This window comes from Crotalus tigris, unplaced genomic scaffold, assembly GCF_016545835.1.
Source record: "Crotalus tigris isolate CLP2741 ecotype Arizona unplaced genomic scaffold, ASM1654583v1 scf7180000024441.2113493, whole genome shotgun sequence".
Classification (NCBI taxonomy): domain Eukaryota; kingdom Metazoa; phylum Chordata; class Lepidosauria; order Squamata; family Viperidae; genus Crotalus; species Crotalus tigris.
Genome location: NW_024100610.1, coordinates 1,956,511 through 2,100,689, shown reverse-complemented (window position 1 = coordinate 2,100,689; position 144,179 = coordinate 1,956,511). Strand labels below are relative to the sequence as shown.

The following is a 144,179-nucleotide window of genomic DNA, read 5'->3' as shown; positions in this document are numbered from 1 at the left end:
GTGTCCGAGGAAAGAATTAACTGATGCCGCGGTCAGGGATTTTTGTGCTCTGGAGGTGAAAATTTTTTTTTGACTGAAATGTAAAAACAGACATCTGAATTGGATTCAGGGTTAAATTTCATGCTTAAAAATGGAGCTTTATGTAGTTTTTAAAAATTGAGCCATTTTGGTGTCCGGGGAAGGAAATTCCTGATGCCGGGGTCAGGGATTTTTGTGCTCTGGAGGTGAAATTTTTTTTGAGCCCAAATGTAAAAACGGCCATCAGAATTGATTCAGGGTTAATTTTCATCTAAAAACTGGAGCTTTATGTAGTTTTTAAAAATTGAGGGCCGTTTTGCTGTCTGGGGAAGGAAATTCCTGATGCCGGGGTCAGGGATTTTTGTGCTACGGAGGTGAAAATTTTTTTTTGACCCAAATGTAAAAACGGCCATCAGAATTGCTCCGAGGTGAAAATTTTTTTGACCCAAATGTCAAAACGGACATCAGATTGATTCAGGGTTAAATTCATGCTAAAATGGAGCTTTATGTAGTCTTTAAAAATGGAGCCGTTTTGGTGTCCGAGGAAAGAATTAACTGCTGCCGGGGTCAGGGATTTTTGTGCTCTGGAGGTGAAAATTTTTTTTTGACTGAAATGTAAAAACAGACATCTGAATTGGATTCAGGGTTAAATTTCATGCTTAAAAATGGTGCTTTATGTAGTTTTTAAAAATTGAGCCATTTTGGTGTCCGGGGATGGAAATTCCTGCTGCCGGGCTCAGGGATTTTTGTGCTCTGGAGGTGAAAATTTTTTTTGACCCAAATGTAAAAACGGACATCAGAATTGGATTCAGGGTTAAATTTCATGCTAAAAAATGGAGCTTTATGTAGTTTTTAAAAATTGAGCCATTTTGGTGTCCGGGGAAGGAAATTCCTGATGCCGAGGTCAGGGATTTTTTTGCTCTGGAGGTGAATTTTTTTTTTGACCCAAATGTAAAAATGGACCTAAGAATTGGATTCGGGGTTAAATTTCATGTTAAAAATGATGCTTTATGTAGTTTTTAAAAATTGAGCCGTTTTGGTGTCTGGGGAAGGAAAATCCTGATGCCGGAGGGATTTTTGTGCTCCGGAGGTGAAATTTTTTTTTTTGACCCAAATGTAAAAACGGACATCAGAATTTGATTCAGGGTTAAATTTCATGGAAAAATGGAGTTTTTATATAGTTTTTAAAAAATTGAGCCGTTTTGGTGTCCGGGGAGAATTTCCTGATGCCGGGGTCAGGGATAAGGTGAAAATTTTTTTTGACCCAAATGTAAAAACGGACATCAGAATTGGATTCAGGGTTAAATTTCATGCTAAAAAATGAGCTTTATGTAGTTTTTAAAAATTGAGCCGTTTTGGTGTCCGGGGAAGGAAATTCCTGATGCCGGGGTCAGGGATTTTTGTGCTCTGGAGGTGAAATTTTTTTTGACCCAAATGTAAAAACGGACATCAGAATTGGATTCAGGGTTAATTTCATGCTTAAAAATGACTTCTTTATGTATTTTTTAAAATTCAGTCTTTTGGTTTCCGGGAAGGAAATTCCTGATGCCGGAGGGATTTTTGTGCTCCGGGTGAAATTTGTTTTTTGACCGCAAATGTAAAAAAGGACATCATAATTGATTTGGGTTAAATTTCATGCTTAAAAATGTTGCAGTAGTTTTTAAAAATTGAGCCGTTTTGGTGTCCGGGAAAGAATTAACAGATGCCGGGGTCAGGAATTTTTGTGCTCTGGAGGTGAATTTTTTTTGACCCAAATGTAAAAACGGACATCAAAATTGGATTCAGGGTTAAATTTCATGCTTAAAAATGGAGTTTTATATAGTTTTAAAAAATTGAGCCGTTTTGGTGTCCGCGGAAAGAATTCTTTGATGCCGCCCGGTCAGGGATTTTTGTGCTCTGGAGGTGAAAATTTTTTTTTGACCCAAATGCAAAAACGGACATCAGAATTGGATTCAGGGTTATATTTCATGCTAAAAAATGGAGCTTTATGTAGTTTTTAAAAATTGAGCCATTTTGGTGTCCGGGGAAGGAAATTCCTGATGCCGGGGTCAGGGATTTTTGTGCTCTGGTGGTGAAAATTTTTTTTGACCCAAATGTAAAAACGGAGATCAGAATTGGATTCAGGGTTAAATTTCATGCTTAAAAATGGTGCTTTATGTAATTTTTTAAAATTCAGTCGTTTTGGTGTCCGGGGAAGGAAATTCCTGATGCCGGGCTCAGGGATTTTTGTGCTCCGGAGGTGAAAATTTTTTTTGACCCAAATGTAAAAACGGACATCAGAATTGGATTCAGGGTTAAATTTCATGCTAAAAAATGGAGCTTTATGTAGTTTTTAAAAATTGAGCCATTTTGGTGTCCGGGGAAGGAAATTCCTGATGCCGGGGTCAGGGATTTTTGTGCTCTGGAGGTGAAATTTTTTTTTGACCCAAATGTAAAACGGACATCAGAATTGGATTCGGGGTTAAATTTCATGCTTAAAAATGGTGCTTTTTGTAGTTTTTAAAAATTGAGCCATTTTGGTGTCCGGGAAGGAAATTCCTGATGCCGGAGGGATTTTTGTGCTCCGGAGGTGAAATTTTTTTTTTGACCCAAATGTAAAAACGGACATCAGAATTGGATTCAGGGTTAAATTTCATGCTTAAAAATGGTGCTTTATGTAGTTTTTAAAAATTGAGCCATTTTGGTGTCCGGGAAGGAAATTCCTGATGCCGGGGTCAGGGATTTTTGTGCTCTGGAGGTGAAATTTTTTTTTGACCCAAATGTAAAAACGGACATCAGAATTGGATTCGGGGTTAAATTTCATGCTTAAAAATGGTGCTTTTATGTAGTTTTTAAAAATTGAGCCGTTTTGGTGTCCGGGAAAGGAATTCCTGATGCCGTCAGGGATTTTTGTGCTCTGGAGGTGAAAATTTTTTTTTGACCCAAATGCAAAAACGGACATCAGAATTGGATTCAGGGTTATATTTCATGCTAAAAAATGGAGCTTTATGTAGTTTTTAAAAATTGAGCCGTTTTGGTGTCCGGGGAAGGAAATTCCTGATGCCGGGGTCAGGGATTTTTGTGCTCTGGTGGTGAAAATTTTTTTTGACCCAAATGTAAAAACGGAGATCAGAATTGGATTCAGGGTTAAATTTCATGCTTAAAAATGGTGCTTTATGTAATTTTTTAAAATTCAGTCGTTTTGGTGTCCGGGGAAGGAAATTCCTGATGCCGGAGGGATTTTTGTGCTCCGGAGTTGAAATTTTTTTTTTGACCCAAATGTAAAAAAGGACATCAGAATTGGATTTGGGGTTAAATTTCATGCTTAAAAATGTTGCTTTATGTAGTTTTTAAAAATTGAGCCGTTTTGGTGTCCGGGGAAAGAATTAACTGATGCCGGGGTCAGGAATTTTTGTGCTCTGGAGGTGAAATTTTTTTTTGACCCAAATGTAAAAACGGACATCAGAATTGGATTCGGGGTTAAATTTCATGCTTAAAAATGGTGCTTTATGTAGTTTTTAAAAATTGAGCCGTTTTGGTGTCCGGGGAAGGAAAATCCTGATGCCGGAGGGATTTTTGTGCTCCGGAGGTGAAATTTTTTTTTTGACCCAAATGTAAAAAAGGACATCAGAATTGGATTTGGGGTTAAATTTCATGCTTAAAAATGTTGCTTTATGTAGTTTTTAAAAATTGAGCGGTTTTGGTTTCCGGGGAAGGAAATTCCTGATGCCGGGGTCAGGAATTTTTGTGCTCTGGAGGTGAAATTTTTTTTTGACCCAAATGTAAAAACGGACATCAGAATTGGATTCGGGGTTAAATTTCATGCTTAAAAATGGAGCTTTATATAGTCTTTAAAAATGGAGCCGTTTTGGTGTCCGAGGAAAGAATTAACTGATGCCGGGGTCAGGGATTTTTGTGCTCTGGAGGTGAAAATTTTTTTTTGACTGAAATGTAAAAACAGACATCTGAATTGGATTCAGGGTTAAATTTCATGCTTAAAAATGGAGCTTTATGTAGTTTTTAAAAATTGAGCCGTTTTGGTGTCCGGGGAAGGAAAATCCTGATGCCGGAGGGATTTTTGTGCTCCGGAGGTGAAATTTTTTTTTTGACCCAAATGTAAAAAAGGACATCAGAATTGGATTTGGGGTTAAATTTCATGCTTAAAAATGGTGCTTTATATAGTTTTTAAAAATTCAGCCGTTTTGGTGTCCGGGGAAAGAATTAACTGATGCCGGGGTCAGGGATTTTTGTGCTCTGGAGGTGAATTTTTTTTTTGACCCAAATGTAAAAATGGACCTAAGAATTGGATTCGGGGTTAAATTTCATGCTTAGAAATGGTGCTTTATGTAGTTTTTAAAAATTGAGCCGTTTTGGTGTCCGGGGAAGGAAAATCCTGATGCCGGAGGGATTTTTGTGCTCCGGAGGTGAAATTTTTTTTTTGACCCAAATGTAAAAACGGACCTAAGAATTGGATTCGGTGTTAAATTTCATGCTTAAAAATGGTGCTTTATGTAGTTTTTAAAAACTGAGCCGTTTTGGTGTTCGGGGAAGGAAATTCCTGATGCCGGGGTCAGGGATTTTTGTGCTCTGGAGGTGAAACTTTTTTTGGACCCAAATGTAAAAACGGACATCAGAATTGGATTCAGGGTTAAATTTCATGCTTAAATATGGTGCTTTATGTAGTTTTTAAAAACTGAGCCGTTTTGGTGTTCGGGGAAGGAAATTCCTGATGCCGGGGTCAGGGATTTTTGTGCTCTGGAGGTGAAACTTTTTTTGGACCCAAATGTAAAAACGGACATCAGAATTGGATTCAGGGTTAAATTTCATGCTTAAATATGGTGCTTTATATAATTTTTTAAAATTCAGTCGTTTTGGTGTCCGGGGAAGGTAATTCCTGATTCCGGGGTCAGGGATTTTTGTGCTTTGGAGGTGAAATTTTTTTTTGACCCAAATGTAAAAACGGACTTCAGAATTGGATTTCGGGTTAAATTTCATGATTAAAAATGTTGCTTTATGTAGTTTTAAAAAATGAGTTGTTTTGGTGTCCTAGGAAGAACATTCCTGATGCCGGGGTCAGGGATTTCTGTGTTTCAGAGGTGAAAATTTTTTTTTACCCAAATGTAAAAACAGACATCAGAATTGGATTTGGGGTAAAATTTCATGCTTAAAAATGGTGCTTTATGTAGTTTTTAAAAATTGAGCCGTTTTGGTGACTGGCGAAGGTAAATCCTGATGCCGGAGGGATTTTTGTGCTCCGGAGGTGAAATTTTTTTTTTGACCCAAATGTAAAAATGGACATCAGAATTGGATTTGGGGTTAAATTTCATGCTTTAAAATGTTGCTTTATGTAGTTTTTAAAAATTGAGCCGTTTTGGTGTCCGAGGAAGAACATTCCTGATGCCGTGGTTAGGGATTTTTGTGCTCTGGAGGTGAAATTTTTTTTTGACCCAAATGTAAAAATGGCATCAGAATTGGATTCGGGGTTAAATTTCATGCTTAAAAATGGTGCTTTCTGTAGTTTTTAAAAATTGAGCCATTTTGGTGACTGGCGAAGGAAAATCCTGATGCCGGAGGGATTTTTGTGCTCCGGAGGTGAAATTTTTTTTTTGACCCAAATGTAAAAACGGACATCAGAATTGGATTTGGGGTTAAATTTCATGCTTAAAAATGTTGCTTTATGTAGTTTTTAAAAATTGAGCCGTTTTGATGTCCGAGGAAGAACATTCCTGATGCCGGGGTTAGGGATTTTTGTGCTCTGGAGGTGAAAAAATTTTTGGGACCCATATTTAAAAACGGACATCAGAATTGAATTCAGGGTTTAATTTCATGCTAAAAAATGGTGCTTTATGTAGTTTTTAAAAATTGAGCCGTTTTGGTGACTGGCGAAGGAAAATCCTGATGCCGGATGGATTTTTGTGCTCCGTAGATGAAATTTTTTTTTTGACCCAAATGTAAAAACGGACATCAGAATTGGATTTGGGGTAAAATTTCATGCTTAAAAATGTTGCTTTATGTAGTTTTAAAAAATTGAGCCGTTTTGGTGTCCGAGGAAGAACATTCCTGATGCCGGGGTTAGGGATTTTTGTGTTCTGGAAGTGAAATTTTTTTTTGACCCAAATGTAAAAACGGACATCAGAATTGGATTCAGGGTTAAATTTCATGCTTAAAAATGGTGCTTTATGTAGTTTTTAAAAACTGAGCCGTTTTGGTTTCCGGGGAAGGAAATTGCTGATGCCGCCTGGGGTCAGGGATTTTTGTGCTCCAGAGGTGAAATTTTTTTGGGACCCAAATGTAAAAACGGACATCAGAATTGGATTTGGGGTTAAATTTCATGCTTAAAAATGTTGCTTTATGTAGTTTTTAAAAATTGAGCCGTTTTGGTGTCCGAGGAAGAACATTCCTGATGCCGGGGTTAGGGATTTTTGTGCTTTGGAGGTGAATTTTTTTTTTGACCCAAATGTAAAAACGGACATCAGAATTGGATTCGGGGTTAAATTTCATGCTTAAAAATGGTGCTTTCTGTAGTTTTTAAAAATTGAGCCGTTTTGGTGTCCGGGGAAGGAAATTCCTGATGCCGGGGTCAGGGATTTTTGTGCTCTGGAGGTGAAAAATTTTTTGGGACCCAAATTTAAAAACGGACATCAGAATTGGATTCGGGGTAAAATTTCATGCTTAAAAATGTTGCTTTATGTAGTTTTTAAAAATTGAGCCGTTTTGGTTTCTGGGGAAGGAAATTCCTGATGCCGGGGTCAGGGATTTTTGTGCTCTGGAGGTGAAAAATTTTTTGGGACCCAAATTTAAAAACGGACATCAGAATTGGATTCGGGGTTTAATTTCATGCTTAAAAATGGTGCTTTATGTAGTTTTTAAAAATTGAGCCGTTTTGGTGACTGGCGAAGGAAAATCCTGATGCCGGATGGATTTTTGTGCTCCGGAGGTGAAATTTTTTTTTTGACCCAAATCTAAAAACGGACATCAGAATTGGATTCGGGGTAAAATTTCATGCTTAAAAATGTTGCTTTATGTAGTTTTTAAAAATTGAGCCGTTTTGGTTTCTGGGGAAGGAAATTCCTGATGCCGGGGTCAGGAATTTTTGTGCTCTGGAGGTGAAATTTTTTTTTGACCCAAATGTAAAAACGGACATCAGAATTGGATTCAGGGTTAAATTTCATGCTTAAAAATGGTGCTTTATGTCATTTTTAAAAATTGAGCCGTTTTGGTGTCCGGGGAAGCAAATTCCTGATGCCAGGGTCAGGGATTTTTATAATCCGGCGGTGAAATTTTTTTGACCCAAATGTAAAAACGGACATCAGAATTGGATTCGGGGGTAAATTTCATGCTTAAAAATGATGCTTTATGTCGTTTTCAAAAATTGAGCCGTTTTCATTTCCAGGGAAGGAAGTTTCTAATCATATCAATTCTAGACTAAGATTCATGAGTATTAGAATGAAATGTAGATTGTAATTTTTCTGGGTTCCTTTCTCTCCAAATGTCTTGTACATCAATTTCCTCTATTATGTTGAGAAAAGTCTTAAATAACCTTTTGTTCCTTGTTTCCCTGATTTACTACTTTTATAATCTAATGTCCTATGTACTATTGCATTGAAATCCCCAATTAGGCATATATTTTGATATTCTATTTCTACTATTTTTCTGTGAAGCTTTTGGTAAAATTCTTCTTGTTATTTGGTGCATATATTACTATAAAAGTTTCTGCTTTTGATTTAAAAATATTTCTACCATTAGTATTCTTCCTTCATCATCTGCATAAATCATTTTAGAATCTATTCTCAGTTTTCCAATTTTTGAATTTTCCAATTTTCTCTCAAAGAGAGAATCAACCTAGAACTAAGGAGAAACTTCCTGACAGAACAATTAACCAGTGGAATAACCTGCCTCCAGAAGCGGTGAATGCTCCAACACTGGAGGTTTTTAAGAAGAAACTGGACAGCCAGTTTTCTGAAATAGTATAGGGTTTCCTGCCTGAGCAGAGGGTTGGACTAGATGGCCTGCAAGGTCCCTTCCAGCTTTATCATCATCATTATTATTAATATCTTGCATTATTCCAATTTATTAGAATCCCTTCTGGCATCAGCCATCTAAAATTTACTCCTTTTGTAATCAGCTTTGTAATCAAAAAGTGATATTGTCTTTGAGTATTTCTTATTCTCTTGGGAATCTGATTCAACGCTCCGATTTCTTTATCTTTGTATTGTAATAGGTCATCTCTCTCTTCTCACCATCTGGACAATTTGTGTTTACTCGCATAGCTTGAATTCATTCTAAATATTTCATTTACTTCTTGCTGAATCTCCAATCTTTCAATTTTTAAGGCCTCTGCTTATAGATTAATAATCACTTCTGCTATATCTTCCTTTTTATCTTCAGGTGTGTTCTGGAATCTTAAGTAGTGTACAGCTTTCTCCATTTCCAAGGCAGCAATCGTCCCTTCTAAGTTTTTATTTGCTTCTTCTAATCTTTCATTTTCTGTCATTAGTACTTCAAATTTTTCCCCAGCATTTGTTCATTTAACTTATCAAGATTGCTTTTTCTTTCTTGATGATTCTTCTGCATCATTTCTTGCATTAGTTGTAAAGTTGTGTGCATTTCTTTTTGAAAATTGTTTGCCTTCTCTCATAACATTGTTTCAATAGATCCCTGACTTGTTAGACTAGATGTTCCAGAGGAGGGTGCAGAAGCAGGTTTTTTTTGTAATTGTGGTAAGGTTTGGCACACTCATTGTTCAGTCAAGCAAGTTTTGTAAATCCACAGGAAGACAAGAAAACAAAGAATGAAAAAAAAAAAAAAAAACCAAGCCAAGTGTTTTAGGTTATAATCCAACTTTAGAAAGAATCCCACTATTTTAGGCTATAATCCAACTTTAAAAAGAGCCAACTGCTTTAGGCTATAATCTAACATTAAAAAAGAGCCAAATGTTTTAGGCTAATCCAGATATTTCTGTCAGTTCAAAGATGTAAAAAACCCTTTGTCTCTAAATAGTTTCTATAATAGTTGGTTAGGATTAGGGTTCATGAACTTCAAGAGCAAAATGGACATCGCCAACAAACTTGGAGTGCTTGGGTATGATTAGGATAGCACTGACCACTCTAGCCAATCTATGTTTTCTGATAAAATACATGGGAAAACCCCACTGGAGGAAAATTCCACTTAGGGTTAGGGTTAGGTCACCATGAACTCGGAGAGCAAAATAGACATTGCCAACAAATTCAGAGTTCTTTGCTATGGTTAAGTGTGTGTGTATGTGTGTGTATGTGTGTGTGTGTGTGTGTGTGTGTGTGTGTGTGTGTTATATCTTTTAACTCTAGACAAAACTATTAGGTTTTTTTTACAAAAAAAACAAAGGTTTATACATACATACATACATACATACATGCATGCATGCATGCATGCATACGTACATATTAAAATACAATAAAGCCACTGAACTCCAGGATAGAAAAAACTTTTTAATAAATACAACTTAGCTTTCGTCAATCCTCTGTTGACATTGTCAGAGTTGGTAATCGGTGGTTAGAGAAAACCACTTATACAGCTAGATGGCTGTTTAACTGTCAAGCGTGTGGGCATTCCATCCAACTCTATTGGCCGGTGCTCACCTCAGTCATCATGTTAGTCTGAAGTACTTCTTTCAATGCTGCAAAGGGGGGTGTTAATGTCTCCCTTACTCTACTCACTATGCCCTCTTGCCTTGCCGTGAGTAAATACCCTGAAATTTTAGAATTTTTATTCCTGCGGTGCGGAGGTGGTAAGAAGTTCACTCATTTTGCTGCCCTGCACAGCTGTTTGTGCCTTCTCAATGTATGATAGGCTGGCAGCAGTTCTAGAAGGCAGTTGATCGAATGCTCATCCGAAAGCCAAGCCTCTTTCAATAGGCCGCCACCTTTCGTGAAGTCTTGGGCGATGATCTCAGCCCCCACAAAATTAAATGTATGGTCACTCTCGGCTATGTGCGTCCATATCTGAGAGTGCTGGTCATGCCGTTTGACTGCCAGTTCATGTTCATGAACTCTAGTCCAGAGGCGTTTCATGGTCTCTCCAATATAATTGCAGCGACAATCATTGCAATTGATCTTATATATCACAGATGACTTGTCGTCCTTGGACAGTGGTTCTTTTGGGCGCATTATTCTTGTGCGCAATATCTGGCTGTGCTTATGGGCCACATTTATATTATGGGGCACCAGTATCTATGCAGTCGCTTCGGATATGTTATTTTTTTTTTTTAAAAAAAAGGTTTTTATTTTCCATTTATTGATACAAAATACAATTAAATTCCTAACCATTGGTACCGCCTGCCCATTCCCCACAGGCTGCGTCCACCCTCTCTAATCCTTCCCCACTTCCCTCCTCTTTCTCTCCTCCCCTCCTACTCTCTTCCCCTCCCCTTCTCCTCTAACCATCCTACTTCCTCCCTACTCCTTCCTCCCCTTTCATCCCTCTCACTCACATGAACGCAGCATAGGGGAAATGCCCAAGCGTTTACCATGTCTATATTATCATTACCCACCCACTCACCCACCCACCCATATGTTATTGATATATGGAAGCATGGCCCAAGTTACGGTTGTTAACTTGTCATGGGTTGAACATGGTCTCTGATATCTATGACAACATTGAATGAAGTCTGTTGAGTATCCATTCTGTCTACATATGTGGTAGAGGTATGTCTGTTCCTTAATTTTCCATCTTTAAGTGAAACATCAAATTCCTATATGGACACCTCAGTCATCTCTTCTTCAGTATCAGTTTTTTGAAGCGGGTCTGCTTCCGAAGACTTCCATCTCATCACCTGGCTCTGAAATTAATTTATGTCTGCTCAAAAATTCCTTGGCTTTATCTATAGAAATCAGTTGAAATCTTTGTTCACAGTATGTGTCACCCCCTCAAGCTTACCCCAATAAAAGGGGATTTTTCTCATCTTCAAAATCATCTTTGAGTAGGCTTTCACAAAATTCTTATAGGAATTTCCTTCAAAATAATTATGTCTACATTTTTCATTCGTAATTTTGATTTAAAATGACAGTCCAGAACACAGTCCCATTATTTTTCTTACGAAGTGGACCAAGACATCCCTTGGCAATTTTCTCATAGCAGCAAATCTCAAGTTCAGACGGTATGCCTTTCCAGATTGAGACTTTTTTCATCACAATGAATTAATATAGCCAAAGCTTAATCGTCCTTGCTCTGATGTCCTCACCAGGTTGTTAAGGAATTGCTCTAAATCTTAATTGAAGTTCTTTAGCGTGTATTTCCAGGAGAATTCTCTCATTTAATTCAGTTTCAAGAAGATTATCTTACTTATTAACTTTGTGTTCCACAAATTCCATCCTGTCCTTCACCTGATTGATGTCTCCTGTCAAACATTATATCTCATCACGAAGTTCCTTTTCCAATGTATCAATTTTGAGTTCAAGGTGAGTTCTCATTGCCTGTATAGCTTCATGTGTTTTGTCTGTGTATTCATCCAAAAAACATCTAAAAGATTTTACATCTCCCAGTATCTTCTCTGTTCTTTTATGGGTGGCCGTAACTTAACTAAACTTTAAATTTTAGGCTGAATAAGGCCACAAAAGACGTTTTAAAAGAGGAATCACAGTTCAACGGTCTTTGGCTCCCTCGTGTGGTCAAACAGTACCACTACAATAAAAGAAAGTTTAGCCATGAGGCTAAAATTGTTTTCAATCGAAACGCTAAAAGGGATGCTAGGACAAGATTTGGGGTTGAATTTCATGCTTAAAAATTGTGTTACACCTCACCTTCTCCTCCCTTGCCAGGCTTATCTGCACAAGACATTAAAGATATAATGGGAAATGCTGTACCAAAATTTCTTTTCTTGTTTCAAATGCTACCCATTTTAAAGAATGAGGTTAATTTAAATGAATGGCAGAAAGGTATTAATAAATTTATTTGGGCAGGGAAGAAACCAAGGGTAAAGCTCAAAATTTTGCAGGACTTCCGTGAGAGAGGTGGACTCAAGGTACCGAATCTGAAATTATATTATGATGCTGTGGTTTTAACATTAATTAGTGATTGGGTAAACTTAACAAATGTAGAAATACTCCATTTGGAGGGTTGGGATTTACTTTTTGGATGGCATGCCTATTTAATTTTTAATAAAAAAGTGGATCGGGTTTTTAAATCTCATATTATAAGGATTCCTCTACTTCGGGTTTGGAGGAAATATTATAAAAGTGATTTTAAAATACCATTATGGGCTATACCCGGGCATGTGATAGAGGGGATAAGGAGAGGAGTTAAAATGGATAGGGTCTCTTATACACAATTACTTAAATGGGATGGTCAAAATTGGCGGTTAAAATCTTTGGAAGATTTAGTACATGAAAATATTACCTATTCATGGTTTCAATATAGACAAATAGTGGATAGATGGAAGATGGATAGCAATATAGGCTTGCTTAGAGAAGATGAGAATCTCTTTAAACAAGTAAAAGATCAAAGGCGAACTCATATTAAGAGAATTTACAGGGTTCTAGTGGAACTGGATTCAGAATCAGAATTAATCAAAAATTGTATGATTAAATGGGCACAAAATTTTGGTGAACCAGTTCTATTGGATACCTGGGAAATTATCTGGGTGAGAAATGTTAAATTTACGCAAGCCCAGAACTTAAGGGAGAATTTTTATAAAATGTTTTATAGATGGCACCTTGATCCACAAAAAATGTCTCGTATGTATCCTGACTTACAGCCTAAATGTTGGAGATGTGGATGTTTGGATGCTACCTACTATCATATCTGGTGGTCGTGTAAAAATATAAAAGCTTTTTGGATTAAGATATGGTGGAATATTCAAAGAATTTTTAGAAGGAGGGTAAAATTTACCCCACAATTATTTTTGTTAGGTATTGTTACTGATTGTGATACTAAAGAGATTATATTGATGTTAAAGTTAATTACAGCCGCAAGGCTGTTAGTAGAGCAATATTGGAAGAAGGAATCTTTGCCTACTTTGCAAGAGTCGTTTTTTAAAGTTTCTTACCTGGCGGAAATGGCAAAGATTTCGGCTTTTTTAAAGGAGCAATCACAAGAGAAATTTTTTGCCGTATGGGAAAAATGGATAAATTTCATACAATATAAATTGGATATAAAAAAATACCATTTAGCCTTTTCATAACTTGTATTTAAATTTGATATTTTATAGATTGTATTCTTTCTTTCTTTTTTTTCCCTTTATTTCTTTTTTTTCTTTTTTTCTCTTTCTTTTCTAAGTATTTTTTTAATGTATATGTTTTTATTGTTATATATATTTTATTGTTAATTATCTTATAAGTTGATTATTTTTTTTTAGAATTTTTAAAATTTTAATTAAGCCTATATTCAGCTCTGGGAAGCTCGGGGGGGGATGGAGGGGGGTGGTTTGGGAGGGTTTGGGGGAGGGTTGTTTTATTTTTTTTTGTTGTTTTTTCTTGTTTTTTGTAAAACTTTTAAAAAAATGTTCAATAAAAAAAATTGTGTTTTTTGCTTTTTCAAAAAAATTGACCATCTTTGGTCCCCAGCAGAGAAAATTCTTGATCCTGGGGTCAGGGAAGTGGGAGGCAAGGAGTTCAATTTTTTTTTTTAACCAAAATGCTAAAACGGATGCTGGGACAAGTTTCAGAGTTGAATTTCATGCTTTAAAATGATTGTTCTTTTCTTTTTAAAAATATTGACTACATTTGTTCCCCAGCTATGAAAATTAATGATGCCAGGGTTATACATGTGGGAATCCAAAATTGTTTTCAACTGAAATGCTAAAATGGATGCTGGGACAAGATTTGGGGTTGAATTTCATGTTTAAAAATGGTTGTTCTTTTTTTAAAAAAAAATCAACCATATTTGGGCCCCAGCAATGAAAATTAATGATGCTGGGATTATATACACGGGAGACCAAACTTTTTTCAACAGAAATACAAAATCAGATGCTGGGGTCAGGGACGTGGGAGGCCATGAGGCTAAAATTGTTTTCAACTGAAATGCTAAAACGGATGCCAGGACAAGATTTGGGCTTGAATTTCATGAATTGTGTTCTTTTCTTTTTCAAAAAATCAACTATATTTTGTCTCCAGCGGAGAAAGTTCACAATGCTGGAGTCAGGGTCCCCAGTAACAGATGTCAGGACAAGATTCAGGTTTGAATTTCATGCTTTAAAATTGTGTTGTTTGCTTTTTCAAAAAATTGACAATATTGGATCCCCAGTTGAGAAAATTCAAGATACCTGGGTTGGGATTGGAATGACAAATTGTTGGAAGAAAAACCAGGTCCAGTCCAAGCCAGGAGTAAATAAAATGGAGGCTAAGGTGCTGGAAATAAAATGGAGGTTACTTAGAAATAAAAATGAAAGCTGTTTAGAAAGAAGGTTCCAGTTTATTGAAGAGCAGAATAACATCATGTAGTTCTGGGACAGCTGACCAAATGGAGTTGAGCTCCCATCAGCTCCAAGCTTCCTGGCCCCAGTTTCCCTGCATGGATTAGAAAATCTGCATTTTAAAAGAGTGGTCTTCTCAGTTTCTGTCTGGGGCAGGGAGACGGGGCTGTTTCTGCCTAAGATTTTTTTCCATTTCTCCTCTGGGGAAATACTCTGCCTATTTTAATATCCCCCAAAATATTTCCTTCTCTAGGAGGGTGGGTGGGTGTTGACTTTCTACAAAGGATAAATTTGTGGGTTTCACCCAATTAAAAGTACTCCTCCCTAAGAAGTGCATTTCAAATGTCGAAGGGGGGGGGGGAGAACCAAGCTTATAGGCAGTTGAGCAGGAAATGATCATCCAGGACAGATTTTATGTGGGCGTGTAGGGGGTCGAATGCCTCCAATGCATACACCAGCTAATTGGAATGTAGGTGTTTATCTAAAATAACAGAATGAAGTACAGCACATGGATCAAACTTTCCTATTTGTGCTAGCTGAGGAGGGAGAACACTACATTTGATGTGGAGCAAGGAAGCTCAGTGGAGATTATCTTCCCAGTGTGGATTGAGGATGACAGCATTTATTTCTGCCCTCCCCAGTGGTAAGGAATCTCTGTTTGCAGAGGGGCAAGTAGGAAAGTGGAGAGCAGCCATCTGTGTGTCCTAGCCTATTTTGTCATATGTTAAAGTGGTTTTTGCTTTAATCCTTATAGGGAAAATCTGAACTGGAAAACTGTCCTTTCAAAATGGCCAGTGAAACAAGTTGTCGTTTTTTTTCAGCTGCTGGTAGTCCACTAGAAAAAGAAAAGGTTTTTTTTAGTACACAGAAGTATCCTGGCAAAAAAGCCAGCTTTTTAGTTACCTGCACAATTGCCAGCAGGTAGTGCCTTAAGTGTTCACAATTAACGCAGCAGACATTCTCAAGTGAGTAAACTAAGGGTTTGCTTTTTGTGATTGTCCCTAAGGATAAGAACCAGTTTTCTCACTCTTTGCAATAAAAACATCCCATTGAGCCTTTTAAAATGTCTGATATGACAATCATTGATGCTGGATCAAAAGAGTGCAGAAAATATACATGTCTTGCCTCAAAGGGGTATCTCCACTGCAATTTTCAAGTGAGATTAAGACAAAGGTAGTGAATCATGAGGATATGGCATTAGAAAGGTTGCCAGGTCATCTTTATACTCTGGATAGGAGACTGTAAGGACCAGCTTTGACTTGAAGAAATAGGTCAAAATCAAAACCTCTCTCTGACCTTTCCCAATAGCCCTTTTAGAGCAAAAATCTATTCTGACAGTCCCCCCCCCGAGTTGCACTATTTAGTTTCACTTTATTTTTTTCTTCATTGTGGTTATTTTTGTTCTTGTCTCTCGAAAAGTCAGAATAGAATAGAATAGAATAGAATAGAATAGAATAGAATAGAATAGAATAGAATAGAATAGAATAGAATAGAATAGAATAGAAAGGGACCTGGTGTTTTAGTCCAGCCCCCTGCTCATAGGAGAACCTATACTGTTATGTCCTGGGCCTGCTGAATCATTCCGCAGGCTCAGAAATGTTGCAAAGAGTCCCGGGCAGACCACAAGGTTGCCCGGGACCAGACTGGCTGTCTCCAGCCTTGCACACATGCCTTGCATTCATTGGGTGATGTTGTCCTTGCAAGGACAATATAAAAGGCCTGTGCACCATTTTAGTTACTGTTCTGTTGATGTACTTAATAAAGAAGACTTGCTGTTTCACCACTCGTTTCCTTTCAATGCCTTTAACCCACAAATACAACATTGGCGATGAAGGTGGGATCGCTGCAAGCAAGATTACCAACAGAAGAAGATATGATTCACCAAGGAAGTCCTGAAGTCCTGGGAAAGTTCTGCGTCCAGAATCGCAACTCTGCCTGCCAGTACGGAATCGCTGGAGGTGAGCTCGGCAGAAGGACCCCTCTCCAACAAAAGGCTTGCAGCGAAGACATTGACGAAGTTTGCAGAAGGCTAAGATGTCTAAGATAGGCCGGTTGTCAGACTTTGATATTTCCCACCCAGAACGCTGGAACTCTTACGTGGCTCAGGTGGAGAATTACTTTAGAGTAAATCAGATAAGAGAAGACGGCCCTAAAGCGGCTACCTTGCTGTGTGTTTGTGGACAAGAAACATTTGACATAGCAGAGAATCTGGTGGCCCCAGCACTTTTGGAGTCAGTGTCTTATGCAGATTTGAAGAAGATGCTGAAAGAACACTTCCAACCTAAACTTTCAGTGATTGCTTGGCGACACGCGTTTGAGCAGAGGGACCAGAGGCCTGGTGAGTCTGCTGCGGACTTTATTGCTGCCTTAAGGCAAGCAGCAAGGTCTTGTGAATTCAAGGATCTGAAAGAGAGGCTGCGGGATCGTTTAGTTTGTGGCCTGAGCAGTCGTGAGCTGCAGCAGAAGATCTTCACCAAGGAAGATGTTTCGTTCCAAGATGCTTTGAAAGTGGTTGCAGCTGAAGAAGCAGCGGGCGGCTCTGTGAAGGCCTTGCGGCTTGCCAGAAATCCTCCAGCCACCATTACCGTCCATCAAGAGGTCGCTCGAGAAGATCCAAAACAGGATCCTGGTGGATAGGCTGCACCAGTCAGCAGAGAGAAGGCCGAAGGAATGTCCAGACAAGGCCCCAGCATCTCCTCGGTGTTTCAGGTGTGGAGGACGCCAGAAGCACGCTGAATGCAGATTCCGCTCTGCCATTTGCCGGGCATGTGGCAGGCAAAGCCACATTGCCTCCATCTGTTTGAGTCGCCAGAAGGTCCGGCCTCAGGAAGAATTGCTTCAGAAGGTACCAGGGTCCCTAGCCAACATAGGGTGGGTTTCTGCGCGTCACGCAGGAGCATTTTAAGAACAGGAACACATAAGCCACTTAAAAAAAAGCTTCACATTGATGTGAAGTTGCAGGGGGTTTCCTTGTTGATGGAGTTGGACACAGGGTCTGCTCTATCGATCATTTCTCATGACACCTTCAAAAGGATTTGCAGCAGTAGTGGCCTACGAGTAAAACTCAGGCCATCGAACTTAATTCTCACTGACTTCCAGAATTCCAGAGTCAGTGTGAAGGGGGAAGCCACACTCAAGGTGCAGAGTAGGGCTTTTGAAGGCCTACTAGATGTGGTGGTGTTTGGGGGTGATCGCACGAGTCTCATTGGACTCGATTGGTTCGAGACCCTTGGAATCCAAGTGACTGGGCTTCACAGCCTGCAAACGTCAGGCCTTGCAGAAGTCTGCAAGGAGTTTGCTGATGTGTTTAGCACAGAGCTTGGCTCATACAAGGGGCCTCCCATTGCCTTACACTTAGATCTAGCTATCACACCCATTAGGATTAAGCCTAGAAGGGTGCCTTTTGCTCTCAAAAGCAAAATTGATGTAGAGCTGGACAAGCTGCTCCAGCAGGGCATCTTAGAACCTGTGGACTCTAGTCCATGGGAAACCCCATTGTAACGCCTCTGAAGGCTAATGGAGAAGTCCAAATTTGTGCGGACTATAAATGTACACTGAAAAAAGTGCTGCAACAGTATGCATATCCAGTGCCTATGATGAGCCACATTCTGGTCTCCCTCAAGGGGGGGCAAATTTTTGCAAAACTTGATTTGGCACAGGCCTACCAACAGTTACCTGTTGATGAGGCAACAACTGAGGCTCAAACAATTGTAACGCACCGGGGAGCCTTTAAGGCAATGGTTCTCAACCTTCCTAATGCCGTGACACTTTAATACAGTTCCTCATGTTGTGGTGACCCCCAAACCCCCATCTAGCTGGCCGGGGGGGGGTGTATCAAAAACTTGACCAAAAGGAAAAAAAAGGAAAAAATGGGAAAGTATGGGTAGTCCTCGACTTACAACAATTCGCTTAGTGACTGTTAGAAGTTACAACAGCACTGAAAAAGCAAATTATGATCATTTTTCACATTATGATTGTTGCAGCATCCCCAGGGTCATGTGATTTATATTCGGATGCTTGACAACTGATTCATATTTATGACAGTCACAGTGTCCCAGGGTCACGTGATCAATGGCCAGGGGGCGTGGCCAGCTGATCACTCACGTTGCAGAGTGCCTATGGGGGGAATCTGTGGGTCTCTTGGATGGGACTGGGGTGGGTGCCTGCCTTCCTTCCCTCCCCTTGTCCCTTCCTTCCTTCCTTCTTTTCTTCTTTTCCTTCACCTCCCAGTCTCTTCCTCCTTCCCTCCCTCTCTCTCATTGTCCCTTCCTTCTTTCTTTCCTTCCTTCACTTCCTTCTTAGTCTCTTCCTCCTTCCCTCCCTCTCTCCCATTGTCCCTTCTTTCCTTCCTTTCCTTCACCTCCTTCTTAGTCTCTTCCTCCTTCCCATCCTCTCCCATTGTCCCTTCCTTCCTTCTTTCCTTCCCCTCCCTTAGTCTCTTCCTCCTTCCCTCCCTCTCTCCCATTGTCCCTTCCTTCCTTCCTTCCTTCCTTCCTTCCTTCCTTCCTTCCTTCCTTCCTTCCTTCCTTCCTTCCTTCCTTCCTTCCCTTCACCTCCTGCTTAGTCTCTTCCTCCTTCCTCCCTCTCCCATTGTCCCTTCCTTCTTTCCTTCTTTTCCTTCCTTTCCTTCCCCTCCCTTAGTCTCTTCCTCCTTCCCTCCCATTGTCCCTTCCTTCCTTCCTTCCTTCCTTCCTTCCTTCCTTCCTTCCTTCCCTTCACCTCCTGCTTAGTCTCTTCCTCTTTCCCTCCCTCTCTCCGATTGTCCCTTCCTTCCTTCATTCCCTTCACCTCCTGCTTAGTCTCTTCCTCTTTCCATCCCTCTCTCCCATTGTCCCTTCCTTCCTTCCTTCCTTCCTTCCTTCCTTCCTTCCTTCCTTCTTTCCTTCCTTTCCTTCCCCTCCCTTAGTCTCTTCCTCCTTCCCTCCCTCTCTGCCATTGTCCCTTCCTTCCTTCCCTTCACCTCCTGCTTAGTCTCTTCCTCTTTCCCTCCCTCTCCCCCATTGTCCCTTCCTTCCTTCTTTCCTTCCTTTCCTTCCCCTCCCTTAGTCTCTTCCTCCTTCCATCCCTCTTTCCCATTGTCCCTTCCTTCCTTCCTTCCTTCCTTCCTTCCTTCCTTCCTTCCTTCCTTCCTTCCTTCCTTCCTTCTTCATCCCTTCCTTCCTCCCCCCCTCCATGCCCAGGAAGGGACAAGGGGAGGGGGAATAGGCTGCCAGCGTGGCTGTGGGCTTTGCTGCCAGCAAACCTGCCTGTGCACAGGCAGAGACAGAGGAGAGCTCCACCCAGCTCACTTGCTCAACTTCGCCGAAAGACATGCGGCTTGCTAAGTTAGCAGAAGCTCCAGGATCAGTGCCGGACTACAGCTGATTTGCACTTCTGCTAAATTAGCAAGCGGCATGTTTTCTAGCAAAGCTCGAGCAAGTTTTCTGGGCAGGAGCCAAGGAGAGCAGCTACAGCTGCAGAAGAGTGAATCAGCTGTAGAGGCTTGCCCCGATCCTGGACAAGAGGGAAGGAAGGAAGGACGGAAGGGACAAGAGGAAAGAGGGAGGGAAGGAGGGACAAAGAGGGAGGCGAAAGGAAGGAAGGGAGGGAGGAAGGGAGGGAGGGACAAGGGGAGAGGGAGGGAAGGAGGGACAAAGAGGGAGGCGAAGGAAAGGAAGGAAGGAAGGAAGGAAGGAAGGAAGGGACAATGGGAGAGGGAGGAAAGGAGGAAGAGACCAAGAGGGAGGGAAGGAAAGGAAAGGAAATTCCAGCCAGCAGAGGCTTGGCAGCCCGGCTGCCAAGGAACAGAAGAGTGCAAAGCCAAGGAGAAGAAGGTGGTGGTTTCCTCCCAAAGGGGGCTCCTTTTTTCCACCCCTTCCCTGGGTTTGTGGGGAATTTCTCATCACTAATGCTGACAAGCGCTCGCCCCCTTTGCTTCCCCCCCCCCCGCTTTCGTGAGGATTGTGGTGACCTTGGGAAGCCGATTGTGCTTTGAAGCTTAGGAGAGGAGGAGGAGTCTCTTCCTCCTTCCCTCCTTCTCTCCCTGTCAAGCCCCGGCAGGCTAAACATGAACGGGTGGAGGAGGAGATGAGGATGGGCGGGGTGGCAAAGGAGACTGGCGGCCATTGCCAGACCTCCCGGCTGACAAACACAAGTTCGGGGATCGCCAGCTGACGGGCGCAGGAGTTGGGTGCTGCGGCGGCCTCCCCTTCGCTGACCTGCGTGCATGAGAAGAAGTCAATCCGGTTGCTGCACAATGAGTTTCTGGGGAGGGCGGAGCCTTACTCTATGCCTGCGCTCTTCATGTGCCCCCTGCAGGGCACATTTGGTAGAGTTTGTGCAGACTGCCACAAAGCAGCATATTTTCCACAAACAAGTGAGGTGGAGCAGAGGGGGGGGGAGGGAGAGAAGGCGGTTGACAAGCCCTGCCTAAGACCATCAGAAATATGTGTTTTCTGATGGTCTTAGGCGACCCCTGTGAAAGGCTCGTGTGACCCCCAAAAGGGTCGCGACCCACAGGTTGAGAACCGCTGTTTTAGTTGCTCTTCTCTAAACTTTTTGCAAGGTTTCAACATCTTTTTTGTAGTATGATGACCAAAATTAGTTGCAGTATTCCAAGTGTGGTCTTACTAGGGTTTTATAAAGCGTTACTAATACTTCAGGTGATCTTCATTCTATGCCTCTGTTTATACAATCCAGGATTGTATTAGCTTTTTTGGCTGCTGCTGCACACTGCTGGCTCATAGTTAAGTGATCGTCCACTAGGACACCAAGGTCCCTCTCACAGTTGCTGTTTTTGAGCCAATCTGTACTTAAACCTTTGATTTTTCCTGCCTAAATGTAAAACTTTGCTTTTCTCCACATTAAAATTCATTTTGTTGGATAGGGCTCATTGTTCAAGTTTGTCAAGATCTTTTTGGATCCTGAGCTTGTCTTCTGGGGTGTTGGCTATTCCTGCCAATTTAGTGTCATCTGCAAATTTGATGAGTTCCCCTTCTATTCCCTCATCTAAATCATTAATGAAGAGTACTGGGACTAAGATGGAGCCTTGTGGTACCCCGCTGCTTACTTCTCTCCATGTGGATGTAGTATCATTGAGGACTACTTGCTGAGTACGGTTTGTCAGCCAGCTACAGATCCATCTGATGGTGTTGTTATCTATCCCACTTTTTTCTAGCTTACTAAGCAGCAGGTTGTGGTCTACTTTGTCAAATGCCTTAGTATATATGTATACTATGTATAGTGAGTATACTATATCCAAAGCATTTTGCTGGTCTATTAATTTAGTCACTTTATCAAAGAATGAAATAAGATTGGTTGACATGATCTGTTTTTGACAAACTCATGCTGGCTACTGGTTATAACTTTGTTTGCTTCTAGTTGTTTGCAGATCTGTTTTTTTATTATCTTTTCCAAGGTCCTCCCAGTTATTCATGTTAGACTGACTGGTCTGTAGTTTCCAGCCCTTCCCAATCATCAGGTACTTCCCGGGGCTTCAGGATTTTTGAAAGATATGGTACAATGGTTCTGAGATAACATCTGCCAGCTCCTTCGAAACTCTGGGATGTAATCTGTTGGGTCCCGGTGATTTATATTTGTCAAGGTCAGATAGGTGTTCTCTTACCATTTTTTTTTGCTTAGTTTAATTTTTGTTTCTAGTTTGTCTTTTGTAGTAGTTTTTGGGGTATGTTGGGCTATAATTTCTTTTTGTGTGAAGACTGATGCAAAGAATGAGTTAAGCAGTTCTGCTTTCTCCCTACTGCCTGTTACTTCCTTGCCACCTTCTTTCTTTAGTGGACCTACAGTTTCCTTGACTTTTTTTGTTATTAATATTTTGAAAGAAATGCTATTGTCCTTGATTTCTGTTGCAAGTCTTCATTCATTCTGAGCCTTTGCTTTCCTGACTTTATCTTTGCATGTTCTGGCTGTTTGCTGATAATCAGCCTTAGTTATGTGTCTCTCTTTCCATTTTTTGTACTTGTCCTTTTTGTCTTTCCGTTTGTCAGAGAGAGCTTTGTGCAGCCATGCTGATTTCCTCTTGAATTTCTTGTTCTTTTTTTTAGTGATATTGCGCTGGACTGGGCCCCTATGATCATACTCCTCAGTGTTTCCCACACTTCTTGGTTGTTTTCCCCTTTAGGATTTTCGTCCATGGAATCTTTCCTGGGTTTTCTTTGAGTTTGTTAAAATCCCTTTCCTTTTATCCCTACCATTTGTAATAGAAATTTCTGTGAATGAGCCATGTCTCCCCAATGAGTCCATTAGGAATCAGGGCCATTTTGGAAAAAAAAAACTGGTTTAGGATACAGTACAGTCCCCCATCTTCTTTGGCATTAGCAATATGTCTATCTTTGACTTTGAATTTCAAACACACATCTGATTTTAAAAACTCCTGTCATGCTTTCAAAATTGCAAATGTGCTACCAAGTGGAAAAGTTGGCCTTTTGCAGACCAATGCTCTGCTCTGTTCCACTAAGTGAACAAGATTGAAATTAAGTGCTTTGAATTTTTCTAATATCTGCTTTTATTTGCAGTGAGCAAACAAAGTAGCAGGCCTGCATTGGGGAGCAGAACAATGCCCTTCTTTTCAAGGCTTTGCCTCCAAAAACTCTTTGCTTCCAAAAACTCTTTTGCCTGTTTGCCATCTTCAGTTAGCCCAAACAGTGCATCATAGCACAAACATTTTTGAATCAAGGTACCTCAAATCTGCTAACTTAAAATGCATACAAATTCTGGGACCCATTCATTCCCCTTATGTAATTGGAATTTCAAGGATAGTCACACCAGTTGTGTTTACGAAGTTATGGTTGATGCAGTGTCACGGTGGTTATCAGTAGTCACATGATTGTGATTTCCAAAGCTCCTAACTTACCAGAAGCAAGGTCAATGGGGAAACCAGCATTGCATTTGCTACTTCTGCAGCTGCTTTTTTGCCCACCAGTGGTCATTCTGTTTGCTTAGATATCTTGTAAAAGATGAGCCAATGGACTATATGGATTGTCTAGCCACATATTAAAAACCTTTTGTTTTTTTCGCCTTCTGTCTGCTAACCATTACAATGTAACAATTTGCCTCTTATCCTATGCCCCCCTCTGAACTTCTCCTCCCTTCAGGGCAGCTAGGAAAAGCGGGGTGAAAAGATACAAACCTTCAGGATCTGGTTTATTTCTCCGTCATCAAATTAAGGTATGAAGAGCTGTTGAATGATCGTGCACAACGGAGCCAGATTGATGTTATCTTTCCTGGATTTAACACCTAGGAATTTGCCAGTCTGAATCGCCCAGAAGAACTGTGGGGTGGGGTTTGCTTAGGGACACTTTAAAACATCAATCTGTAAGGGTATCCCTCAGATCCTGTCTATTATGCCTGCTATCGACTACTCTTAATAAAAGTTCCTGTTGGAAGAGATTGTTTCCAAGAGTTCTGCTTTCTTAAGATGTGGGTTGAAGTGGGGTCTTACAGCTGATGATGTTCTGAAGCCTTACAAGTACTTTCCTAGCTGAAGATCTTGTCCATATTAGACGTTTTCAGGAGAAAGTTTGAATCAGATAGTATGACTTGTGTGCTGCTAAAACCACTGAAAAGCAACTTGACTGGGTGGATGAATGACTGTGTTTCTCTGCAGACTTTTTTTTTTTTTTTTTACTAACTCTATGACTGGGCCTTTGATAGAGGCCGGATCTGCAGAAGTTGGCAGGTGCAGATTATTGGAGGAGTTGTGGTCTAGAAGATCAAGCCACAGTCAAAGGCAAGGTACAGGAGTCATTTGAATATCTGGCAAAAGCTTCGCTTAATGCTTCTTTTTTAATTTCAAAAAGTTGACTGAATATCAGTGGTAGATGAACTCTTAAATATAATTATTTAGCCATGCCTTCCTTAAAAGCACTATGAACCCTATCCTCTTCAAATTATTGGCAAGCCACAGATAAATCTATATTTCAACAAATGTGGAAAAACTTTTAAAGACTTAAAAGAAGAGGAGCTATTACAGGTTTGTACAACTCAGACAAATTGCTACCAATAATGTTGTTTGTGTAATATTCTTGGCACACTGCACTTTTTATTGCTTTTAGGCTCTCTTGAAATCAATTCCATTACCACTTTTTAAAAATTCTACCTGATTAGCAGGACAACACATGAGTACAATATAAAGCAGATGTTCCAGATAGTTGGATGCAAAAATGCCACATTTGTTAAAAATTCTCACAGGACTAGCTAATCCAATTGTAACCAATTTTTTTTATTAATTTAAGAAGTGAAGGGGCTATAGTAACAGAGTTCTCCATGTTTAGCCTCTCATGTTTATGTTGAACACAATGTTTTTGACTCCTAAATCTTTAATATATGCATAGACATATATTTGGAATTGGATTCTTCTGGGTGTTTTGCCAACATCAGCTTGTAAAATGTGATTCCATTAGGCAGCAGTCCAAAAACTGTCCCTGACAAAATAATTGTTTTGTATAATAGTAATTCCATTGATTGACTGCCACCATTTCAGTCTCTGTCTGTTATGCTAACAGCAATTTATCTATTGCACAGACATTGGCATATCTCCCTGCTTTAGAAATATCTTGGCTGATCTCTGCTGTTCAAGATCCTCTTAAAGATTAGCTCCTATATCTTCATCTGGAGGTTGGAGGGACAATCTGCCTGGCCAATGCAAGAAGGGTGGCTAGATTCTGTCAAAGAGGGGATATTAACAGTTAGCAAAATTATTTTGTCAAACAAAAATCAGTCCTGCAGAAATGAAGGTTCTTTTACATTTCTTCTAATATTTGTCTGGAAATTGTAATCTGCTTTTTATAAATAAAGGTAGGCAAGTGTGCCACTGGACAATTTCATTGGCACTCACCAGCCTTCCTTAATTTTTAAGATACTTTTAGCTAATATAAATTAAACAAGAATCTGGCATTGTCAAAGCATAAACCTTCACCATTATTTGCAAGAATATTGGGGGCTTCTCCCAACTATCTGGAAAAAATAAAAATAGTGTGTGTATGAGGTCATTGCAGCCCAGTGTTTAACATGTTAGGAACAACTGCAATGAAAGGGACATGATTAAAAGAGCTACATTATTCTAATGAAGGGAATGTACGTTTTTTCCCCACCACAAATCTGGTGCAAACTAATGTTGATTTCAAATATTGTGAAAAGCCAGGACTTGTTTTAGTCAAACTCATTTTTGGAATGACTGATTCACACACAAAATACACTTATAATAATAATAATAATAGTACTAAAGTTGGAAGGGACCTTGGAGGTCATCTAGTCCAACCCCCTGCTCGGGCAGGAAACCCTACACCATTTCGGACAAATGGCTGTCCAGTCTCTTCTTAAAAACTTACAGTGTTGGAGCATTTACTGCTTCTGGAGGCAAGCTGTTCCACTGATTAATTGTTCTCACTGTCAGGAAGTTTCTCCTTAGTTCTAGGTTGCTTCTCTCCTTGATTAGTTTCCACCCGTTGCTTCTTGTCCTGCCTTCAGGTGCTTTTGAATTCACAAACTAGAATGGCTGAACTTACACATAATTTAATTTTAATTTAATATAATTGATTTGTTATAATTGCCAGCCCCAGTAGATTGTGGGCAGCTTACAATACCCAGAAAACAGTAAAAGCAATTAAACACACATCAAGAGATAGTATGGACTAAAACAACCAGAACAATAAACCATACAGTGCACATACCTCAAAGACCCCACAAATACATTAACCCCACATCTGGAACACAGGGAGGTCTTAAACGCTTTTTGGAATGTGAGGAGATAGGATCAACAGGGATGGCCTACTTCAGTCCACAAGATGGCAGAAGGGATGTGCAGAAACAATTGGAGACAGTTGTCCCTCAGATAACTAGATCCTGAATCAGGAAGAGCTTTATAGATGACAATCAGCACCTTGAAGTACACCAGGAAGCCTGCTGGCAACTATTGTGGCTTGCGTAGCAGTTGTGACATATGTGAAGTGTCCCTTGCTGCTCACACCACTGTATTTTGTACCAGCTGTACCTGCCAGATGGTTTTCAAGAGCAGCCCCATAGGCAGCACATTGCCATTGTCTAGTTGTGTGTTGACCAGGGAACAAGTGACGACCTGAAGGACTTCCTAGTCAAAGAAAAGGCACAGCTGGTAAATAAGACGAAGTAAGATGAATATCATGGTAAGCAAAACAAAATACACGTGGTGTGAACCCAGTACTTTAACTATTGCTGCGGTTCTAATCTCGTTACGTTAACACATTTTGACTAAAATATTTGGAATGGTGCTTCATTCAATATATGGAGCCATCATGTGACTTGTTGGCTTTGACTTAGTATGCCACGTAAATCCAGATTCATTGTTTGTAATCCATAGTTCATAATTTGGCACATTTTATGAGCCCAGCCAATTAATGTTTATTTTATAAACCTGTATGGCAATAATGATCCATTTTCAAAAGAATGCTTGCTGTAATTAATATAATGGTATCTCCCGAAATTCTTTCTTAGATAATCTTGGGAGATACTATTATACTAATTATAGCAAGCATTCTTTTAGACAATTCTTTAGGTAAGCATTCTTTAGATAATCTCAGTAATCTTTTAGGTTTTCCGCATATTTCAGATTGAATTTATAATATCTATAGGTATGTGTCAAAGAGATCAGTCTGACATAAGCAGCATTGCCTTTTGATGATGGAAGCCTTTTTTGTATATAATAACTTGTCATGCATATTCAAAAGGGACAAAGTTGAAGTGCAATAGTGTTACTGATAGAGATTATCACTTTATAGAAACACATAATCTGAGTGGAACATGGGTTCCTGTTTTAAACTCTGCAAGTCTCTGTTCTTGGGACACAGCAACGGTTATAAATATGAACCAGTTGCCAAGGATTTGAATTTTGATCACATGATCATGGGGATGCTGCAAAGATTGTAACAGTGAAAAACAGCCATAGGTCACATTTTCCAGTGCTGTTGTAACTTTGAATGGTCACTAAAAGAATTGTTGTAAGTCAAGGACTACCTGTACTCCTTTTTTATTGCAGTCGAACTCAAAGCCAATATCCAGGCTGGAGTCCCACCAGGCTGTACTGCTCATCATAGCTTGTGATCCCTCCAACTGAATGATACTCCTCTTGCCTGCCTGTACAGGTAGTCCTTGAGTTACAACCACAATTGAGCTCAATAATTTATGTTGCTAAGTGAAACATTTAAGTGAGTTTGCCCATTTTACGACTTTTCTTGCCAGTTGTTAAGTGAATCATTGCATTTGTTAAGTTAGTAACCTGGTTAAGTGACTTTGTCTGTCAGAACACGAAAGTTGATCACATGACCCCAGGACACTGCAACAGTCATAAATGTGAGCCAGTTGCCAAGCATCTGAATTTTGATCATGTGACTATGGGGATGCTGTTAATGATCATGTGAAAAATCGTCATAAATCACTTTTTTCAATGCCATTGTAACTTTGAACAGTCACTAAATGAACTGTTGTTGAGGACTACCGATAATAGCTGCCAATCTCCAAACATCACCTCCGCTTCTCCCTCTGCTTGTTGTTTTTTATATCCTGTTTTCTTACACACACACACACACACACACACAGCACACACACACACACACACACACACCAACTTTAGTGTTTGCTTTTGTAAGTGGAGAGCGGAGGAGGAGGGGTGCCTGCCTTTAGACATCATCATTCTTTGAAAACTCCAGGGTGTGGTTCAATTATTACAGGCCGCTGGTGTAGATGCTACCGTGTTTCCCCGAAAGTAAGACCTATCCAGAAAATAAGCAAGGCGCATGCCTAAAAGTCAAGCTAGGACGGGGGAGGGTGGGGGGATGTAGCTTACCATTGCAGCCAGATCTCCCATGGATCAACACTTGCCTGCTGGCCCACTTCTGTGGCCAAAGGAGCAGTTTCATTCTGCAGCTGAGAATGGAGCTTCGGCCTGCATTTCGCAGTCAGAGGCCTTTCCACAAGCCGCTCCTTCGGCTGCAGAAGTGAGCTGGCTGGGCACGGCTGTTGGTGCCGCTGCTGTGAGGTGAGTGGAAAAGACATCTCCAAAAATAAGACCCAGTGCCTCTTTTGGAGGCAAAAAAACCCCCAGGTGTTATTTTCAGGGAAATACAGTAGTGAGTAAAGTTGTGACTGACTGAATGTTTGTATGTGGGAAATAGAATGGGAAGCGTAGCTGTAGTTGGTTTTTCCAAGTGCAGTCAGGAATCCTAGCATTTTCATGCAATAATATCTTGTTTGTCCTAATTGGTATTATTTTGCAAGCTGCAGAAATTTAGAACTTTGCTTATGACATCCAAATATATTGATGAAAGAGCTGATACTCAAAACAATCATTCTGCAGCCATTACATTTGTCTCTTTAAGCAAGATTCTGCTGGTTTCAGTGTTATTTTGGTGTTTAAGGCAGTTCTATATTTAAGCCCACTTGATTGATTGATGGTATAGCTTACTCTGGACAATTTCTGAAACCCAGAACAATAAATAGGAAATAGACCAATCCTTTCTGTTTTCTTAGAAGTAAATTTTATTTTATTTATAAAATTTATTAGCCACCCACCTTAGTATAGGGTAACTCTGGGCAGCTTAGTTACCAACACCTTTGGTAATCAGTGCAACTCATGGAGCATTCTTGGGGTCCACAAAACTACCTGTGCTGCCACACCAGCTGTAGCTTCCGAATGGTCTTCAAGAGTAGCCCCATGTAGAGCTATTCAAGTTAAGTTTAGTGGGACAACTCTTGGAAACCAAGATTACCACAAACTTCTATGAAAATTCTTGGCTAGTTTTGCAACTCAGATGAATAGGGGATTTTTTTTTTTCCTACTGAGCCCAAAGCTCTGTAAACTGAATCTTCTCTCTGATAGTGGGAAGTGGAAAAGCCATAGTATTGTGACTGAGTACCATTGGGGAATATGTCCTTTCCTGTTCCTTTTTTAAAATGTTACTATGCGCAATCCTGTAGAGAATAAGGAAGATAACATTGATGGAAATATACAAGAGCCATCAAAGCAAAGGAGGCCAAAACATTTTTTAAGCCCTAAGAAGGAAGGTAATGTTTGGAATTTGCTCAGGTGGACACTTTCCTGATTCACTCAAGTATAAGAAGGGAGAAGACTTGCAAGTTTGTTATTATAGGCAATCTCAAAGTAGCCTTCTAGCTTTCCTGTAGAGTTGATATCCTAGTGCGGCTGACAAATCCAAAATTATGTGTTTATTTGGAAGTAGAATTTTATAAGTGATTCAGATTATTTACTTTTACATGAGCGTTTCTGGTAGTGTAGCATGCAGTTAATAAATGAAAAAAATTATTGTAGCAGAACTCTTTAATCACCATGAAAGAATTCCAGCACCTGTACCATATGCAAGCTGATATCTCTTCAGATTTTTTTCATTCCAAACTGAAGCCAAGTTCTCTTGGGTGGGAGGTAAACTTTCAATCTGGCCCTGGTCCAATCATGTATTAGGCTGCTTATTTTTTTACCACGTAAGAACTAGCTTTCCTACAAGAGCTCTTGTAGCTCTAATCCTACAACAAACTACATCAAAATACTGCAGAAACTGGCTTTATTTACAGTATGACTGATCCAAATGATCACCATATCACAAAAAAGATGTTGAGAGTTTGGAAAAAATTCAGAGAAAGGCAACTAAGATGATCAAAGGCCTGGAGACTAAAAGATACGAAGAATGGCTTAGTATTGGGTTTGGCTAGTCTAAAGAAAGAAGAAACAGAAGCAATATTGACAGTAGTGTTCCAGAATTTGAGGGGCTGCCACAAAGACGAGGTTGTCACATTATTCTCCAAAGCACCAGAGGACAGGACAAGAAACAATGGTTGGAAACTGAACAAAGAGAAGCAACCTAGAATTAAGGAGAAACTTCCTGACAGTGAGGACAAGTGGAATAGCTTGCCCCCTGAAATAGTGGATGCTCCATCACTGGAGATTTTTAAGAGGCTAGACAGTCACTTGTCTGAGATGGTATAGGTTCTCCTGCTTGAGCAGGGGCTGGACTAGAAGACCTCCAAGGTCCCTTCCAGCTCTATTCTATTATTATTAAATATGTTAGGTGATAGCATTTGCATGATGCAATGTCATCTTTCCCTCTCCAAATGCCTCTTCTGGTAGCATCTATAGGAAGGCTGTGCCCAAAGAGATAAAGCACTAGTTGTGGCACTCCTTTGATGCATGTAGAATAGGGGTGGGACCATTACTTTTACTATCAGTATTTTGACTATCTTGACTCTCCTTTTTAGATATCTGTAGACTATAGGAAGTGAGGGACGGACTTGGAATAGGAGGAATCTCAGAAAGTCAGATGTTTGGCAGTGAGTGATATTGGGGAGGCGTGAGAAAAAGAATGGACGGGATTTTTTTATACTTGCGTTATAGTGAACACAATAGGTGTGTGTGAGAGAATAAGTTCTAGTCAATGAACCTGAAAGAGAAGTGAGCAGGCTGAATTGATGTGTGACAGAGCTGGAGAAAATTCTGAGTAAGAAAATAAAGTTTGGGTTTAAAGGAGTGCTTTGTATTTTGGTGCTCAAGCCACAACTTCTGGTTAATTTTTGGTTAAAATAATTAGATTTTAAGTGAAATGATTGGTTTGAAATTGGCTATAATAACGGCATTCATTTTGAATGAACATTTCTCACAGCAATGATTTTCAGAGACGGCTCACGGCATGTAGAGTTCCAACTATGACTGTGGGGGTTTTAGGCTAATGCTTAGAAGGGAAGAAGAGCTGGATGAGAATTAAGCAGTTAAAGGAATTTGTATTCCAACAGAAGACAAAATCTTTAGAAAAGATACTCCCCTTGAACAACAAGAACTGCAACAAGAGATTTCAGAATTTTGCTAAATGACCATTGCAAAGAGTGTCTATTTCTGAGGAATTCAGATCTGAACTGAAGTATACAGTACCTTTATTGTATCAACACTGAACAATTATAGTGCACACTACTTGTTTTTAAAGTCTTTAGAATTTGTTGATCCAGAGAGTAAAAGCCAAGCTGTTACTGAATATGGAAGTCATGTACATTAACAATTTATAAGTTATATACCATTTATAAGCTCTGCTTATATGGTAGCTACCCAAATGAGATATGAAATATTTTGTCCTTGTTTGCCGGTAGATGCAGCCTGTGTATCTCACAAATTAAGTCAGCAAAACATTGACTCAACTAGCCTACAAACTAAAATAATATAAACCATTCCGATCCATAATTTAATTTTCTAGCTTCTTCAATTCTTAGTTTAAATTACAGTTAAAGGTTTCTTGCCTAACCTGCTTGTGTTGAAATACAAAGATGTTTGTCCAGGCTAGAACCTTATTTGCCAGCTTATCAAGCAGAGAGATGACTTGTACCAACTCTACATTCAAGATTGACTGTGAAAACAAATCCAGCTGAAAAGACAGGATTTCCCCCTTGAATTCCAAGTAATTTTATTCCAAATACTTTCGTTTGACCTCCATAAAATGCACATAAGATTACAGCTTAACTGAAAACACCGAATACATCAACCAAAATATGGAACTGGGAACAGCATATGACAAGATCTTGGGGCAGAGTGCATTGAAACACATCTTTAGAAATGCTTCTCTGTTCAGAATCAGAGTCTATATTTAATATTCTTCAGTAAATTCTTGTGGGCCAAACTGCAGTCACATATGCTCATTTAAAAAAATAAGTGTTGCATTAATCAGGTATGAAATGCAGAAGCTCAACATTTTAAGGGATGACCGTTTATATATTTTAATCAAATTACAACACTTCTTTTAAATTGCTGTCAGTATTCAAAACTTATAAGTCCAATTTTGTTTAAGGGGAATCATTTGGGAATATTATTTTTTTCCTTCCTTCAAACAGCTTGAACAATCCTATATTATTATCCCAAACTTGAAAGAAAAGTACTTCATTCCAACAAATAGTAAGAATACATGAAGTTACAGCCAGCCAGACAGTTGACAGTCATGGAGTCTTCAACAGTTTATTAGAAATAATGTAGACATTAAAAAATCCCCACTGCTTTGAACACAAATTGAGGTTTTCAGGCTTATAAGCTGGTCAAAAAACAGAAGATCCAATAGTGTATTAACATTTTGTCACTCGCTTTCATACCAACAGTGCAAATACAATTTGGTCTAAATGTACAGATCGATAAGCAACAATGTACAGGCTCCCATCTCCACAGCAAGAGATTCATGAGCTCTGAGGATTTAACAACCAAGTGTACACGCTTCACCCATTTTAAGTTTTAAAGGGGTTGCTAATTTTAGCTAGGATATCTTGAACACTAACTAGTGATTAAATACAACAAAGTGAAAAGCATTAAACATTAGTGGAACATACCCTGAAAACACCCCAGGAGGTACAGCATGTTACCAGCTTAAATTTCAAAAGCCAATTAGAACATTGCTTCAGCCAGTTTTGTTCCAGCTACAAAATGTGAGTTGTCTGCAGTCCACAATGTGAGGGGGAAAAGTATACATTTACCACTTCATGTAAATTGAGTTTACCCATTGTAACATCTTACGATGAGGCAACGAGGCATTATAAACCTTTTTATTGCAACTGATTTGATTGCCTATACCTCAAATATTTGTGTGACTGGGTTTTTGTTGTTCCTTTTTTGGAAGTCTGGAAAACTTTCATGCTAACATTATTGCCTCATGTAGCTTAAGACTGCCCTGAACAATGGTATGCACCAATCAATGAAGCTGCTTAAAACAGGTTGAAGATGAATTAAAGGATGCATTTTCTGTCTTTAGAGCGATCAACTCAAGAATTCTTATCTCAATTATGAAATGTTGTGATGAAGTCTTTCCCCAAACCCCAACATTTGTCAGTTTCTTTTATTCGAGGTCTGGCATTTCTAAAAGAAAAAAGAGAAAAAAATTGATTTTAGCTTATAGTGACAGCTTAATTATTGCAAAAAATAAATTTTTAAAAAATCTGTAACTTTCAACCTCCAAAAATGTGACAATATACCATTTGATAGCTAAGCTAGAGTACACAAAGGTTTGATAGCTTTCACAGATATCTGGATTACTACCCTTAATGAGAGAATATGTCCAATTGCGTACATATAATCCTTAACTGGTTACTTAGCAACTCTTTAAAGCTGATGGATCCTGAAAAAGGGACTTATGATCCAGAATCAACAGTTCAATATCCATTCCAGCCTCCATGATCACAGAACTGCATTAAGGGCACCAAGCTCACTTTTGTGGCCATTTGCAACATCCTGGGGTGACATGACTGTGATTTACATTTTTTTTTTAAAACTGGCATTTATTTCCTTTTCAGCAAAAATCACCCCAGTGAAAAATAGGTTCATGTAACAACTATGGTATTTGCTTAATAACTGCTGCAAAAGGTTGTAAAATCAGGCAGTCACATAATGACCCACTTTATAATCGTCATAACTTCTGACTGAAATTGTGGGTTCAATTATAGTCTTAAATCAATGACTATCTGCACTTTCTTTCCCAAATGTGCTAAAGTCTGGATATATAATGCAATTTCCCACTATGTTTTACATTTTCCAATCACAGTGCAAGACACACTAATCCTTTCCAGTTCATCCAGTATTCGTATTCCACAGGACTGGGGGCCAGGGAAGAAGAATAGATTGGTATGCAAATACAAGAGAGGTTACCTAAAAACCAAAGGCAGTAGACTTTACATGGGCAATATATTTCTTATTCCAACAAACTCAAAAGGTTTATTACACTGATCGATAATGCATAATAGTTTATGATACCATCTCTGCTAACCCACAACTTGAAAAAAGAAAGCCAACCTCATGTTAAATATTAAGGGAGTAGTTAGCTGTGAAAAGAGAATTCTACCACTTTGATACTAGATTATTGTCAGGTTATAAGGAAAGGAGCTCACTAAACATGTAAATAAAGAAGGAAAAAATATAGGAGGTGAAATAGATCCAGTTCAAGTGACTATTATGTAAACAACTTTGTCTAACCTGGTAGATGTACTGATATCCACTCAAACCGTACATAAGCTACCATATTGAGCAAGGGTAATGTAGAATGTAAGACTCAACTACTACCTCTGCCCACAAAGTGTCAACAACTAGAGGAAAACTGAAAATAACTGATTGCAGCACTTAAGGATTTGTAACCTAGTAGACCTCAGCAATAGAAATTATTTCTATGTCACTTAGAGTCATTTTATCAGTGAGATGAACAGCATAGAAATTTAAAAGAAAAAAAGAAATAAATATTATGTTTAAATAAAAATGTATTTGTGTTTTCTTAGTAAAAACAGGTTTCCTATTAGGCCACAACTTTCATGCTTAAAATTACTGGCTCCTGGATCAGTGATGAGTGAGGAATTCAAAGCTACAGGGATAAACTAACAAAAAATATATTACTTCCGAGCTTATTTGCCACTAACTGGTTTCCAAAATATTGGTCGTTAATTGAAAAAAGCCCTGAATAACTTGGGATTTCATTTTCCAAAGTAGCATTCTCCAATCTAGTATACTCCAAATACTAAATCCTATCACCTGCTGAAATTTATAGGAGTACGGAATCACTAACCCATGTGTAAAATCTATCCCAATAGTTGATTGAACATTTAAAATAGATAAAAAAATACTTGATACTTGAGTTGCCTTATGTATTATACATAAAAAGTTTATACACCAGTTAAAATGCTGGATTTTTGAAATGTAAAACAATCAGACAAAGATATATCACTTCAGATTTTTTTCTTTAATATAGCATATAAGCTGTTCAATTAATATAGCATATAAAGCTATACAAGCATATAAATTGTACTTAAATCTTTTATGGGGAAAAACAACAAAAATGAACAATAATGTGGTTGCATACGTATGCACACGCTTAAATGAATACTTTGTGGAAGCACCTTTTGATTTTATAACAGCATCCAGTCTTTTGGGGTAGGAACTTATTAGCGTGGCACATCTTGCCCTGGGAATCTTTGTCCACTCTTTCTTTGAAAAGTGCTCCAAATCTATCAGATTGCAAGGGCATCTCCGGTGCCCCAATATCTGGAACTGTTCATAATTTCCTCCACTTTGATTACAACCCGAATTCCAGCTGAAGAAAAGCAGACCCAAAGCATAATGCTCCCACCACTATTGTTCACCCCTGTGGGCATGGTATACTATGGTGTACTTTTGGTGATGCGCAGTGTTGTTTTTACATAAAAAAATCATTTTTGAAGTTCTGGCCAAAAAGTTCAACCTTGGCCTTATTAGACCATAGCACATTTTCCCACATGCTTTTGTTATTTGATGTAGGTTTCTGCAAAATATAGCCAGGCTTGAATGTTTTCCTTTGTAAGAAAAAGGCCACACTACCCAAAGCCCAAAATATCAAGAGATTTTTGTCACACAATCACTACTTTCCAGAAATTCCTGCAGCTCCTAATGTTGCTGTAGGCCTCTTGAACCAATTTTCTTCTTGCTTTTTCATAAATTTTGGAGGGACATTCAGTTCTTAATAATGTCACTGTTGTGCTATATTTTCTCTACTTGATGACTGTCTTCACTATGTTTACTGGTATATCCAATGCCTTGGAATTTTTTTTGTACTCTTTTCCTGACTGATACCTTCCAACAATGAGATCCCTGAGGCAACTGAGTAAATGTCAGAATAATCCTACTAAAACAGCTGAACTTTATATGGGCTTGATCAGAGTCACTTCAATTGATGGCAAGTGTGTACTGACTACTATTTAACATCAGTTTGAATGTGATTGGTTAATTCTGAACATAGCCACATCCCTAGGCATACTTATGCAACCATGTTTTTTTATTAAAAAGTTTTTATTTTCCATTTATTCATAGAAAATGCAATTAAAATAAATTCCTAACCATTGGTACCGCCTGCCCATTCCCCCCAGGCTGCGTCCACCCTCTCTAATCCTTCCCTACTTCCCTCCTCTTTCTCTCCTCCCCTACTCTCTTCCCCTCCCCTTCTCCTCTAACCATCCTACTTCCTCCCTACTCCTTCCTCCCCTCTCATCCCTCTCACACACATGAATGCAGCATAAGGGAAATCCCCCAGCATTTACCATGACTATATTATCATTACCCACCCATTCACCCACCCACCCTCAACCCTCCCCCCCTCGCTTCCCAGAGCAGAGTACAGGGTTATTAATAAGAAAGTTAACAATAATAAAAAAAGAAAATAAGAAAGAAAAAAGAAAAGAAAAAAATCATACTTAATCTTTAATTCCCCTTAAATTAAGTCATATAAACAAATCTCTACAAGTTACTATAAAATTTATTCATAAAATAAATGAAACTTTATAGTCCCATATTTTTTCTGAATATAATCTATCCATCTTCTCCATACAATAATATATCTTTCTTGTGTATGATCCTTCAAATAAGCAGAAATTTTTGCCATTTCTGCAAAGTTAGAAACTTTAAATATCCATTCTTCTAAAGTAGGCAACGAGTCCTTCTTCCAATACGAGCCTACTAATAACCTTGCTTATGCAACCATGTTATTATATGTTTTTATTGTTATTTTTCTCCCTAAAAGATTTCAATTTGTTTTGCAATTGAATTGTACCACTTTTATGTTATCTTAAAAGTAGAAAAATTATGAAGTGATTTATCTTGGTTTGATTTTTTAACAGGGTTGTGTTTTTCTTATGTTCACTGTACAAAGAAAACTTTTAAAAAGAAAATTACCTACAACAGCAACTAACTATCCTTGATTGAAATAGAAAGGATGAAGTATGGGAAAGACAAACCAGTAAAGTTCCCAGTATTTTCTTAATTTTACAAGAAGTATAATACAGGAAATAAATGTCCTAAAACAATCAACTTACTTTCATCATCACTATCTGGTGAATCCTGTAACAAAAAGAGACAAAGTTAACAAGTAAATTCAATGTACTGTTTTAAAATAAGCTAGGGCTTATTTTCAGGGTAGGCCTTACTTTTGGGGAAACCTGGTACTACTAGACATGAAAAATTGTACTGTGGGCCTCCGTAGTCAAGTCTATATAACTGGAATCTTCCAAGCCCCAAACAAAACATATGTTTAATTATGCAGGGCTTTTTTTTAAACATCAAATGTAATACTGCAAAATGTGCAAGTATCACCTTTGTTCCAAATTACGTTCATGTAGACATTTCCAAAAGACGTTTCTAGTATGATGTTCACAGAAATTCTTATGCATGTTTACATGGTGTTATCAACATTCAGGGTTGAAACATTCAGGTGAAATATGCCTTATAGCAGTGGTGGCGAACCTATGGCATGTGTGCCAGAGGCAGCACTCAGAGCCCTCTCTGTGGGCACGTGCGCAATGCCCCGGAGATGGCAACCGTCCCTCTTCAACCAGCCGCCCGCTAACTCGCCGAGGTCCCACGTGGCTGGATGCACCCATGCGCTCGCTGGCCTCTGTGTATGAGGGCCGATGGTGTCAGGAAGCAGCTGCCCTGGCCCCTGCCTCACCTTGCCTTGCCCTGCAACAATGGCACCCCGGCCCTACCTCACCCTGCCTCACCCTGCAGGACGAACCTCCTGCCCACCACCCAACCTTCCAGAGACCCCCTGGATCTCCCCCAACCCTGCCCGGCCCCCACATGCTTCCCTCCCCATGAGCAACATCGAGGTGATCACACCCACCTTGGCCAGACCCACTCAGTCTGCCATGACCACAGCCACGCCCACCCAGTGGGCCACATCTATCTGGCACCCGGTGATAAATAAATGGGTTTTGAGTTGCAGTTTGGGCACTCGGTCTCTAAAAGGTTCCCCATCACTGCCTTATAGAAAGCTACTCACATCATCTGCTCCATCTACTTCTGGCAAATCTACATCTTCATCACCACCCATGTTGTTCATCATCTAATTACAAATGAAATATAATATTCAGTAATGTTTCATATTGTTATTTTGGACCTGAGCAACCTGAAGGAAGATTTGCTCTTTTTTTATACCAAGAATTAAACTTTACCATCAGTAATAGTGCTCAGTACCAATTAAGCCATCCTAAACCATTGAAACCCTTTTCAGGTTCCAAGCACTATCAAGAATCTCTCATGATCGTATACATAAATGCCTAAAATCTCACAAACACAAAAATGGAATCTTGTGAAACTGACATTCTTATGTGAAATTTCATGAGATCACCCTTTTAAAAAAATAACATTCTGTGTTACAAATATATAAATGTTCTGCAACAGCATTTTAATCAATCCAGCACTTATTGGGACCATGGTGTCAGCATTCTTCTTATATAAATATTCCACTTACTTCAGAAAAGCGATCAAAATTGGACATATCTTCATCAGAATCATCTTCCCAATCTTTCCAGTTGTTAAAATCCACACTGAGCCAATTGAGCTATGGATGTAGAAAGTAAACATTTAATTCAGGCAGCTTGTAATCATGTTAAATAATGTGAAAAGTTTAGGAAACTTCAAAGGGAAAAATGTTTATTTGTTTCTCTTCTACTGGTAAGTTTTCCAACCTTAGGAAAACTAAGAGGAAAAGGAAACAAAATCACCTCCTCTCCACTTTGTTGATTAAAGAAAGCCTGTCAACATAAAACTGGATTAGGTTTCCCCCACTGTTCCAAATAGATCACCAATGGTATAGAAGTCTTCTCTTCATTAATGCCTTCCCCACTGTACCGTAATTCCCTAGTATTTATAATTTCAATCTGATTATGAGAAAAGCAGTCTTAATAGGTCTGTGTCAACATTTATACTTACAAATTTGTTCAACAAATAAGGAAGAATTAGAACAAAGACCAGCCAATCTATTTCTTGGAGAATAAAATGTTGAATATCTACCATATTCACGGAACATGCAAGAAATGAGTCTGCACATGTGACTGCTTATAAAAGATACATAACGAACAAATATAGGACAATTTTACAGTAACTGCTAAATATTCTAATCTCAAAACAACTGTTTCAAATGTTCTGAACTTGAAACAAAGCAAAGGTGCTTCATATACTGTGTTGTGGTTTATTTCCCAGGCAGCTAATATTTCATACTCGAAAGATAAAGACATACATTTTAAGGTTGTGTAAATGCAAAGCCTTGGGCTGGGTGATTTGTTGAGCTTTGTTAACATGCACTTTCTGTACATTCTTTTATCTTACTGATTTTGAGCTTCAGAGTGCATTGTTGGTTTAAATTGGTTTGTTCTACTAGGTGGGCTTTACTCTATGTATATTTCCATGCTCTTTTTGTAATTTCCAAAGTGCTTTTAAAAATATCTAAGAGGAATATAACTGTGGAATTATCATTAGGCAAACTCTTCTTTTAACCTGTATTAATCTTATGTAATTTATTTCTGCTGACTCAGTTCTATATTACTTTTTTCAAAATGTATTAGGTTGGCTGATTTAGACCTTGGGGCAGGTACTTATTTATTATTGCATTGGATATGGGTAGTCCTCAACGTATGACCACAACTGAGCACAAAATCTGTTGCTAAATGAGACATATGTTAAGTTTTGCTTTACTTTATGATCTTTCTTGCCAGTTGTTAAGTGAATCACTGCAGTTGTTAAAGTTCACATGGTTAAGTGAATCTGGCTTCCCCATTGATTTTGCTTGTCAGAAGGTGGCAAAAGATGATTACATGAACCTGGGACACTGCAACCACCTTAAATATGAGTCAATTGCCAAGCTCTGCAGCATCCCCACATGACTGTGGGGATGCTGCAGCAGTCATGTCATTGTAACTTTGAGCAGTCACTAAATGAACCGTTGTAAGTTGAGGACTATCTGTATATTAATAAAATATATAGAGGATTTCAATCAGCACAGTTGCAGTGTAAATTAAAATTAATTATTTTCAAACAATAAAAAGTCATAACAAAAGGCTATGATTTTATTAGCTGGGTGGTTTATTTAGTTATTCCTTCCTGGGGCAATGGAGATATACTCTATCTGAACTAAGTGCTAATTGAAATAATATATTTAATTTAAGGAAGAAACTGCTAAAAACAGGGGATAGCAAACTTAATAATAAATTCAATTTTTGAAGGATTTTGAATTTTGAAGCTTAGCTATTCTGTTCAAGCTCAAATAAAATATATTTTCCATTTTATATATATCCCAACGTATTGTGTTGGGTTGAGTATTCCAAAAATGCAAAGTGTGTTTAGAAGTGATACAAAATGGTACAGTGAAAGTTTTTACCTTAGCTTTCTCTTTTGTTAACCTTGGCCATGACTGGCCGGATTCTCCTTTCCGTAAACAACATAAAACAGATCTGTCTGTTCTTTTATGCTTGGATTCCTAAAAAAAATTAAAAAGTTCCTCTATAATTAGTGTATGTCTAGTTCTAACAACATGAGATAGAATAAAGATATTCCTAGGTTATATTATAAAGAAATCAGATTTTACCCAATTAAATGCTCTCCCACCACATATTCTTGTTTTACTATAATTTGCCATTAAATGGTTTTTCTGAATATAAAAAAGATCATTTTAATATGAAAGTATATTCAATTACATGGCTCCCAGCCCATAATATGGTACAATAAAAATGATGCAAATACATAAACATAAAGATACACCATTGGAAATATGTAAGACTAAAATTCTACTTCCAATTTTATAGAAGAGCCTGCTCTGCTTAAATCCATTTAATGAACTTCCAAACAGCATAAACTCTTCAATGTATATTATTCAATGTTAACCAAGACAATCACTAATAATTCTTTCCCAATAAAATAACCATACAATCTGTAATTAGTCACCATCTCTCTAAGAGGAATAGCAGTAGTGGAAGTGAAGAAGACGTGCTAAATCAAGTGCACACAAGCAGGTATGCATAATGAGCTTTGTTAAAAAATTGGCATTATACAAATAAATGAGAATAAACAATAAGGATGAGAATTTGGTAGCTTAACTTTTCTACATAATCATAGCCTTGACTGACTAAAATGTTACAACAGTGTTTCTGACATGTTAAAATTAAGTGTAGAAAGACAAGGAAGACAACTTACGTTTGGATCAATAGAATTATAAAGATCAATTTCATTTAAATGTTTGAAGCTATCATTTCCTCCAAGACAACTGCAAGAAAATAAAAATCAAGTATTCTCAGTATCAACAAAAAAAGCCAATTTATTCATATCAATCCTATTCATACTCAGTTTTCAGTTTGTTAAGAGTGGACAGCTATAATAAATTTAATGAATTAAAATGATTTACTTACGTGAATGTAAGTTTGGCTTTCTCAAATTTTACATTAACATCTTTACTGTCTTCAACACAAAATTCAATAAAGACGTAATCCCTTCGGTCATACCACTTTGCTGAAGCAGGCTGCCTAAAAATAATTTGAGAATTAGATCAATACTAATATCCAACAACCATCTGAAATACAATAATATAATACAATATTGATTGCTTATCCAAAAATCCAAAATTTTTCATTTCCTCCCCAATTAGTTCTTTTCATACAGCCCTATTTTTTTGTTGTTGTTGCATGTATTTTTTACATGAAATTAAGACTGCATACAAATTCTGTTTTAGTTTAGAGTACACAATTATGGAAACTTGCAGTTTGGGACTGGACTAAATTGACTGTCAGCTAGGCCTCCCCAGCAGCTTTGGCTAAATGCAATAATAGCAATAAAAGGAAGTGTTTTTCTTTTTAAAAAACTGCTTTAAGGTCAAGCATAAAGATAGGCCAAAATCAATGAATGTATTTGAACAATTTGCAGTTGATCCCTTTAAGCCAAACTATTAAAATATAGAAACTGGAATTATGTAGATGAAAATATTAATATTGAAAGCAGAAAAAAAGGCATTTTGTTCATTAACCACATGCTTGTCTACTGCATCCTCCATTCTTCTTTTGTTTCTAGACTGTTGAATATTGAGGCTTGCATTAAAACAGCAGCCCCCAACCTTTTGGGCACCAGGGATCGGTTCTGTGGAGGGCGTTTTGTCTGCAGACTAGGGGAGTGTGGTTTTGCACGCTGCCTAGATCCTGAGGGTGGCATGGATGGGGCTTTGCTGTATTTGCATGGCCCAGTTCCTGCTGGGCTGCAGGCTGGAGGTTGGGGACCGTTGCATTAAAAAAAAAAAAGGAAATTGAAACTTTCAACTTATCCTTATCCTTAGTTTATAACCATCTACTTTTGCCATATTTATTATAGATACAATTTAATTTCCAAAGCTTGGAAATTTTAAGCGGTATGTGGATTTGATTTATTCCTATGTGTCTTTTGATCGCTGAACATACCTCAATGGCTTGATAACTACACATAAACTACATTTACACAATATTCAAGAGATATTTAAAAAGCTAAGGCGGAATCAAAAAGACCAGAACATAGTAATCCCAACAGCCAACACCAAAGAAAAAACCACGTTCTTATCAACTGGGCAAGCAACTTTATACAAGCAAGGAGCAAACCCCACACTCAACAGCACTGATGATATTACCTAGTGGGGTAATGAAATGTAAGAAAACAGCCAAGATCAGAGAACATCAAAAACTCCACATATCTTCACATTCCTGATTCACAGAAACTCCAAATGAGAGTGCTACAGAACTACATCACAATTCTTACTGAGATACTGCTAGTGAGAGATAGAACACTCCTTCACATTTATGCTATTGTGATTCACATTAAGGTACCTAAATAAAGCTCTTGGTTCCACAATAAAGCAAATGCATGGCAATGATCTGGATAATCCTTGCATACTAGCTCTCAGAACAACTATTCAAATATTTTTAGGAGCAGATTACTGCCAAGTTCATAAAGGACTCACAATGGGATCCTAAGTTTTGCCCAGGAAACCAATTATATAATGACATACTGAATATTGCGAATAAGAGGCAAAAATATAGACTGTCACAAATTTGTAATACACAAGTTCTGTTAAACAGTTGCTTATGTCACAGCATATAGCTAAGGTTTGTTGCCATGGTCTTGGCATAAACAAAGGCAAAGCCAGCACATCAAGATAATTGCTGCAATCAAAGCAATGAGTATCAAAAGGTAGCATACAACTGCACTATTGCATCCTCTTTTACCGATTTTACACCAAGTTGGTTCATATTGACTCCAAGGTTCAATTACTAAAAGGACAATCATTACCTTGAGACCAAAGGTGCATTTTCTTTTTCTGGAAGGATTCTTGAATCTAGAATTTCCATATTAAAAAAATATCTGTTCAATTCAATAATGGTCTCCGGGCTTCAAAAAGATGAGGGTATTTTAAAAAGGCTATTTCTATTGTAGTGTTGCTCCAGGTTGCCGAGTTACTTATTTCTTTTTAGTGGGAAACAAAACGTATGCCCAAATTCTTGCAATTGTTGTGCCCTACAAACTAGAGACTGAAGTTATATTGAATTTGATTTCCAGTTCCTGGTTTGGGAGGGGAAAAACTAGTGAAAGTTCAATCTCAGATGTAAAGGGTAAATGTTTGCCTCATTAATTTTTGGGTGGTTTAGCAGAAAGAACTAAGTAGGGAGAATAGTGAATGGTAGAATTTACAGCAATTGTGGCTTAATGTTAAATCCACACAGTTTTTGCTGCTTTTAGGCATACTCAAATTGGGATAAACTTGGAAGAACAATGCTCCCTTCAGGTTTTTCAAATATTTAGTTATGTAAGAATTTACATTTTACAAAACTATGCCACTTATTTGTCCATTTAAACTTACTGTTCCAGTAAAACAATTTTTAAAATGTAACCATAATTCTAAAGTTGTATCAATGATTCTCATTTTAATTAGGATTCAGTTTGAAAAAAATGAAGGTACAATATATTTAAGCCTTAAGAGCATATTAACATAATTATAAATGGAAAAAAAATACTTAAGACTTCAAAAAACAACTGGATTGCAAACTGGCTTATTTTAAATTACTAAGAATGTAAGTCAATTCAAATTGGGCTTAAAGCAGGGGTCCCCAACTCCTGGTCGGTGAACCAGTACTGGGCCGCAGCATGCCAGCAACCGGTCCGCACAAACAAGCAAAGCCCCATCTGCAAGATTCAGGCAGCACACAAAACCACGCACCCTCCGGTCCGCAGAAAAACCTCTCTCCGCGGAACCGGTCCCTGGTGCCCAAAAGGTTGGCTTAGGTAGAGTTTTAATGTTTCAGGTTACAGAAACCTAATCTTTAAATCAACTGCTACCATCAGATATAAGCAATACACTTCCCCAATCATCAAGTAAACTTTTTTAAAGAACTCCTACTGCCCTATTCATGAATTGAAATCAACTAGATCAGGGGTTCCCACCAGGAGTGTGAGACGATATTCCGGGGGCGCGAAAACTTGGGTTTAAAAGTTTCAAAATTATAGTGTATATGGATAATTCATTGCCGTTATTTCGAACCTTTGTAAGGGGTGCGAGAATGTATTAGAAGGGTTCTAGGGGTGCAAGGTATAGAAAAGATTGGGAACCGCTGAACTAGATGCATAATATAATTTCCACAATGCTAGAAGTCAATTCTATACAAGTTATTTCTAAAAAATATTTGACATAACATGTAATTTTCAATATTACAAAGTACACTTTCAAATTTTGACAAAGATTTCTACTCTAAAAACTGGGAGCCTTTCCGATTACAATGACCAACCAGAGTTAGCTTACAGAAATATATAATGCTCATAGGTATAAAACTGCACAATTTCAGTTGACATCAGCATCATGCAATTGTTTAATTTCTTTTACTCCTTTTCTCACTGAATTATTTGTGCAATGTATGTTTCTGAAATCTGTGATCAAAGCATATGGATTTTTTTCTGAGTTGTTAGGCCCTGCTGCCATTCTACAGGAACGTGCCCATATTTTCTTATAGATATTATACAAGTAATCCTCGACATATAACCATAATTGACCCAAAATTGATTTTGCTAAGTGAGACATTTGTCAAGTGAATTTTGCCCAATTTTACAACCTTTCTTGCCACATTTGTTAAGTGAATCACTGCAGTTAAGTTAATAACACGATTGTAAAATGAATCTGACTTCCCCATTCACTGTTTGTCAGAAGGTTGCAAAAGATGATTCCATGACCCTGAGACACTGCAGTTGTCATAAATGATCTCAATTGCTAAGCATCTGGATTTTGATCATGTGACCATGGGGATACTGCAATGGTTGTAAGCATGAAAAATGGTCATAAGTCACTTTTTTCAATGCCATTGTAACTTTGAAGTCACTAAATGAACTGTTTTAAGTCAAGGACTATCTGTACTGCAAATTAGCAAGGTTTTTTTCTGAAAGCATATCTAACATTACTGATATTCTCCTGTGAGGGGACTTTGAAAAATGGTTCTAAATGACTTTCTTATATCATGTATTTTTAAGCACTCTAAATTTAAAAATACAAAACAATCAAACCCACTATAAATATTGATGTACATGGCAAGAATAGAATTGATATATTAACCAAGTTCCAAAATACATGTGACTGCTATTCAATTCAGATTCAACATTGTGCCAGAAAGGAATTATTTTGGTTTATACTTTACATAGTTTAGGAAACAGTTTACCTATCGTATCCTCAAGATTCAATTTAACATATCTAACCACAAAATAACTACCGTATATATATATATATATTTATTTTCTGAGGTTTTCGCGGGTGTTTGTACGTAGGTCTTTGGTTATTCGGGTTTTCTCCCACGTAAAATTGGAAGTGTCTTGGCAACGTTTCGACGAAGTCTCATTCGTCATCTTCAGGCTGGTGCTTTCGGCTTCGTGCTTCTTCGTGCTTTAAAGTCCAGGAAATTATATATATGTGTGTGTGTGTGTGTGTGTGTATAAATAAATAAATAAAATTTCCTGGACTTTAAAGCACCAGATTGAATGTAGCTAAGAAGCAGTTTTAGATGCTTGGACCTGCATTCAGTAGAGATACTAGGTAATCATTGCAATTATCCTTACAACAAAGACACAGATTTCACAGGGAATAAAACAGAAAATTAAATTTGCTCAGTAGAAATTCAGTTACAGGAAGCTTTCAACAAACTACCTAGCAACAATCTTATATAAAAACAAATGGCAAGAAGTATCATCCACAGTTAAACATCAAAGAAGTGAACGATTACTTTTCACCTTATATTCTAAAAACACTTTAAATGTAAGAAATGTTAAGGATTAATGAAATAGCAGGACTACCAGATTCTGTAATAGCTTTGTTCCCTATGCCATTCGTCTGGTAAACTTGCAAGATTCGTTTTTCTCGCCAGGCACATGTATACATAATCCAAATCAGACTGTGTTGTTTCTCTGCATCATATATGTGGGTATATGCATAATTCTGTATTTATTTTTGTCATATTTATGTAGTACATATTGGAGGTGGTGACTCTATATGCAATGAAATTTCACTTTAATATATGCCGATTAGTGTACATTCAAAGTGACAATAAAGTTTCTATTCTATTCCAAATATATTAATTTCCTCCTAATGCCGTATTTTCAACTTCTTATATAATGACAAAACTGCCATTTTATAAGGTATTAAGTCCTCACTATACTAAATTATCATTAGAATTGCTATATACAGGGTTACTATTCATTCTGGAATACCTAGCAGTAAATATTGTTAGCTGTAATTCAATACAACAGTAAATCTTAAAGTTGTGATGCATGTGTAATAGGGAAGGGAATGTGTGAAACCATAGCTTGTTTCATTTTTCTTACTAGCTATGCATTTCCAAGTTTTGACACATTTAACATTGGGATGTTATTTTGTGACAGAAGCTCCATGACCTTAAAGCCACAAGTATATACAACCCTGCAGGAGCATCTAATTTCTAAACGATGTTCCTGACAGCAGCTAATGATTTACCGTAAATTCCGGCGTATAAGGCGACTTCCGCGAGCGCTGAAATCGGCGCCAAAGACGGGGGTCGTCTTATACACCGAGTCATCTTATACGCCGGAAATACTGGTAGTTTCTGTCGTATAAGACGGCGTTCTAGGAATGCGGCCCGGCTATAAAGACGGGGGTCGTCTTATACGCCGGGTCGCCTTGTACGCCGGCATTTACGGTAATGTTTTCTATTAAGAACTCCAGATCCCTATAAAAAGTCCTATATAGGACTTAGTTGTTGGTGATTTCAATTATCATATTATAGCAATAGTTTATCTTTAAGAGAGGTTTTAAGTATGTAAGCATAACTAATATAAAACTTATGTATAGGCTGCAAAGTTAACCCCAAATGAATAGTTGAATTGTTGATATGCATTTCCTTCAAAACTCCAATTAATATCTTCATCTCTTGATTTGCCTCTACATCTTAATCACACAAACCATAGTTTACATAACATCTTACACATAAAACATGATTGCAAACCAGTTTGAAAGTGGCTTCCAGTTTTAATTGAAGACAAAGCCTTATACAAAATAGTTTATACAGAACAATTCAAATACATCATGTACTGTACTGATTTATCAAACCAGAAAGTGAATCATGCACAGCACTTTTCAACTTAATCTCCCTTCAACTTCCAGAATTCCTATTTCAGCATGGCTATTACTAAGAATTCTGAGAGCTGAATTTCATACTTAAGATAACCAGGTTGGAGAAGGATGAATCAAAACATTTTCAGGGAAGAGGGAGTGTATGAGCTTGCAGACAAGATGTTTAAACAATACACATAGTCCCTGACTTATAACCACAATTGACCTCAAAATTTCTGTTACTAAGACATTTGTTAAGTAAGGTTTACCCCATTTTTACCACCTTCCCTGCCACAGTTGTTAAGTGAATCACTGCAGTTGTTCAGTTAGTAACATGGTTCTTAAATGAATCTGGCTTCCCAATTGACTGCTTATCAAATCACAAAAGTTGACCACATGACCCTACTGCAACTGTCATAAATATGAGTCAATTGCAAATGGTCATAAGCAGTGGTGGGATTCAAATATGTGAACAACCGGTTCTCTGTGTGGATGCCACTTCCGGAAGTCCATTCTAGGCCTGGACAACAAAAAATTAGCTACCGGTTCTGCCAAAGTGTTGCAAACCGGCTGAGTCCCACTACTGGTCAAAAGTCACTATTTTCAGAACTGTTGTAACTTCAAATGGTCATTAAATGAACTGTTGTAAGTCAAGGATTATCTGTAGTGTGCACCATGATATGGTTGTAGATTGTTTTCACCAGAGATCAGTAAAAGTTCTTATATTAATCATCTTATTACTTGAGAGCGACACAAACAGCAAACAAATGATCAAGGCCACTATGAATGTACTAAGCCAAAATGCCTCAATCTCTTAGATCAGGGGTTTTCAGGCTTTTCACCCATTGTACCACTTTTAGGATATGGCAATATCTGAGTACCATCAGTCACTTAGCACGGTGTCAAAAACTTGATGACAAAAAAAAGGAAAAAAGTAATGAAGTACAAATAGTCCTCAACTTACAACAGTTCGCTTAGTGACTGTTCGAAGTTACAATGGCACTGAAAAAAGTGCCTCCCCAAGCCACAGCCTGCCCACCTGGCGGTGCTCTTCCTCCTGTCCGAGGTTTTCATTGCTGTGAGCATTTCTGTTGAGGATTGGCAGCAGAGGAGGGGGTTATTTGGTTTTATTCCCATCTGCTGGGTGGTTGCAGCAGATTTTGATCACTTCACATGACCCTGGGACACTGTGACCGTCATAAATATGAATCAGTTGCCAAGCACCTGAATGTAAATCATAAGACCCTGGAGATGCTGCAACATTCCAGCTGATCAGTGCTTCTTCTGGGCTCAGCAGAAGCGCCAGGATCAGTGCCGAGTTCCAGCTGGAGCCTGGTGCTGATCCTGGCGCTTCCGCTGAGCCCTGACAGCCCTGCAGCTCCAGCCATCTCTCGCTCAGGCTTGTGTGGTGCTGCCACCGGTTCAGCTCATTCTCCTCCCCCGCTACCACTTTTCTAGGATGGTCGCATACCACCTGCCAATGTACCACCGGTGGTTCCCGTACCACTGGTTGAAAAGCCTTGTCTTAGATGTTCCAGGCACAATTTCAGAACCATCTTAAAACAGTATGTTTAACTGCATATTACACTTGTATAGCAAGCAGCATTTTGCATTCTTGTCAGTGTAAATTTATTTTGTCAAATGTGGTTTCTCAAAAAACTTTCTAGCTTGATTGAGCTGAACTTCACTCTCCAATAACAGCAATATATTCTAAATACAAAAATCTTCACACACACTCAAAACTATTCAGCCCCAAAACATGTGTCAATACTCATATTTAACTAGGACATTTCTAAATGTTCCTAAATCATTAATGCAGACCAACTGCCCTTTCCACACTAGTTTGGGTAACAAGCAAACAAGGGAGTAGTCCAATATGGATTTTTAATCTGGAGCCTATCAAAATTGTTTCTGTTCTTGATGAAAGTTTTCATCTAGGCAACATATTCTCTCCTAGAATTTTGCTTCCCTCAACTGTTTTGTGCCAAACTGAAATCCACTTCAGCTTGAAATAAAGCTATTCTATGATTAGAAAATAAATTCATTGGAGAACATTTGGAAGGTGAGGCCTCCCTTTTTACACCTACAGGAAAAATGAAAATGATTAAGTCTAAATAAGATTATAGCAAACCCTTAACAAAATCAAAACTAATATAACCTCAAGATATTAAGATAAAATCTTCAGCAATAGCTTAATTCTTGATGACTCCATGAACATATATATCAGCGGTTCTCAACCTGTGGGTCGGGACCCCATTTGGAGTTGAACGACCATTTCACGGGGGTCGCCAAACAAGGCTGTCCGCCATTTCCCCCCCTTTTCTTTGGCCACGCACCTGGCACCCGGTGATGTATAAGTGGTTGGGGGTCACCACAACATGGGGAACTGTATTATGGGGTCGCAGCATTAGAAAGGTTGAGAACCACTGATATATATGTAATTTTCTTGGGAGTATAGTATAAATTGTCTGCAATTGTCTTTTTCTAAGATTTCTGGTTTTCCCAACTAGCATACCATTCTGGTACATCCCAGCAGTTCAGGCAGTCACCTGGAATCAACACACTCCAACACACACACATATTTAGTACTAACTAGGTTGGACTAACTTTGAGATAAACTAAGGTTAACTAGACAAAATATTATAAATTCTTGTATCAGCAAGCCCTCTGAACCTTTCTAAAGAATCTAAAAGGCTAGGTAGATTTCCATCTTAGGCCAGGAACAGACTGTTTCCAGAGCAAGAAAACTCATTCAAAAATGGATTCACAATTTACTTTGAGACTGGTACCAGCACTGAAACTCATCTCCAACTATTCTCATTTCTTAGTTATTATAAATCTACCAATTAGCACTCCAAACAATAGTAAATAGGATTTGCCTTTGATCTTTTTCACTATTGCTCGTGGGACTTTTTCCCTCTTTAGTACAGTATGTACAAGCACATTCCTCAGCCTGATCTCCAGTATTCCTCCTTTTACAAGCCACAAGTCTTATTTCCATACTTAAACATATTTACTTACTTCAGCACAATAAGGAATACTGTGAGGAAAAAAACCAGTTGTTTAACCCAATAAACCGCAAGAACTCCAAGCTATTTCATTCACATTTTGATCTTAGTTGCATTATTTCTTCCCTTCACAGAAACCTTGTCTGCTGTATGACCTTGTTCTCTTAACTCCTAAAATAAAAGCTGCTTCAGCTCTTCCCTACTAATAATTTTCCCCGCCCCCCCCCGTTTAGACAAGTAACCATTTTCCTCACAATTTTACCTAGCACATGCTTTTTGTTCTTATATACCAGACATTGCATAACACAACCAGCGTTTAGATCTCCACTTTCCCAGGATTTTGACCGCTCCAACAAGAACCACCTAATCGATAATTTAGGTAGATTAAGGGAAAGGGAAGAGAAGGTCGAATAAATTGGATCCAATGAAGGTGGCGAGGTCTTCAAGGCAGTGGCGAAGAAAGTGCGCTCCAAACGTGCACAGAGGCACTCTTCTCCCATAGATTTAAGGAGGCAACGCCCAGGTACAGAAGGAAGGAAAAACCGCACCACATTCCATAGCAACCCCGCGGTAGGCCGCCTTTCTCATACCGTTCCATCATTAACTACTACCATCCACACACCCGCTCCCCTATCAGGTCTAGGCTCAATAAAGGCATGGGTGGTCTTTGAGAGAAAGATTTTCGCATTTCCAGATAGTACACATTCATCCATCCGGCTGCCACACGCGAGGGACCATCCGAAGCCACTTCGACCGTTCCCGGCCCGCCTCACTCACTCACATGGCGAGCGATGTTAGCAGCGACGGCGGCTCCTACTCCTGCTCCTTCCTCTTTCTCCGTCTCTCCAAGGGGCTCGGACCGGAAAAACGAAGGCGGGACTGAAGGTCTCCCGGCAAGGACGAGGTGGTGGCAGGGTGGCGATGGGAGCGGCGGCGACGGTAGGAGCGGCGGCGGCTCGTCCTCGGGTCTGAAAGGCTGAGGCCTGTTACCCACAATGCCGCGCGCACGCGCGCGCGCGCTCTCTCGCTCGCTCGCTTGTTCTCCAGCAACGGCAGCTTCCAGGCAGCTGGTGACGCAGCAAAATACTCACCACCACCCCCGCCTCCACCACCCTTCAGTCATGTTGAAGTACGCATGCGCACTGTTCGCCAACATCTTGCCGCTTCGTCGTCCTCCGCAGCGCGCTTACCAAAAGCCGGCGGATGTTTTGTTCCGCGCATGCACGTCCCCTCACCTTCCAAATACGCATGCGCACCAGTCTTTCGCGCACATTCTCTTGCACTGCCTACCGTCACAATTCAGATAGTGACGCATGCGCGTTTTTAACTTTCGCGCATGTTCTCGTTTTTTCTGGACCTTCTCTAGGGATTAACCCCTATTTTCCAGCGCATGCGCGGAAGAGAAAGATTTACAATGTAGTTGCCGAGCCACTGTTTGCCGGCTTAGGGTTGGCTAGGATGAACCTTGTCTGGTTTGACTTACGCCGCTGTATTATAAAATGGTACAATTTAATTCCAAAGAAATTGACCTGTACTTTCCTAGTTATATTGAAACCAGTCTAAAATCGGAGAGCTTCTATAATAGCTTCCTAAAGTTTCCTTAAAATAATTGTAAGATAAAGCCTTCATCCCCAGAGAAGTGAATTGAGCAATCTGAAACAGTTATCTCACCGCTTTACATTTCCTTTGAAACTGATAATGGGACACAAGATGTGCATATATGCCCGGAGCATATACATAGGGGCAAAAGAATGGACATTGATTCGAGTCTCAACCTGTAAAAGCTTATCTTATTTTCTTTTTGTGACTGTTAGAAAGACATATAAATGACCTCACAAAAAGCTTTGAACTATCACTTCAGCAATGGACAATCCTGAACAATATTTGCACTTCACATGGTGTCTGCCAGCACTCTGTATAAATGGGACATAGTATCCTCCCCTCAGTATGACTACGGGATCTGTAGATCACATTGTGACTGGCTGTAAGATGAAGGCATATACTGGTCCAGTATCTGATTTTTTTAATATAAACAATGCTGCACTTCAATGGTCCGATGGCCTAGACATTGATATTTGAACATAAATCTTTTTAACATGTATATTCTATTGTGTTTTACCAATCTAGATGAAATGTTAATATATATTGCTAGTCCATGTATGATATACCATATGTTAAATAATTTGTGTCTTCTTAGCCTGTGCTATGGGTCAGTTTCTCACATTCCATGACTGTGTTTCATTAATAAAGCAGATATCATATAAAGAAATCTGCATAGAGAGTAGCTTAATTCCTTTGAAACTGGATCAACAACTGGAATAGCTTTAGCAGGTTGCAGTTTGTAGCCAATAGTTGGAGTTGACTATTGGAGGTGAAGCTATAGATCAAATTGTCAGTGTGCTGTGTAAACCTCTATCAATGGAACTCCCCCACTTAAAAGCTAGTTTGTAAAAAAAAACATTTAGTTTGTTGCCATGATTTCCAAAAGGCATCTGAAATCTCTTGCATTCTTGACATTCTGCAGGGAGCAGTGTTTGTATTTCAACATAACCAAGGCTTTTTTTCTCATAGAATGCCCAGAACAGAGTTCCGGCACCTTTTTTGGATGGAGCCTTGTAGGTTAGGCAAGGCGGGTTATATGATGTGTGTGAGTTCCGGAACTTTTTTTTTTTTTTTTTTTTAGAAAAAAAGCACTGAACATAACACTGGAAACCCATCTTCGATGCCCTAATTCAGTGGAGAGGAGTGAAACTGGGGAAACACTTTAATTAACTTCTCTGTAATTTGTGAAAACAGAGCAGCCAGGGTTAAAAGAAGAAACGATGGATAAGTTTAAGAACCTATTAGTTTAAACAAATTTATAAAAGAGTGTCAGAATGGAGTAAAATCTAAAGTAGTCAAATGCAACCTTTCTTGAGCAAAAAGTCGTATTTTCCCTTTATATGGTCTGCTTGGGGCCACATAAAATAGGCAAGTTCAAGGATTTAATCCTTATATTTGATTTATAACATCTATCTCATTACAATTCTGTCTCCATATTATGGTGATTTTCATATGGTTTTATCTTAACTTAATATTGGAAATAGCACTAGGTACAGGGAAGTGTTAGTAGCACTGTATTGTGAAAGTGGGAGAAACGGGGTACAGCAAAGTCTTTTACTCTGCATAACAAAAATTCAATTTAACAGGCCATTTGGGGGACAGGGGTATCTGCTATTCCCAAATGTACAATAAATATGAAAATAGGTTATGACAGCAATTTACAACATCTGTTGCAGATGTTAAATTCAAAGGACTTTAACATAAATTTAACTGTCTTGTACAGATTAGTTCAGATACAATAGATTTGTCATTTTGGAAACGGAGATGTCTGAATGAAATTTTTTAAAAGTTTTTTTATCCCACCTTTATTATTATATTTTTAATAAATAATTCAAGGTGGCAAACATACCTTACTCCTTACTCTTTTTTTTCCCCCTACAGCAACCATCCTGTAAGATGAGTTGGACTGAAAGAGTGACTGATTGAAAGTAACCCAGCTGGCTTTCATGCTTCAGGCAGGACTAGAACTCAGTCTCCCAGTTGCTAGCTTGTTGCCTTAACCAGGGCTTTTTTTCTCATAGAACGTCCAGAACGGAGTTCCGGCATCTTTTTTGGATGGAACCTTATAGGGTAGGCAAGGCGGATTGTATGATGTGTGTGAGTTCCGGCACCTTTTTTTTTTTAAAAAAAAAAGCACTGGCCTTAACCCAGGAATGTCAAAGTGCTGGCCCACGGGCCAGATGTGTCACGATGAAACTGCACCCACCCCATTGCCAGCAATGGGGAAAAAGTCGCAATATGTCACACGACATCACATGACATTGCAGGTTTGACATGCCTGCCTAAACCAGTAGACCAAACTCTCATAGCATCTAAAATTCATTAAAAGGGACTTGGTTAAATTAAGGTTTTATTGTATTACTCTTTTTATCCTACCACTCTAACCTACCGTTCATTAGCAATTATTGATAGTTCTTGTTATGTTTTGGAAACATCAAACTATATTCTTTCATAGTCAAAGAGATACTGTGTTGCTATACAATAATGTTTGTTCTATTAAATGTATTAATGCTCAGTGTAAAGCTTATGTATATTTCTTCACTGTAATCTGAAAATAATAAATTGTTAAAGCAAAGCAAAACAAAACACTTTACTGTAGAAAAGAGAAATTTTCCTGTCACTTCCTTCCTCCAGGAGGTTAGGAAAAAACAACTATACGGCATCTCATTTTGTTTCAGTAAATTATACTCTATTTTGTACTGGTGTAAACGTCTCGATAGGGTATCAGAAATTGGGAATCATAGCCAGATCATCGCCCCTAGCTGAGCTTATAACTGCTGCACCAAAAGCTGTTTTTGAAGCAAAAAAAAAAAAAAAAAACAAGAACAAAAAAAGCCCACTTTATCCAAGCCAGACCATCCTATAACACAGGTCTCCAACCTACAAGTCGCTCACCCCCTCGTTCCACCGTTGACGCAAATGTTGTGCAGGTGGGAACAGCAGCACTGTGAGCGGCAGGTGGTGGCATTGCCATGAACCTTGTGCGAGCAGCGGCAGGTGGGCTGCGGCGCACGCCTCGCACCGGGGGTGGCGACGGGAGCCTTGCGCTGGTGGTAGCATCGCCGCAAGCTTGGCGGCGCTGGCGCCACAAGCCTCACACAGGTGCCATCGTTGCTGAGAGCCTCGCGGGCATGCTCGTACCCCCGTTTGCATGGTGCGCATGCTCGCAGCCTATTTGTACGCGCGTGCACGTATGGCCACATTCATGTTTGCGCATGTGCGCGTAAGGTGCCTGCCCTTCCCTCTTCCACCGGTCCACCAACCCAAAAAGATTGGAGGCCCCTCAATAGGTTTTTAATCTTCTCATCAACTTGCTTTAACCACAGATTTCACTTGATATTTTAGGGCAGCGGTTCCCAACCTTTTCTATACCACCGTAGAATGTTTCTGATGTATTCTCGCACCCCCTACAACAGTTCAAAATAATGGTAATGAATTATGCATATACACTATAATTTTGAAACTTCTAAACTCAAGTTTTTGCACTCCCTGGCCTATTGTCTCGCGCTTCCAGTTGGGAACCCGTTTTAGGGGATGAGTAACGTTTTGAGAGTTTGGAAGTTGCATTTAATATTTTGACAGGTGAGGGACACAAAAGTACATGTGCATCAATGACTCAGGTTTTTTTTTGGGAAGGGATTTGGAGAGGATCACTATCTTAACAAAATGATTTGATTATTAGAGCATTTTAGTACTTACGCTTGTTTCCACACATTTCCAGTTTTGTAAACACAGGAAAATTTCAAGAGAGTTGGCAAAAGTTCAAATGAGGGAAATTGGGGGAGGCATGCATACAGCCTTACAGCCACCAATTGGGCACCGTTTTAAGCCATACACGTTAAAGAGAATAATTTTAAAGTTGTTTGTCCCTATAACTCATTGTTTCTTTTGGTAGCTGGGGAATATTTCTAAAGAAAGTTGCCAGAATGGGGTTAAACAAACCCAGCCTCTCCTCCTGGCAACGAGATAACCATGAATGCTGACTTGCAATGGGGACTCTGCAATGGGAACAGAAAACATTGAAACAGGTGCATTTTCTCTCATGGAAGCTGACATAATGGCAGGGCAGAATATCAGGCCAGGATTTCAAGGTTTGTATGACCTTATTATCAGGTCACTACCAGTCTCACAGAACCTTGGATTACTGATGCAGACAACTGCAAATGAATTTGTAAACTACAGGAAAATTACCTTTTAATTCAAGAAAGTAGGAGGAGTGCTAGAAATCAGTCAATTATGGTAGTATCATCCACTGGATTGAGAATTATGGCTCCCTTTTGGCCTGGTCATCTTTCAATTCCAAATTCCAAATTTGTAGTTATCAATACTATACAGTATTTCTTTGACATCCATTAGAGATCATTGTCATTAATTTAAGCTTTCATTACTAACTGCACTGTTATTTCCTCAACCTGTTTAGTCTTTACCCTCCACCCTTGCTAGTCATGTAATGTGCAAATGATGATCATACTTTATGCAGATGAAACTGCATTTAAAATGTATATCTCATTCATTTCTTCATCTTATTTAAAGTCTAAATCAGAAGCTCCAGTTTACAGACAAGCTAACATGTTTATATCATCATAGAATTTAAAACTTTGAGAAGCGAGATGTTCTACTCTCATCTCTCATCCTGAACTGGGACTGATGGGAACCAGGGATTAATGGTAGAGGGCTGCAAGTCCTCCCTCCCATCTTAAAGACCTGAATTATGATAGGTGGTATAAATCTTGATACTTTTTATGAAACTACTTAATTTTGGTTCTAGGAATCTTGCCATTATTTTTGGCACATTTAAGCAATAGGATTTAGAATAATTTTTGTTAAATACAGAGTGCATCTAAATATGCCTTCATTAACACAAGTATGTACTCTCTTTTGCTGCTAACTCATTTGAAGATGACCTCCAAGAACCTTATATATAGGGATGTATTAAGAAAACTACAAAAATGAAGGCAAAAATGTTACCCATATGTATAATAGCATTTTTTAAAAAAATTAGCTATTTAAACTTTAATAATTTTTAAAATTGCCTTATAAGTGGACTTTGGAAAAAAAACTATTAACCTTCCTAGTTACATATTATACAGACATGCAAGCATACAAACAACAAATAAACTCCTTGCCTGGATCAGGTTAGTTTATCATAAAATGACTGTTCATTTCATCTGGTTGATATAATTAGAGATATTAGCAAACATTTTACAACTATAGTACATTGAGAAAGTAAAAACATGGATTCTGTCACTAGAGGACTATACTTTTTTAAAAAACATCATTTTAATGTAATTCATTAATCAGATCAGATACAAATTTAAATTGTGTTTATATACACATGCATATAATTCTAGCCCTGCCTTAGATGTAAAGCCAGTTGGGTAACTTTGGGCCAGTCACTCTCTCAGCCCAACCCACACATTCTGGGGAAAATAGGAGAGTAAGAATGTGTATTTGCCGCCTTGAGTTATTTATAAAAATAATAAAGGTGGGATATAAACAAAAATAAACATGCAAAGTGTAAACAAGTCCCTACATTCACGTTTATCTAAACTTAATTTTTTTTTCACAAATGGCTCCAGCTGATGAATCTCAAATGTTTTGAAAAATTCTAAAGTAGATTTTAAAAACCCACAACAAAACTAATCCCATCCCTTGTGTTAGAAATTAGTCAATCCTCAGATTCTCAGTAGAAATAACATGATTAAGTCAAGCTATATGAATAAAATTAAGGTATTTTGGAGCATGCAGAAGCTTTGTAAATGGTAGTAAAATATAAGAATTATGAAGGATTAAAAAATAATTATTTCAGCTGTATTTTTACAGGCTTTGAGGTTGGATGAGTGTGTAATTGTGTTTTTGAGTTGTTTTACTTCAGCTGTCCTTAGAGGTTTCATGTTGTTTTTATTTTATTTTCACTGTTATCTGCCTGGGGTTGCTACAACAAGATGAATGGCCATACAAGTTGAAATAATAAAATGTTTTGCTATAACATTTCTATTAATTTCCTAAAGGGTGCAGAACAATCTTATCTGGAAGAGCGTTGATGCAAAGCAGGAGATTCAAATCATTTTTGTATCTATTCTGTGGTGGAATATACATAAACAATCCAGATTTATCAATAGATAAGGATATAGGTACCAAGGTCCACAAAACAATAATCCTGAATAGTTGCTGTCCTATCATTTTTATCAGTAGGGAAACAAACGGAATTCACAAATGAGCAGTTCCCAACAATGCAAGACCTCTAAATTGCACACTTGTCTACTTTGCCAGGTGATTTTTCCAAACAGAATCTCTCTCCTTTTGTTTGACTGTCTCTGGATTTATTGCAAGTGAATTTATAATCTTGAAATGCTTACACTGTTTATGCATACTACACAAATGAACGATTTGCATGCAGCAAAATACCCAAAGCATCAGGATTTTTGAAAGGCAAATATACAGATCTAAATATCTAAACCCAATTTCTAGGGTTATATATTATATGCCAGGGATATCAAACTCAATTTTATTAAGGGCCGCATCAGCATTGGGGGGGCAGGTGGGTGTGGCCAGAGTGGGTGCAGCCTACTGGGTGGGCGTGGCCAGTTTTACATCATTCGCGCCAAGGGTGCCTGTGGGGGCCTGGGCAGGAGTGGGATCTGAGGGCCTCTGGCAGAAGGGGGTGGGACCAGGGCAAGTGCCAAGGCATGGTCCACCAGGGCAAGTGCCAAGATGACCACCACAACATTGTACATTGGCTCCCAGCTGGCCTGGGCCAGGGCAGTGGGGGCCGTTCTCTCAGTTTCCAGGATGGCTTCGCGGGCCACATGAAACCACTTCACGGGCCGCATCTGGCCCCCAGGTCTTATGTTTGACATGTCTATTATATGCCATATGTACTATTATCTCAACATTTTATCTTCAGATACTCTGATTCCATTGCTAATAATTATAGAAGTTTGCTGATTTGGATTATTCTTATAAATGTAAAATCAGAGTAGGTCTTAATGATATCTTCGTTAATACCATCCCCAACTTCTATAGTATTAATTAAGGGTAATTTTACATCACACTGGTAAGATCATTGCAACAGTGTAAGATTTCCTACACAATGTTCTCTACTTTTTATAATGTGTTTTACAAGTGAAGAGCTGTATTAGTAGAATCCTCTTTATGGACCTGCAGATTTAGTTCAGTAATAAATAACAAATGTTGTAAGCTACCCACCTCTGTTGGTCAGTTGGATAGACATATAAATGTGAATAATTAAATAAATAGTTCAAGATACTCTGTATTTTTCTTGACTATAAACTTTGAATTGGTTACATGAGCCACTTAACCACTATGATTAAGAGCATCAGTATCAAGCCAAAATGGTGCAATTACTGTATACAATTATATTTACCGTATATGCCGGCGTATTAGGCGACCCGGCGTATAAGACGACCCCCGTCTTTATAGCTGGGCCGCATTCCTAGAACGTCGTCTTATATGCCGGAAACTACCAGTATTTCCGGCGTATAAGATGACTCGGCGTATAAGACAACCCCCGTCTTTGGCGCCGATTTCAGCGCTCGCGGAAGTCGTCTTATACGTCGGCATTTACGGTAAGTACCAAAATCATATAATATGCATATTGACATCTTAATGCATTTGTCATTTTCCACTCTGCTCCCCCATGAATACCTATGATTGTAAGACTGTCCTCTTCAAGAGACCTGGGAACAAATACTGTGTTTGCAGTTCATACTATCCCAGAATATTAAAAATGTGGTCTACTCTAAACAATCCATACTGATCCAACTTCTTATCATCCTAAAGCATAATGGCTTACTAGACACATATTAAGCCACAATAATTAGCTTGGTGGGGGAACCTAGTCATTACAAAGAGTTGCATTCTAAATTCAAACATTTTTTTTTCAATTTGATGCCAAATAAAGCTGTTGAATATACTCCATCATTATTCATAGCCAGCATAGAACAATGCATATAAGCCAGTATTCTTTCTCTATTTGGAGTGATTCCTTTCGTGTTTAATGTAATGATGCTTTATGAAAAATATGAATTACTGAGAACCCCAGAACATGGGATTATATAATACATAAGTACTGCAGCACTAGCTGTTTGAAAGCTCCATTTACAGTATTTTTTCTATATAAGATGGATCAACAAGTATAAGGCAGCTGATACCCCAAATATCACAAAACCATATGTATAGTTAAAAGCAACAAAATGTCATACACTATACACAACTCAGTTCCTCGTTGTTTATGTCTGCTTATATTGAAGATTTTTTTCTTATTTTTTAAAGCTGCATTTTTAATGTATCTGAAAAATATGCAGTTAGTTCAGTGGTTCTCAACCTTTTTAATGCCGCAACCCCCAACCGGTCGTTAAGTCGAGGACTACTCAACCAGTTGTAAGTCGAGGACTACTCAACTGGTGCAGCACCGTTTGCAGAATGGGACTTTTGGCGGGCTCAGCAGGGCAGAGACAGCCTGGACAATTCCTATTGGCTTTTGAAAGCCAATAGAATTAGACTCTATTCAAGAGAGTCTATTCTATTGGCTTTCAAAAGCCAACAGAATAAAAGGGAGTAGCACAGCTAAGGAAAAGGGGGGAAAAAATGGCGGACTGCGTTGTTTGGCAACCCCCGTGAAATGGTCGTTCGACCCCAAAGGGGGTCCCGACCCACAGGTTGAGAACCACTGAGTTGGTTGAATAATTTTCCAGTGGGTAGAAAGAGGACATATACTTTAGCCCTAACAAAACAAATGTAAAATCATAAAATTATGCAAATTTATTCATAGAAGGGATAAAATCTAGGTTTTCCCATTGAAATTTAATTTTCTCCATGACCACTCAAATCAACATACGATAAAGAAATATTCAAGACAGGAAAACAAGCAAAGCTGTAACTTAGTTTCCTTAGCATGAGGAAAGACAAGCTATCATTCTGTCAAATTCACTGAACAATTATACTGCTTAAATTTCAGTTATCTGTAAAATCAGCATCAATGTTGCAAGGATGCAATCTGACTGTTCAAGAGCATGTCTCTCACCTACTTTTCTGCAGCATTTTTTTTTTTTGGTTCTTTTCAAATTGGTTCTGCATAAACAAAGTGAGTAGTATTCACACACAGTAATACTACTGCTGAATTTCTAATGAGAAGCTATAGTGACATCTATTATTTGGTTTGTATTTTATGTACAATACTTCACATATATATTAACCAACAAGGATAAACGGAAGGAGTCCAAATTATGAATCAGCATTAGTTAAGACCTATTGTAACCAAAGAAACTGTAGCAAAATCTTTTCATGAATTGCTGAAACAAAGACAACATTTCTCTATCAAGTATAGTTTTAGTGAGATCATAAACAGGAAAATTGTGCATACAACCACTGTTTCTATGACTGCAGCTGCATCTATTAAAAAATGATTCACATCAAGCCATTTCTTTGGCACTCTAGCAAAATTTCAAAGAATTAGTAGAAACTTTCCAGCAAATAAGGAATTCAAACCAGGATCATTAGCCACTATTTTTTTTTCCAATTTCAGGATTCTAACATGTTTTGGAAAGCAAATAGATGTGAAATCTTTTAAACCACCACTTTTATTAACTGATAGAAATAGTACAAATTTTCAGTTCAGCTGTAATTTCTCTGTAACACCAAAAAGTCCTTTCTGGATAGCTACATCGTCAATTCCTGGAAAGAAATAGAAAAGAGCAAGTGAGAAACAACCTCTTTGTTTGTTCCCTTAAGTGGTGGGATGGGAATGTTCACAGCAAATTGTTTAGCCACCCAACACAGCCAAGTGACCCTGAGGACTATTATTATAACTGCCTGTGAGGTCAAGGAACAGCAAGGGTGCAATTGTTGCTGTGACAAAGCACAAAGATACAGTGTCTAGTTCCTGAATAGTTGCCTAGGATATAACATTGAGCACTAAGGCATCGATATAACCCCCGAGGAAACAATATTGCTGTATTTGTATTAAAAGCTTAAAGAGGTTTAACTGGGCTATCTGGAAATGGAAGTTTCTCCTATAAGATACTTCTCTGCTTCACTGCATAGTTAATCTACCACAGTTAACCTAATTTTTAGAACATATGGCATCTTGATATCCATTTCCCTTGTACGCTAACAATTATTAGCAAGCATACTGAATAAAACCAGAACAATATTCTTGTAATGAGTTGGATAATCAAGTGAAATAACGACTTAAAATGCCCATGGTCAGTTCTCCCAACTATGTTCTAGATTTTGGGGTACAGCAACCTAGTCACATATAGCATTCAATCAGGCACTTACCATAATTGCATTTACGATATCGTTACTATTATTCTTTAGGGCACGAACAGCTTTTGCCCGAGAAACATTTGCTTGCGACATAACTAGCTCAATGTCTTTCACTTCAACACCAGTCTCATCAACCTGGAAGGAAAAAGATAATCTCTCAAGGCATCTGCCAGGTTTTCTGTCAATCAGGAAAGAGACGCTCTATTACACTGTAATACTCAGATTTCACAATAATTATAAGAATTTCTTAAGATGCCACAAAATATAGCCTAATGAAATCTTAAAGATTATTACAGACATTCTGGTGAACTTAAAAAATTTATCTGTTTTCATTTTTTATCTCATGAGTAGCATAGAATGGTGAGTTTTCCTGGTCTGGTGAAAAGTATACCAAAATAGAGAGCATATTATAAAATCCAGGGAAAACAAATCAAGAAAAAGAACAAAATAGAGACTCATTGCTGTATATGGCATCATACACGTCTAGGAACTTTAAACAGAACTTAATGAACAAAACACAACAGCTTGGCCTGACTGAATTCTGCACTATTATTATAGAGAGTATGTGTGGCTTGATTAGAAAAAAATATTATAGAGCAAACCAGTAGGTCCACTATGTATACATGCTCACATTTCAAAGCACTTCCTACTCTGGGCTTTGCTCCATCCCAGAGTCCATGCTAGGTATCGGTTACTAATACCAGAGAAGTCTATGTGCACTGCAGGGAACAGGCCAATCACATAGCTGGTTGGTGTACAAGCTGTTATCTAGATATCGGGCAGTGACATCAGTGAATGGCAGCTAAGTCAAAAAGGGATGACGCTCAAGCACAATTATAGTTATTAGGATCATGCATGGCACACAAGATAGTTAACAAATGGATGCCTCTAGCAAAAATTCAGTGAACCTAGAGATAACTTGCACTTTTCTAGTACACAGTATCCATACAAATGCTGGAAGGGAGACACCAAAGGACAATATTCATTAATAGGCTCAGTTTCTTTCTGCCTTCTTAAACAGAAAAAATATTTGAAAATGATATTTGAAGATGCAAAAAGGATGTTGAAAAACTGAAGCCAAGTGGTATGGCGCTTCCCTGGCTGCAAGAATAGAGGCACATGTATACTATATTTTGAAATAATACCATGGCATAACCATGAAAAAAACCTGGAATGAAATACCTCCTGCCTCTTGTTGACCTGGAGATATAAAGGAAGCTGAATGTTCACAAGAGCTGGAAAAAGTCAGCACAGGCTGGCCAGTAGACATAAATAGGACACAAAGCAGTACTAGGCTCTTTTTCTCAATGCCATTTCAGTTTGATACCTCTTTTTAGCCTAATACTCTAAGGCCCAATAATTAACTTTATATCCCCCAGGTAGGCTCTTCTGGCCATACATGTCTCAACAGACAAGATTACCAGTAATGATTTAGCAAAAACTACTAGCTGCATGTCTTTACTTCTTGGAAAGTCCACCTCACAAATTTAAGAGGGCACCTTACCTCTTCCTCCTCACTTTCTTCTTGTACAGTAGGAGTCTGTGTGTTTTCCTGGATGTTTGAAATAGCTTCTCCTTGCACTTTGAATTTCTCAGCAGCAGCCAGCTGTGCTTGCTGAGAGAGATCTTCAATCTGGTAGAAATGAATGAGGGGGAAAAAACCCCAATGACTTGTAGATTTGTTGATATCTACAATCAAGTAGTTTACAATTGACAATGCTAGTGGAATGCAAAGAAAGCAAAATAGAGAACTTTATAAATACTACAATGATAGGGGCTGCAGATTGGAATGAATTTTTCCCTTTCACAAAAATTTAACCCCTTCCCATAAAACAGACCACATCCATCCATATGAACCTGTTGTCAGAAAAATCCTGCAGAGGAAGTGTTCTTTGTTTGAATGACAAGCCCAAAGTTCTAACTCAGGGGTATCAAACTGCTGGCCCACGGGCCGGTTTCATCATACCGAAGTATACCCACCCCAATGCCAGCAATGCAAAAAGAGTCGCAATACGTCACGTGACATGGCAAGTGTGACACCCATGTTCTAACTGGTAGCAAATCTACTGACTGTTGCAAAAACAAATGGTAAAGATTTCCTTGCTGGGTATTCCCTAAATTCATTTTACCTTTGCTTCTCCAAAGACTATATAAGTATCTGACGCAGGACTCTTATATACATCTGGCTTGGTAATGACAAAGAGGATATTCTTGGATTTCCTGATCGTAACTCTGGTTACACCTGTGACCTGACGAAGGCCAAGCTTGGACATTGCCTTGAAAACAAAGCATAATTGTTTGAGGAAAAGATTTAAACACAGCGCACCTGAGTATTTTATTTCAATGTTTATTTAATTTTATAGCCACCCACTTCACACATGTGACTCTGGGTAGCTTACAGTAAAATAGACAAAAACAATTAAAATATATTATATAAAAAGTGCATGGCAGCTGAGCTTTATAAAAATAGTGATCAACAAAGCCCAGAGGCAGCCTCCATCATAGTCTCGAGTTCCACACTGTGGTTTTAAGGATTTTTTTTAAAAAAGGCCAACAAGGTCAGGGCTAAATCAATCTCAGGAGGAATGAAGTTCCACAGGCCAGGTGCCATGGCATTAAAAGGCTCCTCCTGCATCCTGCCAGCTTACACCCCCTCAATTGATGGCACTCACAGAATGCCTCTCCTGCTGGATTGGATGGGATGGGTACAAACAATTGGGGAAAGATATTCCCATAAGTCAGTGGTTCTCAACCTTTCTAATGCCGCGACCCCATAATACAGTTCCCCATGTTGTGGTGACCCCCAACCACTTATACATCACCGGGTGCCAGGGGCGTGGCCAAAGAAAAGGGGGAAAAATGGCGGACAGCCTTGTTTGGCGACCCCCGTGAAATGGTCGTTCGACCCCAAATGGGGTCCCGACCCACAGGTTGAGAACCACTGCCATAAGTAAACCAGTTGTGAAGGGATTTAAAGGCAACTACCAGCACCCTGAATTGTGTCCAGAAGCCAATGCAGCTTGAGGAGCATATACACTGAGAAAACAATGCCATTAACTGCCTGTGCCACTGCATTTTGCATCACCTGAGGCTTCCAAATGTTCCTCATTGTACAGCATATTGCAATAGTTATGATCTGAAGGTCATAAGGACTGCAAAATGGCCTGTGTAATGGAAGACACACTCTTTACTATTTGACGAATGTAGTACATCTACACAATCCTTTTCTGAAAGGGAAGTGGCACCTCCCTCTCAAACCCAATCCAGAATTTTGTGCCATTTTCATCTTTTTTTTTATAAAACAAGAACTGCACTTCAGAGTTTGACTGTTTTTAGAATAAGACTTCTCTGGACACAAAAATTCCCCGATGGAAATCCAACAGACTCAAGAGATTTATTCAAATATATCCTTTTCTGTGATATTAGTTTTGGGATGGTATCTTTCAACTCACCCTAAGCCCTCTTTCGATCAACAGCTTTTGCAAAATAAGGATGTGCTGTAAGAAATGACTTGTAGAAACAGCAACAAAAAAAAAGCCATTCTGATGGTTGCAGTAGAATAGGCATTGCAAGACAACCTAGCTGGTATGTTACATGATTAAAGATTCAGGGACACCAACAGCTTTTGTTGGCTGAATCAAGCAAGCCACCAGGAACTGTTAATTTGATCTTACCTTCCGTGCTTTCTTTTCACTCCGGCTCTGTTTTGCTTTGCTAACTGGTTCTTCATCTATTTCAGCTGCTGCTGCAAGCTGCCAAGAACACCACATTTTAAAAAAAACAAAAAACCCTGACCATCATGAGAACTGCAATGTGCACGTGCATTTCTTCATCAAAAAGCCTCCAGATTAAAATACAGGGCCAGAGCTTTGCCAGACAACTCCCAGTTCGTTTAATTATTCCCAGCTTCTTGCACAACTTCAAATACTGAACTGCAAATATTATTTCTGTACCAAACTCAGATCATAATGATCTGTGGAGAAGCAGTTTTAGTGCATAGTGTCCTCTATCTTTGGAATTTTCCCTGTGTATGCTTCAGAAGAGAAACAAGTTCTGATTGAAACTGAGTGAGGCCAGAAATAGGATGACAAACATTACAATCCACAGTAGGGAAATTCCTTATTTAGCTCTACAATTGCAGCACTCTCCTTCAGATCAAAGCCAGCAAAGAAAAAGTTAGGAAGGGAAAGGAAGCAGGACATGAAGAAAAACCCATGAGGTCTCTCAGCAACAGCTGTATTTCCATTATTTTGGAAAAAAATATAGCAGAAATAAATTGAAGAAACTGCCCAGTTAGCTTCCATTGTAGTTTATCTAACTCATGAAATGTTCTGTACTTAGCATGATTCATTTCAACCATATCCAAACTCCGGATGTTTTGGATTGTTACTCCCATAATCTTTGCTCCATGCTAGATGTGACTCATAGAATGAAGAAAAATTATACTTCTTCCTGCTTTATTATTTTGCTGTTACCTTATTAACTATCTACCTTGCAGAAAATTCAAAAGGAAAACACCCACTTTTCAAGATGTATAACGTATGTAGGATACTCTTCTCCTAATTTCATGTTTGGGAATTGTAGCATACCAATTTTAGATGCCAATGCACTGTATCTACCATTTCTCTATCTACTATAGACAATGACATGGATAAAAATTGTGTTATAACCATAGCACAAATTAGAATCTGCACCAATGTGCAAAACTAACATTGCAAATTAGGGTACAAAACTTTTTGTTTAAGCTGAGGTCTACACATTGCCTTTGGAGTTTTCGCCTTTAAAGTGTGTATGTTGGGGGATGGGTACAAGGAAAGCTAGGGAGGAACAGGAAAAAAACTTCCACTGAGCTGATCATGGCTAACTTTTTCATAATTCCCATCTCCATATTAGGGAGGAGGCAATATATAGAATGAGAAGGGGCGTTGACTTACCTGAACGCCTTTTCTCAGCACGGAGATGGATAATCCACGCAGTGGGTTGAGACTGTATTCCTGGCCAATCAGATCAGTCAGCCAAAGTTGCCACGCCCCGTCTTGGACCATGATCCTTTAGTCTTGACTCGAGCGCAGCCATTGACTGACAGTAAGACGTTTTGGCTCCACTAAATATACCCTATTATTCTAGTCTATAAGGGTGGGTGTGGATTATCCATCTCCGTGCTGAGAAAAGGCGTTCAGGTAAGTCAACGCCCCTTCTCCAGCACTGGAGATGGATAATCCACGCAGTGGGACATACCAAAGCCTATTGTCCCTTGGGTTGGGGAATAGACTGGTCCCGTGTGCAACTTTGGTCTAGCACCTGCTGGAGAACCCTCCTACCGAAGGAGGCCTCTGCAGAGGAGTACCTGTCAATTTTGTAATGACGAATGAATGGAGAGGGCGAGGCCCAAGTGGCTGCCCTGCATACCTCTTCAATAGAAGCCTGCATGGCCCATGCTGCTGAGGTGGCAGCACTCCTTGTGGAATGGGCTGTGATATGCTTGGGGACTTGCAAGGACTCCGCCTGGTATGCCCCCGTGATGCATGCCCTAATCCACCTACCGATGGTAGAGGACGAGACCTTCCGGCCCCTAGTAGCAGGGTGGAAGGATATGAAAAGCGCTTCCGAGCGTCGGAATTCCGCTGTGCGTGAAATGTAATGTCTTAGTGCCCTGCGTACGTCCAAGGTGTGCCATTGTTGTTCCAGGGGATGAGCTGGGTTTGGACAGAAGTCTGGTAGGACTATTTCCTGTGATCTGTGAAAAAGGGAGTTGACCTTTGGAATGAATGAAGGGTCTATTCTTAGGACTACCTTGTCCCTGTGAAAATGGCACAGGTCCTTCCTCATTGAGAGAGAAGCTAACTCGGATATCCGCCGAGCTGACGTGATGGCTACCAAGAATGCTACCTTATGGGTCAGATAGCGAATGTCACATGTTTTGAGTGGTTCGAAGGGCGCTCTGGTAAGAGCTTGTAGTACTCGTGGTAGTTCCCACGATGGATACCTGTGCACGGTTGGCGGTCTGATGTTTGCAGCCCCCCTGAGGAAGGATCGTATTAAGGGATGCTTGCCCAAGGATTCACCGGGGCTGGCAGAAAGTATAGTTGAGAGGGCGGCAATTTGTCTGCGCAGTGTGTTTGGCGAGAGGTCCCTCTCTAGGCCATCTAGTAAAAATTCTAGGATCTTGGGAATTGTGATCCCTTCGAGTAACAATTCCTGTTTAGAGCACCATGATTGGAAGCTTCTCCACGTGGCCTCGTAGATACGGTTCGTGGAGGGGCGCCTTGATGCCTGTATGACCCTAATTACACCCTGTGAGCAAGCCCCCTTGGCTAAAATTGACCGTTCAAGAGCCAGACGGCTAGTTGTAGCCATTGTGGCTCTGGGTGGGAGATCTCCCCCTGCTTGAGGGAGATCCTCTCCGGAGGAATCCGCCATGGATTCGTGCGGGAGAGACTCCTCAAGTCTGCGAACCAAGGTCTCCTTGGCCAATAAGGGGCCACAAGGATTACCTCGGCCCTTTCCCGCAGAATCTTGCGTACTACCGCCGGAAGGAGAGGTAAGGGTGGAAACGCGTACAGGAGCCCCCTTGGCCATGGGCTCCGTAACGCGTCCGTCTGCTCTGCTCCCTTGGATGGGAATCGGGAGAAGAAGCGAGTTAGGTGGGCATTGGAAGGAGAGGCAAAAAGGTCCACCTGGGGAAGCCCGAAGCGGTGACAGACCTCCCTGAAGATCCTCGGGTGTAGTTGCCACTCCGAGTGATCTATTGTTGATCTGCTCAACAGATCTGCTTGGATGTTTGCCTCCCCCGATATGTGGTCGGCCTTTATGGAGGCCAGATTTTGTTCCGCCCAGGCCCCCAGTAGGAGGGCCTCGGCCGAGAGCGAGCGAGAGTGTGTGCCCCCCTGACGGTTTATGTGGGCCTTGGCTGTCACGTTGTCCGTCAGGACCAGTACGTGCCTGCCTTTTATGCTGCTGTGAAAATGCCTTAACGCTAGGTGAATAGCCCGCAGCTCGAGCCAGTTTATGTTGTGTCGGAGATCCACCGCTGACCAGCGGCCCTGTGTCCACTTGGTCCCCAAGTGGCCTCCCCAGCCGAATAAGCTCGCATCTGTTGTGACTACTACTCTGTCTGGTTCCCTGAAGGGGGACCCCCTGAGGAGAGCTGGAGATAGCCACCACCTGAGGGAGTGTCGTACTCTCGGAGGTATGCCTACCCTCTTCCGGGATGCACTGATTTGTTGTCTCTGAAACGGGAGCATGAACCATTGCAGTTCTCTTGAGTGCAGCCTTGCCCAAGGAACTATTGCTATGGTCGATATCATCTTCCCTAGCAGCTGGGAAAGACAGACCAGCGTCACTGACTGACCGCGGCTTACCTGTTTTACGGCTTTCTTTATGCTGCTGAGGCGTTCCTGTGATAGGTACACCTTGCATTCCTTTGTGTCTATGACCGCTCCCAGGTGGAGTATTCTCATAGTTGGGGTTAGATGGCTCTTTGGAAAGTTCACCGAGAAGCCGTGGTCCTGCAGCATTTTTATCACTAACTTTAGGACCGCCCGAGACTGCTGGGCGGACGATGACTGGATTAGAATATCGTCCAGGTAGCACTGGACTCTGACTGGTACGTTTCTTAGTTGTGCTGCCAGAACCGCCAGAATCTTGGTGAACACTCTGGGCGCTGATGACAGGCCGAATGGAAGTGCCCTGTATTGAAAATGGTGCCCCCTGTAGGCAAACCGTAGAAAGCGGCGGTGAGCCAGAGAGATAGGGATGTGCAAGTATGCCTCCGTGAGGTCGATCGATGCCAGAAAATCCCCTTTCCTTACGCTTCCAAGGATGGAGCGTAGTGTCTGCATTTTGAATTTGCGGTATTTTATGTAGAAATTTAGCCTTTTCAAATCCAAAACGGCTCTCCAACCCCCCGAGGGTTTTGGGACCACGAAGAGGATAGAATAAAACCCCTGGTCTCTCTGGTTCATAGGCACCGGCTCTACGGCCCGTATGTTTAGAAGGTGCTGAACGGCCTCGTTCATGAGCCTTCTCTTTGTTGGGTTTGTGGGACAGGGGCACGGGCGGAAGCGGTTCGGGGGCTTTGAGAGAAATTCTAGAGATAGACCATGACGTATGGTGTTCCTGACCCATACGTCCGTGGTGGTCTCTTCCCACTGGGGAGCAAACCCTGCTAGTCTGCCCCCTATGGGAAGGTCTGGGCGGGAGTCATCTGGTACGGCGGAAGGGGCGGTTGTTCCCCCGAAAGGGCCGTCTTCCCTGTGTTTGCCTATGTCTTGTGTTCTGTCTGTCCCCCTGTCTTTCCCTATCCTGTCTAGCTTGGAAGGGTTGGGAATTTTGAAAGTAGTTGACCCTGGCTTCCGTACGAAAGGATTGTTTCCTTCCCCAGGAGCCGGGTCTCTTGTCCTGCCTTTTAAGCATGTGTTTAAGGACCTTGCGCTTGTCCTTGTTCTCTGTCAGGTATGGCGTTAGTGCCTCACCAAACAGCTTTGCCCCTTGGTACGGAGCCGAAGCCAATTTCCACTTGGATTTGGTATCCGCCTGCCAGTTCTTTAGCCAGAGGATGCGCCTGCTCGTGTTGTTTGCCGCCATTGCCTTGGCTGAAAACTTGGTCGCTAAAAGTGTTGCGTCCGACGCATATTCCGTGGCCGCTACCATTTTGCTGAGTTCCTGGTGAGTGCGTATATCCTCCATGGGAACCCGGCCCTGTAACTCACGGAGCCAACAAAGTGTGGCTCTGGAGAAAAAGGACGCAGAGGTAGACGCCCTGGTAGCCCAAGCTATTGCCTGGTGCGTTCTCCTGTAGTTGGACTCACTCTTTCGGTCCTCGGCTTTAAGAGCCTCAGCAAAATCTCCTGATATGGCCGTGTCCGATATCAGGGGACCTATGGGTTCGTCCACCACCGGTACCTCCAATGTTCCCTCTAGCTCCCTTGCTACGTTAAATAGCTTCCTCTCCGCATTGCTAGGAAGCGGTAGGGAGGTTGGCGCTGCCCACTGTTTCCTTATTGTGTTTAGGAACATGGTCGGGCATGGTATGCGGTGTTGAGTGGTTACCTTTTCGGCGAACGTCGGCTCAGCCTCCGTGTCAACTGTGACAGGCTCCGCTGGTGTCCCATGCCCCAGATGGGCTGTGGCCTCAGCCTTGCGCAGAATAGTAACAAAAAGAGAAGGGTTAAACAGGCCGCTGAAGGACGGCCCTTGAGGTGAGGTGTCCTCCTCCTCCTCAGACATTTGAATCCCTTGTGACGTACCTGGCTGGTCCAGGTAAGCTTCCTCAGAGACCGACGAGTCTGAGATGGAGGAGAGGTCCTGATGGTCCTCCGTTTCCTCCCGATGCCTCGTTCTAAGTCCTAGAGGCTTGGCTTTTGAAGTTTGAGCCCTGGCCTCAAATGCACGGTCCACTGCCTGTGCTATTAGGGTAGCTAGCAGATCCCCTGTCAATGCAGGAGTGACCATTGCCTGCGACCCTGCAGGTGCTGTGGTTAGCATGGTCCTCGGGGTTTCCTGTAACCTCCGTGGGGAGGGGGATCGGGAGAGCGATCAGAATTCGCCTATCCCACCCTCTGTTTGGGACTGTGATGAGTTCCCTAATGACCAAATGGCCCGTGGGGATGAAGGGAGACCCAGCGGTAGGTCAGGACCTATTCCCCCATTCTGCCTATTTTCAATTCTGGCCCTTTTCTGGGCTCTGTCGAACTCTTTTTCTAGGGCTTGGTGTCTTCTGATTGCCTGTTTGTCAGCCTTCTTTGATGACTTCCTTGCAGCCTTTCTAGGGGCTGCAGAGGATTCCGAATCCTCTGAAGCAGGTGCTCCAGAGGATGAAGGCGGGGCTCCAGTGGAGGGAATGATTGCTTCCTCCATTCTCCACTAACGCTGGGCCGCGATAGGGGGGACCCAGGTAGTAGGAGAGCTCCAACTTTGAGTAAGGACAGGCGCACTACTGGGGGCGTCTGGAACTCAGGAGCAGACTCTGCAAAATTGTCAGAGTTAGTCACTGTGCACGGATAAGAACAGGCACGCTAATGGGAATGCCTGGAACCCGGCTTGACTATGGTGGGTAAGGACAGGCACGCGACTGGGGATGCCTGGAACCCACCACTAAATCCAGAGGCGTACGGGCCACTAATGGGGGACCCGAAGTCTGGGAGGAGCCAAAGGCAACTAAACACAGTTAGTTATGAAAGGTTCTTATTTACTTTAGGTAGAAGACACCAAGTCCTGGAACCAGTAGCTATGTGTCTGATTTGAATGTCTCTGAATGAATAATAGATGCTTTAGTACCCCAGTACTGCTTGCCTATTAATTCACTCCAGCGGCTGAACCTAGCTTTCTTAAGGAACTTTAACTCCCCTGTTTGGACAAAAAATATGGCCGCCGCTGCCAGGAAACTACTGCGCATGTGTTAACAAGGCTGCCTATGCCACGTGCGGTTGTAACAAAGAGCTGCGCGTGCTTCCAGCTGTGCAGACAATGGCGCCTCGTTTAAAAAATCCTGAGCAGCCTGGAGTGAAAAGACTGCTCCTTCGCACGCCAGCTGTTTCCCTTAATCAATCTCCCTCCCAGCATGCGTCCCCTTTGTCCTCCGCTTCCCTTGCTAACTGCTTGCCTTTCTGTCTTTTTTTTTGTTTGTTTGTTTGTTTGTTTTAAACGCGAGGGGTTGCCCGAGCCTCCCCGTTTGTTTAAGGCGGCTGCCGGCTGCTGGAAGGTGGCTGGGGTTGGTTAGGGAGGGGAGTTAGGGATTTCCCCCTTTTAAGTGGGGGTGGTTTCCCCTGTAGGAATCTGACTTCCTGCCCAGGAGCCAAAAGTTGTAGATGTCTCGCATGGCCAGATCAGTCAAGACTAAAGGATCATGGTCCAAGACGGGGCGTGGCAACTTTGGCTGACTGATCTGATTGGCCAGGAATACAGTCTCAACCCACTGCGTGGATTATCCATCTCCAGTGCTGGAGAAAGCACTCCCCAATCCTGCTGGCGATATTGCTGAGCCTGATTGGATAGCTGTGCAAATTTTAAAATATATTTCATGTTATTTTTAAAAAGTAGTGAAAAGTGTCAGCATCTCAGCAGCCAGGAGCCCATCAAAAGATGGTTACGATCTGACCAGGATATTCCATAACACCTATTATTAAAATAGGGGATAAGTGTTTACCTTGGGCAGACAGAACAACTGCAGTAGTGCCATTGAAACAGTATCATCTCCTTATGCATTTACTAATTTTTTGCTCTTAATAAAAATTACATCACAGTGGCTAATTTTGGAGAGTGCCAGAACTATACCCCAGGATTTAGGGAGTGATATTTACATGCAGCCTAGATCTCAAGTTGTGATCACCTGTTGTATTGGATGTCTTAAAATATTGCAGTGTTATATCTTACCTAACTAAATTATGTATTCACAATTGTGTGTGAGATTTTTGAGGTTGAAATATACTTACTTTTACAGCCCTGCCCAAGCATATCAAATATAGTTTATGGTGTTCTTCTTTCCCTTTCTCACCTGCGCCTGCTGTGTAGTGGCCTGCGTGGAGTCTTGTTCTTCAAGTTCTGGCACTGATTCATCGCTGTCAGATTCTGTTCCAGAACCTACGGAAATCAACATGCATAATTTCTTCCAACTTGGTCTATCTTGGGAGTGGCAGGCAGGCCCAGGCAAAACATGCAGAGCTTTGCTGCTTGGTCATGAAGAAACTTTCATTCTTTTATTGTGCCAACATTGTTAAAAAATACTTTCAAGCCAACAAACTTCAGAAATGTCTGGTAGTAAAAGAACATATTCCCAACATCCCCCACAGACATAGAAAAAAAAAATATAGACAACAAAATTCTGAAATGGCAGTGATTTAATATAATAGTGGTTTAACCTATGTGGCAAGGTTCCCAGGAAGAACATGTTTCTTAGAGCAAGGTATTGATCACATTCTCAGGGTAAGGATATTATTTGATTTGAGTAGTACTTTTTTTTTTTTTAAAAAGAACATGACAGTTTCATTCTGGCATAATTTGGCCCATGATGGAGACTAGGAATACGCTATGGATCTGAACATCTTTCCTCATTATACTTAGATTTCCTTCCCTTTCACAATTTATGAGACCTAGAATTTAGCATGATGTGTACATAGGACAAACAACAGCTAGCACCAATTAAGATTGCTTCAAAGTGGATTCAGACATCACACTAATCCATGTTTTAATTATGAACTATTGTTCACAGTAGCCTGAAGCAGTTGGGTACACACATGGTAAACCAAAGGACTACTGGTTTAGCACATATTAAATTTGTTCTGGCAAACTGGTTATTCTGCATCATAGAACAAAGGAACCTGAGCAAGCGAAAGGAAGATGAAGATTGCTCAAGTTCACGGCACATTCCCAAGATTTTAAAACAACCAAGTTTAAGAAAGATGTTTGCAAGAACTAAAGTACACACTAAATGATCACTCACTTATGAAATAATAGTACTTTAAAATCTTGTAATAGCTTGTATTTGTGTCTTTCAGAAAGATAACCTCAAAACAATCCTCCCCACCACCATTATATGACTGCCATCTCTGGATGCAAGTTTCAGTAAACTGCTAGCTCACATGCTTTAACATCTGGGTGACTGCAATGCAAGAAGGGAACAAATGGGATTACTGGTGAGAAAGCATATTTAGGGCACAGTTTTTCTGGAACAAGCACAACTGATGTCCCCGTCTATCTCAATAATACTACATTAATTCCAGCTGATGCAAAATTCTGATACCTTTATCCCAAATTGCATATGCATGTGACTACAGTTAAGTGATTGGTAACAGGACAGAAACACCAGACTACTTGTTTCTACTCTCTAACAGACATGAATTTAACACAATATATATGTTAAGTATTTAATAGGAAACTTCCTATTTATACACACTCACACATCTTCCAAACTACAGTTGCAAATATAGACACTGCACAATAATCTAAAGAGGGACATCAACATTAGACCACAAATTCTTCTAGAATGAGGGTAAAATATCACCTCATAGCACAGAACATTTATGCAACTGCTATTAACAATATGTACTAGATATGCAACCACAGGCAAAACACTAGAAACAAAAAAAAAAAGCAGACTGAAACAACAGAGTGCCATTGAAAACAAAGCAATGATTACAATTTCTAGGTTAGTTCTCATCTAGAGATATCAGCTTGGACAAGGCTTATGACACACACATCATGCCCAGTGATTCAACTTTTCACATTAGTAGTGTAGATAAATAAATCATAATATGACATAAAACACAAATCACAGTGTGTGCAACAAACTTCAACTACGATAACTTAATCTAGGCTTATTTTGACTTAGTAAATTTTAAGTGGCGTTTTTCTAGTCTAAGAGTTAAAGCAGAGGGAATTCACACTCCATGCCTGTATAACTAAGTTAGTATCCGGTGAGCGGCCTTTGATATCCATGCACACAGCAAACCGAAGAGGCAAATACCCTTGTCATTCTTCAGGAAAGGCTGTTTGACAGGAGGAGGTGGTAAAGGAGCAGTTGCTGGAACCTCAGCAAGGGGCACAGCTGTCTTAGGAGAGAAATCCACCAGGACTGGCTGCAGAGGTGACTCCTCAACATGTACCTCTGGAGGGATCAAAGGTGGCAGCTCGTCGTCTTCAAGGGTAGCAGAGGTAGGGCTGGGGGTCATTTCAGGGGCTAAACCAGGTGCAGGTGCAACAGGGGGTGGTTTGGGAAGCACAGAGGAAGGCTCTAGCTTTTTCACAGGGGTAGAAGGAGGGGGTGCAGGAGAAGCCAGCTGAGTGAGAACGCTTGCAATGGGAGAAGTAGAAACAGAAGGATCAGCAGGTGTGAGAGGCAAAGGTGCCATTTTCTGGGAAAGCATCGCCTCCCCAGATGAAATGGAAGCCTGGTTCGTGGCTAAGGCGGAGACAGTGGAGCTAACCAGGCCAGGGGGCACTCTGGAGCTGGAGACAGGACTAAGAGTTGCTGGAATAGAAAATGCTGCTGCAGGGGAAATGGGAGAAGCCACTGCAGAAGTCAGAGGTGCAATGCCAGGAGGAGGGATGACAGTGGCTACAAGGTCAGGAGAGGAAAGAGGTTCAAGAAAAGCAGCAAGGGTTCCAGGAACGGTCACTGGTGCAGGCACCTCAGAAGGTACTGTAGAGGGTGCTGGGTGAGAAACTGGCATTGTTGGGCCTACAGGAGAAGTTACTGGGGCAGGTGCAGCTGGTGTCACTGGAGCTGAAGCAGTCTCTGCTACAACTATAGGTGGCGCCTGACGTTCAGAAGGAAGTACCGCTGCTGCTATTGCTGGATGGGAGGCAGGTATCAATGAGCTAGGAGTAACCCCTTCAGAGGCCACAGGAAGGGCTGTAGATTCAGAAACAGGTGCAGGAGTATGGGCAGTAGGTGTTACAGGACTAGAAACATACTCTGCCATAGACAAAGAGCTAGAAGCAAGTTCAGAAGTTGAAAATGGCTTCGTAGCAGATGCCGGTGAGACAAGACCAGGCTCTGCTGTAGTCACAGGGCCAGAAACAGCTGCAGGCTGAGTTACTGAAGCAGATACTGAAGAAGCAGGAGCTGGTTTGAAAACAGATGGAACCATCTTGGAAGCAGGTGGTAAAGGGCCTAGGGGAGGCGTTATTGGACTAGAAACAGATGCTGAAAGGGAAGCAGACTCCACCGGGGGTCCTGTACAAGCCACAGGACTAGAAACAGTTTTCAGAGGTTGCCCTTTGGGTAGTCCTGGAGCAGAGATTAGTTCTGCTGCTGTTGCAGAAGGGAGAACGGGCTCGGGAATAGGCACCGAAGAACTAAACTTCATTGGGGGCGAGGGAGGAAGCGAGGGTCTAAGAACAGAGCCTGATGAGGACATAGGATCTGAAGAAATTTCTGAAGAGGAAGCAGATTTTACAGAAGGAAGTACCGTACTCAGTTCTTTAGAGTTAGAGACTGCCGTGCCTGGTGAAGTAGAGCCAGAAGTAGGAGCTGAAGCAGGTCTCTCTGGCTGTGAAGAAAGTGACACAGGACTAGAAGGATCTATTGGGATTCCAGAAGGGCCTATAGATTCAGAAGCAGATTTCATTATTGGACTTGCTGTGGTTAGAGCATCAGGATGTTCCGATGGGAAAGGGGGTTTCACAGGGGACCTGGCAGGAGCCATCTGTTTAGAAGTCAGCATTGCTTTGTCTAGAGACGTAGTCATAGAGTCAGGAACGGCTGTCAAAATAGGAGTTTGCAGCTGGGAAGAAACAGATAGTGGACCAGACACAGGGCATACTTCTGGGGCCGCAGGACCAGATGCCAATTTCACAGGGGGCAGAGAATCAGAAACAGGTTTGCCAGGGGATCCTTCCGGTAACAGTAGCATAGAAGCAGGCTTTGCTGGGACCATGATAATGGATTCAGGACCAGAAGTAGACTTTACAGGTAGTATTGCAGGGGCAAGCTTTGCTGGAGGTAAAGCATCAGCCCCAGAAACTTTAAGAAAGGAAGCAGGGATCTCAGAACTGGAAATAGGTGCCAAAGGAGTCACAGGATGAGATGCAGATTCTGCAGGTGACCCTGCAGGACATCCCAGAATTGATACGGGCATTGGAGAAATGATGGAACTGGGAATGGTGACAGAATCAGGAAGAGGGGGAATGGGATTGATGGGTATGGAAGGCTGGTGAGAGGGAACAGAGGATGAAATGTGAGCCCCTGGATCGAGAGCAGGAGTCACAGGATTAAGGATAGGAGGTGTTGGTGACAAGGCAGGAGCACCTGCAGACTTTGGAGGGAAAGGAGTTGGACTAGAGGGTGAAGCCACAGTAGTAGGAGCTGGAACTTCAGCGGGGATGGGAGCTGTAGCCATAGAAGGAGACACAGGAGCAATTGGGAGAATGAAAGGAGCTGAGACAGGAGATGATGGAATTGGAGAAACTGAGGCTGCAGAAGTTGTCCCTACTGGGCTTATAGGAGATGTTGATGAAGCAGAAGTAAGAGATTCAGAAGAAATTACTGAGGCTGGGGGAGAAGCTACAGGCCCTAAAGGTAGGGATATGCCAACAGGTACAACGCCAGCCATAACTGGTGGTTTCATGGGGGAAAGGGTCTGAGATAATATAACTGAGTCAGCAGAAGACAAGGCAGCATCGGGAGTGGCTTGTACTGAAGAGACAGAGGTAACCAGTTCTGGTGGAGTAGTAAAAGGACAGAGGCTAGCAAGGGGAGAGTTAGCATCAAGGCACAAAGAGGAAGGGTGGAGGGGGCTATAAATAGAAGAGGTGGAAACCGCTGCTAAAGGAGAAAAAGTAAATCAGCATTGGAAAAATAACACGTAAGCAGAAAAATTAAGTTACCCATAAAGCCTCCCACATGGAAGTGCTATTACTTGTAGGGGATAAATTATTACAGCAGCTGCCAGAAAATATATATTTTTTTCTCCCGTCCCAAACAACTTTTCTTGGATACTTATTATTTTTTTAGCCATTATATCATTGGCTTGCTCTTGTGTACTGTATTGTATTATTCTTTTATTTATTGTGTAAAATATTATATTTTAGTGTGTTCCAAATTGATAAAGTTGAGATAATTTGGCAGCATGCACATTTGATGAATAAAACAAAACTGTCTTTGCAGCCACAACACTTCAGAAAGACTCAACATTTCCCATAAAGACACAGGTAGAATTAAGCACTCGAAAGGCAAAAGTATAATCTTCCTTGAGTTGAACTTATTTCCTAGTCACTTTCTTCCGTTTGAGATATTATTTTCTCATATAGTAGTTTCCTACCCAATTAGTTGTTTTGAGATCAGCCAAAGCCAGCTACTATACCAGGGGCAATGACTTGTGGACTTCAACTCCCAGAATTCCTGAGTCAGCATGGCTGGTTCAGGAATTCTGGGTACTGAAGTCCACAAGTCATAAAAGAGCCAAGGTTGCCTACTCCTGTACTATACCATAGCTAAGCTTTTCAGGTAGTTGTTGGTTAACAACCGTCTAATTCTGCCTCTCTTCGAACAGTCCTGGAAAAAGTAGATTACGACTGGTCCTCAAATTATGGCCATTTATAGCATCCTCAATCACATGACCATGACTTGAGCATTTTGCAAATGATGGGCATGTACAATGGTCACAGTATCCCATGGTCATGGTATTGCCATTTGTGGCTCTTACTGGCTTCTGACAAGTAAAGTCAGTGGGGAAACTGGCAGTAAGTCGCAAGTCATGGTCATATGACATCAGGCTTAACTACCATTTGCTTAATGACTGCAGCCGATCAGTGTAAGATGGGTACAGTCATGTGATGTTTCACTTAACCACATCACTTAGTGCTGGAATTGTCAGTCCCAATTTCGGACATTAAGTGAGGATTAATTGTAATCACTACTGGCACAAGTGAATCTTACCACAAATCCAACTTTTAGCATGTGCTAATAGTCTTTTCTTTCTATCTCTGGTAAAGCTACTAATTCAGGAAACAAGTTGCAGCATTTAAGCTTGAAGCATTCAGTCCAGTGTGGTGCATTGGAATTTGGAAACTTTGTCATCTATCTTAATGAGGAAAGCCTCTGTGACTTCATGTAAAGTTTATTGCAGAAACCTCAAGCAAGTCAAATTGTACTGTATCGACCCATTTCAGGCAAACCATTTTAATCTATGAACCCAGGCATTTCATAAGCTAAACTAAGGACAGAACTTGAACATAGTTTTGGAGCCTGGCCTTCAAGTATAGTGATACCAACTACCATTCCATCAGATTGCAGGCCATATTAAAGTAACTGTAAATATACTGTTTAAGATGGCATATGCTAAGATTAAGAACAAATACCTGATGCTAGAATGGGAGGCTGAGAACAGACTGGAGGTGCTTCAGCAGCACCAGGGAAAGAAGCAGGAATGGCAGATGCTGAATGAGCAAAATCAACAGTTATTAAACAGCACACTGATAAAACAAGTTCTAGAACAATCCAGAAGACTCTGTTCTTTCAGCTTGATCAATACAACCAATAAAACTGCCACAATAAAGGATTTTGGATCAATTCATGGACGTCATGAGGATTCAGGGGTATTAACTTTGATGGCATTATAAATGACTCTGAAGCCAATCTACTGAGAAACTATGGGCTTCCTTCTACAATTGGTTGATTTTGAAAACAGACAGCTGGACTAGATGAGCTGGGGTTGTGATAAAATAGGCCACTGCCTATGTTCTTATATACTACACATGCATCAGAAAAGTTGCATTACAGTGACTTGCAAGTCTCTTGGGATGAAATTATTTAGAAAAAGCTAGAAGCATAAGCTCAGAGAGGTAATATAAAATATGTATTTGTTTGATTGCATGGGACAAGGAATCTCATGTGACTTAAGGGCTCTGGTATCTTCAAATCTTCCTCTAGTTCAGAGGTGTCAAACTTGCAATGTCACGTATCGCATCGCAACATATCACAACTTTTCCATTGCCAGCAATGGGATAGGCGTGGTTTCACCATGACACATCCGGCTCACGGGCAGGCAGTTTCACACCCCTGCTCTAGTTTATTTTATTTGACTTATTAATAGAATTTATATGGCTGCCCAACTCAGTGACTCCAGGTGGCTTACACAAGTAAAATCCCCAAATACAAAATCCAATATACATTACATTAGATTGGCTTTTCCAAACTAAGGAAAAAAAATCGTTAGAAACACGAATCCTGGGTATAATCATATTATAAAAACAAGCAAACACGAACACCAGGAAAAATTTAAAACTAGAAACGTTTAATCTAATGCCAAGCTTTCGTCGGCCAACTGCCGACACCATCAGGACTTAATCAAGTAGGACCGATGACAAGGTCCAGGAGCCGTGTGCATAAACTGACCAGCACTATAAAGGAGACTCCCATCGACCGGTTTTAAGCCCTGATGATGTCGGCAGTTGGCTGACGAAAGCTTGGCATTAAACGTTTCTAGTTTTAAATTTTCCCTGGTGTTCGTGTTTGCTTGTTTTTAATGTATGTATGTATGTATGTATGTATGTATGTATGTATGTATGTATGTATGTATGTATTCTGTGGTTTTCGTGGGTGTTTGTATGTAGGCCTTTGGTTATTCGGGTTTTCTCCCGCGTCAAGACACTTCCAATTTGATGCGGGAGAAAACCCGAATAACCAAAGACCTACCTACCCTACCTACCTACCTATAATACAAACAAAAATCCTTTATTCCTTTATCTAGACTAGTGGGTGAGCTGGGCAAAATCTTTTGCTTGGGTAATAAGATTAACAGTGTGAGTTGGGACGACAACAGGATTGGGATGACATCCAGAATTCAAGGCAAATATAGCAAAAGAGTGATGTAAAAGCTAGATTAAGCATGTGCTCAGACTGTGTCAGTATGAAAACTAAATTTATGAAACTCAATCCTATTCCATTTTGAAGTTGATGCCTTTCTGCTGCTTGCACTTAAAATTCATATCTTATTTTAAAATATTCCAGAAAAACCGCTGGAACCCAGAAGACGGAGGGGATTAGTCTCAATCTCATCATAATTGGCTGTTTTATAAGCTATGAAATTGCCTGGTCTTAATCCTATATTTTTCTATTAGGCAAATATAAGAGAGAAAGCAAAGGCAGACTGAACTGCAGCTTAACAGCTCATTTAATAAGGAAAACGGTCACATTAAAAGATTAGTGATTCATATGTCAATTCCTGTGCATCAAATCTTAGCAAAACTGGTGAAGCAGTTGTAACACATGACTGTAGGAGATAACTGAACATATATTCCAAAATAAGAGTTAAAAAAAGTTCTGGAACAAGGTAGCAAAGCAGTCCAGGATACAATCAGAAAGTGATAAGGTTCATCTTGGTAAGTATAACTATTTCTCTGTGAAACACTGTACATAGCCATGAGTCTAGCACAGAGGTAGGCAACCTTGGCTCCTTTATGACTTGTGGACTTCAACTCCCAGAATTCCTGAGCCAGCCATACTGAGGGGAAAGGAAGAGGTTTCCAAGCTGAGCCATGCTGGATCAGGAATTCTGGGAGTTGAAGTCCACGAGTCATAAAAGAGCCAAGGTTGCCTACCCCTGGTCTAGCATTAATTTGAAAGGATTATTTATTGATGTTTCCACCATTAGAAACGTTTTAGAAAAATTAAGATACAACATTTCATCTGACTCTCCAAATAAAATGCCTATAGGAAATAACAGAAGGCAAACCTAGTATGAATAGTCCTGGACTTACAACCAGTCGCTTAGCAACCATCTGAAAGGACAAAAGACCCCTCCCCCCCAAAGGTATTTGTGACCTGGATTCAAAGTTCCGATGGCTACCCATCATGTGATCTCATTTTGGGTGCTTGGCAACTAGCCCACATTTATAGCTATTCAGAGTGTCCTGCAATCATGTGACCATGATTTATTACAGTTTGGCCAGAAACTGGCATTTACTTCCAGTTTCTGGTAAAAAAATGCCCATTGGGGACAATGGGTTTGCTTAATGACCATGAATTCACTTAATGATTGTGATGATTCCCTTAACAACTGCTGCAAAATGTGTTTTAAAATCGGATCAGTCATGTGACGACCCATTTAATGACTGGCACAACTTATGAATGCAATTCCAGGTTTCCGGTTGTGAGTCAAGGACTATTTGTTAACACTTTATGAAAGGATCAAATACAGTACTGACCAGCTGAAGAGAGTCTAGTTTTTTTTTTCTTCAACTTTCTGCTGCTTATCGAGAAAGAGAGAATCAAATATAAGGCAGCCAATTAAACAGAGCTGGCATTTCAAAAACACTGGAGTATTACCGTGCTTTTCTTTAATTTTAAATCAGATATATATGTGTGGCAATTCTGCTGCTTTAACTTCGGACCTACCTGAACACTCTAAAGCAGTCCCAGCCTGAGAATCCTTGCCTCCTACCTCAGGATTCTTAGCAGCAACTGGCTTATTCATCGTTTCCATGGGGCCCCCAGGAGCTGGAGCTACAACAATAGTTTCAACTATTCAGAAATCCTACAGTGCCCCTATATATGTTTTTTGAGGTCAGCTGCTCAAGTGGAAAATATATCCAATCATGCAGAAAGATGTGTTATCCTCAAGTTGCCAAAGACAAACAGCACAGGAATAAAAAAAATAGTATAGAAAATGCCAGTATTAGAAATAGACAAATCAAATCATCTAACCGAATTAGTGCCATTGTACTGGCAGATTTGAATTAATTCAATGCCTACCTTCGTGGCTTCTTCAGATTGTGATAAGATGTTTACATGCACTCATTTGAATTCAGTTAACATCAGCTGCTGAATGTTAGTAATGATGCATCAAAAGCCAATCTAGATGAGCTCATGATGCATTAGCAGGGATGACTACAACCACTTCATCATAGGACAAAAACCAGTAAAAGATAACTTTAAAAAAAATGAGTTGTCAGAAACCGCTTACTATAATACATACTGAAAACCAAAATAGCTTGTGTTAATTTGAATTATCCGCTAGAAATGCATTTTGGATTTAAAATGAGGTTTTTTTCCTATATCACAGACATGACAATTTAAAATAGGTCTCTCTCATTGTTCCAGAAATAGAGCTAGACAAGATTTTTTTTTTTACCAGTCTCATAATTACAAGCCAGTTTACAAGCTTAGATAAGTAAATCTGAAGCAACTGGAACATGGTAGAGGCAAATTAGACTCAATGGTTGTGAATACGGTGGTCCTTCTTTAATGACTGCCTCATTTAGTGACCGTTCTCAGCTAAAATGATGATTTAAAACTTTAGAACCAATCCTTGCATTTATGATCTTTGCAGGTCTGTGAAGCAAAGCAAAACTGAAGTAAGATTATAAGCAGAGTCACAGTTACTTAGTGATTGCTTTGTTTAGTAACCAAATTGCTAGTCCTAACTGTAGTTGGCAGGTCCCCATATCCAATTGTCCCCAACCTTTTTGGCACCAGGGACTGGTTTCATGGAAGACAATTTTTCCACAGATTGGGGGGGGGGGGAGGAGCACAGAATAGATGTGCAGTTTTGCTCGCCTGCCGCTCACCTCCAGTTGTGTGGCCTGGTTCCTAACAGGCCATGGATTGGTATCAGTTCTGCAGCCCAGGGGTTCCCTTCCCTTAATCAATCTCTCCTTTGCTCTCAGTACTTGAATATTCATTTAGACACACTGTTTCCACTACGGAAAAAGTCTGCTGCACGTTTCTCCATACTATAATGGGGTCAGGGCATTTTCTGGGATAGAATTTGGGGTTGGAAGTCCACCCGGGGCTGTGGGATGGGGAAATAATCCTTGCTGGGAACTGTTTTCTGCGTTGTATTTGGTCAAATGATGGTTTTGATGAATTGTTAAGAATGAACAGCATTTTACAAAGGAAGACATAGAGGAACTTTCCATTCAAACCATGCAGTTCTTCTCTAACTTGGATTTGGTGCAAAACGTGAAGATTGTTTCCTGGCTCCAGTGCAATGCCATGTTTAACCTCTACCCCCCCCCCCCACAAAAAAAGAGGTGGATCTAAGTGTACAAGCAACTATATCTAGCCGGATGATGCAGAACTACTTTTTGGCTGAGAGCACACCCGTGTCTGATTTCCACTGGGCAGACTGTATACTCTTTAAAAGCATCACTTTCCAAGTCAAATGATGCAGGGATGATTTGCACAAGAGTGATCAGGACTTAGGCAAGTGCTTCTAGAGTAAACTAAAGGTTTAATCATGGCCATTCATAGATAGATAGCAGAGAAAACTTCCTTTAAAATATCTTGGTGTAAGATTGGCAAAGTGCTCTTCCCTGCTCTCCAGTGCTAGAATTGATGAGGGACAACTCTTACATGCAAATGGCTTGGTTACCGTGTGTAGGAAAGGCAAGATCTGGGAATAAAATCTGATGTTGCAGACCCTCCCTTCATTTTGGGCTCAGTAATAGAAAGCTCCCCAAGTGAATTCATATATGTAGATGGTAGAAAATCACTTGGATTTTATAATAGTCTGTACGATTTTCTAACTATTTCTAGTTTGGTAAGATAACTCCAATCTCCTGGCACATAGGTCTACTGATGTCCAAAAGCTCTTTTTAAGAAACTGATAGGTTGACTAGATTGAGGTATCAGTTTCCCAACAGTTGGGTGCTATTAGCATACTCAGTATAATTTTGTTCTCCAGCTCTGAACTAGTCTCAGGAGCCTGAGTTAATGGAGATTGGGGAAGGCATGTAGCAGCTCTTTGGGCCATGTGGCATAAAGGTGTTTACTGCCCATAATTCTTGAGACAGGGAGCATGAAATGAAGTTATTTTGCCTTGAGCTGAAGGGAGCTATCAGAACATCCACTGTTAGATCGTCAACATAATCTGCTTGAACGCCCTGAGGCTGAGGTCCATTATCTGAGTTCTAAACCTCAGCAGTTGAACTTATCTGATGCTCAGCCAAGAAGTTTGTCTTATTCATCAGCTTTGATTTGCTGAGTTTTGGTAGTGCTATCTTTTCACAAGTTCTTTTAGATTATCCCAGAAGATAGAAGCTTTCTTCAACTATTTATCCTAAGTAGGGGTCTGCAACCTTAAACACTCAGAGCCACTTGGATTATTTCCCAGAGAAAACACTGGGAGCCGCAAAACCTGCGTGTGCACGCAAAGGGTGGGGAGCTTGATTAAAGAGTTTAATTAAAAGGGGCGTTGGTCTTACCTGAACGCCTTTTCTCAGTACGGAGATGGATAATCCACGGATGGGTTTTCTCTGTCTGCCTGCTCTTGAGACCAAGTAGCCAAAGCTTGACACGCCCCCACTTCCTGTGGAGTCCATTCTTAACGAGGGCGAATTGGCTGATGATTGACGAGGTATTGGCTCTCAGCTCCCTACTAGCGGCCTGCTGGCCTTGGGGTGGGTGTGGATTATCCATCTCCGTACTGAGAAAAGGCGTTCAGGTAAGACCAACGCCCCTTCTCCAGTACAGGAGATGGATAATCCACGGATGGGACGTACCAAAGCCTCACTGTCCCAAGGGGTGGGAAACAGATAAGGCCGGTAGATTGATCTCTGAGACAACTTGCTGGAGGACCCTCCTACCAAAGGAGGCGTCCGCCGATGCAAAGCGGTCTATCTTGTAGTGTCGTATAAACGGGGAAGGCGAGGACCATGTCGCGGCCCTGCAAACTTCCTCGATTGACGCCTGGGTAGCCCATGCCGCCGAAGTTGCAGCGCTTCGGGTGGAATGGGCTGTGAGATGACTTGGGGGCGGCAGGGATGATACATTGTAAGCTTCTGCGATACAGCTTCGGATCCACCTTCCAATGGTGCCCGCGGAAACTTTCCGCCCCAAGGTGCCCGCTTGGAAGGACACAAATAGGGCCTCCGATTTGCGGAAGGGTTCTGTACGCTTTATATAACGCCGCAAGGCTCTGCGGACGTCCAATGTATGCCACTGCCGCTCCCGGTCATGTGTTGGATTTGGACAGAAGTTTGGGAGAATTACTTCCTGTGTCCTGTGAAAGAGTGAATTCACCTTCGGTATGAAGGCAGGATCTAACCTAAGGACCACCCTGTCCTTGTGGAAAATGCATAGGTCGTTTCTGACTGACAGTGCGGCCAGTTCCGAAATTCGTCTGGCCGATGTGATGGCAATCAGGAACGCCACCTTTAGCGACAGGTGTCGCAAGGAAACGGTCGCCAATGGTTCAAATGGTGACCGAGTGAGTGCGTGAAGGACTCGCGGTAGTTCCCAGGACGGGTACCTGTGAATTACTGGAGGTCTGGTGTTATAGGCGCCCTTGATAAAGGCGCGGATCCTGGGGTGGTGAGCTAAGGGAACCGAATCCGTGCAGGTGAGGAGGGTGGACAAGGCCGCCACTTGCCTGCGGATGGTCGCGGGGGCGAGGCCTCTGTCTAGTCCCTCCAAGAGGTAATCTACTATCTGAGGGATGTAGAGTTTGTGTAAGTCAAACTGCCGTTCCCTGCACCAAAGGCAAAAATTTTTCCAAGTGGAGTCATAAATGCGGTTTGTTGCCGGACGGCGTGAAGCTTGAATTATGGTAATGGCCCCGGGAGAGAATAGTTCCTGTGCCATTATCTGGCGCTCAAGTGCCAGGCGGTCAGTTGTAACCATTGGGGTTCCGGGTGACTGATGGTTCCCTGGTGTAGGGACACTTGATGAGGGGGAATGTTCCATGGGGGCGACTGAGACAGGTTCATCAGGTCGGCGAACCACGGTCTCTGTGGCCAATATGGTGCTACTAGGATCACTTCTGCCCGCTCCTGAATCAGCTTTCGGATGACCGCCGGTATGAGTGGTAGTGGGGGAAAGGCATAAAGCAGACCCTGAGGCCACTGAGTTCTCAGAGCGTCCGTCCCCTCTGCTCGCGGGTTGAAGTAACGAGAGTAAAATCTGGGGAGCTGGGCATTGTCTGATGATGCGAACAGATCGAGGATCGGGTACCCGAACTTGCGGGAGATGTCTAGGAACAAGTTCGGGTGTAGCCCCCACTCCGAAGGGTCCACTGTGGTGCGGCTTAGGAAGTCCGCTTGCTGGTTGTTGACCCCCGATATGTGTTCCGCTTTTAGTGACTTCAGATTGGGCTCTACCCAGCTGAATAGGAGTCGTGACTCTGTCATCAGGGTTTTTGATCTGGTCCCCCCCTGCCGATTGATGTGCGCCTTGGCTGCTACGTTGTCTGTTAGGACTAGAACGTGGTGGCCTCTGATTCTGTCTTTGAATTGTTGCAAGGCTAGGTGGATAGCCCTGAGTTCTAGCCAGTTGATGTTGTTTCTCAGATCCGTGGCGGACCAACGTCCCTGTACAAACTGGGAGTCCAGATGGGCTCCCCAACCATACAGACTGGCGTCTGTAGTGATGGTAACTCTGACTGGTTCCTTGAAGGGTGACCCCTTGGTCACGGCCCGAGAGCACCACCAGCGTAGCGCCCTGCGGATTTGTGCCGTGACCCTGACTAGGTGGTTGGATGCGCTGGTGTTCTGCCGTTGGTAAGGGAGCAGAAACCACTGTAGTTCCCGTAGGTGGAGCCTGGCCCAGGGTACAATGGCTATGGCCGATACCATCTTGCCCAATAATTGGGAAAGTGTTAGTATCGGAACTGAACGTTGCCTGTGAACCCAGCGAGCCAGTTCCCTGATGCCGGCCACCCGGTCTTGGGAGAGATAGACCATACAGTTGGTTGTGTCTATCATGGCCCCCAGATGCAGCAGCCTGGACGAGGGAACTGTCTGGCTCTTCTGAAAGTTTACTGAGAATCCGTGTAATTGGAGGACGCGAATGACGGTCCTTACGTCCGCCTGAGCTGTCTGTAGGGATGTTGCTTGGATTAGTATGTCGTCTAGGTAACATTGGACGCGTATTGGGATTTTTCTCAGTTTGGCGGCTACCGCTGCTAGTATCTTGGTAAATACCCTGGGTGCCGAAGATAGACCGAAGGGGAGAGCTCTGTATTGGAAGTGTTTTCCCCCGTAACAGAAACGTAGGAACCGGCGGTGGTTTGGGTGGATGGGGATGTGAAGGTAGGCTTCCGTGAGGTCTATCGATGCCAGGAAGTCTCCTTCTCTGATGCTTCCCAGGATGGACTGAAGGGATTGCATCTTGAATTTTTTGTATGTGATGTAGCGGTTGAGGTTTTTTAGGTCCAGGATTGCCCTCCATCCTCCTGAAGTCTTTGGAACCACGAAGAGGATGGAGTAAAATCCTCTGTCTCTGTATTCCGCTGGGACCGGTTCTATGGCTTGAATGTCCAACAGGTGTTGGATGGCCTCCTGCATGAGTTTGCGTTTGGTGGGGTTCCTGGAGACCGAGCAGTTGATGAGTCGGTCTGGGGGTGTGACCAGGAACTCCAGGGACAGCCCGGACTGGATGGTTTGTAGTACCCAGTTGTCCGTGGAGGTCTGCTCCCACTGGTGGAAGAAGTGAGCTAGTCTTCCTCCAATGGGTAGGTCTATGTAGGAGTCATTTTGTCTTCCGGTACGGACGACCCGTTCCACGAAAGGGTCGTCTCGACTGGTTTTGTTGTCTGGGCTGGAACCCCGGTCTGTCGTAGGGGCGGCCGTACGGTTTGTTCTGCCTGGGAGTGAATGGCTTGGGTGCCTGACTGATAGGCGTGGTTGTCGGTTGGCGAAAGGACTGCCTACGAAAGTAAGGTGTGGTACGTTTGTCTGACCTTTTGTTCAAGTGTGCCATGACCTTCCGCTTGTCTTTGTTCTCTACAAGATAGGGGTCCAAGGCCTCCCCAAACAGACCGTTGCTTGAGTAAGGGGCGGTCGCTAGCCGCCACTTAGCCTTGGTGTCAGCTTGCCAGTGTTTTAGCCATAGCATTCTCCTGGCAATTATGTTGGATGCTATGGATCTGGATGAAAAAATGGCCGATTGTTCGTATGTCCTCCATAGGAACTATGGTTTGTAGTTGTTGCAACCAGATGAGGGTGGCCCGGACAAAAAAGGAGGCCGAGGTGGCTGCTTTGATGGCCCATGCCGCTGTCTGGTGGGTTTTGCGAAAGGCTTGTTCCCACTTTTTGTCATCTGCCTTAAGGGCCTCCACTAGGTCCCCAGCCATGGCTGTCTGGGAGACCAAGGGGGTCCAGGCTTCATCTACTTTAGGAATTTCTAAGGCCTCATTGAGGTCTGTGGCAGTGCTGTATAATTTTTTGTCCGTACCACTCACTGATGGGAAGGAAGCGGGAGAGTCCCATGGCTTCTTGATCCCTTTCAGGAAAATGGCGGGGCAAGGTATATGGTGTTGCGTTGTCACCTTTTCTACGAATACGGGTCTGGATGTGGTGGCCGGTGTCGCTTGCGGCTGAGAAAACTGATCCGTCCCCATGTCCGCAATGGCTGTGGCCTTGCGTAGTATCGTGAGGAAGCGGTTGGGATTAAATAATCCCCCTGAGGGGGGCTCAGGGGGAAGTTCCTCATCCTCTGACATAGAGATCCCAGGTTGATCCTCCTCTTGTGGTGAAGAATAACCACTCATGGAGGACTGGGCCGGGGAGACGGGTTCCTGAATGCCTGAGGACTCTGAGGGGAGTTCCGAGTGTGGCATGGCTGAGATGGAGAGCCCCTAGTCGTGGTGGGCAGAGCGCTGTGCTAGGGCTCGGTCCACCACTTTGGTTAATAGGGCCTCTAGCCGTCCATCTGCCCAGATGTCCCCTATGTCATTACCTTTGGGTGTGGTGACCGCAGGTGGAGAGTTGGACTCAGTGGTTGTGCCTGCCGCCGTGGTTGTTTGTTGGGCTGATGTAGATGGCGGATCCAGTGGTTGCGGTGTTCCTGGAATGGACCACGCGCTCTGGGTTGATGTGGATGGACCCAATGGTAATTCCATCTCGGTGGCCGCTATTTGAACCAATTCCAATTGGGCCTGCCTCTGCGCTCTGGAGAACTCCTTCTCCAGGGCCTGGTGCCTACGGCTGGCTTGCTTTTCCGCCAACTTGGAGGGCCTCTTGAGCGAGTGTTTTGTCTTCGCTTTGCACTTGCCTGCCGCCTTCTGGTCAGAAGGTGTGTTGCAGCCGTAATTGGGAGATGAAGGGGTCGTGCTCATGGATTGAGGCAACGAGGGTCCCTCCATTCCGTTTGAGCAGTCCCAGAAAAACTGAGAAGACGCTCAGGCAGGCAAGTATTGGCGGGAGCGAAATTGGAACAAGTACCAGGACTGTTCCCCTGATCACCCGACCACAACAAAAATATTCTCTCTGGGCTAAGGTCACGGTAGCTGAGGGAGGTACCGAAGGCACGTTTGGAACCACTCTTTGGGTTCCGCCCGGAGGCCTTAGGTGACCAGGCAACGTGCACCAGTAGAAAAAGGAAAAGGGAGGCAAAAAATATCAGTGGCGACCTCAAAAGGGTCTGTAGGCCTGACTTAATACACAACAGGTATCAAATGGCGGTCACCTAGAGCGGAATTTATTCTTATTAATACTATTACTATTATACTAATAATAGGAACAACAATAATAAAATAATAATAACAACAACAACAACAATGGTGATGATGATAATATTGTGTGTTCTGCCTTTAGGCCTGTTGGCCCTGCAGTCGCTTAATTTTTAGCTTAAAAAAAAAATTTTTTTAATTATTATTATTTTTAAATTTTATGTATTTATTATTATTATTATTATATTTTGTCCTATTATTATATGTGTGTATCGGGGGTGGAGCGCTGGCTGTGCGCTCCTATTCGCCTTTCTCTGGCAAGAGATGGCAGCCGCAGCTCGTTTCTCCCTGAAAACGGGCTTTGTGGATCCCAGGAGGGTTCTCTAGCCTCTGTTTCTTGGTTGGGGCTTACTCCCTTCCTGTGCTTCGGCTTTTTAAAAAGGAGGGTGGCTGCGGCTCGTTTCCCTCTGAAAATAAGCTCCGCAGCCTCCCAGAAGCTGCTTGTGCCCGGGGATTTAAATTTGGCGCACTGGTGACGTTTTAAGGGAATCCCAGTCAGGGATTGCCTTTGTTGCCTGAAAACGGCAACTAAAATGGCGCCCGCGGTTGCCCTGGGCTGCTAGGGAATCTCCGATGATCCGAATTCAAGTTTGAATCCGGACCTGGAGATTGTTATTTTTTCCCCCAATTTGAGGAAAAAATCCCTTGGAAGGTTGGGGAGAAAAGCTCAGCAAGTGGTCTCTGCTGATGCCTTCCCCCCCCCCTTTTCCACCTCCAGAGCCCTGGGGCTGGCTGGGATCCGTGGGGAGTTTCCCCCCCCACACCCCCTTTTTCAATTTTAATATAGGATCAGGGATGATCCCAAGGAAAACTTAGTGGTTGGGGAAAAGGTTCAGCAAGTAGTCTCTGCTGATGCCTTCTTCCCCCCCTTTCCACCCCCCAGAGCCCTGGGGCTGGCTGATATCTGTGGGGAAGTTTCCCTCCCCACCAATCCCTTTTTTAATTTTAGGTTTGAGATCAGGACTGATCCCCAGAAAATTTTGTGGTTAAATTCCTATAGGTGGCAATTTTTTTTTTTTTTTTTGGAAGGGGAAGCCAATTATCAAGGGATAATCAATCAATGGATTTCTTGTCTAACCTGATAAGCTGAAAGCCACGCCAAAACGAGTCTTCTCGAGCAGAGACCAAGTTAAGAATGGACTCCACAGGAAGTGGGGGCGTGTCAAGCTTTGGCTACTTGGTCTCAAGAGCAGGCAGACAGAGAAAACCCATCCGTGGATTATCCATCTCCTGTACTGGAGAAAGAAAGAGTTCTCTCTCTCGTTCTCTCTCTCCCCCCCTCCCTCTCTCCTGCTCACCTGGCAAGCTGGCTTCAGGCTCTTCTCCAACAAGCTGACACACATTATTGGGCTGGCTCTCTCCTGCCCTTCCTGCTGAGACACAGCAAAGGGAGGAGCCCCGCCCAATAAGCTTGTCAGCTCGCTCTCTGCAAATGGCAAAGGAGGCTGCGAGCCGCAGGACAAGGCTCAAAGAGCCACATGCTCCGGAGCCAAGGGTTGCCGACCCGTGTCCTACCTAAGCAATCAAGCCTTCTCTCCTAAGGGTGGTGTTCTCTGATTAATAAAGCCTGGTCAGAGAGCCTTCCCTTTCCAAGAGTCACAACCTGAGAGATGTCTTCACTTTCAGTGGAATTGATAGGTGTCTTCTGAATATTTGGACTATTTGGTCCTGGAAAGGGAGAAGCATTTACTTCAGGGAAGGGAAATTTCAATAATACATCGATACAAACAATCATCTAACCCTGGAGACTGTGACAATTGTAAATTTCAAGCAGCTGGTTTGGAGGAATTGTGTGACAATCTGTTGGATGGCTCTTTTCTGTTCTTTACAAGGGAGATCAGGTCTCTTTGGTGTCCACGATGGTGTCCAGGTGCTGTAGGGCATGTGCTGGTTGAAATATGCTCTTGACTCTTTGATGTATAATCATGATGCATATGTCTCTCTTTGCCTGTTCTGTCAAAGGGAACTTGAATAGCAGGTTATTTACCCAGAGGTACACATGTACTCCCTATGATTTGAAGTGGACTATGATAGTTACTATCGCCTTCATGTATATTCTGCGAGCTGACTGGCTAAATGAGAAATTCCCCGATGCTGAAACCCAAGGAATGTTCTCTGGGATTGATAAGTTGGAATATGTAAATGGGCCACCTGTTAAGTCTAGCAAACCTGTGGCATATTTTTTTCTAAATATTCTCTCACTGGCTATCATGTTTTCAATCTTGAACATGCAGTATTTGATATGGCAAGATAGTCTGCTATTCCCTGTTCTTTTTGGATATCATTAATATGGAGAAGAAACCATAAACTCTCTCACCCATGTGACCTCTAAGGCTAACAAAGAAGGCACATGGGTGAGAGGGCCTGTGATTTGGTGACAGCTTATAGCAGATGTTTGGTTGTTCTATACGACTAGGAAGAAGTGACACTCTTGGGACAAGGAGGCCTGGTAAATGTGATGGTATGTGTTAGATTATCTTTAGGAATATTATATCTGATATGAATCCAAAGGTAGAGCAGTGTATTGGCCATCTCATTACCTAAAGGAACAATGACAAATCTACTGGATTTGGACACCACTATGTTGGCTAAATTCTCTAGAAAACATTAAGCATGGAATTAAAAAGTTAGAAATTAAACTATTTATTTGGCCTCCTCGCAGAAAGCTCCACGGAATCTCCAGACACTATGTTACTGTCCATTGCTGACTACTAGGTTAAGGTCTCCCCAAAAGGAAAGTGAAAAGCCATGAAAACTAAATAAAGCAAAAAGAAAAAATGTCACCAGGGCAGTTCTAGCCATGCTAGCTTGCAGGCTTGTCTACTCTCCAGAGGAAACCAGAAGGAACTATTGCCTTCTACAGCAGAGGTCCCCAACCTTTTGAGCACTAGGGACTGGTTCAGTGGAGAAAGGTTTTTTCACGGACTGGAGAGTGCGTGGTTTTGTGTGCTGCCTACATCCCACGGATGGGGCTTTGCTTGTTTGTGCAGACCGGTTGCTGGCATGCCACGGCCTGGTACCGGTCCATGGATTGGGGACCCATTCTACAGGACGTGACATCACAACCCTTTCTAGCTCTCTGGAACCAGAAGGAGAGCTGTATCTATTTCTGAATGCCCTTGCTCTGGTGTAAGAATAGAAACAGGTACTTGATGGCTGCCCAGAAGAGCAACATCTGTGCTGCCCAGAGTGCTCTTCACAGAACACTCAATGGAACTCCAAAGTTTCCCTATGCTTTCAAACCACACTTGCCATCCTTGGGATAGAAAACACTATATTATAACAATTCAGCAGTGGACAATAAAATGAATTTTAGGTTTTATGATAATTGTAAATCCTATGTTTAATTACTGCCATATTACTCTATTAGGTCTCTATCTTTTTGTAGCTCTTTGTTTCTTAAATGTTTTAATAAATACATGAACTTATTTACAAAAAAGAAACAACAACCCAGTAATGGACAAATGCCACATACGAGTGTGTATAGAAGCCAAGTCATAAATCATGTAGTATCCCTTAAGCTTCTAGCCAGAAATGTGGCAAATAATTAAATCTAATTATTTGCTATCCAGCATACAAAATTTCCTCAAGATATATCACTTGAAACATAATAGGGAGTAAAGTTCAAAATTAGTAAATCCAATATAGTAAAGGTATGCACACAACACACCCAAACACATTAAAATACAAACAGGGTTTTTAAAAGCTCATAGCTCACAATTCTAATCCATCAAAATGAGGCACACTCTTTGCCAATCTCATGTATAGCCAAGCACATCATGCTTAATAAATAAATGCCAATCTGCTCTAATATCTCATCTGATAACCCCAACAAATAAATATATGAAGAAAAAAAATCCAGTAGCTTAGTTATTAGTATTGTCCATATACATTAAAAGTAGCTGTCTTCCTGATGTTCTGGATTAAAGCACAAATTAACACTCAATTAGCACTTGTGGGGAGTGGGAGGAAAGCTGCTCCAAAGTATCAATGAAATGGAGCATTTAGTTCCAGCCTTCAATCATGCTGTTGTTCACTCCAAAAACATTCCCCAAATATGTACGTAGCCATTTGTAATGTTTCCTCTAAATCAGGGGTGTCAAACTCGATTGAGGGCATCAGCAGTGTGGTGGCCTTCAGGGAGGTAGGAGGGGCTGGGAGGGCATGGATAGGTGGATATGGTCAGCTCATCGCTTGCATTGGGGTGTGATAAGTGGGGCTAACGGGAGATCTGAGGGTCTCCGGTGGAGGGGGGGTGGGACTGGGGCAGGCACCGGGACCTAGTCCACTGGAGGAGCCTTGCTGTCCCTCTTGGTGGTGCGGGCTGCCCAGGACCCTGGGCGGTGGGCACCCGTTCTGGCCCTCAAGCTCCTGGGGCGCTGGGACACTGTGACCCAGCCGGCTTCCTGGGGGGTGCCTGGCCAGGCATGGGGCAGGTTTGGGGCTGGGCTCAGGCGAAGCCAGGAGAGGAGTTCCTCCTGTTTGCTAGGGCCATTGCAGCAGACAGGTTTATCTCGCATGTGCAGCGGAGCTGGAAGATGAAGTTGGACAGTGGGGGCCCAGTGGGCAGGAGCCATGGCATGATATCTGCCTCACCGCAGCCCCACCATCCGTCTTTGCTTGCCCACGCTTGCTACGGCTGGGATGTGCCCCCCCCCATGCTTCTGCCTCTGTCTGCTTGGAGGGCTAGCCCGGTACTTGGACCCACCTGCCCTATGCGGGCTGTGGAGCTCTAGGGTGCCGGCTGAGAGGCTGGGGCTGCTGCCAGGCACCGCCCGTCCCTGTGCGCTTGCCACCTCCTGTGTGTGTGAGGGGGTGCACCCAGCCGGTCTGGGGTGAGCCGGGGCAGCCGGTCTTTTGCCATCTCCAGGGTGGCACCGTGGGCCAGATCTGGGCCCATCGTGTGCCAGATGCAGCACACAAGCCTTGATTTTGACATGTCTGCTCTAAAATTCTTATTTAACCATATAGCAACCCTATCAGATAAATGTGTATTTTTAATTCCACTACTACAGATAAGAGGATGAAGATAACAGATGATTTCCTTAAGGCTATTGGGCAAACTCATGGTTGAATGCATGGAACTCTCTCCACAAAGGAGTTCTATTGGTCTTCATGCTGATGGAGAATGTATTCAAGGTATCTAAATCATCCAAAATACTAACCTGTCTCAGCCTGAGGCTGGGGCAGCTCCTGTTCTGTTGCTGGGACAGTTTCTGTGGCTTCTCCAGGCATTTCTAATAGAAGAGGAACAAAATAAAATATATTTTTCCCTATATCTTATCTATTATAACATTGTAAAATACTTTACTACAATAAAGACTTAATCTGTTGCAGTCACAATACTGAAGCAAACCACTTACGTATAAGAACTTTAGGTACAGTATTAAGCTATTAATCCCAAAAAAGCAATTTATTTCTATATTCAACTAAAAGTTTTAAAGTATTCAAAAACATTGATTTAGTCTTCATTTTTGTAATCTTATAACTGCCTTATTTCAGTTAAATGGTCAATGCTTATGATCTAGCAACAAAAATTAAGGTCCAATTATTGGTCTGAAGTTTTTAGTGTATATTCTGCCAGTTCAACTGTGAAAGATGTATACACCTAACGCAAGTATCCATAGCTAAGTTTCTTTACTAGATATTGTTCATATTGAAAAGCCTTTACACACAATTTCTACCCTCCTCTAATAAAGTGTGGTTCTGATTTAACAGAGCTCCTTGGGTTTTTTTTAATCATACTTCCATCAATGTGTACCTTCCATATATATATTTTATAAAGTCAACATCCCTTTGCATGCCACTTCATCAGAAGGATGAACTGAGCAAGGGGACAGTTTCAGTACTCCTTCCACTAAATATATTATGCCTGTGTGTTGACACTACCACCGTCATTATTCCACTTATCATCCTAAAAGTTTTATTACTAATTTTTGACCCATCTTTGCTCGGTCCCTTGATTTTATGGGAATACCTTCCAAGAACAAAGTGTGTGAATAGCAAGGAATTCACTCTCCGGGCAAATTCTGTTACCGTACCGATACTTGATCAGATGCATAAAATCTATGTGGCCCCTAAGAATCGATTCCAACTCTGGCCACAACCCTTTCAATTATTTATAACACAATGTTCAAGGGAAAGGAGCCATCGTTTAGCAGAGATCATCCAACCACCGACCACAATTAAGCACAAACCAAGACCAGTCCAAGAATGTAAAGCTCTCCTGTTTCTAAGCTGAAGACCTCCTGCTTTAGCCGAAACACCAGAGTCTTTCTAAGTAGGGACGGCCTTCTCCCTGTGCGTTCAATACCGAACATCATTTTCCGTCCCCAAACTCCAGTGAGCCTCTGGCCGTGAACCGAAGTCTTTCCAAGGCCGCCCTGACGCCGCATAACCCAGAGCAAATGGCCCAAGCGGCCTATTCGGAGCCCCCGCCGAATCTAACCGTCCGAGCTCCCCTCGCCGCCATCGGCACATCCCCTTGAGCGACTTCAGCTTTTCCCACTTAGGCGGCTCCCCGCCAGCCGGGTTACAGAGCCATCGGAAGCAGATGCCGGCGGATACAAACGATGAAACTTACTGTACGAGACGACCCGGGCGCAAGATGGCGGAAGAAAAAGACAGAACGGTGAAAGGGGGGCAACTTCCGGTATGCGTCAGAACAGCTTCCGGGTCCTAAGAGTCTGTTTTACCACGTGCTGTTTCGGCAATGCTTCCCGACTCTTCCGGAGGTTGCTTGTAAAAACTTGAGATGCGTCAAGCAAAAGTTGGGAGAAGTTCCTTATTCGCGGAGGAAAAAAAAAAAGTCATCGACAATAGGAAAAATAAAGACGAATTAATCTGTTTATGAACAGATGATTCTTAATATTTGCTGTGTTGTGGTATCTATTTAGTTATAACATTTCTGCACCGCCCACCTTAAGTGACACAGAAGTGTTTACAGAACTATAAAAACACAAATTAAAAACAGAATGAAAGCAAAGTTAAAATAAAGCTGTTAAAAAGAGAGGAAGCACTCGCAAGCCACCAAGTATCCGCTATCGCTCTTTAGATCTCCATGCTAATTGGCAGAGCCAGGTCCTGACGATCTTCCGGAAGACCAAAAGAGTGGGGCCCGTCCCTGGGGTAAGATGTTTCAAAGGGCGGGGGCATCAGGAGAGAAAATTCTCCCTGGATCCCAACAGTCGGAATTCTTTAACCAACGTAGCTTTTCTGCCTGACCGGTTGGGATGGATCGATGTAGTAGAGTCGAGATGGTTCATTTCGAACATCAGTTACAGTGGTGATGAGTGCATTGTGTTGGGAGACTTAAAAAACCAGGTTAAGGATAGATCGTGAACAAAATCCATGTGGTTGCTAGGGGTCGAAAACGACTAGTTGGCATCAGTCAATTTCCAAGATTGAGGCCGTCACTTGTTCTGGCTGCGAATTATGAAAAGTTGTAGCTCAATATCTCCAGTGGCGTCGTAGCTGGCGGAAGCTGAACTAGGTGCCACAAAGATGCGCTTGTCTCGAGAAAGTCAGCAGGGAGATGCTGGGTCGGCGGAGAAAATCCTAATGCAGCTTATAGTGAGGATAAGGGGAGAAAAACGGAGAGAACTTTTGTCCTGCGCTTGAAGTAAACTTAAGCAGGAGCTACCGTCAATTTCAGGTCGGGAAAGCTTATCTTGGTTACACCGGAATCAGATTCAGTTCACCAGCCCCAGGAATCGAAATGGGAGACTCCGTAAGTGGATCCTGTTTCTCCTTAAGTGAAGTTTGGCCCCCTGGAGAATTCTACAGAAGTGGCGTTGCCAGGTTGTTTCTATTACAGATATTGTATAAATGCGCTTGCACTAGTCTTTTGTAAACTATGTGAGATATCCACCTCAGTCACTCGATTTTACAAATTCTCATCCCACCTTTTTTAAAGTCTTTTTAAAAAAAAAACCAAAAAAACCCACAACCTTGGAGTAAGCGGATATTGTGAGAACTAGATGGGAAACCTTCTGAGTCTCTTATAACCAACAAGATTCTGTGTAGAGATCAAACAGTAATATGGGCGAAAGAGGTTTTAAGTATTTGCCTCTTTGCTGTTTTAACTTGCTGCTGCTTTTAACTCTGGATCCAGCACCAAAGTAGAGAGGAAAGTTTAAAAATTTAACTGAAGTGAGGCAAAATTAATGGAAGATGCTTTTTTAAAACTTGACATGTTAACAAGATGTATTGTACTATTAAATCGTAGATTACCCCATGTTTGAATTACTTCTCAGACATTTAAAAACAATGCAAGCCTACAGGCTGAAATTTTGGCCTGCCCTTCATTTTTTTCAGTCTAAAATATGAAATATAAAGTTCTGTGAATCAATAGATATCTATATTGGATTTGATAGGATGTTACCAGAGTAATAAAATGTATGCTATAGCACTCTTGAACTCATTGGGAATTAATTCCAAGTAAACATGCATAGAATTAAGTTGCAAGTGAGATTCTTTTCAATAGGCTGCATGGTATGATTTTTTTCTGTTCTAGAATATTATAATTTCTGTGGAGACTTTTCCATGTTGCCATGTTCACATAAATCTAAATTCATATGCTAATCATGTTGCAAGTCAACAACAGCTTCTATAATCTTGAGTGTCTTATATTTATGGACAATACTCTTCTATTCTTCCAAAATAGGGTGTTTTTTGTGTTCTAAACCAGTGAAAATGCAGTCTTTCCTCTATTTGGGAACTACATTGGCTCTTTTCCAGTCCTCTGGTAGTTCCCCAGTTCCAGGATCACTGTTTGAATCCATGTTTGGATGCAGAAATTATTTAACAAAGCAGGGAGATTCTTCTAAACCTTAAATATGTATCTAAGATCTTTTGACAAGATCCTCTGCTTGTGAGGAAAGTACCCATGTATCGTTACACAAAAAACAATGCAATTCTTCAAAGACTTAGTGCTGCTTCATGGTGATCCTGAGGTTTTCTGTGCACACTAACTATCCACTGGGATAATTAGTGAAGTAGCTGTTTTGGCCAATATCTTAAAGCAGAGGTCCCCAACCTTTTGGGCACCAGGGGCCAGTTATGTGAAGAGAGGTTTTTTGGTGGACCAGAAAGTGCATGGTTTTGTGTGCCTCCTGCATCTCGCAGATTTGCTTGTTTGTGCGGACTGGTTGCTGGGAGTTGGGGACCCGTTTGAAAGAGTATTGTTTTTTTGTGCAGACATACATGCTGATCTTTTCAATGGCTAAGACTGCTTTGCAGTGTGGTGTTAGAAAAATAGGCATAGGCCTTGTATGGAATGTCTGTTGTCCCAAAGTTCCAACTACAAACAGCAAGGAAACCAGGAAAGCAATTGTTGGTCAACTGAAGGAGTTAATCCCTTCCAGGCATACGTTTCAGGCTGTTGTATATTCTAGCAGTAACTCCGATGGGTGTGTAAAGGTTAAGCAAACTTGTCACTTTTCAGAACTTTAATATTTTTTAATGAAACATTTTTTATAAATTATAAAGACAAGGAAGTTAAGAATGTAACACAGGCACATTGTTTTTACCCATTTATAGAACCAACTTTTCCAGCAGACTTTTTTAACAGAGGGACCACTCTGGAGGTTAGGCCAATTTTCATCTGGTTAAGAGATTACAGAACAACTATCTCTGCTACATTAGGAAATACTGCTTTATTAGAAGTAAAATGGAGCTGAAAAGCCTGACTTTTATGTAGTATTACATTAGATGACTGCATTTTACTCTTATATTTTTACCTGATTTTAAATTATGGAGATTTTTTTATTGTAACATGGTGGTGCATTAGGCTCAGCAGAGATTGCCACTGACAGCATTTATCTGCATGTGGACCTCGTTTTTTTTCCTGTAGTATATGTAAAATTTTATGATTCAACCAATTTATTTATTTTATTCATTTATTTATGAGACTTATATACCGCTTTAAGTGCAAGCACTCTCTAAGCGGTGTACACCAGTAAGCAATGTATATATATATTTACATTGCCCCCAACAATCTGGGTCCTCATTTTACCTACCCCAGAAGGAAGGAAGGCTGAGTCAACCATGAGCCGGTGAGATTTGAACTGCTGACCTGCTGAACACAGTCAGCTAAAGTGGCCTGCAGTACTGCACTCTAACTGCTGCGCCACCTCGGCTCCTTTCAACAAGGATGATGTCATCTGAAAGCTATAGTTTGCAATACTTCTATGTTTTGATTTTAGAAATCCTTGACAGAGTTTTCAAAAGCACTGAAGTAAAAATCCATCTAAAAGTGGGCTGCATTAGCTTTTCAGTGAGGTACTAGATGGTAAAAAACAGATCTACAGGCAATCTTTGGCAAATGACCATTCATTCATGACTGTTTGAAGTTATAATGGTGGTATGACCAGTTGTCAAAATTCCAGACATCCCAGGATTCCTGCTGTTATGTGACCATAATTTGGCACTTGGCAACAGATTTGCACTTACAATTAGTTGCAATCCATTTACAATCTTCCCTGCTGGCTTCCCCAGAAAGTGAATGGGGAAGCCAGCAGGGAAGGTCACAATTGGGTAAGCCTCTCCTACCTATGCACCCCCCTGTGCTTGTGTTGGCTTTTTGTGCCTGTGAATCCTTCCCAATTTTCCCCATGCCTCCCCTCATATCTAACACAACACACATGCCTCTTTCACACCTCATCTGATATACACTCACCACCACCACCACCCCCAGCAGCAGCCACTTACCTGCCTGCCTGGGACTTGCAACTTCTTACTGGCTTTTCCACTGACTTTTGTTGTGGGAAGTGAGCAGGAAGTTGCCTCACTTAATGACCGTGGGATTTAGTTAACAATGGTAACTGGGACTGCAGGGATTGCTAAGCGATGCTGCCACACTTTGTAACTGCATTGCTTAGCAATGAAAATTCTGGTTCCAACTGCCATTGTAAGTTGAGGATTACCTGAACTTCTTAAAAACCATATAGTCTCCAGTCAAAACTGCCTGATATTTGCTTGTAATGTCATGTCAAATAAAGCATAAATGTGTATGTTACTACAGTATTCAGTAATATAAACCCCTATTGTTTCCTGTTTGACAAATGTGTATCCACTGATTACACTCCCATGTTATGCAAAACCAAATATTTATTTTATGTTGTGCTCAGCTGTTAGAACCTGAATGGCTTATTAACACTTTTATCACCTCTTCTTCAGTAAGAAAAGCATGTTTGTGTATGTAAATGGCTGGTTTGTGCACAAATCTAGCAACAGTCAAGAGGTCTACAATTACAAACTGCCCTGTGACAATGCACTGTGTCTTCAAAACTTCAGAAATCCATCTGCATGTCTTTAAGAAAAAAAGGAAAGATAATTTTAAACACAATTAAGACATATCATGAAGATACTTAATATGTTATACAACAAATTATATCAACCACCTCCAAACTGCAGAGGTGTTAATTACAGTTTCTTTTCTGCATGGATGTACAAGTGGTTACTGATAGGAGTTGTTTTCCAGCATGCCTGGAAAGGCTGTTTCAGATACAGGTAGTCCTCGACTTACAACCAAAATTGAGCCCAAAATTTCTGTTGTTAAGCAAGTTTTGACCCATTTTATGACCTTTCTTGCCTCAGTTGTTAAGTGAATCACTGCAACTGATAAGTTAGTAACCTAGTTGTTAAGTGAATCTGGCTTCCCCATTGACTTTGCTTGTCAGGAGATTGCAAAAGGGGATCACATGACCTTGGGACACTGCTGCCGTCATAAATATGAGTCAGTTGCCACGTGTCTGAATTTGATCATGGGGATGCTGCAAAGATCGTAACTGTGGAAAAAGGTCATAGGTCATTTTTTTCAGTGCTGTTGTAACTTTGAACAGTCACTAAATGAACTGTTGTAAGTCAAGGACTACCTGTAGTTAATGTTGAAGGTAGTGGAGAGGGGGAGGTATATTCTGCAAAAGTTTTCTTCTTTAAATTTGAAAACACTAATGATTTGGAGATGTCTACAATTTCCTCACAATAGGCAATGAGAGTGTATTTAGGTGTAAGTACTTGTCACATGAAGCCAAAATTACTGTGCAATACTTTGGATTAAATTCCAAAGAAATGTGCTAGTTTGGTATGGGACTGCAAATATAGCACCTGTTTGCAACTCTTTAAAACGGGACCCACCCTTTCCTGGAATTGTACAGCTGTCCTCTCTTGATGATTTATTTAACTATCCAAATGTTCTGAGCTCACATGATAACACTGAATCATAAACTGATCATATAATTTATGCAAAGCCACAGAATTGATTTTTGTGATTCAATGTCATGCATCCACAAGCTAAGAGTTTCTATCCCAAGTAACTTCAAATCGACATCCTTAAGTCTATTATATATATTACAACGTTGCCTGATATTGCTACCGAGCTACCCAGCTCACAGCCTGAAGTAAGTCCTAGGTTGCTTAACTGTTTCATTAAAGAAGCCAGTTGCCTGATTCCCACATCCTACCATTTACGAAGCACAATGCCGGTTCAAAAAAGCTGCTTCATATTTAATATAATGAATTTAACTTATCTCTCTGTTAGCCATAGCCAAGGACAAAGAGAAAAAACACTTTATTTTTTGTATCAATTTACGTTACTGCCCATGTCACCATCATGACTGGTGTCACTGAAACAATTGGGAGTGGGGGGTGGGGGGATGGAGTTGGCATCCTTCTGAAACAAGCCCTTACCGCTATCTTTCAAACGTTGTCCTTTGTAAGATTTCTCCATTTCTTCCAAGAATTGTTCAAAGACTTTCACATATGGAGCTAAACTGGTTTTCTTATAATCTGTTAAAAAAGGGAGGAGAAAAGAACTTATTTTATTTTCAAATTTTAAACTCACAACTTTTTAACAGACACAAGGAATTAAATTCGGCGCTCAACTGTCCATTTGTTCCAATCAGTACAAAAAAAATTTAACTTCACTTCCAGGTCAGATCCTTTATGCATTCCTGATTTGACCCCAAGGACATGCCAGATTTAATTCTGATTATGTTGTATTTTTCTATTTGCAAACATTTCAGAAAACTGATCTGTTACATCCAGGGCTTTTTTTCTCAAAGAACACCCAGAATGGAGTTCCGGTACCTTTTTTGGATGGAACCTTGTAGGGTAGGGAAGGCGGGTTGTATGACGTGTGTGAGTTCTGGCATCTTTTTTTTTTTTTTTTTTAGAAAAAAAGCACTGGTTACATCTCAGTAAACCATTTGTCTTGCTATGCTGCTTATTACTATTATTTATTTTTACAACAAATGGGGTAGCCTTCATCAAATGTCTACCCTTCACACACTTCCCCGAAAAGCAAAACTCTCACAAAAGATGTCACAAAGGTGCTTTTCCAAAAGGCAACCGGACTTTGTTTTTTTCTTTTAAAAAATGCTGACTTTGGTAACGCATATAGTAAAATTGGGACTTCCAGTTTTGACGTTGCGGCGATGCAGGTGCAGGAAGACGGGGCTCTGTCTTTTGCGTTTGGTTTTGCCCTGCTGGGGGACCTTGGAAAGGGTCAAGTCACCCTGTAGAGGCGACAAACAAGGACGGGACTCTCACTGATCGCAGGGGGCGGCAGCCCTCCCATTTGATCCGAGGAAGCCCTCCAAGTTGGGGGAAAAACTGGCAGCATTTGTGTAGCCAGTCCGAAGCTGCTGACAATGGAAGTCAACAAGCACTACCAAGCAACTTTACAGCAACGTGGATGAAACTGGGTGAGATCTGATCCTTTCTTTATGATTTTAAGACCTCTTCCTGAATATCTGCCCAAAGCACTCCCCCCCCATGAAAGTTGGAAAGGGAATTTTTGCCCCATTCCCTCAGAAAAGAAAAGCGGTAAATTACTCGGGGAAAAGGGCGAAACCCATAAGACCTATTTGGAATTAATATATACATACAGCTTGAAAATTTGGAGACTAAGAGCATTTCCAGGGTCTTTATATAGGACTATAAAATAAGAGAAATTATGCATAATTGAAGAATTTAGTGCTACCAATGCAGCATTTCAACCTGTTCCTCTAATCTACCTATGCATCAAGGAAATGATACATTCCAATAACAACAGAGTTCGCTAATTATTTATCCTGATCTATGACAGCACTTACCTCGGCTTTTACGAGAGCTTTCCAGCAGACCTTCAGTTTCCTTTCCATTCCCTTCATCTTTTCCAATCATGTCCAGCTCATGACAGAGTTGGCTAACAAATAGAACAAAAACATTGGAAATCCCACAGAATTTGGGCCAACCTATATTGATCGTGATCATTTCACTCTGAGCTTGTATCCAGTAAATTTACAATTTATGCAGTGGAATTGATCAATCCACTCCTGATTTATGTTTGAAGAGACTGATTGGGTACACCTATCACATTAAGTGATACTATGCATTTTCTTTTGCTTGAGCCACTGAGTGAATGTTGGCACTATGATGTTTAATCCAACCAATTGTTAATTATGCAACAAAGTGGATAAAGAACCATAGCTTAATATGTTGAGTAAACTTAGGCACTATATCATTCCTAAACCATCTACATGCAAGTTTGTCATAGACCCCAAAGAGATGAGCCATACCTTATAGTGGGGACAGCAAATGGATTAAAGTCATCCAATTTTTTCAGGTCAATTGGAACTGAAATGCGTCCTGAAAGAGGTCAAAAGCAACAGCTTCTTATTCTCCAACCTTTTGGCTTTGTGGACTGGGGGTGGGGGGAAGGGAGGGGATGGTTCCATGTGAGCGGTGAGCAAGCACGCACATGCACAGCTCAATTTGCATGAGGGGTGGTGGGCACACATGTAAGCCACTCACACAAATGGAGTCCATATGTACTTGCACAAGTGGGGATGAGCACCCATGTACATGTGCTCGCCCGCCACTTGCGCAGCCCAGTTCCAAAGGGCTTGAGGCCCAGTAATGGACTGCAGCCCAGGGGTTGGGGACCCCTGCTTTAAAGACTATTAGTGGGAAGAGAAAAAGCATACAGCGAGGGATTATATTTCTGAACAGTTCCATGAACTGGCTAAATGTCCACATGGAAACTTCTCCAGACCTTGGAAAGGTCTTAACACAGGTAGTCTTCAACTTACAACAGTTCATTTAGTGACTGTTCAAAGTTACAACATCACTGAAAAAGTGACTTATGATTATTTTTCACACTTACAACTACTGCAGCATTCTCACGGTCCCATGATCAAAATTCAGACTTTTGGCAATTGACTCATATTTATGATAGTTGCAGTATCCTGGGGTCATGTAATCATCTTTTGTGACCTTCTGATAAGCAAAGTCAATGGAGGAGCCAGATTCTAATTACTAACTTAATAACTGCCATGATTCACTTAACAACTGTGGCAAGAAAGGTTGTAAAATGGGGCAAACTCACTTAACAAATGTATCACCTAGCAACATAAATTTGGGGTCAATTATGGTCGTAAGTTGAGGACTACCTGTATTGTCTTATACTCAAAGCATATGCTAAAGCACCATTCTGAGCATATTGGGAAACTCAAAACAGCAACTTCAAGATTTAATCTCTTAACACAGAAGAGTCAAAACATGCTTATCGGTTGTTTGGCCCTTGGATCCTGATTGTTCTTCCTAAGATGACATACTAATATAGAACCTATTTAAGGATTATCAATTTAAAATATTGCTTTATATTGATTAAAACTCACAAACTCCACAAAGACCACATATCCATTTCTATAGTTATCATTTTATCTCATGATTATATGCAGCACTCTTCCCCCCCACCCAGAAAACGACCTCTTTAGTCATCAAACATTTGATTTTAGCATTATTTCATTTTCCAACTGAAAACACTAACAGGGAAATGTACATTTCAGAAGCAGCAGAAGGAATAACTGGTATGTTAGACAAAGCAGTATGTTGCTACTAATGATGCTTAAATCCTCCCTATTCTCTATGCTCAATTTTGCATATGCAGCATTACCTTATTTTATCTTCCCAACAGCCTGAAAGTAAGCCAGAAAGATAGCAAGTGGCTGAGTATCAAACAGTGATCTCCATGGTTGAAATGAATTCCATATTTCCACCTCCAGCTTCAACATTCCCTGCCATTTTAGGCCCTTGTCGGATTTCCATCAAAAGGAAATATGCAGGAGCATTGTTCAGTAACTGACCTGTCTTTGGATGAACGCTGAAAGGGCTCTTCAGCAAATGATTGATGCCTTTGCTAACATTCATATCCAGGCGGGGAAAACAGTATTGCAGCATAATCTCCCTTTCAGCGTGTACCATTTTCTTCAGAATGAGAGAGAAAAAGATTAATGCAAAAGAAGCTGGCCTAAGTCAAGACAATGCCCAGGTCTAGCTAACTCAGTATAGATAGTCCTTGAATTACAACAGTTAATTTAGTGATCTTTCGAAGTTACAACAGCACTGTAAGAAGTGACTTATGGCCATTTTTCCCATTAATGAACATTGCAGCATTCCCATCGTCACACGATTTACATTTGGATGCTCCACAATGGTTCATACTTATGATGGCTGCAGTGTCCCAGGGTCATGTGATATCTTTTGCGACCTCCTGACAAGCAAAGTCAATGGGGAAGCCAGCCTCACTTAATGATGTGTTTTAGTACAAGAAGTGCTTGCTTTGTATGCAAAACACCTAAAGTTCAGCCTCTAAGGTCTCCAAACACATTATCAATCACCAAATTTATATGCTGCCTGACTTCCTATAACTCTTCTCCAATCCCTTTAGCTTTTTTGTAATTCAGCAGCCAAAAGGCTTTCAGAATAACTGTAGCTCCTCCTTCAGATGTCCAATTTTCAATAAGCTATAAATAAACCCTTTTATGGTAGAAAGAAAGAATAGGGAGAATCAGCATACTAAAAATAGAAAGTGTAGTTTTATTCTGGATATGTCAACTTTCTGTCTTAATGACTCTTATTTTATATCCACTTATTGATTTTCACAGGCCCTTGGGCTCTCAAAATCCAGGGCAACTTCAAAAGGCAGAAGCATCAAGGTTTAATAGCAAAGCATTCCCCAGTCTTTAGTTATTGATCTTTTCAGTACTATAATTTAAAATGGGAGTCTCACCCATTAGCAAAGTTCTATCCCCAGTGTTAATTTTGCATATGCTATTTATTTCACCTTTTTTTCCAGAACTTCCCAGCGTTGCTCTGAATTATGCTTTTTACGGAATTCGGCACGAAGATGATCTTGATCTGGTGGCAGAATTACTAAGGACTTTCAAGGTTAGGCTCTGAAGCAAAATAGCTAACTTTCTGTACCCTCTCCAAGGGGAATAGCTTTGCCTTCTTTCAAAAAGACTTGCATATCAATCTTCTATTCCTGGTATACAGTAGGTCAGATGGACCCACTGACCAAATCAGTTCTTTCCAATTCAGTGTATCTCAACCTTGGCAACTTTAATATGTGTGGATTTCAACTCCCAGAATTGTCAACATTGAGAAACTCTGTTCCAATGGTCAGTTATCAAGACAAAATGATGGATGTCAGCTGTCATTCAGATATTACCTCTGAATGCTCATCTCCAACATTCCCCTAGGCCAGGGGTACGCAACCTTGGCTCTTTTATGACTGGTGGACTTCAACTCCCAGAATTCCTGAGCCAGCCATAGGCAGATCACCATTCTGTAAATGTGGAGACTATTTCTCCACTTTAAGATGACAGGCTGCTCACTGATAACTTGAGTGTTTGGCTAAACAAAAGTCATGCTTACCAGGTCTCATGATGCATCTGGATCCTCCTATTAATCTTCATGGGATTTCCTTGCAATTAAGTCTGCTTAGAACCGATGCTTTAAATTATATACAAACCTTGCATGTGCACTACGGAAGAATAAGATGGAAAGAACAGACTTTTTTTTCCCTGTGCATGTATCTCCCACTTTGGAGGAGCCCCTCCCTGGAAAAACTCTCTTCAGAAAGAAAATTAGACCATCAGGGAAAGGACAGGTCTGATTATTCTTGACCCTTTCGATTTAAACATCCTGTTCTACTGCCACAAATAATTTGGGAAAAGGTATCTTAGGAGTTGATTCCTTTTAGGATATCAGTAAAGAACCATTAGTCCTGTCATTGCCGAAATACAATTCCCAGCATTTCTCACCCCTAGTTATGCCAGCTTGCAACTACTGGGAGTTGTAGTTGAACATCAGGAGTTTAACAGGTCTCCACCTTATTGCAAATAAGCCGTCTATCCTGTTTTCAAACACTGATGGTTTCTTGCTATATACATCCTCCCTCCATCTTAATCTTCTCTGCTGCCTCTTAGAAATAATGTCACAACCAAAGACCAAGTACAACCGAGCATTGTCTATTAGAAGGAAGAAGAAGGTAGAGAGTGAAGGAAATGTCTACAGAAGATGTTGTCAAAGAAGCTTACTTGCTTCTGCCTGAAAGATGCCTTGGCCAATTAATGGATTCTGTGTTAAGGGTTTTTTGAGGGAATGGGAATTTATTACATTCTGTTAGAAATAATTTTACTTACTGGCTATTGCAACAATCCAGATGCTACTCTGTAGATATCTGGATTATGTTTTAAACCAGGGGTCTTCAAACATGGCCCTTTTATGACTTGTGGACTTCAATTCCCAGAATTCCTCAGCCAGCGTGCCTGGCTGAGGAATTCTGGGAGTTGAAGTCCACAAGTCATAAAAGGGCCAAGTTTGAAAACCCGTTTTACACATTGTCTTGACTATTTATCAGTAGTCTGGCCATATAGTCATACAAAACTGCTTTTTGCCTATTTTGTATAACCTCAAGTCCATCTTTGACAATTCCCCAAAGGATATTCTCTGGAACCAAAGCTAACACTTTTTCCCATTTTTCTTTATTTTCAAGTATGTCCTGACCAACGAGAGCATATTCTTTGAAGTAACGTGTCACTATATCCAATGATGCTCTGAAAAAGAAGCGAGGAAAGCATCAGAGAGACAAATGGTTCCTGAACGTTTAAGATTTTGTAAGAGAACATCAGGCAGATGATACTTTCTCATGCAGAGAAAAATAAAATAACTTCTGCTGAAATTGCCTCATCAGCATCTAGCTTGCTCCTGCTTGAAACTGGAGGCTTTTTAGCATTTATAGTGGTATGCAAAGTAACAAGTTCTAATTCTGCATCAACCTCATTTTCAAGTATAAGCATCTATCTTAATTCATACCACCACAATGCAGAGTGTTCTGTTTATTTATATGTATTTATTTGATCTGATGCAATACAAGTCCAAATAATGCTAAGTTTTTGCTTAGACCACACTTCCTTAAATCCTATGAGTCTCAATTCAGTTCAAAAATGTTTTAGCTTGGAGTGAGGCATCTATGGCCTCTCAGTATTGTTGAACAGTACCAGGTATTATTGCCCCAAACAAGAAAATTGCAATTCGGCAATATTTGGAAAGTTCGAGGCTCCCTACTTGAAGTGTTGTTAGATAGACTTTAATTGGAAACCAGTGGGCACCAAGTACTTCACGGCACTTGCACACATTATTGAAAACTCGAAATGTACATTAACTGACCTGATGAAAGGATGAATGTAGTTATCTGAGAGGGTTACTTTCTTGATGGTTCCTTCACCACCCTAGAAATGTTCAAGGAAAAGCAAGGTTAGAATCTGTTTATGCCTGCTTTCCTTCCCTTTGGACACTTAATGGCACTTCTAGCTGCACATGTCCCAGAACTAGGACATTGTACTGAATTTTCTGCCTCACTTGTTTCTTTTCCCAACGTTTCAATTGCCCCTCATGGCACCATTTAGTTCAGCATCAGGATCAATATTAAAAAAAACTCATCACACTATCCTGAAGAAAAAACTAAGGGTAAACTTCAGCTAGCAAGTAAGCATTTCCTTAGACTGGATATTGATTCCTGAACAAAGAGAACATACAGAACTAATTCACATTGTTTTTCCCTAAGAAAATCAAGAAATGGCGGCCCAAAGGCTACATTAACAATGAGCAACGGGGGAAAGAATAGTACCGAAAGCATCTGCTGGAGTCCTGTACTTTAACAGGGATAGGGAAGATAGATTATTTAAAGTGTATCTTTTCTGATTTGTGCAAGTGCAGAAAATGCCTTCTTTCACCCTATTATTAAAAATATTGGAACCTCATCTTCCTAGGCATCTAGGCAACCTGATAAGGCATACAGTTGGCTTTAATTTAAAGCAGGGGTCCCCAATCCCCGGTCCATGGACTGGCACCGGGCTGCGGCATACCAGCAACTGGGCCGCGCAAACAAGTGAAGCCCCATCCGCTGGATGCAGACAGTACACGAAACCGCGCCCCCTCTGGTCTGCAGAAAAATCTTTCTCCACAGAACCGGTCCCTGGTGCCCAAAAACTTGGGGGCCTCTGATTTAAAGGGTTATACTAAGAGCTAAGCAAACAGCATTCTGTGCTGAGAAATCTAAACAACATATGCAGGGAGTGGGAGAGAACCGAAGAGAACCTCATTGGTTTCTGAACATGGAGAACACACTGAACTTATTCATACCTTGTGCTAAGCCTTGATTTGTTGAATAAACTGCGTGTGTCACACATTGCCCTGTGTAAAACTATACCAGTGGTTTTCAAACTAGAGTGGGTACATTCATGTTGTGCTAGGACAAAACTAACTAAGCCACACTGCCCTAGCTTATTATGTGGTGTTTCTCTATGTCTCACACAAAGGACAAAATGACAGGCTCACGGGATAGCTGTGTAGGCAAGCATCTGACCTGTGAAACTGCGCTCCTGTGGGCAGCTATTTCATAATCTTGCTGCTCCTCCTTCAGGTTCTCCCATTCTCTATTGACTTTTTATTTATTTATTTTGCCCAGGATTTCCAAAGAACACAGAAGTCCCTCTTTATTGATTCTCTGCTTCTCCCATTAAACAATTAAAGAGGAGAAAACCTTTCCTTAAATGATTTCCATTCCGATTAGCTGTGGTAAAAATACCAACAATGCATGCTTGTATTACAGCAGATTGTGAATATTGTGAATTTTATTATGTTAAGAATTTACTTCTCTTGTTTTCTTGCTCTCCTATTTTCTCAATTTGAAAGAGGATGGGAAATGCCTAGATTTTATGGATCCATAAACCATTCTAGGAATTTTTATGGTTGAAGAGTGGATTAAATATAATGTTAAGTAAATCAATAGCACTTCCATTTACTGTCTTTTCTCCTTCCAGACGCAGACTCTGATATAACAGCCTATTGCCAGGACTGTATTCATGGGTGATTGATTCCCTTACTCTTTTGATGTGAAGGTTTACTTATTTCCCTGCATAAATGACAGATAGGTAATCTGAGCACAAGGGATAGCTCTGCTGTTCTGTAACTTCTAGCATCCACTCTATTTGCCCTGACAAAAATTGATGCCAGTTGGAAATCAACAGTGCAGCTATTAAAATTTGCCACGTCAGACCTAGGAAACTGATTTGAGTTTCAACAGCCATGTGATTATTTTGGAGAATTCTCCCCTGGCCCTGCCCAACTGCAGGCCTCATTGCAAAATGCAGGCATGCTCTGTTCCAAGAGGCCATTCCCCTGGCTATAGGAACACACCTTGACTAGGGAGAGATATTCCACTGCAGCAGAGCGAAGAGTTGAAGACCACTTCCTGACAGCATCATCACACACCCAGCAATGGACCCCTCTGCGTCCTGAATATACCCACAGTCTATGCTGAATGCCAAAGTCCTCTGCAAGGGCAGAAGAAAAGCAAAAAATAGGCTGTTTAGATTATCAAGAAAACAAACAAACAAAACTTAGAGCTATAAAATTTTACATTTATTTTATTCAGTACAATCTGCGACTCAAACTATGACAATTTAAAATTAAGTACAAGAAACCTTATGTGAAAATTCTGTTGATTAAAAAAAAAACATAAAATGAGACTTTAAAGGTTAGACACTAGAGGGAATCAGAAAAGAAAGTTTTCAAGATACTAAGAGAAAATGAAAATTTATTTATTTATTTATTTATGAGACTTATATACCGCTTTAAGTGCAAGCACTCTCTAAGCGGTGTACACCAGTAAGCAATGTATATATATATATTACATTGCCCCCAACAATCTGGGTCCTCATTTTACCTACCTCGGAAGGATGGAAGGCTGAGTCAATCTTGAGCCGGTGAGATTTGAACCGCTGACCTGCTGAACAGAGTCAGCTAAAGTGGCCTGCAGTACTGCACTCTAACTGCTGCGCCACCTCGGCTCTTTGGTGACATAGTCACCAAGTGTGGTGCTCTACTCAAGAATAGACAGAAGCTTCAGATGGGAGCTAAGACATGCGTGAATTGAGGCACAGAAGAGCTGAGCACTGCAAAGAAAACTCAGGGAATGTGCCAAACCAAAGACTACTTAGCACATATCTACTAAAAATAGAAATGGGCTGAACTATCTTTCCTATTGTCAAACAACAGATGAGGTCAATTCTTCTCAACCTTGTGCACTCCAGATGTCTTAGAACTGCTGCTCCAATAATCTCCAGCCAGCATGACTATAGTTCCCCAAAGTGCCAAATGAGGGAAACCCAGATTAGCCACTGTCCAAGAATACCGTACCAATTCACGACTCTGACAGCCCTGAGCCAAAATCTGTTCTTCCTTTCTCACGTGTAATGGGCATGAAAACCTATAGGTTTCTCTTCCAACTGTGTAGGACCAAGATTAAGGAGTGGGAGGCTAGGAATAAATTAACCTTGATATAATTTTATAATACATCAAAGAAATATAGTTCACATGACTATCCCTGTACAGTCAATAATTTCCCCACCATATTAAAAATTGCATTTGGACAGTAACATGCCTTGGAGGGATGCCTGGGGGCAACCTGGGTTATCCATTGCTGTAACACGTAAGGGAACTATAGAACCTAACATATCCTTTACCTTTTATCTTTCTATGATTCAACATTCATGTCAACTTGCAACATGGAACACATTTTAAAATTGTTACCAATCAAATATAATTTTGCCCGCCCTATTGCTTAAAGATGGGAACTTCTTAAAACAAAGACATGTCTTCTCTTTTTCTCAGGCTAGGCACTTTGTGCAATCAAGAGGTTGAAGAAAGCACGTTATTCTGAAATACATCTAGGCTGCTTAAAGGCAGGCATGTTCTAGCTTTGGTAGACTGGAAACCTTGGCCATAGGGATTAGATAGCTTTCAGCCACTTACCCACAAGGGCTCGGTCTATAATGTGGATGGCAATTGTCATGAGGGTCCAGCATTTGGAGCAGATGTCTGCAGAGCTGAAGAAGACAAAATGATTCCTACTTGTATCATAAAAGGAACTTACATGACCATAGCCAATACAGGTAATCCTTGATTTACAACCATTCGTTTAGTGACCATTCAAAGTTACAATGGCACTGAAAAAAGTGATTTATGACTGTTTTTCACACTTACAACCGTTGCAGCATCCTCATGATCACTGATTAAAATTCAGATGTTTGGCAAGTGGTTCATATTTATGACGGATGCAATGTTCTGAAATAATGTGATCATCTTTTGCCACCTTCTGCTAAGCAAAGTCAGTAGGGAAGCCAGATTCATTTAACAACCATATTACTAATTTAATAACTGTAATGATTCACTTAACAGCTGTGGCAAAAGTCATAAAACTCACTCAACTCTCTCGTTTAGCAACAGAAATTTTGAGTTCAATTGTGGTTGTAAGTTGACTTGTACAGTCTTGAATTCTCTTCCAGCTTGTCAATATGGCTAGTGGTAAGGATGGGATTTGTAGTGCCACACTGTAATTTAGTGCCACAGTGCTATACTGTTAGGTACACTTATCGATAAGGCACTTATAGAACGAGAATTCCAAGCACTGGTTTGAGTTGCATATGTTGACTAAATCATGTTGCTTAGAAAAGAAGACAGAAAAGCAGAATGCCTTCCCACCAATATCTTGGACAGTGTGTGGTAGAATTGTTGCCTTGAGATTTTAAAAATAAACACAGCTAAACGTAGCTGGGAATGAGAACTCTTTGTTCAGAACGGGAAGATCTAGATTCTCAAAGGCAACTGGCAATACAGGCAGTTGTTTTTATTATCTTGTCCCCTGGCAATCTTCCCTGCCTGTTGACATAAAATTATAATAAATCATAAAGTTTGGAATCAGATACAACAATCCTTGTATGTTTGCTTGAAAATAAGGTCCATTGTGTGCAGTGGGGTTTACTTTTGAGAAGTATTTATAACACTGTGGCTCAAGGGATTCTACTATTTAGAAAACCAACCTTTTTGTAGCTCAGAGGAATAGAGACTTTGCTAGGAAGGGCCATCTGAAAGCTCTGTAGATCCAAGTACAGTATTATCATGTTCCTTTGTGCATAATACTTTGCCTGCTACAAATTGGCTAATGAACATCAAATAATGATCACAGAAAGATAAGGGTACCTGCAGCATTCCCTAACATCATCATAATCTGTCAGGTCTATATCAAACACCAATTCCTTTTCCTGAGCTTGAAAAGCACCCATGTGGACGGTGTTATGCTGGATAGGCTGCAAAGAAACAAACAAAACACAACCCAGAATAAGTTCAAGTATTAGCATCATACTATAATTTATAATCTAAATTTTATTCCTTCATAACATTTCAGGCTTCTGCATTTTTTTTTTGTTGTTGTTGTTAAATTATCCTTGGCCACTGATATGCTGTCAAGTCATTTTCAGCCACTCAAACAGCAAATCTTAGAGGAAAGGCTTGAGGTCTGGATAGGCAGTATTCAGGAATGGCTACAGAGATTTTTCAGAGTCATTCGCTGTAATAGGAAGTAGGATAACAGTTGTTTAAGGAAACTCTTCCCTCCAACTGACATATGAGGATAAATAATAATGATAAATATTGCAAAATTATATATAATAGCTGCAAAGCCTTTTCTAAATTCTTATGATTATAAAAGCTGAATGAGAGCACTATCAAATGCCTATTTTCTCTATGTATCCTAATATATAAATTACACAAAGGGAAAAAACAGTCCAACCTATCAAAAACAGTATCGTAGAAACAGAAACACAAGATAGGTAAGAAAATGTTAAGTGAGCACCTGTCTACCCTAGATGAGTTCAAATCACCAGGACCAGATGGATTATACCCCGAAGTTCTGAAGGAACTGGCAGATGTGATCTCAGAAACACTGAACTATATATTTCAAAGACCCTGGAACACTGGGGAACTACCAGAGGACTGGAAAAGAGCTGATATAGTTCCCATCTTCAAAAAAGGGAAAAAAATGGATCCAAGAAACCACAGACCTATCAGCCTGACCTCAATACCTGAGAAAATTCTGGAAAAGATAATCAAGCAACGAATCAGCGAACACTTAGAGGCATACAAAGTCATCACCAAAAGCCAACATTGGTTTGTCAAAAACAGATCATGCCAGATAAATCTTATTGCATTCTTTGACCAGAGGACAAAATTAGTTGATCAGAGGAATGTTGTGGATATAATTTACTTGGACTTCAGTAAGGCATTTGATAAAGTAGACCATAACCTACTACTTGGTAAGATAGAAAAATGTGGGTTAGACAGCATCACTACCAGATGGGTTCATAGCTGGTTAACCGGCTGTACTCAGCATGTGGTCCTCAAATGGAACTGCATCTACATGGAGGGAGGTGTGTAGTGGGGTGCCCCAGGGCACTGTTCTGTGCCCAGTGCTCTTCAACATCTTCATCAATGATTTGGATGAGGGGATAGATAGGGAACTCATCAAATTTTCAGACAACACCAAGCTGGCAGGAATAGCCAACACTCCAGAAGATAGGCTTAAGATACAGAAGGATCTTGAAAAATTGAACATTAGATGCTATCTAATAAAATGAAATTCAATGGTGAAAAAAGTAACTGTGAGAGGGATCTCAGAGTCCTAGTAGACAATCACTTAAATATGAGCCGGCAGTGTGCTGCAGCTGTCAAAAAAGCCAACATAGTGCTAGGCTGCATTAACAAAGGGATAGAATCAAGATCACGTGAAATGTTAATACCATTTTATAATGTCTTGGTAAGGCCACACTTGGAATACTGCATCCAGTTTTGGTCACCACAATGTAAAAAAATGTTGAGACACTAGAAAGAATACAGAGAAGAGCAACAAAGATAATTAGGGGACGGGAGGCTAAAACATATAAGGAACAGTTGCTGGAATGGGGTATGTCTAATTTAATGAAGAGAAGGACAAGGGGGGATATGATAGCAGTGTTCTAATATCTCAGGAGTGCCACAAAGAAGAGGGAGTCAAGCTATTCTCCAAAGCACCTACAGGCAGACAAGAAGCAATGGATAGAAACTAATCAAAGAGAGAAGCAACCTAGAACTAAGGAGAAATTTCCTGACAGAACAATTAATCAGTGGAACAACCCGCCTTCAGAAGCTGTGAATGCTCCAGCACTGGAAATTTTTAAGAAGATACTGGACAACCGTTAATCTGAAATGATATACGGTTTCCTGCCTGAGTAGGGGATTGGACTAGAAGACCTCCAAGGTCCCTTCCATTTTTATTATTGTAATTCTATGTGTGAATAGTAAATACACGGATGTTCAGGTAACATACCAGGACAGCTTTCATCTGTTAATCTCCATAGGTCTGACATATTTGTAACATCAACAAAGAAAGTAGGATATTTTATTTGGCCATGTGATTAGAAACACAAGGAATTTATCTCCGATGCAGAAGCTCTCATTGTACATGCAAAGCAATAGAATCACCATTACCATCATCCCTCCAATAAGGGCTGGGTAGATAAAGAAAATAAAAAGGATAAGTGATACTACTATAGCCATACTACATGGGTAAATATACATAGACATTGGGCAGGGAGAAAAACTGTCCCTGTGTCTAGTTGTTTTGGCATGCAGTGGCCTTTAGCGCCACCCAAGAGGAAGAATTGAAAAAGTTTATGACCAGGATGTCAGGGGTCTATAGATATCTTCTCAGCCCTCCTTCTGACCTGCGCAATATACAAAGTAAATATACAATCTACAGGTAAAAGGCAAGAACTGTAATATTAATTTTGTAGTTTATCTTGGTTTTGAATTATGTTCACATGGGCTTGCTGAATGACTTATTTTAAGGAAGTAAATCTCAGTTTATTGCCGACTACTGATTACAACTGTGGTTTAATTATATTTTTTGATTTTCTGTACTTGATCCATCCAAATCTCAAAATAATCCCTAAGAAGCAAAAGAGTAGAACAAAAATAAAACCAGAAACATTCCTACACCAATTTTTAACCTGATACATGAATATAACATAGAAATCTGATAGAAGCACTGTATATACTTGTAATATATTTATGTAGGAATCACACATTTTTCATGATACTTTTATTTAAAATTGGAGGATGTGCTTATCCACAGATGGGCTTATCTGGGAGTATATGGAATATATGGGTATTTTTAAAAAGCTGAGGGAAAAGTCTATCATATATATTCATGGATAAAACCATCTGCAGGTAAGCCAAACCCAATTTCTTGGGTGTATTTTGGCATCTAAAATTCTGAGTATATACAGTGCACAATAATTTCAAAACTATGCTGATGTTATCTGAGGGATGAATAAAGTCTCCTCCTATTTGTCTGTTCACAGAGAAAAGGTCAAACTTTCTCCAAAGCACCTGAGGGCAGGACAAGAAGTAACAGATGGAAACTTTTCAAGAACCAATCTAGAACTAAGGAGAAATTTCCTGACAGTGATAATTAATTAGTGGAATAGCTTGTCTCAAGAAGTTGTGGGTGCTTCCTTACTGGTTTTTGAGAAGAGATTAGAAGCCATTTCTCCAGAATGGTATAAGGTCTCCTGCTTAAGCAGGGGGTTGGACTAAAACAGGGTCCCCAACCCCGATCCGTGGCATGCCAGCAACGGGTCTGCACAAACAAGCAAAGCCCCATCCGTGGGATGCAGGCAGCACATAAAACCATGCACTCTCTGATCCATGGAAAAAACTTTCTCCATGGAGCCAGTCCCTGGTGCCCAAAAGATTGGGGACCTTCAAGATCTCTTCCAATTCTGTTATTCTGCATTAAATATCCTTTACAAACCCTCAATAATCCTATTGTGCAATAGCGGCCTTCCTTAAATGTTACCCTTCATATATGCTAGGATGCATTTAGGCATTTCAGATTTTGTAGGCACCTGACTGAGGAAGACTTCTTCATATCAGAATATTTCATTCCATACCTTGTGTGAATACACGGCTCCAATGTCAATTTTATATGGACACAATTTTTGGATTTCTTTTTCCAACTCCTGTGGGGTGTTGAAAGACTGATACCGCACATAGATATCATCACGGAGTGTGAATGAGAACTCCCGTCGCTGAAAATAGTTCTTTGACACTACAAAAGGAAAATACATAATCCCATCTTGGTTTCATGGTAGAACATAAGAATATTTTCTCACATCTCAATTCTTCTATAAATTCATGAGATGGTGAGTCACTACGTATTAGATTGTCTATATCGAAATTTCCTTAGAAGGTTGTTTCAAGAATATAGACAATGCATATTATGCAGATTGAAAGCTCTGAAAAATGCTATATATCTATTATCCCAAGTCAGTCCTTTGATATAGGCCAAGTCGGGAAATAGACACTTTGGGAATTCTAAAACTGTTATATCTTGATATACCTGTAAGCTATTATAACAGAATCTTGCTTATACCAAAGAAAAGTCAAATAGGCTATGTTTATGTCTCAAGCTTTTTTATTGTTCAAACCAAGCCCCCATTTTGCTAATAGTCTCTGTATACTTTCACTCCCTATATCCTGGTTGACAGTGACAAAGAATACAAACTGGAAGTTGCAGAGAATAATTGATTATACCTATTCTTTAAACTAAGCTGAGATACCAGATTGTTTGGGTTCCTCTTTCAGAATTATTTCCAAACCAACTTTATAACTTTTCCAAATTACAAAAATCCTTGTAAAATGCTTTACAGATGCTAATCAACTTCCCTTCCTCCCACATTTGGTTCTTTTGTAGCATATGTTCTAAAATGTTTTTCTGTCTCTAAAATCCAGCTCGAATGAGGTTCCTTTCTTCGTATTGTGTAACCAGTGCCTGGTACTCAAAAAGATACAATGCCTCCAAATTATGGTGGATGTTTTGTTCCTTCTTCATTAGTCAATTTAAGTGATTTGGAAAAAAGCTACCAACAAATCTTGCGTTACTGAACACGTGCACGCAATTAAACACAATATAAAGAAATCTGGTCAGCACTTGTTGCAAAATGCCCTCATTCAGAGACTCACTAGCCTGCTGCGCCAACATCAATGCCCGTGTCCCTATCGTTTCCTTACAATCCCACAAAAAGCGTGTTGACCTCCCTTAACCCACCTAAACCTCAACCCCGAAAGCTCCTCCCTTCCAATCTTACAGAAGTGGAGTGTTCAGGAGCCAAATTTTGCACATGCTCAGAGTCACGCATGTTTCAACAGGTTGAGCAGTTTCCTGTGGACCTTTCCTTTGCTTCCTCCCCGGCTTTCCGCGCGCTCCCACTGTTGTCCCGGAACGCCTCCCCCCTTCCTCACCGTCGCCGTAGCGGAGCCACCGGCCGTAAAGGCCGAAGGGGAAAAGGCGGCGATAATAAAGGCGCAGCAAGTCAGGCAAAGAACCAGAATCGAAGCTTGCCATGACCACGACAAAAAGGAGAGCGCGGGAGAAATTAGGCACCGTCCCTTGCCGCTTTACAGCCAATCCAAACAGCGGACGCCTGTCTGACGAGATGTCTTGGTGCTTCTGGGAATTGTAGTTCCAGAAAAAAGCCGGAGAGAGAAAAGGAGCTTGCTGATTCTAAAGTGGCCTCTGACGACCTTCAGTGGTTCCCCCGCCTTCCCCCCCGCCCAGTCTTATCGTGAAGTGTGGGTTTTGCCCGAGAGCTTATCTATTCTTTTATAGTCTGGTTTTCTACTTCAGCGAATATTCAGATATCTAAAAACAGTGGATTATTCGAGGATTTTAAAAATGTAGCGAGAAGGAAGAACACTCGCAGTACAGCCGAACTTTCCTTCAGTCTATGAGGAAGCCTCTACAACAGATGCTTAATTTGCGGGTGTCCTTTAGACCAGTGTTTCTCAAGCTTAGCAAATTTAAGATGTCTGCATGATTCCCAGAATTCCCCAATTAAAAACACTGCTGTAGCTGCAATCTAGTTTGCCAAAATACAAACTGGCTAACAGCACTTGTTAAAGTCTGGTGATAGGTGGATTTTTGCTAGTGGCAAAATCATCCATCAGTCGTACTTTAGCAATTCTAATTTTTTCTGCATCCTATGGGCATTTTCCATTGTACCTAATCTCAGCACAAACATGCTGTGACAACAGCTTTTTTTTCCTGCTTTGTCCCCAATGACATGCTCTTAATTTCATTCCCAGTCCATTCTGGGCAGGCTGAAGTCATATATACCTAAATATTTTGACTTAAGGGCACTTGTTTTTGTACATGGTAACTGCATCGAGAAATTCATTCATTCATTCATCCAACATAGACAACATACTTTCCTCCTCATATTTTTCCCATGATAATAACCTTGTGAGATGAGTTGGACTGAGAGAAGGTGAATGGCCCAAAGTCACCTGGCTGGCTTTCGCAGCTAAGGCGGAACTAGAACTCATGGTCTTCAGCTTTCTAGTCTGGTGCCTTAACAATTATGTCAAATGGCAAACTGGCAAACATACGCAAAGATGGAAAGATTCTAAAATACCCACGACAGAGGAATAGTTGGTGAAGATGACAGAATTTGTAGAGGTGGCAAAATTGATTTGTGTAATTGGATAAAGGCATTTGTTAATGACTAATAACACTTTATGGACTTTTTGCTTAAAACAGAAAAAACGAACTTGTAATTTATGGATCTGATGATTAGAAAGATAGAATATGGAAAGAAAGAAATCATTATGTAACCTTAGAGAGACAGAGAGAATGAAATATAATTGTCTTTATAACTGCTATAAAGAAGATTGGAAGCCACTCCTTTATATCTTTTTTTCTTTCATGTCTTTTTTCCATTGATTTCTATTTATTACTTTTTCTTTACTTTCTTTTTAAAATCTATTTTTTTTTACGTTGTGAAAAAACTGTAATAAACATTAATTTTTAAAAAATGTTAGTATTTTTACAGTATGTAGATTAGTCTACTGTATCACTGGGATGATTTTAATTTTAGTATTGAATGTAGATTGTGTTGCTCAATAATCAAAATAAATGACGATGGCCATTGAATGCCAGGTTCCTTTACATTACATTAAAGTAATGTTTTCTGGTTTATTCTAACACCATCGAAATGAAGCTTCACAGTGTATAAAATCTGCTGAGTGTTGTTCTCCATTGCCTTGGAGAGAAGTGGAAGGGCTGCAATGACTTCAGACAAAAGCAGGACAGGGATTAGTAATGGGATCAGCAAATCTTATGCAGTCATGTTGTTTTGCCAGATGAAGCATGACTTAGCAATTAGGAAAGGTTCAAAGTCTGGTAGCCAAAACTGGAGTTTCAGAGCTACAAGGAAGCCTCAGAGAAAACCAAATTGGCAATTTTTTATTTGCATTGAAATTATATATGGGATTATGAAACTAGAGAGAATGAATTGTGAAATTGACTATTGATATAACTGGTATGAAGCTTAACTGCTTAACAACCAGTATGTTCACTTTTTTAATGATTCAGTAAAACAACTAAACATAAAAAAGGTAACTTGTGTATCTTTACTAAGGGTACAAATTCCAAAGTATAAATTGTCTCTTTCTATCCACTTTTCTACCCTGGCAAGCACTAAAGACTCAAACAAAATTTCAAAACAAAAATAATATGAAATTGTAGATTAAATATAACAATAAAACAAATAGTGAATCATTTAATGGTGAAAAGTCTAGTGACAGAGATGCCTATTTACAGATCTCCCAATTTTTGAGAAAATGCTGGCCAAACACTTCTTGGGGAAATGCATTCCATGGCTTGGGGAAAACGTCAGAGAAGCTCTTTCCCACATGCCAGCGTGGCAAGTCTCTGACAGTGCAGAAGCCTGTTTCTGCTAAGCTAAACAGCCAGAGTGATAACAGGAGAGGCAGCCCTTTAGGTAGTCAGACCCCAAACCATTTAAGGCTTTAAAACTGAATACAACACATTTAATTGTGCCCACTAAGCAACCGACAACCAGTACAGACCATTCATGTCAGACATCACACATTTTCAATGGTTAGAAATCTGGATGCTTCATTTTGCATCAACTGCAACCTCTAGACCCATTTCAAGAATAACCCTCTGTGGGCTTCCAGTTTGCGATTGCAGCACTGGCGGATAGGCTAAGAGGCTGGTCTCTCCGCCGTCCAGTTTTTCTCCATCGGAAGACCCTGCAAAGGAGCGAAAGTCACCCAGGAGGGGCGACCACCGCTGAGGAGGACCCTCGACGACCTGCGGAATGGCAGCAACCCTTCCATTGGATCCGAGGCAGCTCCTCTGGACCGACAAAGAAAAGATCGGCCATTAACATGGCCGATCACCAAGCTGTTCCTGCCGAAAGCCCAAAGCACTACTAAGCACGATGAAAGCAACCTGGAGGAATTGGGTGAGACCTTACCTTGCCTTTCCTGCTTCCCATCTATTTTCCTGTAAAAGCCTGTGAATACCTTCTTTCCCCTTCTCAATTCTGCGGCTCCTGCCTACTTTGGGAATATAAAGCTAAGGCAAGAAAAAAAAAAAAAAAGAACAACTAGACTAAATGACTAAATATCTGGACTTGTAATTTCTGGATACCTGGGCTCTCAAAAAGTTCTTTATTCTTACAGACACTTATTGTTTGCTAAGCTGGAAAAAAAGAGGAAGATTTCTTTCTTTCTTCTTTGATCAGCTTAACTGTGCATTGCACTAGGGATATCTTGTGGCGAAACCTGGTACAGCAAGTGAATTTTTTTTTTGACTGGGAGATTTCTGAGACTAAAATTGGTCCTTGACATTATCAAAAAAGATAAGAACCTGAAACAGCTAGGTGGTGAAAATAATTTTCTATAGTGGAGGTGGATTCCTATTGACTTTCATTACAAATAGCCTCCACTAAAGGACTATTTGCAAATACTACAGAAATGGAGGAACATCACCCACAGCTTAACTTCAAATTTATACTTTATACTATCAGGCCAACAATTTAATGACTATGAAGGGACTAGCTTCCTTGATAGGCTGATGACTGGATGGTCTCCCTTGATTCAAATGACATATGCAGGAATGCAGGTAGATCCACCCGAGGATTTAAAAGCTCTGTTATGGAAGCCTGTTTGGCACAAAAGGAAGGCCAGAGTTAGATTTAAAAAATGGTTTTCTTTAAGTGACCTCTAATGGAAGAGCTTTAAATCGTACTTAATGGGATAAGGAGATTTTAAAAGATATCAATTGATGTAATATTCAGGATTTATATTTATAAGGGAAATAAATTAGTTACTAGAATAATAGTTTTGAATTATAACATAGAACAGTGGTGGCGAACCTATGGCACATGTGCCAGAGATGGCACTCAGAGCCCTCTCTGTGGGCACGCGTGCCATGCCCAGGAGATGACAACCGTCTCTCTTCAACCAGCCTCCTGCTAACTCGCCGAGGTCCCACGTAGCCGGATGCATCCCAGCATGGCTGGTTTCCCTCCCCCCCGTCCCTCCTGGCCTTGCATGCTCTCCTTTTCCTGGGCATGATCCACTGCATCGCCTCCTCAGCTGTTGGCCTGCCATCCAGCTCAGAGGTAGCTTCTTTGAACTGCTAGCGGCGAACTGTGGAGCCCCCAAGTGGGCCAGTCAAGGGGCTGGCCCCCATGTGCTCTCTGGCCTCTGTGTGCAGGGGCGATGGTGTCATGCAGCAACCAACCCAGCCCTTGCCTTGCCCCATGGCAATGGCACCCCCACCCTGCTTCACCTCACCCTGTAGGACGAGCCTCCTGCCTACCGCCCCACCTGCCAGAGAGCCTCTAGATCTCCTCCAACCCTGCCCACCCCCCACAAGCATCCCTCCCCACGAGCAACAATGAAGTGACCATGCCCACCTTGGCCACCCCTACCCAATCTGCCATGACCACCACAGCCACGCCAACCGAGTGGGCCATGCCCACCTGGCACCCGGCAATAAATAAGTGTGTTTCGAGTTGCAGTTTTGGCACTTGGTCTCTAAAAGGTTCGCCATCACTGACGTAGAAGATGGATTCAGAGGATAAGTTATTTTATTAGTAAGCGATGAATATGATTGTGGAATAAACTAAGAATTTATTTGAATAAATATAAGTGTATTTTAGAAATGATAACTATTTTGTAATGAACTTAGGCACAGGTTGGCAACCTGCAGCTCCGGAGCTGCATGCGGCTCTTTGAGCCTTCCCCTGTGGCTCCCAGCCTCCTCTGCCATTTGCAAAGAGAGACAGAGACAGAGAGAGGGGCACTTGGGCTTCCCTGCTTATAATAATAATAATAATAATAATAATAATAATAATAATAGGCACTACCTTGACGTGGTTGTGGGGCTTGTGTACTCTAAGGAAGATGAGAGCTATGCTAGAGGTTCAACCATACTGGACAGGTCTCATCAGAGGAGTCAGACAAAGAGTGTCTCTCCCATAAAAAATATGGTGAGACGTAAATTGCAGAATGCCATACCGGCTCGGACGTCGCCCGGGTTAACAAGGTCCACGCTAGATATCGGAGTTCCTGGATATCTGGTGAAAAATGGGTTACAGGACTCAGGACTGTTGGCTGAGCAACCAGGGTCAGCAGCTGCAGAACTACTGGAAGAAAAGATCTTTACCCGTCGCAGATACACAGTGATTGAAAACAAAGAAATAATGATCTGTTACTACAGATCAAGTCCAACAAGAAGAGGATATCTAAAACGAATGCACCAGTTCTGGAAAGAACAACATCCAGAATCAGAAATAACAGAACAGAGACTAGCAGATCAACGCCGATTTATAACACGAAATAAAGTATTCACAGAAACAGAATTGGATGAACTGCAAAGGTTTACCCAGGGCAAAGAAATCAAAGCCTTACCAGAAGTAATTCAGAATGTAGAGGCAAACCAGGGGGAGTTGGCAGTGAAGGAATCCAGCAGAGATATACAACTGTTCTCATTTGGAAACCAGGCACCTCTTCCTCAGGAAGAACAAAACCCTCTAACTAAAGAAATAAAAGAATTGAAACAAAGAATAACTGAGCATCTAGAACAGCACAAAAACAACAGAATAAGGCTACCTGCATTGAAGCTTGTTCCAAAGAAACAGCTAGCACAAGCATTAAAAGATGCAAATACTGCAATATCAAGTATAAGCACCAATTCACTGCAAGAAACAAACCAACTAATGTACAGCACAGCTGCAGTTATAACAGAATACCTGGGATGCAAAATCAACAAAAAAGAAAAACAAACAAACAGTGCACCAGAAAAATGGAAGGTTAGACTAGAAATAAGATCAGCAAGTTAAGATCACATGCAAGCAAGCTAGAACAGATGAAAGAAAAGAAGCTGAAGAACAAGAAGACCAAAGAATACCTAATCAAGAAATACCACTTAGAAACAAGGAAGATCAAGGAAGCACTGGAAATAATAAAGCAACAAATAACAGCTATAGCCAGGAAAATCAGTAGATATGAAGCTCGAATTGCAAACTATAGGCAGAACCTCCAATTTCAATCCAATCAGAAACGTTTCTACCAATCCATCAATGGAGAAACTGCAAGGAATCAGTCAGTACCTGACAAGGAAGAAACAGTGCAGTTCTAGAAGCAGATATGGGATAACCCAAAGAAATACAACAAGGATGCGGCTTGGTTAAAAGAGGTGGATGCAAATAAAACAGAAGTTGAAATGAAAGAACTAGTAATAACAACAAAAATGGTAGAAAAAAGAGCAAAGAAAATCAAAAATTGGTCAGCACCAGGTGAAGATGAACTGCATGGGTTTTGGTTGAAACATCTAACTGTTATACACCCACTCATTGCCAAGCAGTTCAACAATATACTACAAGGAGGAGAAATTGAAAAGTGGCTAACAACTGGGAAAACCTACCTAATAATGAAAAATCCAGCAAAAGGGGCAACACCAGGTAACTACAGGCCAATTACCTGCTTACCAACAACTTTCAAATTACTAACTGGTGTAGTAGCTGATGCAGTGCAACAGCACCTAGTTGAAAACAATCTCTTTCCACCTGAGCAGAAAGGAAACCACCCCAACAGCAGAGGAACAAAAGATCAACTCCTAATAGACAAAATGATCTTGGAAAACTGCAAGAGAAGGAAGACCAACCTGAATGTGGCATGGATTGACTACAAAAAGGCATTTGACTCTCTGCCACATGATTGGATAATAAAGTGCCTAGAAATAACAGGAGTCAGTAGAAACATCAGAAAATTTGTGCAAAGATCGATGGCACAATGGAAGACACAGTTGCAGATCAATGGTGAGAAGCTGGGAGAGGTTAATATCAAGAGAGGAATATTTCAAGGAGATTCATTATCACCATTACTATTTGTTATTGCACTGTTTCCTCTGTCAACAATACTGAATAACTCAGGACATGGCTATCAAACATCAAAAACATCTGCCAGACTATCCCACCTCCTTTATATGGATGATCTGAAGCTGTATGGAAAAACATCATCTGAAATAGAATCGCTGCTCAACACTGTCCGTATATATAGCCAAGATATTGTAATGGAGTTTGGCTTGGACAAATGTACCACAATTACTATCAAACAAGGAAAAATAATGAAAACTGAAGGAATCAAGATGCCCCACGAAAATAACATTAAGAGTCTGGATGAGGAAGAGTACTACAAATATTTGGGTATCCTTCAAGCTGACAACATCAAGCACACCGAAGTCAAGAAAAAGATTAGAGGTGAATACATCAAGAGAGTGAAGAAGATCTTAAAATCCAAACTCAATGGGTACACAGCTGGAATAGTGGATTAAAAGCAATGGATAGGCAGACCAGAAAAATAATGACAATGAATCATGCCCTTCATCCACGCAGTGACATTGATAGACTTTATCTACCAAGGCAAATAGGTGGGCGTGGAATGCTACAAGTACATCAGATGGTTGAAGAAGAAAAAATGGCTTTGGAAGAATATCTGAAGAACAATGATGAAGATGCACTGAAATTAGTATATCAGGAAGGCTTACTAACTACTGGAGAGACCAAACTGGCCTACAAGAAAGACCAAATGAAGAACAGAATAGAGGCATGGGAAGACAAAGCACTACATGGCCAATACATGAAAAAAATAGCTGGGAAAGCAGATAATAATAAAACCTGGCAATGGCTAAGAGCAGGAAAATTGAAGAAAGAGACCGAGGGACTAATTCTGGCTGCACAAGACCAAGCCTTAAGGACAAATGCATACAAAGTCAAAATTGAGAAGACAGCAACAGACAGTAAGTGCCGCCTATGCAAAGAAGCTGAAGAAACAGTGGACCACTTGGTAAGCTGTTGCAAGAAGATTGCACAAACTGATTACAAGCAGCGGCATGACAAAGTAGCAACAATGGTGCATTGGAAGATCTGCAAAAAATATCATTTGCCTGTAAGCAAAAACTGGTGGGATCATAAAATAGAGAAAGTCATAGAAAATGATAAAATTAAACTGCTCTGGGACTTCAGAATTCAAACAGACAAGCACCTGCAACATAACACCCCAGACTTAACAATTGTCGATAAGAAAGACAAAAAAGTCTGGATAGTGGACGTGGCAGTGCCTGGAGATAGCAGAATAGAAGAGAAAGAACTGGAGAAGATAACAAAATACAAAGACCTACAAATAGAAATAGAAAGACTGTGGCAAAAGCAAGCAAGGGTAGTACCAATAGTCATAGGCTCCTTGGGTGCAATCCCAAAACAACTGGAGCACCACTTGAACACCATTGGCATTGACAAATTCGCTATTAGTCAATTGCAAAAGGCGGCCTTATTAGGAACTGCTTCCATCCTGCGACGATATCTGTAATACCATCAAACATCCACATCTGCCTATCCCAGGTCCTGGGTAAGGACTCGATAGGTAGACAAAATGCCAAATCCAGTCTGAACATCTGGCTGACTGTGCGATGATCGATAATAATAATAATAATGTTGAAAGGGGCCTTGGAAGTCATCTAGTCCAACCCCCTGCTCAGGCAGGAAACCCTATACTATTTCAGACAAATGGCTGTCCAGTCTCTTCTTAAAAACTTCCAGTGTTGGAGCATTCATCACTTCTGGAGGCAGGTTGTTCCACTAGTTAATTGTTCTAACTGTCAGGAACAGTCTCTCTCTCTCCCTCTCTCCCTCCCTCTCTCTCTCTCTCTCTCTCTCTCTCTCTCTCTCTCTCTGTGTGTGTGTGTGTGTGTGTGTGCAAAAGAGAGTAGACTCACGGTGTTCTCTGAGAAGCTGAAAAGCTTTTTGGGTGGAGCTCCTCCCTGTGCTTTGTCTCTGCAGGAAGCAGGAAGCAGGAAGGGCAGGCGAGAGCTAGGTAGCCCAGCTATGCTGACTCAGGAATTCTGGAAGTTGTCCATGAGTCATAAAAGAGCCGAAGTTGCCTTCCCCTGAGCTTGTCGGAGAACAGCTTGAAGCCAGCTTGCCAGGTGAGCAGAAGATCGGAGAGAGGGGGGGGAGAGAAAGAGAGAAAGAGAGGGAAAGACCCCTTTGACATCTAAAATGAAGATAACACTGCATGTATCCTTTTTTACCTTTAATATATATATGTTTTCATAGATTTTCACAGGTATAGGTAACTCCAAGACCTGTATATATATACATATATATGTAGGTCTTTGGTTATTTGGGTTTTCTCCCACGTCAAATTGGAAGTGTCTTGGCGACGTTTCGACGAAGTCCCATTCATCATCTTCAGGCTGGTGTTTTCAGCTTCTTGCTTCTAGGACTTCGTCGAAACATCGCCAAGACACTTCCAATTTGATGTGGGAGAAAACCCGAATAACCAAAGACCTACATATAAATACCCGTGAAAACAAACAAACACGAACATCAGGAAAAATTTTAAACTAAAACCGTTTAATCTAGTGCCAAGCTTTCGTTGGCCAACTGCCAACATCATCAGGGCTTAAAACCAGTTGACTGGTTTTAAGCAGTTGGCAGATGTCAGCAGTTGGCCAACGAAAGCTTGGCACTAGATTAAACGTTTTTAGTTTAAAATTTTTCCTGGTGTTCATGTTTGTTTGTTTTTATAATATGACTATACTCAGGATTCGTGTTTTTAATGAAATTAGCTATATATATATATATTAACAATTACACTAAAAATATGATCCCTGGGTATATCCATATTTAAAACCAAACAAATAAATGTGAGCACCAAGGAATACTATAACATTTTAATAAAATTTAGTAAAATACCAATAAAATTTCAATAAAATTATAATAAAACGCCTAGCTTTCGTCAGCGACTGCTGACATCATCAGGGCTCAAGATGCCGGTCAGTAGGAGAGTCCCCTTTATAGATTGGCCAGGGTCTGCATCCGGTTCCTAGATCTTGTCATCGGGCCTGATGGAATAGGCTGTTTTCCAGTTGCCGGTTTCTTATTAGCAATTATTGCTTTCTTGCATTTCTTGCTTGTGTAAATGGCATCAGTCTCTTTTATACACACACACACACACACACACACACGCATATACACACAGATACACATACACACACACACACACACACACACATAATAAAGGTAAAAAAAGATATATGCAGTGTTATCTTCATTTTAGATGTCAAAAGGGGTTTGCAGCTCCCAGTTTTTGTTTTCGATGGGAAATGGGTCCAAGTGGCTCTTTGAGTGTTTTGGATTGCCTACCCCTGAACTAAGGGAACCGTGGGCTATCCGAAATCTAAATACTATGGACATTAAGCCAACTGGAATACTGTCATTGAAACCAGATAAAAGTTAAAAACAGGATTTGAAGGCATATAAATTAAAAGTTGTCGATAAATGTTTCAAATGATTGAGTTATAACTAGCAACGTATTAATCTGAAATCTGGTATAATACCTAAGGGAAACAGAGAGGAAATTTTTGATGATGTAAACTGTATGGAAAAACGCGTTATTGGACTATGTATTACCCTACCACCAAGTTGCTTCCTTAATACCTAAAGCTTTGTTAAAATGGAAAATTAATAAAACTTGTTTAAAAAAAGAAAAAGAATAACCCTCTGTCGTGCATATAGTGGTGTGTTGCACTTTAGCTGTGACCTGTACATTATGCAGATGGATAATAGTGAGAGCTACATATCTGAAGTTAATCCTGACTTACACCCTAATGGACTTACACCCTGCCCAGTACAGTCATAGGTTGTGACAGTAGTAAAGTGAGTGACTAACCCAATTTTGTGACTTTTGCAGTAGTCATTAAGCCACCATAGCAATCATTAAGTGAACCAATTGTTCTCCAAGGGCCGGTTTTACCAAAAACCAGAAATAAATGCTGTTTTTTTGGCAAAAGTAGCATAAAACACAGTCATGCACAGAACTACAGGACGCTACAAATGGTTGTAAATGTGGGCCAGTCGACAAGTGCCTGACATGTGGTCATGTGACCATGATGAGGGGCAGTTGTTGGAACTTAAGAATTGGGTCATAACTAATCCATCATAACTTCAAATAGTTGCTAAATAACCAATCATAATTTGAGGACTACTTGTACAAAAATACCAAATTTCTTGACAAGGAATGGTAGTTCATTCGTAGCAAGAGAGTAGTGAAAATTCACCTCTAGTATATTTGTGGAGATTCTCAGTCCCCAAGATCATAGTTGTCTCCAAAAGCAACTTTCACCTCTAGTAAGATGCTGATTTATTCCAGGTAAAGTTGCATAGACAGAATTCATCTGCTGAGGAGATTATTTGCTAAAGGGAAGTGCAATGAACTACAGAGCAGCTATAGCAAACATCATTTGTTAACCATTAATCTGTGAATTGGATGTTCCATACCAATTCTTCTGAGAACATACTGTTGTCCATCGACATCAGAAGGACAACAGATAGAAGAAAAAAGACCAGAAAAATTGGTTTAAGAACAAAACAAAACAGGAAACCTGAAGACCTTAAATTTTATCTTATTTTAATACACAGCAAGCATGTGGTTCTACCTGGCATTGGCAATTTTGCTGTACTTTGTGATACGATCCTATCGGGAAAAACAACAGGTAGACAACCTGAGAGAAAAACATGTATTCATCACTGGCTGTGATTCTGGTTTTGGAAACCAGCTGGCCAGACAACTGGATGCCCAGGGTCTGCGCGTGTTGGCTGCCTGTCTCACCCAGAAGGGAGCACAGCAACTGGAGAGACTCACATCGGACCGGTTGAAAACCACCCTGCTGGACGTCACCAGTAGCGAGAGCATTGAGGCAGCAACTGCATGGGTGAAAGAATGTGTGGGGAATAAAGGTACAGTGGCTCAACTGTAAATAGGCTTCTCAATAATCTGGAGCAAATTATAAATTGATTAGGAAAGTCTTCTTGGAGATCAACTATTTCATAAGGCTTATTAGGAAGAGCTCCTTATGAAATATTAGGAGGAACTCTTTGTGATATATTTAATCCTAGATCATGAGATTATGTAGCTAGTGCTGATTAAAACATACTTTCAAGGTGTTTTGGCTCTTAATTTAATTTTATTCAAGGAAATTTCCCCTTAGCCTAAAGAACATACATAGAAGATTTTTGAGGACTTTAGATTTTTAACTCTGCTCAGCCTGGGCCAGATAGATTTTCAGTCTCTTTCTTGTGTAAAGTTTTACATATTTGTTGTCTTTTCTTTGCAGGACTTTGGGGCTTGGTAAATAATGCTGGAATTGTGCACCCTATATCCCCCAATGAATGGCTGACCAAAGAGGATTATATGAAAGTGCTGAACGTCAATCTAATTGGGCTAATTGATGTGACACTGCATATGTTGCCCTTGGTGAAGAAGGCCAGGGGAAGAGTGGTTAACATGTCCAGCATCGTGGGTCGACTTAGTACCATGGGAGGTGGTTATTGTATCTCAAAGTATGGAGTGGAGGCTTTCTCTGACTGTCTCAGGTAATCTCATGCCACTTCAAAGAACAGGTTTGAGTGGATGTCTGAGAAGGAATAAATGTTTCCATGTTCCTGGTTCAGATAGATGAGGAGGAGGAAAGTGGAACTCAGTCAAGGGCTTTGCTAGGTGTGTCTATTATATCTGACCCGATTTTGGAAAATGGGCCAAGTTATTATTTGGTTAAACTGTTGATGAAAATAGTTTGTTCTTTTAAAATCAATCTGGTTTGAAAAATTTAGCAATACATTTAACATATTTATTTTGTCTTCTTTTGAACGTATAACCTGCCTTTCCTCCAGGAACTTAAACTGGCATATATAGTAGTATTATCACCATAATGATTCTGTAACATAGGCCAGGCTGAGAAAGGTATAATGGGTGGCTTTAGTTCAGTACATGCTTGCCGAAATAGAAGAATCCCTGCCATGAAATCCCATGCAGAGAGAGCAATAATTTATTAGTATTTATTAATAATCAAGTGAAAAAAAAAAGATAGGAATTGCTTAAATTTCCATGGCAGGATTGATGTAGAAATGGTATTTTCTCACCAGATTGAAAAAGATTAGATTTCTTGAAATCTCTCCTGCTCTGCAGAGGAAGAAGTAGCACCCCCAGGTAGTGACTCTGAACTGATAATTTCTTTCTAGGCGTGAGATCCACTCATTTGGGGTGAAAGTAGCCATAATCGAGCCAGGCTATTTCCGCACATCCATGACTGATATCCAAAAAACTCTTGAGTGCCTGGAGCAACAATGGATCAAAGCCCCAGAGGAAATCAAAGAAAGTTATGGCCAGCCTTACTTTGATGCATGTGAGTCTTTATGTGGGCTTGCAGGCTAATTGGGAGAAGCTTACCAGGAATCAGAAGCTGGGAGGGACTGTTGCTCAGCTTCAATAGCACCCATCATACGGGTGATTGAAGACCACCCTTTTGTCACATGCTTTGAAGTCCATTTTTTGGACTTGGTTGGGTGCCAATGCTCGGCTGTATCAACATCTTCCATCTAAGGTTGTCCATTTTTCCTCTGGTTATAAAAAGAAGTGTCCTGCCACAGCACGGAAAGCAATGGGCACTTAGGTGTGCACTTGGGGGAAGAAGTACAGGAATCCACCAATCAGAGGCCATGTTCACTCAGTTCTGGACAGAGGTCCCAGACACTATGGTGGCCAAAGTGGATGAATGGGTTGAAATCTGGAGGGGATTTTTAAAATAGTCTTAATTTCCAGATGCTTTATAAAGCTGTGGTGAGGCAAATTCTTCTGGGCTATTGGATGAGAAAGTAATGCAGCCTGGAGAGTCAGCCAAGAATGTCTTTGAATTTCTCAGTGTCCTAACCCCTGATCTCAAGGCACCAATTGGAACACTCATAGGCTGGGCTTTTCTCCTGGTCTGAAAGTCCTCTTCTAAAACACAATTATGCTTTTCCATGCTGAGCTGTAGTAACAGAGCTCATGGAGCTTACCTGTGCTTTGATTTTTGTAATAACTCTAGGGAGAGACTGACTTTTCCCATCTTAGTTGTTTGAGAGTCAGAGAAAATTGTCCTTAAAGTTAAACGTTATTACTGTTTCATTCATGTAGTATTGTGGAGGCTGCTTTATTTATTTATATTCTCTTTAGTATTTTGGACCCCACATCTCCATACTGACTTTCTTTCTTTTCCTTCTACTTGCTCTCGCTCCTCTTTCTCTCTCTCTCTCCTCTCTCTCTTTCTCTCTCTCTTTCTCTCTCAAAACAGTTTGTGAGACGATCAAAGTCCAACTGGCAACTCGTTGCTGCACAGATCTCTACAAGGTGACTGACTGTATGGAGCATGCTTTGATATCGAAATACCCCTATACACGCTATTCTGCTGGCTGGGATTCCCGGTGGATCTTTGTTCCTCTCTCTTATTTGCCCACTTCCGTCGTAGATTTTGTGCTGACTCGATCTTATCCTAAACCCGCTCAGGCTCTGTAAAAAGAATGGGGTGGAAAAGTTGGGAGGAAGGAAGTCTATTCCAACTGTCACATTTGGCCAACACATGCAGTTAAAAGTATGCCAGTGTCAGTCTTTCACAAGACCTCCTTATCTTCACCATTTGCAGATATACAATGTTTTAGGCATACTGGCATCCGTAGCTTTGTGTGTGTGTGTCTGGTCTGGAGCCTGCTGAGAATATCTTCAGCTAATTGTAGCTCTCACTTTCTTCATCCAAACTAGCCAAGGTCAGAGAATGCAAGCTAATCATTGTTCGAAGTTTCTCTTCTAAACCTATTCAGTTACCAGTATTCTGCCTCTGAACTTCCAATGATCCATTAATGAATGAATATCCTTTTATCCTTTCTTCGCAAAAATAGCAAATAACTTACTAGTATCTTCCCTTACCCACACATGCTGCCCATGCATTTCTATATCTGTATTTGTGTGTATTTACATTCTGGTAGCCTGATATGAGGATGGCTGCAAGAGAAGATAGTTGTTAAAAGAATTAAAAAAAAATTGAAAAGCCTCAAAATGTTTCAGATTATAATTATGAAAGTAGAACAAACCACATAAAGGCAGACCCTGTAACAGTAGCCTAAACACATGTACAGGAGGTAGATCTCCACTTATGACTGCAATTGACCCCAAAATCTCTGTTGCTAAGTGAGAGAGTTGTTAAGTGAATTTTGCCCCATTTTATGATCTTTCTTGCCACAGTTGTTAAGTGAATCACTGCAGTTATTAAATTAGTAACATGTGAATAGGATAAGTTTGGCTGACATTTTAGTTGCTGCTTGGAATGAGCAAATAGCAGCCTTGGATTGGGATACACCTATGCGGATTCTCCACCTACGTGGAACCCAGAGGGTCTACTCATTTTCGGAAAGACTACAGGAGATGAAGTAGCATAAGAGATACCTAGAGCACCACGGGAGGAAGTCAAAGAGTGAGTCTGACCAAGCATAGATGAAGAACTCCTATTATGCTGGTAATAAGGGTGGCATGGTGGAATCTCCAGCTGAAGCGAGGGGAGATGTGAAGAGGGGCTGGATTTAAAGTCCTTGCACAGCAAAAGGAGTGCAGGCCTTACCTCCCACAGAGTCCCTGAAGTCTTACCTGACTGTTCCTAAGAGAATGAAATCAGTCTGGTGAGAATCAGGAGGCATTGCAGCAATAAAAAGGTCCATTTCGTCATCTATGGTATGGCCCTGGTTTCTTGTGCCTGAGAGGTGATGAAACATCACCTTATTGCATCCACTGACACTTGCCTGACTATTCCATTTCAGGAAATAAGAAACAGTCGCACTGAAATTTGCAGGATGTTTTGAGGATTATGCAAAGCATCTGCCAAACATTTGCTCAGATTTTCTCAGTGTTTGACTCAGGTTGTACTGGTTTTGTGGAGATAATCGTGGCTAAGTCTTATGTGGTTATTTTGGCCTGGTTCAATCTAATTATTCCTCACGAAGTCAACAAGATTATTGGATGGTTGAGCTTTGCCACTTGTATATTATACTCATGTCTATGCTGGTTAACCAAGGCTTCCATGGGGATGACAGATAGCTGGGTCCTGGAATGGTATGTGAGAATGACCTGAGTTATTTAGTTATTTACAGTTTTTATAGACAATGCAGTTCAAAATACTCTGAGTGGGTACAAGAGTTAAAATTCTATAGGCAACAATAGAATAGATCAAAATAATAAAAAAAATAATGACAATAAATTAATCTTCCTCAGGTGAGTGCCAATAAAGATTTAGCTGGCATCGAAGACCTAGTGAAATAAAAGTGTCTTTAATGATCTTGTAAAATCCATGAGGGTTGGAGGTTCAAAGACATCTGGGGGCAATATATGGGGACCAGTACAAAAATGTTGTAAATGTTATGGACTCCATCTGTAGTCAGTTAACTCGACAAGCCATCAAGGGAGAGAAGAAAAGAGAAAAACAGGAAAATGAGCAAGAAGACAAACAAAGAACAAAGCTATCCAAAGAACATGGGGATGCAATCCAGTAAATGGCCTAATTTCAGGTGAAATCAGAAGCTGGCCCAATGTGAGATACTGATCATCAGGCAGAAAGCAAAGTGTAGGTATGCTTAAGTTGCTGATCAAGCCATTTTGGAAACCTCAGCCAGCCACTCCTTCCCTATTGCTTAAGTATTCCTGCAGCATCCAGAAACCTACTAAACCTTCCTCTGACTAACATACTTCAACAACATACTGGTAAAATAAACCCGTTGCCTGCCATCCAACATCCATCCTTCTCTGACACTATTTCAACCCCAACCCTCCATTTCAGTTTTGCCTGATGCAATCTCTATTCCAGAATCCCCCTCCTTCCACATCTTGCTCTGGACAGAGTATTATTTTTTTAATTCCATGAAAAACATTTATAGGTAGTCCCCACTTACTAAATGCCTTTTTTAAAGACCATGTTGAGGTAGATGGAAAATTGCCATTAAGAGAAATGATAAAGTACTTTTGAATTATATTTTAATTAACAGAGGTGATGTTTTAAAGCATTAACTAATACTATAAACTGGCTGAGTGTGATGACCTGTGTGCAATTCTATGAAGAAACATTTTTACAAGAAGTGCCAACCGAAAGTCACAAATGGTGTAAGATATTACACGTGTAGGAGAGTGTGGTTTTCTGCACTTTTTCCTATGTGTGTTGTCTTAAGATATGAACTTCTCTCTTTTAGTGTGTAAAAGGTAGATAAGAAGTCATCTATTAGGTTAAGCGTGGGCGGCAAGCTGTATAAAAATGACACCCTGGGAGTAACTCAGGGTTCAGAATTTGTCATGTGAATGCTCTGAACCATTGTGCACAAATAAAGCCTGTTTTCTCCAACCCTTCATGGTCTTGTCTTCTGATGTAAGTATCGTGGTTTTTTCCACAACAATTATCTGGTGACCGCAGCAGGACGGCAAGGAGTCTTGGGGCTCTCTGGAGGGCACACCCTGGTGCCAGGGGCCTGTAGTGTTAGGGGGAACATCCCAGGCGCCATCGGACCTTTTATTCCGAGGGACTTCCCTGTGACACAGGGCTCCAGCATCGGCAGTCGGCCACTCCAAGAACCACAGGTGAAGGGTAAGGAGACCAGGCAACTTTCCAGCCGGCTAGAGGACAAAAGATTCGCCTGCAGGCAAGTATTGAAAGGGAAATAAAGAATCCCTCCCTGTAAACAGGGACGGAGGAGAGGACTGATCACCCTCTCTTTAGGATAAGGTGGGAGGATTGTTGTGTGTGTTTGCAGTGAGTGAGTGGCGCTCAAAATTCCCATCGGTGACCGTGAGTTTCCGGCTCCCTGGGTCTAGCGTGTATAAGTGAAACCCTCAGTGTCATCCCGAGTGGAAGGACCCCTTACCTTCCTTTCATCCCCTTTCCTCATTTGTCTTGTCTGGTGCCCTGGGAGGCTCATGGGGGGTGGTGAAAGTGTACCCCTTACTCCGTTGGGGTGTATGTTAAAGCATTTTAAGTCTGCCTATGGGGATCAGGATTATGGTATTAAGTGGAGCAGGCATAAGTTGAGGACCTTCTGTGAGGTAGATTGGCCCAACTTTAACATAGGCTGGCCAAGCACAGGGACGCTAGATCCATCCATTGCTCTAAAAGTACATCAGTTAGTGTTCCACCCCATGTTAGGGCACCCAGACCAGGCACCATATATTGATGTGTGGCTCGGCTTGTTGCAAAGACCTCCACCATGGATCCAGAAATGCAAAACTGTCCCCTATGTTAAAAAGTTTCGAAGATAGAAAAAGCTGGGGACAAGCCATAATCCAACCAGATGTCCAGGATCAAGGGACCCAAGCTGGACCTTCAGCAAGAGGTGCTGAGGGGGGCCAAGGCAGAGGAGGAATGGACGGGACTGCAAACAGAAGACAGAGAAGTGGGAGGACTGATAGCCGAACAAACGAGGACAAAGACTGAGGAAGCGTCTTTGAATGCTCCCCTTAGACAAGTAGATCAATTGGTTGTCAGTAAGGATGATCCAGCAGAAACAGCCACAGCTCCTCTATTCCAACATATGCCTTTTACTACATCAGACCTTCTTACTTGGAAATTTCATTATGGCCCATTTAGTGAAAAAACAAATGAAGTGGCCCAAAAGACTTTTGTGAATAGAGAAAAGGAGGAGGAAAAGAAAAAGGATCAGAAAATGCAAAGAAAAGCTGAATTGCTGGCAGTTGCTATGATGGGGTTGTCAAGGGGAGGTGGCAAAAGTAGAGGATGGGGAATGGTGTTAGGACAAAACCAGTGTGCCATATGTAAGAAGGAAGGACACTGGAAGGGTGAATGTCCAGAAAGAGAAAAGGATGAAGAACAAGGAGGGGGAAGAAGCAGGTTTGCGAACAGATACAGAGGTGGCCCAGGGAGAAGCCAGGGAGGGAGAGAAAGAAGAAGAGGATTTTCAAGAACTCCCCTCATAGGCCTGGCAGAAGCAGAGGAGTGGGACTGAGACCAACTGGGTTCAGCCCGCCTCCCAGAACCTGTGGTCAGTTTAACAGTAGGAGGAAAACCTATTCCCTTCCTTGTGGATACTGGAGCCACCCGATCAGTCCTAACCCAACCCCTAAGCCAAGCCTCCCCTCACTCTACCAACATACAAGGAGCAACAGGAAAGATATTGCAGCGACCCGTTTTGGAGCCCTTAAGTTGCACTATGGGGGGAAAAACTATAACCCATCAGTTTGTATATATGCCAATTCTTCTATTGGGAAGGGATCTGCTTTGTAAAGTAAGGGCGCAGATCTCCTTTGAAGAGGATGGCACAATGGCCATAAAATATGGAAAGGTGATGATGGAAGTATCCCGTGCAGAGGAATGGAGAATGGTGATGCTGGCACAAATGATAGAGAAAAATGCCAGATGGGAAGAATTTGATGTACCATATTTGTGGGCAGAGGACAACCCCCCTGGTTTTGCAAAGCATCATCCACTATCTGCCAGCTGCTGTACCAAAGAATAGGAAAGAGTTAAGAGGATTTTTAGTTGCTGCTGGCTTCTGCCGAATATGGATCCCTACCTTTAGTTTAATAGCAAAATCCCTATATGAGGCCACAAAGGGGGTGAGATAAAGAACCATTGCGATAGGAACAGCAAGAAAATAACAGCTTCACCGCTCTCAAGGAGGCTCTAATGTGCGCCCCTAGTTTAGGTCTACCAGATTTGGAAAAGTTATTTCAACTGTTTTTAGATACAAAGCAAAATGTGGCAGTAGGAGTTCTCACCCAGAAAATAGGAACCTGGCATCGCCCGGTTGCTTATCTATCAAGACAGCTTGATAATGTAGCAAGGAGTTGGCCAGCTTGCCTTAAAGCAATATGGTGACCCCGACGTGCTGGAACAGCGTTGTTAACACAGGAAGCTAACAAGTTGACTTTTGGACAAAAGTTAGATATCTACACACCCCATGCTCTTAAAGCTGTCTTAGAAGCAAAGGGACATTTGTGGCTGACCAACCCACGCATGCTAAAGTATCAAGCCCTAATAATACATAATCCAATGGTTATATTAATTCAATCAAACTCACTGAATCCAGCCATGTTGCTGCCTGAACCAGACTTGGAAACCACACATAGTTGCATACAAGCCATCAAAGAAACTTACGCTAGCCGCCCAGACATGAGAAATGTCCCCCTGCTTGATCCAGACTTTACAATATACACGGGTGGAACTAGTTTTATGCAAGAAGACATTCGAAAGGCAGGCTGTGCTGTGGTGACTTTGGAGGAAGTCTGGGAAGTTGAGCCACTTCCGCCCGGTACAAGTGCTCAGCTAGCGGAACTGCATGCATTAACTAGAGCTTTGGAGTTGGCAAAAGGAAAGTGCATTAATATTTATACAGACTCTAAGTATGCATTCCTAACAGTGCAAGTCCATGGAGCCTTATACAAAGAAAAGGGGACTTATAACTTCAGGGGGAAAGGATGTTAAGTATGGCCCACAGATACTGCATCTGCTGAATAGTGTGTGGGAACCTAAGGAAGTAGCTGTAATGCATTGCAAAGGCCATCAGAAGGGAGCATCAGATATTCAATTAGGAAATAATAAGGCAGACTGGGAAGCTTGCATTGCTGCACTAAAGGCACCTGCTGAACACACAAATTGTCTAGCTTTATGGACCCCTAAAGAACAAGAGCAGGTGAAACCAAACTACTCTCAGGAAGACTTGGACAAAGCTGAGGTTCTGGAAGCAAGGCAGGAAGATGGTTGATGGATTTTGCCAGACCAGCGAGTCTTTATCCCAGGATATATGGCATGGGATGCAATGCAACAGGTTCATAAGGAACTGCACCTGGGAAAGGCGGCACTGGCAAATGCCCTGAAGAGAGAGGTTTATATTGACAAAATACACAGTATTGCAGCAAATGTTTGTGGTAGATGTGAGATCTGTGCAACCAACAACCCAAGGCAAGGACCCCAACTGCCTCAAGAACATCAGCCCAGAGGAAATTATCCCTTCGATTCCTTGATGATTGATTTCACTGACATGCCATGCTCAGGTCCCTATAAAGCAATGCTAGTCATAGTATGTACATACACTGGATGGCTGGATTGCATCCCTACAAGGAAAGAAAAAAAAAGCAACTGAGGTCGCAAAAGCCTTGCTTCATATTATTATTCCCAGGTATGGGTTGCCATCTAGAATCTCTTCAGATAATGGTCCTGAATTTATCCATAGAGCCACCCAAAAGATAGCAGCTATGCTAGGAATAACATGGAAGCTTCACTGTAGTTTCCATGCTCAATCAGGAGGAAGGGTGGAGAGAATGAATAGGACCATTAAGAAAAAATTGGCAAAAAATATGTCAGGAAACTCAGCTTAAGTGGCCAGATGCTTTAAATATGGTCCTGGTTGCGGTAAGGTGTGCCCCACAAAGGGGGCTGCTCGTGTCTCCCTTTAAATTATTGTATGGCAGAGTCCCCAACTTACTCAAACCAGGTGACCAGAACTCTGGACAAGTGGCAGATACTGTTAAATTAGAACAGCTGCAGGCTCTTAACACTATAGTCCAGTGGCTACAACAATATGTTCTAACCCAAAGACCCCATATCTTGGTTACACTGACACATAATATACAACCGGGACAGGAGGTCTGGGTAAAGGATTGGAAGAGGGAAGTCTTAAGCCCAAGGTGGAAAGGGCCCTATACTGTTGTTATGTGTTCTCCCCTTGCTATTAAGGTGGCTGAAATCAAATTGTGGATCCATTGGTCCAGGGTTAAATTGGCAGCCCCCACCCAGTGGAAAGTGACTAGTGACCCAACTCAACCTCTTAAACTCACCCTGCATCGTAGAAGAAGGAGCCTCTCCCCTTCTGGTGACATTCTGGAAGCTGTCCCCCTGCGAATGGGAGAGGTGAAGAAAACTCCTGCAGGTGTTACTCCAGAAGCTAACACCAATCGCACAGGCAACAAAAATCCCCTGCCCTGGAAGCTGCAATCGCGTCACTAGTATTAGGCTTCTCTAAGCATGGAACCCAGCCAAAGGATGAGGGAAACTGCTTGTATTACAAAGGGGCTCATGCCAACTATTTGGGTGGTTGTGATGTTGCTGATTAGTATTGTCATTAATTCCCTGTTAGCCATAGCCCAGGTTATGGCCTTGTGGGATGAGGGGGGAGTATGTAAAACTGAGTGCTCCAGACGGAGACCCCCCAATATATGAAACCCCCAATAATCTCAAGATTTAAGTGAAGTTTCAAAGGGGGGAAATGAGGTAGATGGAAAATTGCCATTAAGAAAAATGATAAAGTACTTTTGAATTATATTTTAATTAACAGAGGTGATGTTTTGTAAGCATTAACTAATACTATAAACTGGCTGAGTGTGATGACCTGTGTGCAATTCTATGAAGAAACATTTTTACAAGAAGTGCCAACCGAAAGTCACAAATGGTGTAAGATATTACACGTGTAGGGGAGTGTGGTTTTCTGCACATTGTATAAACTTCCCTTTTTCCTATGTGTGTTGTCTTAAGATATGAACTTCTCTCTTTTAGTGTGTTAAAGGTAGATAAGAAGTCATCTATTAGGTTAAGCGTGGGCGGCAAGCTGTATAAAAATGACACCTTGGGAGTAACTCAGGGTTCAGAAATTGTCACGTGAATGCTCTGAACCATTGCGCACAAATAAAGCCTGTTTTCTCCAACCCTTCATGGTCTTGTCTTCTGATGTAAGTATCGTGGTTTTTTCCACAACAATGTCATGTTATGTTGTGAATAGAATATACAACAAATATTCCCAAACTGGCCCAGGACGAAACTCATCCCTATGAGGTATTTCTGAATTTATTTAATATTCTATTGTGACTATTCATCCTTCCAATTAAAAATATCTTATGGCTATCTTCTTACTGAGACAGCTGTATGATATCCTTAGGTGCCAGTGCTGAAGTAGTGTTTTTATATTATTTATTTAAAGAACTTAAATGGTAGCTTATCTCACATAGTGATCCTAAATCATTCACAACAATCAACAAAAATGATAGAATAGAACCAAGCACCAGACCAATCAAGTTATTAAGCGCCTGATTCAACCAACTTCCTAGCTCAGTGCCTGAGGAAAGATCCAGATCTTCATGGCCTTTCAGAAGA

General features: G+C 41.0%; 4 protein-coding genes and 1 long non-coding RNA gene across 13 annotated transcripts; 2 read left to right on the top strand and 3 right to left on the bottom strand.

The window, feature by feature from the left end:
* Positions 1–31,795: 31,795 nt before the first annotated feature.
* Positions 31,796–51,848, bottom strand: PTGES3 (prostaglandin E synthase 3). Its single transcript, XM_039331950.1, has 8 exons — positions 51,586–51,848; positions 41,573–41,686; positions 41,361–41,430; positions 40,549–40,647; positions 38,644–38,733; positions 38,173–38,235; positions 37,208–37,232; positions 31,796–33,242 (listed from the first exon to the last, which is right to left on the bottom strand). Coding segments are annotated over exons 1-8 (483 nt in total). The 5' UTR covers positions 51,588–51,848; the 3' UTR covers positions 31,796–33,222.
* A 10,141-nt stretch (positions 51,849–61,989) lies between these two features.
* NACA (nascent polypeptide associated complex subunit alpha) lies at positions 61,990–98,308 on the bottom strand. Of its 7 annotated transcripts, none has more exons than XM_039331995.1 (11): positions 98,034–98,162; positions 96,751–96,822; positions 83,533–83,640; positions 80,496–80,573; positions 76,159–78,960; positions 74,191–74,276; positions 66,371–66,448; positions 64,826–64,972; positions 64,201–64,329; positions 62,709–62,831; positions 61,990–62,102 (listed from the first exon to the last, which is right to left on the bottom strand). In XM_039331995.1, the coding sequence occupies exons 2-11, from the start codon at positions 96,818–96,820 to the stop codon at positions 62,088–62,090; spliced, it is 3,636 nt and encodes a 1,211-aa protein (XP_039187929.1). In that variant the 5' UTR covers positions 96,821–96,822; positions 98,034–98,162; the 3' UTR covers positions 61,990–62,087. The 7 variants fall into 7 exon arrangements, with proteins under 7 accessions (XP_039187929.1, XP_039187932.1, XP_039187928.1 ...); XM_039331994.1 differs by lacking the exon at positions 98,034–98,162 and adding an exon at positions 98,169–98,308 and having other exon boundaries at positions 61,991–62,102; XM_039331996.1 differs by lacking the exon at positions 98,034–98,162 and adding an exon at positions 98,169–98,308 and having other exon boundaries at positions 61,991–62,102; positions 76,159–78,957.
* A 173-nt stretch (positions 98,309–98,481) lies between these two features.
* Positions 98,482–113,094, top strand: LOC120302965. Of its 2 annotated transcripts, XR_005555295.1 has the most exons (4): positions 98,482–98,713; positions 108,708–108,799; positions 110,412–110,532; positions 112,741–113,094. It is a non-coding gene; the product is annotated as an uncharacterized LOC120302965 (long non-coding RNA). The 2 variants fall into 2 exon arrangements; XR_005555294.1 differs by lacking the exon at positions 112,741–113,094 and having other exon boundaries at positions 110,412–111,079.
* On the bottom strand, positions 102,675–121,314 carry PRIM1 (DNA primase subunit 1). 2 transcript variants are annotated; one of them, XM_039332003.1, is made up of 13 exons: positions 121,100–121,314; positions 119,749–119,906; positions 115,961–116,067; positions 114,734–114,807; positions 113,117–113,253; positions 111,086–111,147; positions 110,363–110,472; positions 108,696–108,769; positions 107,716–107,836; positions 106,147–106,216; positions 105,682–105,773; positions 104,276–104,374; positions 102,675–102,896 (listed from the first exon to the last, which is right to left on the bottom strand). In XM_039332003.1, the coding sequence occupies exons 1-13, from the start codon at positions 121,200–121,202 to the stop codon at positions 102,877–102,879; spliced, it is 1,227 nt and encodes a 408-aa protein (XP_039187937.1). In that variant the 5' UTR covers positions 121,203–121,314; the 3' UTR covers positions 102,675–102,876. The 2 variants fall into 2 exon arrangements, with proteins under 2 accessions (XP_039187937.1, XP_039187935.1); XM_039332001.1 differs by having other exon boundaries at positions 108,696–108,772; positions 121,100–121,310.
* Positions 121,315–130,103: 8,789 nt separating this feature from the next.
* LOC120302959 (17-beta-hydroxysteroid dehydrogenase type 6-like) lies at positions 130,104–136,106 on the top strand. The gene is made up of 5 exons (XM_039331988.1): positions 130,104–130,160; positions 132,658–132,975; positions 133,353–133,611; positions 134,257–134,420; positions 135,348–136,106. The coding sequence occupies exons 2-5, from the start codon at positions 132,663–132,665 to the stop codon at positions 135,566–135,568; spliced, it is 957 nt and encodes a 318-aa protein (XP_039187922.1). The 5' UTR covers positions 130,104–130,160; positions 132,658–132,662; the 3' UTR covers positions 135,569–136,106.
* Positions 136,107–144,179: the final 8,073 nt, after the last annotated feature.

Bases quoted from the DNA above. Each gene is read 5' to 3' on its own strand.
- PTGES3 (XM_039331950.1), bottom strand. The intron at 40,648-41,360 runs GTAAGTTGTCTT...AATTTTTTTTAG, and splicing joins ATAATTCTATTGATCCAAAC to GAATCCAAGCATAAAAGAAC. The intron at 37,233-38,172 runs GTGAGTAGCTTT...TTTTTGTTACAG, and splicing joins AAGTAGATGGAGCAGATGAT to GATTCACCAGATAGTGATGA.
- NACA (XM_039331994.1), bottom strand. From the start codon at position 96,820: ATGCCTGGAGAAGCCACAGAAACTGTCCCAGCAACAGAACAGGAGCTG. The intron at 80,574-83,532 runs GTAGGTCCGAAG...TTGCTCATTCAG, and splicing joins GACTGCTTTAGAGTGTTCAG to CATCTGCCATTCCTGCTTCT. The intron at 66,449-74,190 runs GTGAGAAAGGGA...TGTTCTTGGCAG, and splicing joins CCACTACACAGCAGGCGCAG to CTTGCAGCAGCAGCTGAAAT.
- PRIM1 (XM_039332001.1), bottom strand. From the start codon at position 121,202: ATGGCAAGCTTCGATTCTGGTTCTTTGCCTGACTTGCTGCGCCTTTAT. The intron at 116,068-119,748 runs GTATGGAATGAA...GTTTCTTTGCAG, and splicing joins GAGCCGTGTATTCACACAAG to CCTATCCAGCATAACACCGT. The intron at 113,254-114,733 runs GTAAGTGGCTGA...CTGCCCTTGCAG, and splicing joins TATAGACCGAGCCCTTGTGG to AGGACTTTGGCATTCAGCAT.
- LOC120302959 (XM_039331988.1), top strand. From the start codon at position 132,663: ATGTGGTTCTACCTGGCATTGGCAATTTTGCTGTACTTTGTGATACGA. The intron at 133,612-134,256 runs GTAATCTCATGC...ATTTCTTTCTAG, and splicing joins GCTTTCTCTGACTGTCTCAG to GCGTGAGATCCACTCATTTG. The intron at 134,421-135,347 runs GTGAGTCTTTAT...CTCTCAAAACAG, and splicing joins CCAGCCTTACTTTGATGCAT to TTTGTGAGACGATCAAAGTC.